Source organism: Pistacia vera, unplaced genomic scaffold (genome assembly GCF_008641045.1).
Source record: "Pistacia vera cultivar Batoury unplaced genomic scaffold, PisVer_v2 Contig674, whole genome shotgun sequence".
Lineage (NCBI taxonomy): Eukaryota > Viridiplantae > Streptophyta > Magnoliopsida > Sapindales > Anacardiaceae > Pistacia > Pistacia vera.
In genome coordinates this window covers 57,389-201,567 of record NW_022196528.1, presented here as the reverse complement: position 1 = coordinate 201,567, position 144,179 = coordinate 57,389, and the positions used below count along the sequence as shown (strand labels likewise).

Below are 144,179 nucleotides of genomic sequence, written 5' to 3'. Positions count from 1 at the left end.
TCATTTGTTCTTATGTGTTTGCTTAAAGTTTGACTTTGATGACATGATTATTATCATCAAATATATATTCATATTAAAAAAATGTAATGTGTGTGAAAAGCTAAGTGGGGTTTAATTAGCTTGCACTAGTGAAAAGAGTTATGGGGCCTACTGTCTCATGATATTCCATCAATTTTATCTATCTATCTAGCTATTTGCATGATGATGGGTTGATCAATTTGTGATTTGAAATTTAGGGAAAAGGAAGGAAACTCTTTTTGAGGTTGTAATATATAGGTCAAATATAGTGGTAGTTACTTTAGCAATATAATTTTACATGAGAAAAAAAAATTAAGATTTGGAGGATCCTTACAAATGGGGTCATTGGTTTATATTCCTTGGAGGAAAAAAGAGTCTCTTTTTGAATCATGGTTCCTCTATTATTGGTGGGGTGGGGAAGAGAAGAGAATTGAAAAGGCAAATTTGTGTTAGTGGGGAAACTTGAACTTTTTTCCCTCATCAAGGAACCAACTACAAAGCAACACTACCTTTTTGTAATGATGCAAAGGTAAATAATAATAATATAGCTCTAGTTAGAGAAAGAGAGAGAGAGAGAGAGTTTTTCAATTCAAACTAAACCCACAAAAAAAAAAGTTAGGAGTATGAGAAAACATAGAATGATGAAAATAGATCTAAGGGAGAGGTTAGTGTGATGAGGTCACCAATTTCTTTATTTAAGTGGGAGGAATTATTATAGTATCATGCTTAAGACTTCAGAATGCTAAAGACAAAAGCAAAGAGGGCTTCTTCAAGAATCCCCTTAATTGAGTATCAAAAAGTTTAGGTGGTGTGTTTCATATCCCATCATAATACTATTACTATTAATTCATTGCTATATATTTTTTTAAATAAAAAAGGGTGTCAAGAATTTTATGCAAGATGTGTATGTTTGATTTGAGGTTTTTTATTAAGACATATAAATATATTTTTTCTACCTTACCTTACATATTTAAAACAAGGTGTAATCTAAAAAAAATAAAAATTATTTACTCTTTCTAAATAATTCTAATAAGATATACTTTAAAGGGTTATATCATTTCAGTTTACCCTAAGTAGTTGAACAATTTTTGAAAAATATTAAATTAATTTTATTGGGTTTTATGATATATTTACGAGATTTTTTTATATAATTTATAAGAAGGTTTTTAGTAATTTAATATGTATTTAATCATTTGGACTTTGCAATTCTTCGGGTAAATGAAATTAATACCAAGAAATTATTGTACTTTTAAATTTTAAAATAATTTTTATGCTGAATAACAGCTATGTTTTCATGTTCAACTTCAATCCTCACCCTCCCTCTCATTCCACTTGAAAATAATACAAAAATGTCAAAACTCTTAATGCAAGAATATTCAATGTTTCACCCCTTATATGATTTAATGAGGTCCCTCCAAAATCATATTTTGTTTCTATTTGTACTTGAAAGAGTGTTGTTTTTTTTTTTCAAAAGCCTAAATTATTTAATACAATTAACATTATTGAATGCACCAAGGTAATTATACAGCTATCATATCAACCTTAGATTTCTCTATCTAATTAAGTACTTACCAGTTAATAATAATTTGTAATTTTTTAATGACCCCATTAGCTACATATTGCAAAAATAAATAAATAAATAAATTTCTTGTTGGTACCTTTTATTTCCCATATTATTCTAAATCTCGATGATGACAAGTAGAACATGCATATATTTTTTCAAAGAAGAGAGGGTAGATCAAATCATATATAATTATACTAATAAATATCAATATATAAGTTTGTACTCACAATGTTCATCACTAAGAAACAAAGACATGCATGATGATGATCAGGATATTCTTCCATATTATTTTAATAGATTTAAGTAAATTTCAAGTCACATGTTATGTATTTAGATCTTTTTTTAAGGGTTTAAACATATGACTTGAAGATAGGAAAATTCAATATATATGATTTTGAGAATATCTAGGAAATTGAAATGAAGAGAAAGCTTGTTGATTACATAAAATACGAGAATTGACAAAATCACACTGAGTTATTAAATCAAATCAAATTGTAAGATTTAACATGCCACAATTATTCAGTAAACCAATTATGCAGTTGATTATGCAGTTAAGGGGTGGTTTAAAAAATTGTTTAAGGTAAACTGTCTGTTCTTAATCTTATGGAAGATTGAAGGGTAGTTGTTGAGAGATCTAGTCCTATTTTAACCATATATAATAAGTTTCTATGCCATCACAGTAAATAACATAACTATAAGTTTTCAATTGACATAGGCTAAAAGATATCTTCAAATACATCACATAAAATAATCATCTTGCAAGCTACAATCTGCATTTGGAAAAAACCAAAACCTAATTCCGAAAGGCTAGAAAGCCCCTATTGGGATTGAATTCCGTTCACATCGTATTTGAGAGATTTGTATGGAAAAAAAAAGAGTATTTTAGAGTTTGTTTCTGAAATAGAGAGTAATTTAATTTAAACTTACTTGAACTTAATGTAATTATAACTTGTACTTTGAGTTTTTTAATTCTTGTTCTTACTAATATTGATTTTTGTTTAAGTAAAAACTTAAGTACTTGGAGAAATGTCATCTTTGTATGGATTAAGTTGAGTATTCAATTATTAATATATATATTTTTTATAATAATTTGAGCAAACTTGGGGCTTGACTAGATTCAAAATTCCAACTACCCATTTGATTGCTTTGTTTACTATTATTGAATTAGAAGTTAAGCTTAAATTTGGTAATCCGTAATCATATAAAACTCTCTAAAGTTAATTATAAAAAATTAAAAACCCAAGTAATTAGTTGTGGGAGAGAAGTCAAAACAGTTGTTGATTTTGAAGTAAGTTAAAAATAAAATAAAATAAGACAAATTGCAACTACCAATAAAAGAGTCTAAAGTGTTATTATGAGATGTTGAAAAAAGAAAGAAAAAAACCTCAAATTTACTTTTAATTAGTTTATGTCAAATTAAAAATAATTAATACTTTTGATTAATTACATTTCATAATATTACCATAATATACACAATAACATTTTGTACCTTTTATATGGATTCTTCATCAGTTATAATACACATATTCTTAAAATATAAATTTTCAATTATATTAACTAATAATAATTATGACAAACATATAAATAAGTAAATAGTTCAAAATGTTTTTTTTTTTTGACATACCTTTTTTTTTTTTTTTCGAAATCATTTATTACAATCTCCTTAATCTTTATAAATTAAAATTGATGTCTTTCAGAATTCAATTCCAAAACTTCTAATACCACAAACGAATATCTTATCGTTTTACCTTATCCTATATTAAAAATAAAATAAAAAGTTTTAAAAATAATCATTACATTGATATTGATATTAATACACTCTATAAAACTTTTTGACTCTTGACCCTAATAATACTAAGTATGAAAAATTATTATTATTTGCGTGTTAAATTGATAGGCAATTTCCAAAAAAAAATTGTTTGAACATGGAACACTTTAAAAAGGTGGATATGCAAATTCTTAAATTTCAAACAATCTTTCCTTTTTGAATAATTTTTATTTGGACACAAAGTTGAGTCGAAGTCTTTATTGACTTTTGAATACTTGAGTAATTAAGCTTTTTAAGTCTTTCTTTTGTGTTGACTTATGCTCATATTTATATTTATATTCATGATTGAGAAGAAAAATTAAACTAAAAAAAACTACTTATAATTCATAACACCATGTAATGAAATATAAACCTTTATAAATTATTCAAAACTTTATCCCAAACACATTTCCTTCACTATTTCATTTATAACATGTAACCTCTAATTTTCATTATTCATACTTTTATATTAAGTTTTGTATATACTCTATTCAATATTACAAATTATATACATTATCAAAAATACATTTAATCGAAACATTTTTAAATACCAATTATCGCATATATATATATATATAATTATTTTTCCTTTTCCTTTTCCTTTTCCTTTTGTATAGCTTTTTAATTTTTAAACCTACTTTTAAGTTAATTTCTAAAAATTATTTTTAGATGACAAACCAAATCCTCAAGAATAAGTTCTCTTTGTAACAGATTATTTATTTCCTACTATATTTTGTAGGGTAACTGTCGGATGGGAGTAATTAGTATATCAAATGAGGGGTAATATGGTAATTTCATAAAGACAAGGGAGGTTGCAGAGATACATGAAAGGATAGTAAAATGTGGAAAGTTGAAATGAGTGTATTTATTTATATAAAAATAATAATATAAATATTTATTTTATTCTCTCTCTCTACTTTGAAACATACACTCACAAACTTTATTCATGTGTGACTGGAAAAGGAAAGAAGACTAAGTTTCACGCGTCAGCTTTTCTCCCTACACGACACCGTCTCTTGATTAATTCTATAAAGTTAATCACCAACTTTTACTATCATTAATCAAGTCCCCCTAACTATATTCTTACCAACGGCCATGATCTTTCGCTTTCTCTCTACACCCTCCTGCTACCCGCCCGATCCTCCTCCTGCTTTTTCAGCTCATGTTCTCCCGGCCCCACTTAATATCAGCCTATTTTTTACTATTTTATTTAAATGAATAAGATTTTTGTCTCATCCTAATATTTATATCTTTTTTCTATGAAGACTCAAAATTAATAATTTGAATTTTCTGAATTAATTAAATATGCTAATATCTTAACCTATTTTATTTTTATTTCATGATATACCTTATGTTTTGCAGATATGAAAAAAAAAATTATATTAAATTTCTTAATATATGATTATTAAAATCCACCATTTTAGAAAAAAAAACTTGACTACAACCCTCTAAAAAAGACCCTAAAGAATATCAAACCGTAAAATTTCTTTTGAAAGTGTGAATTATTTATTAACCATCAAAATATAAATATCTATTTATTTTTTTTCAATCAATTTTTTTTTTTATCATATCTATTTGAATTTATAATATTTGTACATTTAATTTTAACGAAGATAAATTACGTTGATAGATCACGCGGGGGAGAGGCGCGTGAAGAAGGGAAGGAAGAAAAAGGTGAGCGTAAAAAGGTAGCAGTAGTTGAAGTTGAAGAAGGGAAGAACTCGAAAAACGCGTAAAAGGAAAGGGAGGGCGTGCGTTACCAAAAGGGAATATGATGATGATCATTATTTTTATTTCTTGTTTGGCAAAGAATATTAAATAATAATAATAAAAAAAAAAAAAGTGCTTTTGTACTACTACTTCTACTTCTTCTTCTAGCTTTTTAGCTTTTTGTTTTATCAAATTAAAACAAGACTTGTAAAGTTAGGAATCCCCAAAAAAGCTACTCCAACTTCAACTTTTTTTATTATTTTTTATTTATTTTCATTTATTAATTTCTTAATTAGTCATTAATCATATAGGCACCCTTTTCTTCGTCTTGTTTCTTTTTTCTTTCCTTTGAGCCCCTCTCATTTTAAATATGATAGTTATGGACTTAATTATCTTTAGTTTGATTTAGGGTGGATTTTTTTTAATGCTTCTTCTAGAAGTGCTTTTAAATAAAGCTTTTAATAGCATACACATCCCTTAAACTTTAGGAAAACAGTAATATAAAATATAAAAATTATAAGTTATTTCAAAATAAGTAATAATATATTTTATATTATTATCATCGTCAAATTAAGATCGTCTCTCTTAATTTGAGCTCTTATAATCAAATAAATCTCAACTTAAGCTTAATCTGCCAAGATCTTTCAAAAAAATTTATGATTCTGCATTAAAAACTATCTTATTGTTTTAATATATATATATATATAATTTTTTTTTTTTTTGAATGTCACTTTTGATTATTAATGCTATAATGACAGCTTGTTTTACAATTTAGAAGGTCCAAGTATTAATGAGAGTTTCAACGTAAGCTATTTAGTATTAATTATTGAGAAAGACTTTTTTATTTTTAGTGTGGCCACGGCCTCTCATTGATGATATCCACATTGAAAAGTCTTTCATAGACTTCCCCTGCCGACTTCAAAAACAAATTAAATGTTGGATTTTATTAGCCGGTTGCACATGTGAAGGGTAGGATTCTACCACTATCAACACATTTAATGTTCCATTTCACATTTTAAAACCCTAAAATACGACAAATCTAGAATAGCACGGTGATAATAATACATCAATTATATCATAAACCAATGTTTTTTTTATGATACATCTAAATCTTCTCTCTCTTATATCTATCTTTATGATTAATATTATTCGTATTAGATTATAATATTTTGTCTGAATTTTCTTTACGATTGATATAATTCAAAAAAGGGTATTAACTGTTTTTTGAAAATACCCATTAATAATTGAAATAAAAAACTTGAGTATGGAAGGCAATTTGTTGCCAACCATAAAATAATGAGATTCAAGTTTTAAATGACACAAAATTTGAAACTTTCCAAATTATCATCATTCTTCCAAAAGGTTAAATGAAGTTTGTTGGGTTCACTATCTTCAATCATCACAAATTCTTTTTATTAAAAACTTTGGATTCATAACAATTAACTTCAAATAATTTTTATTAGAAACTATATTTAGATAAAGGTAACATTACATGTGACAATTTAGACGAGGGTAACATTACCTGTGACACTCGAGAAGTTTCTAAAAACAATTAAGATATTTTCACCTTTTACCTAGGTCATTAAGTTATCGGAACTTTAATTTGACAACTAAGATGAGAGTAACATCTGATTAACCTGAATAATCTATCACGATACGGGGATAACATTATCTTTTCACATGAATCATCAGATCACCCTAAATTTTTTATCTGAAACTTGGATTCGACAGTTTAGATGAGGGCAGTGTTGAGGATTAGGTAAATGGGGGTTTAGTAGGAAAATAAATTAAGGGTGGGCATAAATATCGTGGGTTAGGGGGTAATGGGGGGAGAATGAGAGAAAAAAAAAGTGTTTTATGATTGTGATGGACTTGTGATAAAAGGAGTGATTAGTGAGGAAAGAGAGATGGGGTTAAGTATGAAAGGTGCAATGGCTTTGCAGGGATTGCGTGTGAAAAGCAGAAAATTGGTTGAAAGGCAAATTAAAAAGGGCACCAAAAAGCTTACAAACTTTCGATTATCTACCTTTAATCCCACCTAATTTCAAAGCGCGTATAATCTTTTTAAGTTTCCTCCGAACTCTCTTCTCTTTTTCTCATTTTTACGGAAAAACATATCTAAATTTTTTGTTATTGTATTTTTATAAGATGTATTAATTATGTATTATTTGTTAAATCTTTTAGGGTACAAAAATTCTCTTAAAAACATCTATATTTGTAGAGATAAATTTGTCGTCTTAATCCGTGTAATAATAGATAATTTTTTCTAAAAATAAATAATCTTGAATAAAATTTTCCGAATTTCAAGGAGTTTCTAAGAAATATTCTAAAACATTAGTAGATTTTTTTAATGAATAACAGTTAAACACACACCCTTTAATGTTTAAAACTAAACATGTTGGAATTTATTTTTGTATGATAAATAATTAGTAGATTTTTTATTATAATATATAATTTGAGAAGGAAATTTCAAGGGAGTTTCTAGAATTTTAAAATTAGTGTAATTTTATTTTGCATGAATAATATTAAATACAACACCCTTTTATTTATTGTTTTTATAAATTGCTTCTAAAATAAATACTTAGAGTTTTGATAAATTTAGAGACGCGCAAAGGAAGCGAGTGAAGAAAGTTGTATTGTTGCATGATTACTGAGAGAGAAGAAAAATACAGTGTGAATAAAAAAGGTTCCAATCTAATAACAAACAAAACAAAGACAAGAAAGCGAGGATTTAATTTTAAACCCCGAATTAAAAAACAAAAAAAAAAAAAAAAAAAAAAAAAAAAGGTAGTCAATACATGGTCATAGACTCAGTATAAAGAGATCTGGAGATTATAAAAAGATATAAGTCAAGTCATCATCCTCTCTCTCTACTACTCCCTCTTCCTCTTCTTTCTCTATCAAGTATCACCCCTAAAATGTTCCTTTCTCACTCCATATCTCTAAATATATAGAGAAAAGAGTAGTTAATACTCTATATATATATATAACTATACCCTTAGAAAAAGCCCTAAACCCAAATACACTTATTGCAATACAATCAGTCAATATAAAAAATGTATTTTTTTGTCATGATGTAGTGAAATGTAATTTTATAAACATCACTGGATGGTCAAACGTCAAATATAACTCTTAGTATATATTACTCAAAGATCTTAGTGTAAGTGTTTTAAAAACTTCATGACCGATCGTCTATCTAACAAATAATGGCAACTTTCTCTTTATATCAAACGAATCACTCACAAATCAACCAAGTAATATATAACAACTGAGCCATTAAATATTTCTCTCTCTGTGTCTATATATATATATATATATATGTTTCACCGAAACTTTAAGAAAACGATGTCTGGAGGTTAAAACAAACCTATAAAAAAATGTTTAAAACATGATAGCTGAATAGTGTATTAATTTGAAGAGATTATGAGACATTAGAAGTAGGAGACAGATTTTGCTTGCATTACATTTCTCTCTCTCTCTCTCTCTCTCTCTCTCACTGTCCACAAAGCATTTTCCAGAAATCCTTGCAACTCATAGTACAATATTATTATAATACTTCCAAGTCCTCAATTTTCCATAAATTCTTCTCTTTCTCTTTCTCTCTACAATATATATATATATATATATATATATAAATAAATAAACAAAACATACACTTCATTCCATCTGCTCCTTAACTACTTTACATGTTCTCTTCTTCTTACTACTGTAATATTTGAGAAAAAGTTGAACCAGTAACCACTTCTTTTTATATATACTATATATAGTCTTGGTTTTCTTTTAGCTTTATTTATTTTGGATATTCAATCACTGAGATAGAGAAAGAAAGATAGAATAAGAGGAAGAAATGGAGAAGCTTTGCATGAACTCTAAAGGGATCTCTATTTGTTGATTATTTTGTTTGTGTTTGGGTTATAGTTTTCTTTATTTAATTCAGATTATATATATAGAAAGGAGGAATTTTTATCGTTATATTGAGACAAATGAGAGCTGGGTTGAGTACGATTCAACAGACGTTGACGCCGGAGGCGGCAAGTGTGTTGAACCATTCTATAACGGAAGCGGGTCGACGGAACCACGGCCAAACGACGCCGCTCCATGTGGCGGCGACCCTTTTGGCGTCCCCATCTGGGTTCTTAAGACAAGCGTGTATAAAGTCTCATCCCAATTCGTCTCATCCGCTTCAGTGCCGGGCTTTGGAGCTCTGTTTCAGCGTGGCCTTGGAGCGTCTCCCCACCGCGCAGAACATGAGCCCCGGCCTGGACCCGCCAATTTCCAATGCTTTAATGGCCGCTCTTAAGCGGGCACAAGCCCATCAACGCCGTGGATGTCCCGAGCAACAGCAGCAGCCGCTTTTAGCCGTGAAAGTTGAGCTTGAACAGCTTATAATTTCCATTCTTGATGACCCGAGTGTGAGTAGAGTGATGCGTGAAGCTAGCTTTTCAAGTCCGGCGGTTAAGGCCACTATTGAACAATCCTTAAATTCGACCCCTTGTTCTGTTTCAGTTTCGAATTCGAGCCCAATTGGGTTGGGATTGAGGCCTAATCTTAATAGAAATTTATATGTCAATCCGCGGTTGCAGCAAGGAACCGGAGGGGGAGTACAATCTGGGCAACAAAGAGGAGAAGAAGTGAAGAGAGTAATGGATATATTGATGAAAAGTAAGAAAAAGAATCCGGTTTTGGTGGGGGAATCGGAGCCGGAAATGATCGTAAAAGAATTGTTGATAAAGATTGAGAGTAAAGAGTTAGATGGGGTGTTGAAGAATGTTGAGGTGATTCGTTTGGGGAAAGATTTTAGTTTTGAGAAGGGCGAGCTTGTGTTAAAGTTAAGAAAATTGAGTGGGTTAATTGAGAGCAAGATGGTTGGAAATGGAGGGGTGATTGTGGATTTGGGTGACTTGAAATGGCTGGTGGAGCAACAGCTGAGTTTTGGGGTGTCGAATTCGGGGGCGGTACAACACCAGCAAGTGGTGGCGGAGGCGGTGGCGGAGATGGGGAAGATGCTGGTAAGATTTGATGGTGGTGGTGGTGGAGGGAGGTTGTGGTTGATTGGGACAGCTACTTGTGAAACATATTTGAGGTGTCAAGTTTATCATCCTTCAATGGAAAATGATTGGGATCTGCAAGCTGTTCCTATTGCTGCCAAAGCTCTTCCAGGGATGTTCCCCAGGTATATTTTGACCAATTTCTCAATGATTTTAGATTACACCTTAGATTTATCATCATCATCATCAAGAATTTCTGTCTATAGAATCCAAGATTTTAGAGTTTTTATCTATAGATTTTTCCTTCTCTTGAGAAACTTACTCATTTTGAAGTTGAATCTTGTGTTTAGATATGGAATCCTAAAGTTTTTTTTAGGTGTTTTTATTTATTTATTTCTATATTTTTACAATGGTCTTAGTTCATGATTCAACTTTGCAGTTTCTTGGACTTTGAATGATGACCTTCATGTTTGTTTAATTTGGTCGTATATTTACTTCTTTTTTTTTTCCCCCCTTTTTTCAAAGGATTGGGAGCAATGGGAATGGAATTCTGAGTAGCTCTGTTGAGTCTTTGTCCCCATTGAAGGGCCTTCCAACAAGGCGGGTCTCTGAGAACATGGATCCTGTTCAGCGAATGAGCTGTTGCCCGCAATGTATGCAGAATTATGAACAAGAAGTTGCGAAATTAGCCAAGGAGTTTGAGAAGTCCTCATCAGAAGTTAAATCAGAGGCAGCAAGGCCATCGCTGCCACAGTGGTTGCATAATGCTAAAGCTCATGATGATGCTAAAACAGTGGATCAGACACCGGTAAGTTTAAGTCAAATTGATCACCTCGTTTCGGATAATGTTTTGTTCTTTGTGTTTAAAGACTTGATTACTTCTAGATTAACAAGTCATTTGTATTGTTGTGCTTTTTTCAGACCAAAGATCATGATTTGATCTGGAAGCAAAAAAGCCAAGAATTGCAGAAGAAATGGAATGATACATGCTTGCAGCTACATCCTAATTTCCATCAGCCCGGTTTTGGTACCGAGAGAATCATGCCATTGCCTCTCTCAATGACGAGCTCATACAATCCAAACCTGTTTGCACGCCAACCTTTCCAACCAAAGTTACAACTGAATAGAAACCTTGGAGACGCACTACAATTGAACACAAATCGGGTCCCCAGCCAGCCATCTGATCGTGCAGTTTCTCCTCCAGGTAGCCCTGTGAAGACACAGCTTGTTCTTGGTCGATCAAAGGAAAGCACGCCTGAGAAAAACCATAAAGAACATGTCAAAGACTTCTTAGGCTGCATATCTTCTGAACCACAGAGTAAGTTCCATGAATCAAACATAGTAGATGCTGACTCGTTCAAGAGGCTTGCCAAAGGTCTATTGGAGAAAGTATGGTGGCAACACGAAGCAGCGAGTGCTGTTGCTACAACTGTCACTCAATGTACATTGGGGAATGGAAAGCATAGAGGTGCTGGATTGAAGGGAGACATGTGGCTATTGTTTACTGGTCCTGACAGAGTTGGCAAGAAAAAGATGGCATCAGCTCTATCAGAGCTGGTATGTGGTGACAGTCCAATAACGATCTCTCTTGGCTCAAGACGTGATGATGGAGACTCTGATGTTAGTGTCCGTGGTAAAACAACTTTGGATAGAATAGGAGAGGCAGTGAAGAGACACCCGTTTTCTGTGATCTTGCTTGAAGATATTGACGAAGCAGAAATGCTTCTTCGAGGAAACATAAAACGGGCAATGGAGAGGGGCCGGCTTATTGATTCCCATGGCCGTGAGATCAATCTAGGGAAGGTTATCTTCATTCTCACTGCAAATTGGTTGCCAGACTCTCTCAAATTCTTGTCCCATGGCATTACCCTCGACGAAAAGAAGGTAGCTAGTTTAGCAAGTGGAGGTTGGCAATTAAGGCTCTCCCTTTGGGAGAAAACAGCAAAACGCCGCCCCAGTTGGCTTCACGATGAAGAAAGATCAACAAAACCAAGAAAGGAAACTGGTTCTGGACTATCATTTGACCTGAATCAGGCTGCTGATGTTGGAGATGACAAAGCAGACGGATCACACAATTCAAGCGACCTCACAATTGATCACGAAGAAGAACATGGCCTTAATAACAGACTGTTATTATCACCCTCAACCTCGCCAGCATCTCACCACCTCCTTAACTCAGTAGACAGCGCCATTGTCTTCAAGCCTGTGGATTTCAGCCTCATTAGACACGACATTATAAACTCGATTACAAAGAAATTCTCCACCATCATCGGCAATGGTCTTTCACTCGAAATCCTTGACGACGCCCTCGAAAAAATTGTAGGCGGTGTATGGCTCGGCAGAACAGGTTTAGAAGAATGGTTAGACAAAGTCTTGATCCCTAGCTTGCACCAGCTCAAATCAAGGTTACCCACCAATACCGGTATGACAACAGATGAATCTTTGGTCGTTCGGCTTGAAACCGACGACGACTCCGGTACCCGAAGCCTCGGCGATTTGCTTCCGAGTGATATCAAGGTGGTGGTTGAAGGGTTGTGATTGTGATGAAAGGGATGTTTTTGGTAGAGATGTAAATATGGCCAAATGTTTTTGGCGGGGAGTGATAAACAGTTGAGGGTAAAGAGTAAAAAACAGTTAGAAGAGGAGACATTGATAGATTAACGGTACCTTTAGGAGCCAGTTAGGCAATGTCTCACCCTTTATTATTATTATTATTACTATTATTATTATTATTATTTCATTTCTTTATATTAAAAAATTTATAGTATTTTGTCATAGATATTTTTTAAATTACATGAATCATGATCAATAAAAATGAGGCATTCCTCTCTCTCTTTAATGTAATATATGAAATTTCTAGTTATAATATATTCATATTTTATTTATAATTGATGTGACAATTGATTTGATAAATTATTTTAAATATTATATCGTCGCAACATTTACATTGTTACGAAACTAATTCCTTTCGATTAAATTTTGAAATTTAAATCAATTCCAGTATGTCGAAATCATCTTATAGAGTGAATTTATATAAGTCAACTTAAATAAATTTGATTTACTATTAAATAACACTAGTCGTGTGGTGATTAGATTTTAGGTGATATATCGATATCACTCTAATCATGTCATGGCATTGCTCACTTTAACATGAGTACCATGCCTCATAAATTGATTTTCTATACATGATATTATTCTATAGCTGATTTTGTAACGTTAATAAAAATAAGCTTTTCAAACTATAATTTTATATTTAATACTATATTCCAATATAAAATTAAACATAAAAATGTCATGATTAATGATTGGATTATAACAAAACTCTAACATCTTCTCAAAAAAAAAAAACTCTTAGATCTAATGGTCATAAGTTGTACTATTGTATCGAGTCAACAATAATACAATATAGAGAAATTTCAAATCTTAAATATCTCGTTTTATGTAAAACATTAAGTTATTTTTTAGGATATGTTACATCAATTAAACTAAATCGATAACAGAAAAAATTCTACATATTTTTTATTGAGCATCGAATGACCACTTTTACCATTTTATATAGAAATAACATTATTACAATTTATGGAGACGGATTCCATAACTTCGGATATGGAATCCTATGGTCAATATATATAATAAAAATATATTAAAAGTCTATGAAAATTCATTATCAAAGTGACCCCACATTACAAAAACCAAATGTGACCTTTTTAATTTGAAAATTCATGCTTATTAATATCAACCCAATTTAAAAATTCATAAATTCACCTCTTATTTTGCGATGAAATTGACTTGACATTTCTATTTTATTTTATTTATTTTAAATTTTGATAATTGAATGGTTGTGAAGGGCTACCTAATTTGTTTGCAACGTGTTGTGACACGAGAATCATGCGGTTGCTTTCAAATGATTTTGGCTCTTTTCAGTTCTTGTCTTCGGAGTTGGTGAAAATCAGACCGTTTAAATTTCACCTTTTCTGTTTCAGTCAACACGTGGCACCATTCTATCTTCCTTTTTGTGCGGCGCCATGGCACAATCACGCTTGCGTGTTCGACTCAACGAAATCTGCCAGCCGTCAGATGAGTCGACTTTTCAAGCCGGTACTACATGATTATGATGCTTTTACCAAAGAGATTTTTTCAATAATCAAATCAAACCTCCAAAGCAATATATATTTTTTATTTTTTCTCTTTAATGCGTAAATACGAGTTTCACCAATCACCCCTAAATTTGGGGATATACTAATACTGAAAATCTATAAAATACTATTCAAAATATCTCATAATTCTAATTAAAAATGAGTTTATGGAGAGTTTAAGAAAGATTCTATTTTAGAATTTTAAAAATGTATATATCTATATGTGAGATCTATATAACTACTCTTCAATGCAAACATCCTGGAAATTTAATATGCCGTTTAATAGTGAACGTCTAATTGCTCATTGCAGAAATCATACAATAAAAAAGGAGTAACTAAACACTCATATATACATATAACTTTATTATTATTCTTTGTGATTCGATTCTTGGATTCCTTCTTGATTTATGTGAAATCAAGAGTCTTAATCACTATAATTAAACCGCATTCGATTCATGTGATCTTCACCTAAACGATGCAATTTAAATATGGCATGGACACTTGGAAGATGAATTAAATTTCACAATAATGGGATTAAGATGAGTAGAATTGACAACATGGTAAATAGAGGTGGAGATATGTATGAAGTAGGAAAGAAAGAAAGATAAGACCAAAAGCATCAAAATCCAAAGTGTTCAAATTTATTAAAAAAATTAAAACATAGCCTCCCCAAAAGGGAACTTCCCTTTTGCATTAGTGGATACAAGCAAGTCAAAATTGATTATGCATAGGAACAAGCTGGATTTGAATGGAGAGGAGAGGACAGCTAAAGCTTTTAATGAGTCCCCCAACCTTGCATGTGTTCTCGTTTAATATTATTCAATCCCCCCACCACATCTCTTGTTTTATTCACAAAATGAAAAGTTATTACCAAATGGGTGATTAGTTATCAAAGAAAAATATATAAAAAGAAAAAGAAAAAGGAGAATTTTTAACATAATCTTTATACCATAAATAATAAAAATCTGGGTTAGGAAACTGTGACTTTATTTTTACTATTGTTTATAAACAGTTTATATTTACATCTCTTACGGTGTTAAAGAATACTGAATTGGTATTAAAGGTAAACAATTTTCACTTCTCTTTTAACATTATTGGATCGACAAAGTAGATAACTCATAAGCAATAACAAATAATATTTAACTCGAAAATTTAAGTTAAAACCTGGATGCCATGAAATACATAATTAATGATGTAATAAGTTAGATCCCAAGTCTCTTGAAGAGTTATTGAAGGTATTGTTGGAAGAACAAAATCTAATCAAATCTCTTTTTGATATAATAGCATGATTAGAGGCTTAAATAAATTACTAATAATAATGCAATCAAATAATGGAGTATTGAATAATTAAGATAATAATAATAATAATAATAATATACTCTTCTACCTATTAGTCTTTATTCCTTTTATAATAAGACAATATAATTTTAAACATCATCAAACTCTAATCACATGTTAATCACCATTAATCAAACCTAATTTTATATTTATTAGAAGATGGAAGAGAGATAAGATAAGATCATCCTTATTTATTTAATTTTAATAAAATTAATTGATTATGAGTCCAACTCAAAAGAATATCCTAGAATACAAAGAAAGCTCCACTTGGTTTGTCTTGATGTATAAAAAAGAAAGACAAAATAAATAAATAAAAAAGGCGAAATGGCATTGTCTTCTACAACCCAATTAGCCTTTACACCTTTTATGCTTCTGTCCATTTGCTTGTGTCACATCCACCTTTTTAGAATAAAACAAAAGCCCCAACTACTCTCTTCATTTTCTTCTATCTTTTCTCAACCCCAAAGACAACGATTAATTTAATCAACTAAGATTAAGATTAGAATAATCAAAACTTTTTTCATTATAATATTCTATTACTACTTTTTTAGGTTTTAATTCTAATGCAAGCAAGAGCCATGCCCATGTGGACCATTTCCATTATCATTATATAAATCCAACCCTATCCTTTTCCGAAATTCTTCTTCTATAGATTTTTCACTATTTCTTTATGTATTATTAATTAAATTAATATAAGATTTATCTCCCTAAAGTAGCGTGTCTTCTTTAAAAGAACAGAATTTTAAGAAATAAAGGCTGCGTTTGTTTCACATTTTAGTATTCCCAAAAAAGTTAAACAGTAAAATACCCAAAATTTCAGACTTTTGGGAATATTACTCCCAAAATTATTCAACTTTTTTTAAACCCCTTAAATTTGATAATTTAATTAAATACCCCTAAATATTTTTTTTTAAATTACAAAAACACCCCAATAATCCACATTTACCAGATTCCGGCCACCACCACCGGAAAATGGCCGGAATCTGGTAGAATGGCGCACTACCGGCTGAATCTGGCCGGCAGTGCGCCGATCTAGCCTTTTCCGGCCAGATCCACGGTGGATCGGCCGAAAAGGCCAGATCTAAGGCCAAAGATGTGGCCGTTGACGGCCAGATCTTTGGCCGTAACACTCGTTCACGACGGCCAACAAACGGTCGTCGTTGACCATCAACGACGACGTTGTTGGCCGTCGTTGAAGCAATACGGCCAGATCTGGCCGTTGACGGCCAGATCTGACCGTAGATCTGGCCTTTTCCGGCCAGATCCACCGTGGATCTAGCCGGAAAAGGCCATAGCAACGCATGACCGGCAAGATCCAACCGGTCATGCACCCATACGGCGACTCCGGCCACCCTCCGGTGGTGGTCGCCGGCTGGGGGTGTTTGAGGTGGGGTTAGAGGTATTTTTGTTACTTTAATGTTTTTATTATAGGGGGTATTTTGTAAAAAACAAACATAAAGGAGATTTTATTAATTTATAAATTTTACCTCGTAATAACCCCCCCCAATTCAACTTTTTTTTAACTTTTTTCAAAAACTTTTCCCAAAACCCCTAATTTGAACCAAAACGCGGCCAATATAACTCAATTAACCACCTAGTAAAAAATAAAGGAAGATCTAGTTTATATGTCTCCTGATTTCAAGTACTCGCAACTCTTAATAAGGGGTGACCTTTGGAGCTTGACCTACTGATATGTCTAAATCTGTGAGTGTATTAATGTGCGCAATTGATCCAACACCCCTTGTCATCAAAAAAGAAAAAAATAAAAATAAAACTCAATTTTAATCTTAGAGAGTAGATTAAAATTATAATTGAATAGGCATCTTCAGTTTTATCAAATTTTAAACCTAACCAAATATCGTGTGGATGGAAATTTGTTTCCCAAATTAGTGTTAGCCACCATACAAACATGTTTTAAATTTATTTGTCTAGTTTAAATCCTTGCATATGCTCAAAACCAAAATACAACTTCATTGCTCATTGATGAAGAAATGACATGAGGCCATAAATCATCAATTAAACTTGTGCTAACATTTGTTTATTCATATTTTCTTTAATATTACTATATACGTATAAATTGATGTTTTTAATATTTTCATTTTAGCCTTTATAACATTTGTTTTTCGATTTCATGCAAACATCATTACCAGAATAGAATCTACTTATTTGAGAAGACCCAAAGCTTATATAAATTGAGTCCAACTCTTTCTATAACTATGTGAGATGTGACTGGAATTATTTCATGATTTTGTATAGATTTATCCATACAAAATTCACTTTTTTTTTTTTTTTTATTCTCGTTCTCGTGTTAATAGAAGATTGTTGTTTAAGTCAGGAGCTTATGAAAGTGAAGGAAAAAAAAAAAAAAAATGATTCCCATTTACAAAATTTATTGTAAGCATGCATGCTATTACTTTATTGCATGATCTCAATTCAATCTCATACTTTTTGAATTGCTCTTTCGTGGAAAGCTGATAAAAAGTTTCTGCAATTAGATTCTAACTTTGTGTGAATATTCTCAATTGACAAAAGCAAAAGTGGGTAATCAAAAAGCTAAAGTTTTTAAATTACCCAATGCATATTTCTAAGCACATTTTTGTTGACTAATTCATTTTTTATTATTATTATTATTATTATGACTGGGAGTTCTAGATTAGTTTACATGTACTTAACTATCCTTGAGACTTTAGAACTATTGACCGAATAAGAGTTCCAGTAGCTCTCTTTACACCCAGGAAAGACTCGAACCATAACCTCTTTATAATACACCCAAAAGTCTTGTAAACCGTTTTACCACCTAAAGATAGTTAATTCATGTTTCATCCCATGCCATCTGACACATTGTTCAAATAATGCTTAATAAGTGCTTCTCCTCAAAAACACTTTTAATTTTTTTTTAATTTTCAAAATGATACTTTACTTTTTTTTTTTTTTTTTTTTTTTTCCTTTTGATTCTATCAAACTTACAAATCGATATATATACGTTAATACAAGAGTCAAAAACACTTTAAAATGAAAAATTGATTTTTGTACTTTTGTAAAAGCCACTTATATCAAAATGATAATTAGCTCCTTTGAGAAATATACTCAGAATGTTTTTCATATAACACTCATTCAAAAAAAAAAAAAGTGCTTTTGAAAAAGTATTTCCTATATATATATATATCCCAATTGAAGATTGACAGTAGTCTTCAAATTGACTTATATAAACTTAATAAAGAAACAATCACTTTGAATCAAATTTAAAATAAAAAAATAGAAAAAATAAAAAAATCCTTCCTCTTCCCCATCAATCATGTCATTAATTAACACATCACAAATTAAGAAACCGCGTTTACAATGTGATAGAAGTCAAAACAAAAAAAAAAAAAAAAGTGGTGGCGCGTGAGTGGTTAGCGGCTGAGCAAGTGGTGGTGAATTGGAACAGCATGGTCCACCAAGAATGGACTCTTCAACTACTTGTTTTTGTTTTATATGTTTTTTTTTTTTTTTCTTGTTTTTTATAAAATGGGGTAACCGTTAAAAAGGTTTCCTAAGGGCGGTGCATGTACGAAGAAATTTCCATGGCTTTGCATAAAATGGCTTTTTGAAAAAGCAAGAAAAAAGCCAACCATTACTTTCTTCCATTAAAAGTGATTGTGACCTTTATTCATCTCTTTGCTTTCTTAACTCTTTTGTCCTTTCTCCATCTTTTTTCTATTCCATTCCAATTCCACTTTTTCTTTTATCGCTTTGACGAGGGTTTCAGTTTCAATTTTCAAACTTGGATTTATAAAGGCTTCTAGATTAGTATAAGAAAAAAAATCTCAAACTACTTTTACCAAATTTTCATGGTCAATTTCTTTTACTTTATTTTCTAATTTGGTTAAATTATAAAAGAAAATAAAAAAAACATTTGATTTGGAAATTATATACTTTTTTTGAAGACACAAATTAATTAAATTAATAAATTATTGTCACCCACCAATTTTAATAGTGGGACTCACTTGTTTACCTAAACCCTTAAAAAGAAAAAGATTGTCTTTGAAGAATACTCAATGCATCATCTTTTTCTCCTAACTTCACAAAGTAGAAGATAAATTAATTTAATAAATTTTTTCTTATTTTATATGTCAACTTGCATCATTAATTTATTTTATTATATGCTTTATTGGTTATTAACAAAGATTGGTGTAAAAGGGAATGAAGTTAGAAAGATTGGAACAAGTAGATGACAAATCACAACATGCCTTGTATAATTTGGTCATCTTTTTTGTAGCCTTTTACACCACCATGCTTACCTGTTCCCTCTCACCCACATTTCAATTATTAAATTCAATTAACTTTTCTCTTTATCTTTTTCTTCACAATCATCTATACTAAAGTAGTGGGGGCAATGTGACATGGCCACCCTCTATCTCTACAATTAATCACATATGATACCCCCTTTCCTAATTAGGTTTCCATACTTGGAATTTTCAAGTTCTTAAAAGTAAATACACGTGTCGGAAGATGACAATTCAGATCGAGAGCAGACCTTAATTCTCGATTTGATCCTTTGATGGCTAGAAGTTTTGAGATTTGTGACCTGATTTGAACGTTACCCGAACAAAACACAAACTTGTATTATTGATTAGAGCATGTGAAAAAGGATTTGTATACTTCATTGAGGATGAAGACTTGAATAATAAAAGTGAGGAGTGGGTAAAGAAGTTGATATTTTTAATATCTTGAAAAGGTGTGAGGATAATAGTAGATTATATTTTTATAATAATATATGAAAAGCAGAGAGATCTCAAACCATATTTGAATCTGATTTGAGTTTTCTTTTTAAAAAGGGAGATGCATATACATAAAATAATCAAATGGTTGGGTAAAACTATTGGGGGGAAAAAGAGGACAAAAGACTAAGACTCGAAGAAGATGACAATCTATACTCAACCTCTCCCCCAACCCCAACCACATTTAATCTTTCTCTTTTNCGAACAAAACACAAACTTGTATTATTGATTAGAGCATGTCAAAAAGGATTTGTATACTTCATTGAGGATGAAGACTTGAATAATAAAAGTGAGGAGTGGGTAAAGAAGTTGATATTTTTAATATCTTGAAAAGGTGTGAGGATAATAGTAGATTATATTTTTATAATAATATATGAAAAGCAGAGAGATCTCAAACCATATTTGAATCTGATTTGAGTTTTCTTTTTAAAAAGGGAGATGCATATACATAAAATAATCAAATGGTTGGGTAAAACTATTGGGGGGAAAAAGAGGACAAAAGACTAAGACTCGAAGAAGATGACAATCTATACTCAACCTCTCCCCCAACCCCAACCACATTTAATCTTTCTCTTTTCAAGTGTTTGTTAAGATATAATATTCAATTATTCAGTTTCTTTTACTCGTTTGTTTATTTTAAAGATATCATAAAAGGGAACTCGAGAGTATTGAATGAGCTTTTATTTATTTTTTGTTCATCAAGTTATAAGATTCTTGTGGCCGACATAATATGTTTAGTTAGATTTAAATTTGAAGTGAACCTCTTCTTTTGTGGTTGGATGACAAATCCTTTAATCACTGGGATTAGTTATTCCCAAAAGATTTAGTGTTCGAATCGTAGGATAGACACCTCTTGGCCTTATAGGGTGTTTCGTAACCTTGAAGATTACGTAAGCTCCAATGCAAGTTTGGATATCTCAGATACCTTTAAAAAAAAAAAAATGAAGTGGGAATTTTGTTTAAAGCTAGATTATTGATTGAGATCTATTATTAATTTATTCAACGTTATTTATTGAGTTACAAGGGTCCAATTTGATAAAAATAGTGAGATTTAATATTTGATGTGGGAATTTTTTCCTTTTCTTTTAAGTTGTTAATCATATCAAGCAAGAATCAAATCTTCGTAAAGGAAATGTAGATGACCCAAATTTTCCCAATATCACATGCTGTTATCTCTATGTTAGTCCTGGCCAATTGAAATCCACCAAAATTAAATCTTTGCCACCTATTAATTTCAAATTTTATTTATTTATTTTCAATTTTTTATTTTATGCCTAGGTTCGATGATCCAATCCATTTTTTTTTTCAAATAAAATACATGTAGAAGCTCTTCTAAAAAAAAAAAAAATTAGAGAATAATAATTACTCTAAAATGTTTCTTTAAAAGTGTTATGAAAATTTATTCTTTTGATTAAAAATAATAAAATTTCTTAATTTAATCAAATATCATAAAATATAAAAGAATAATAATTTTTTATGGTCTCACAATTTTATTGTTGAAAACTTTCTTATATATGGGCCTTGATCCACATTAAACTTTTTTTTCCAGCCTATATTAAAGACCCATTTCATCTTATTTGGGTCCTGGCCCAATAAACAATGTATTTGAATTGGGTTTGGGCCTTAAATGGGCTTCTCAAGGCCCTTAATTTCTAGCACTTCTGTATGGGCCTTGATTGATAACAAACTCTTATTTCTAGCCCACAGTCCAAATATCCAAGACCCAGTTTATCATATTTGGATCTTAGCCCATTAAACATTGGGTTTGGGTTTGGGTTTGGATTTGGGCCTTAAATGGGCTTCTCTGGCCCCTTCATTTTTTCACCAAGCCTTGGCCTCTTGTTTATTTTATTAATATTTAGTGTTATAAATTTTATTTTATTTTCTTAACAGATATAAAGTCCACTTCTTAAGTAAGAAGAAGAAGAAGTTCAAAAGCCGAAGATGCGAAGTGGATAAGACTTTTTGAAGAAGAAGAAGAAGAAAGAGAGAGGTGGTGATAATGTTCAGAGAGGCTGCTGCTGCTGCTGCTTCTTGTACTTGGCCTCTTAGCTTCAACGTTTCTTCCTCCAAAAAACCATCTTCAACACTCAGAAATCCAATATGCAGAGCCTCTTTTTCCGTTCAAAGACAGCCCAACAACGCCACCGCCACCGCCACTTCCTCCTCCAACTCTCTCTCTCAGAGGTCTCTACTTTGATGTTTATCATATTTCCACTTCACTTCACTTTTCTTTTCTTTTTTCCCTTTCAAACTTCTATTCTATTCTTTTTTATGCTATGCAATGAGGGTCTTTAAGTTTTTTCCTTTTCTTTTGGCTTTCTTGTTGTGTATGATATTATTGTTTAAAGTGGGATCCTTTATTTACAATTATAAAGGAAATCATGTGTTTATGTGCTTTATTTTATGTGTATCATCAAATACTGATATGACGTTATTTTAGAGGTACACAATTATGTATTTATTTATTTATTTTTGCTTGATTGTATGTTAATGTTGTTGGGGTTGGTGTTTAAAATGGGAGCCTATGGTTACACTTATGGAGAAATTATGCATTTTTGTAGTTGATTCTATGAGTAATTTATCACATACTGATGTGACATTATTTTTTAGGTACATATAATTGATCACATAATCACATAATTCGCTGATACGGAAATTATGTATTTTTGTGCTTGATTGTATGCATCATTTTTAGATAATTATCAGACTTCTGTTATGTATTCAAGTTTAAGGGCTTGGAAAAGTGGAACTGGATACATAGAAGAGAAGGATGGAGAGAGATAAGTGGGATTGAATTGGATTTGGTTTCAGATTATGATTCAGCTGGATTTCAAGATTGCAGAATTGGTTGAGAAATGTTAAGGATGGTTATGTATACTGTATAGGTTTAGTTTGTGATAGGGGCATACTGTGTTGGGTTAAATAAATGAATGTCCTTGTATTGTACAAAGCCAATGCTACTGAAAAGACGCTTATTCTAGTAATGTAGTGACTTCATAATAGACGCCTGCAAAGCCAATTTTGTTCTTCTTGGCATTATGGAAAAAAAGAAAAAAAAAAAACACGTGCCAAGCTCATTTTTACTGGTTTTCTTCTTCTTTCATTATTCAGGCTTTTTCCTGATCTTGGATTTTACTGAATTCCATCATACTGGCTCTTTTTTCTCACTCGGTACTAAGTGTCATATATGATTTTTTCTCACTCGGTACTAAGTGTCATATATGATCCTATCTGGAGATGGACAGAAGCTATGGTGCTAAAAGTTGTTCTGGGGGTTCTCATAATCAATGAAAACATTCTCAAAAGAACTTTTGTTTGTGCATGTAGTAAGTCGTAATTGTGTAGAGAATTACAGTAATATGTCCATATTGTCAACTGCAGTATATATTAAATTCATTCTTTGTCACTTCTCAACAATTGCTAGAAATCTGGTTACTTTGCAGTTGTGGTAATATTTATCCCACTTGCTGATTGGAATTCCTTCTCAGCTGTGAGGGCTCAGTTTTTGATCCCTTGGGTATCAATCCAGATGTACGTTCTAGTTTAAATAGCACTTGGGAAAGTTTTATGAGCTTGTTATCCCCAACATTTGAGAGCACTACAAGAAAGGAAAAATCTTCTTCAGCTCGAGGATTGGCAGGTTTGTTTTCTTGGCTTTTAAATGTTTTTCTCTAAAATATTCTTGTGGTGATTGATGGTAAGAGTTCTATCTGTTTGATGAGCATTCTTTATCTTTGGCAGCTGCAATTGAGGACAGTTCCATCGATTTTGGGGACTTCTTTAAAGGCCCATTACCTGGAAAATTTCTCAAGCTTTTGGGCCTTTTGGCCTTATCCCGACTTGGAATATATATACCTCTTGGTGGGGTTAATCGAGAAGCTTTTGTAGGCAATTTGGATCAGAACAGTCTATTGGGCACATTGGATACATTTTCTGGAGGAGGCATTGGTAGACTAGGAATATGCTCTCTTGGTATAGTTCCCTATATCAATGCACAAATTGTGTTTCAACTTCTTGCCCAAATTTATCCCAAGTTGCAAGATCTTCAGAAAAGAGAAGGTGAAGCAGGAAGAAAGAAAGTGAAACAGTATACTCAATATGCTTCAGTTGGGTTTGCAGTAGTACAGGTAAGGAACTTGATATCCTCTAACTTTGACAAGATGCATATTTGATGCTGCTTCAATGTAATCAGATCATGATTTTTATATATCATAGCCAGTGCTTGAAAGAAAATTATTATTCCCTGTTTGGTCATCAATTATCACTAAATCCAAGTAGAACTGCTTTGATTCTGAAAGGACCAACTTTGATGCTGAAAAGCGTTTATACTTTTATTATTTACCATGAGATAGGAAACTACAGCTGTGTAATCAAAAAGACTAAATTCTCGCAAGCTGCATTTTACTGTTCCACCATTCATAGAGTAGGCATATTGATCTAACAACTGCTAATTTTAATGCATTGCCTTACTAAGACCAAGTAGAGCTGCTTCAATCCATAAAGGACCAACTACCAAATTTTTTAATTTTTTTTAATTTTTTTAACAATGACATAGAAAATACAGTATGTACATGAAAGACAATATCTGGCGAGCTGGCTTTTACTATTTGAGTGGTCATATGGTAGGCATATACGATAACAACCTCCTAATTTTGATGCGTCACTGAAGTCCTATAATAATGGAGAAAAAATGGGAGGATGTTTGTGGTCTGCATATCCTGTAACTTCCTGAAATTACCTCACAGAGTCACCATTTCCCATCTATTTCTGCCAACTTCTTGGTACCATCTTTTCATAGCATACGTTCAAAGCTGCTAATGGAATTTTGTTATATATCTTTGTTTGCATGACAGGCAGTTGGTCAAGTACTTTTCCTTCGTCCGTATGTCAATGACTTCAGTACACAGTGGGTTCTCACATCTGTTACTTTATTGACTCTTGGCTCTGTATTGACAACATACCTTGGGGAGAAAATCTCTGATCTAAAACTTGGAAATGGCACCTCACTTTTAATATTCACAAACATCATTTCCTACTTGCCAGCATCTTTTGGTCGGACTGTTGCACAGGCATATCAGGATGGTAACTATGTTGGGCTGGTTGCCATCCTTATTTCGTTCTTCCTGTTAGTCCTTGGTATTGTCTATGTTCAGGTAACTGCTATCTGTTATGTTTGATAGTACTTGGATTAGTGGAAACAAAGAAATGTTAAAAATTATCTGAACAAAGGGTTTCAGGAAGCAGAGAGAAAAATCCCGCTCAACTATGCCTCAAGATACAGCAGCAGAAGCGGAGGGCTCCAAAGATCTGCATACCTACCCTTTAAGGTATGTGTTCCAGGTTTTGGCTTCATGCTCCTGCTATTTTGAAGTTCAAATGCTTTGCTTAAATACTAAAAATGCTGAACAATTGTGTAAAATAAGTGGAATTGGTATTATTGTAATTTTCACCTATGAACAATATTTGTCATAAAAGCAAGAACTGAGTTTTATTTGCATTCAAAACTTGATTAAGAAGCATTTTGTTGACACCATGTAGCCCACTGTCTTTATGGATGATCCGATCAGATGAAAGAATGATTTCTCTAAGTTCTTGCTGTTATTCACATGTTGTGTTATTTTTATTGGAATGCTATCACTTATTAGCTTGTAGTAGTTATTTGTCTTCAGATGTAAAATTCTTTTAATTAATCAGGTAAATAGTTCTGGAGTGATGCCCATCATATTTTCAACATCATCATTGGCTCTTCCTGGAACTCTTGCACGATTCACTGGTATAGCTGCACTGAAGAAGGCTGCATTAGCTTTGAATCCAGGGGGTAAGACTTGTATTTTGACTGGTCCAATTTGTTGAAGAATGAGTGTCTTATCAGTTCAGCAGAAAGTAATGAAATATTTCCCTCCTCAAAGAATATTCTGTTGATTTGAAAAATATGCACTGCTGCACTCTAGAATCTTCTGCACGTTTCACCTTTTATGCATGTTCACTTGTTGCAGTGGTTACAATAATATCCAGAGAATTGACCAAAAATTAAATCAAGTGAAATATACAAGCAGACCATCATTCACTGGCATTTAGCAGATGCAGTTTCCCTAATATAAGTATAAGAACTAATATAGTCCAAAACTAAATAGTTAAAATATGTGTAGGTTCTTTTTACCTCCCCACCAACATCGTTTTGATAGCTTTCTTCAACTACTATTACACTTTCCTACAACTGGACCCTGATGATCTCAGCGAACAGTTGAAGCGCCAAGGTGCATCAATTCCGCTAGTCCGACCGGGTAAAAGTACAGCTGCATTTATTCAAACGGTGATTTTCTTTCTTTCAAAGCAATTTATATGTTGTTGAATTTTCATTCTATAGCATTGAATCACTCAGCTTCATATTGATATGAGTCTGAATATGAAGCTGTCTGTATTGTGGTGATTGGGTTCTTCATTGTTTGTAGTATGAAATGTGGGCTAATATTCTAATACAATTCATACAGCATGAAACTTTGAAATATGTGCTGTTCATCACCCCTGTGAATTGCTAAGCAAAACTAGCATGAAATATTGGCGCTTTTTTTTTTTTTTTTTTTCAAGCAAATGGTTGCGCATCAAAGCACAAAATTCAGGATTTAAAGAATTGCAAAACCCTAATGGCCTCTTATTTGAAGTGTTATTCCGTTCCATGGAAGTAGCTTTCAGTTTAGAAACTGAGATGAGTCTGATTGTCCTTTAGTAGTTAGTTTTGCATTTAAGTTCTTATATTTGTGATGTTTATAAATGATCATCTTGCTGTCTTGAAGCTGATGCCAGATTATTAACAATTCTTCTCATTTGAGGTTCTTTCTAGTTATTTTAGCTTCTTATGATGTCTTAGAAAGCTGGGGTTAGTCTTCTTATATCCTGTGCAGGAGCAACTATAGACTTTAAACTCAAAATTCCTGTTGGCTTCAAAATGATCTTGGACTCATTTATATATTGTGATGGTTTCTTTATAGGTTCTTAGTCGGATATCAGTGCTGGGTTCGGTATTTTTAGCAATCCTTGCAGCCGGTCCTTCTGTCATCGAACAAACCACCCACTTGACTGCATTCAGAGGATTTGCAGGAACTTCAGTTCTCATTCTTGTTGGTTGTGCAACGGACACTGCTCGAAAAGTTCAAGCAGAGATCATATCCCAAAAGTATAAGAACATAGAGTTTTATGACATTGACAGGTATGGTTCATAAAACCCGGATCAGACTGAGGACCAAGTGTCGGATGAAAAATCATGTAACAGTGATACTTCTCTGTGTGATAGTTTTCCAGATGGAAGGCATGGTGGGACTAAGTTTGAAATGTATTTTGTTTCGTCTTCAATTAACCATTTTTGGTTGTACATTTAGGCTGTAACTTGTACATATACTGCCTTACAATTATTCTTTTAAATTGTTGAAAAGATAATTGGACAATCCATTTGTGTCTTTATTCACAAGTTATGAATTCAATAAGAAGCAGGAGAGCTTAGTTTCCCTGCTCAATTTGAGTCTTCTATCACAAACTTAAAAAGGGTTCTAAAGGAGAGTCAACTGCTTTTCTACAGTTTAAATTTTTCTCAAATGTGAAATGATAAAAGTATGAAAACAAAGAAAAGTTTATTTTATACAAACTGGTGTATCTTCATTGGTTCTTTGTGAACAGTTGGTCTACAATTCTATCTTAGTTTTAATTTCATAAAGAGTTTATAGTTTCTTTCTTTCATTTTTTCAAAGAAAGAAAATCCATTGGGAGGGTTGGTGAGAATACCAGGTTAATGTTGAATTTCAGAGTCAAGTAAATAAGAGAGGAACTTGATATTGAATTTATGCAATTTCATCAGTTGAGCCAGACATCTGAAGTTGTGGAGACTTGTTATGACAAATTTGCCCAACAACTTCATTTAAATAGGAATATGCAGATAGGGGTTATTCTAACCTCATCCGATTAATCATTTTCAAATGTGGACGTCTTGAATTTTTCCGAAGTGCAAATGAAAAGTTATTAACTAAACAAATGGAAAAGATCAAAGTGAACGAATTAATCGTTTAACTTGTTATCCACGTTTAAAAAAAAAATAAAAATCAGAGATGTCCGTGCTTGATATATCCACATATATATAATTGTTTTAATAAAAACTTTCACATTTCCATAAAATTGAAAATTGTGATTAAGCTCATCATAGTTGTCTGCAAACTTCTTAAGATAATAACATTTGAAGTTTGTATAAGAGAGCTCAAGTCTTAAAGAGTTGCAAGAAGTGGGTTAATACATCATTTGTAGATTTCATGGCCAATAGTTTCATTGCTGTAATTAGCTTGATCAAGAATGATAAAGCTAACAAGTTAAATTAAATATAACATTACAAACAATATACAGGTACCAACAGGACACAAAAAATAGCCCCACCATTTGCTCTTCACAGCCCCAAATTCCTAATGAAAGGCTTTTGCTTGTACTTGAACACAACCACCAAGATTAGTTCCAGACTGTTGAGCAAAGAAGTGTAAAATGTGGCATTTTAGAAGCCACCTATTGTAACTCTTAGCAGAGGAAGAGGAGGCTGTTATATAGACTCTAGCCTAATGCTAGTAACTAAACTAGTCATCAGGCTCAGTTGAGAAGTCGGGTTCTTCAGGCTTTTGTAATTTTGGCATCTCAACATCTTTCAGTCTCTGTGCTCCTCTCCTTGTATTTGCAGCAAATCTTTTAGCAAGTATGGTAGCCCCAAGGTTCAGTTTTGCCTGAGAGGAATTCGAACTAGGAGGGTAACGGTCCTCCTCTTCCTCTTGTCCAGTCTCATCGGTCTCTCTCTCATCCAGAGCAAAGGATTCCGTTGTTGTGAGCATATGTCCCAGCTTCCTCTTCTTATACCGGCGCCAAGCAGCCTGTATGAAGCAAGCTGCCCATGTCCTCCAGTGGTAGGAGTAAAACCGAAATGTATGCTGCAGCTTCTTACTATGGAGGCGTCTAAATTGGTTAGCCACAAACTTGAGATCTTCGGCTCTCAAGGCAAAAGCTTCAACTTCGACTAGAGCTTTAACAGTTCGAGTTGAAGATGGCAAGTTGACGGTGGATTTCGGAAGCAAAGCCCAGGCAAGTAGCTCCTCCCCACAAAAGTCGCCTGGTCTCAGTGTAATTGAGTTGAAAAAACCAGTACGGCCTCCATTAGTTGTTGAACTATCCAGTGTACCTCTGATAATAAACAGCATCTCAGTCACAGGGTCACCCTCTCGAACAATGTAGGTACCTTGAGTGCTCAAGGAAGATACTAGACGTTCACATATTGCATCAAGCAGCTGATCATCCATCTGTGAGAACAATGGAACCTGCAAATTTGAAAAGCAAGCAGGTATTGCTAAAACAGAAGTAAGCTTAATGATTAAAGCTAATTTCAAATGCATGTCATGCCACTTTGTCAAAGTAGTCTAGACCACCTTAACGATTATTTTCGTAGAGGACAAGCAGCAAACCAATGAGTAGGATTTTTAAGCTCTAAAGACTGTAAACTTTGGAAGAAACATACACGTCGAACAAGATCCAAGCACAGATGACGCTGAATATCACGGCGAAGATCAGCAGGTAAGCCACGAAGGATGGATTCTTCATCAACTCCTCTAGTAGCAAGCCACTTGTACTGGTCATAACGGCGAACACGATACCTCAAATCTTCAGGGAGTTGGCGATGCCTCATCCACTCCTCAGTATCTCTTCGCTTAAGTCTCCATTCCTCTAATCTCACAGTTAGAGATTGCAGATATGTCTACATCATGAAAACAATTTTAAACCATTAAACTGCATAGGAGAAGATTACAAGCTGTTAATAAACTAGGAGGGTCAATCATTTTCTTTAACGAATTCAAATATAGGCAATAATTGAAGTTTAGAGTTTACTATCATTCTTTCTAAAGTTTACTACTTTTCAGTGGTTTAGAGAAGGAGAAAAATGAAAGACCAGTAAGAACGAAGAAGAACCAAAAGTTCTTGGTGTCAACTGCCACTGACAGGCAACTTGACAAGATAGTAATATAGCTATCCAAAATGAAGTTATTAACCACCGACACCAAGCAAAAGTTAGTTTGAATGTGAAAATTCAAGGATTGCGTGTTTCCTAATACCTGCATATTCCCAATCAAATGTGCGAATAGAACCAGACCCAAGATGGCAATAAGTATTGCAAATGCTGTCTCCCCAATATATGTGCTTGTTGACAAATTCTGCCCATACGAACTGAGATAATAAGGAAACAAAAACAAAATCAAACATTTGTGAATGAAAACACATAATTAAATGGTTTCCATTATTTTCAAGATCAGATATAGAGATACACATCATGCAAAAGTATCACTCAACAATCACTCCGTCAAGTGTTCTCTATTGCAATACAATTCCATCAGCATCATGCACCACAGCTGACCAAGCATTTTAGCTTTTTAAACAATTTTAAAACCATATATTCAGTTTCAGTTCCAAATGGTAAGTACATCCACTACTACTTTGCATACAGACTCAAGCAGAAGGAAAGAGAATATCTCTAGCCAGCTCACCCAAGCAGTTGCTTATTCTAGCAAAAGAATAATATTATCCAACAAATAAAGGATGCATATGCCTACTTCCAACTTTAGTTTTCATTGCTAAATATTATATTTTCAGCAATGAAACAACAACTTTCTCGAATTTATAAGATAAACTTTTATGTCAATGTAAATTCCTGAACTCATATGGATGACCCTTTTATGACAATCATATTTTCCACATCATTTCATCGTATAAGTGTTATTCCTACAATGGGATTTTCAAAGTTTACTATCAGCATCTAGCGCAGGCTATATTAGTGCTAGACTTTGTTGGTGCAGAGTCCAGTCTATTCACATGAATTAGTTTTACTATTCCAGCCCGTTAACTGCAACATACAGTCCAAGATATACAGAAAAGAGAAGAATGACTGAAACCCAAAAAAAAAAAAAAAAAAAAGGTGTCACAGCCATCAAATTAGAAATGAATGTCAATTGAAAATGAGATAAATTGATGAATTTGATGCACAGAAAGAATAATATGTACCTGAGTTGCTGCAGGCCCCACCACAAACAATAGAAATACTTCTCAATAAAGACTGAGGACACAACATTCTTTGTAACTGCATTTGCAAATATGCCATAGTTGAAATCACTTGCTGAATTCCTTGGATCACAGGTTTTAAACACATTTGTACTATTTGCCCATATCTTGCGTTCTAGATGGTTAAAAGCATCACAATCTAAATAGTTAAGAATGCATTTAGGGCTAGTTTCCTTCTTGCACATTTTTTTCCAGCATGATGTATACCTATCAACTGAGAGTAGATACCATGCTGCCCCCAGAACCTGCATTAAACAAAGTGAGACAATGAATGGCCATCAATTTGCAAACTCAGAAAATGAAATTAAAAAACAAAAAAAGCATATGGAAACTTAAACAAGTGGAACGACAAGAGTAACAGATAAAGTTTGTAAGAAAGCAGAGTAATAAATAAATATGAAAGTAATCGGGTAACGTACATGGCTAGCCAACATGTAGAGTAACAGATTATATGCAGCCCCTGCCCAGGCAGTCTTCGTGACCACTCCAGTTGCTTTGATAATTTCAGAGCTCAATGGAAAAATCAAATACAATCTGGGAATATACTGAATCAGAACGATCAATGCAAGGGCATTGTTGTTGTGATCTGTTCGGGGACTTCTTGTTGCTGGTATAATAAACCAGATGACAAGCTGCACAAAAATTCATTAAACTGAGATTCACCTTTTCTCAACTGGAGAAAGCATAAAACTAGAACGAGTAAAATAATATCATAAGTTAAATGAAGAGGTCGAAAGAATAAAAGGCGAAACCAGATTCCATCCTCACATTATCAAATCTAGCATTTTATCCACAAGCAAATACGCCATATGATCAACGAATAAGCATATAGTACAACTGCAAAAGCAGAAATCTCGGGAAGAAGGAAAATAGAGAATCACATAAATTACTTTAATGAAATGTATTCCCTTGTTTAGAGCAAAAATGATAGAAACCTTTGAAAGCTATCTGAGTACATCCATGACTAGCAGCTTGGGTCTTTGAAAGCACAACATAGAGGATGTTGAATACTAAATGCCATACAACTATTTTTCATTATTATCAAATCCCAATAGAAAGTATGTGGTTAATCAATATTTATCACATTGACTTACTGATGCAAACTAAGCATGTCGACAACAGAGATGCACGTGTATAACATCCAAACACTACTTTGAACAATGGAATGGATAACTGAAAATTCCTTCCAAAGTGTATTTTCTGCCAGTATTCTTTCAGGTTGAGAGTTTCTCATCTACGAAATCCAGGATCTCAATGGATGTTCTAACTCTTCAAGAATTTAACTTGGAATTACATTCTTACAATATTTTTTCATGTGCAATAGGGAAGATGATTGACTTGTGACAGCATTCAGCTTCAGTACAGGATTGACAAAGAATCCCAGTGCAAAATGGATTACTTGGGCAGTGAATACAACCACATGCTTCATTCTTTATTGCTATTTAGGGAAGATCGAAAGAGTTTTCTATCACCAAGATGGAAGACAAAAAACTGTTCTTTCCACATAATTTTGGAAATATAAACATCATTTTGCTGAAGGGGGAATATAAAAGCCCCGAAAAATCAGCATAGAGAATACCAAAATGAGGACAAAATTGAAGGATAAAGGGGAAAAACTATGTTCTTCAGAAAAATATAATTCAAATCAAGAAATCAGCTAGAAAAAGGCACCAATAACATGCTCTCCTACTAAGTAAGACTAACAAAAGGATCCAAAGTCATGTAAATATAAATTGTATACTATTAAGTCATTCTACCAATATAAGCACCATCTGTTCTACTTTGCTCAGTAATCTAAATGGGGCACCTCAAAATCAATGTATTATATTAAAACTAGAATATCAAAGATTGATATGTCAAAATAAGATACCTGGGGGAGAGGCAGGGTTGCGATGAGATCAATGAAGAAATCAGATCTAAGATACCTCCGGGCAATCTTCTTTGGATCCATGACCAGTTCACCCCTTCCAAACACCCGAGTGCTTGGTGCAATGTAAGCTGTCCTAAATTTTATAACCATGTGCAACAAATAAAAAAGATCTGCTACAGTCCGGAACAAGGTCACGACAATTCGCAACTCATAGTCTGTCTTCACACATGAAACATTTTCATCGCCTCCCACAGAAGGCAAGTAAAAATACAATGGGTCAACAAAAAGTGCGACCAAGCATGCGACGATGAATACCCGGTTCCATTGCAACACAATATCACTACCTGGGTCGAGTATTCTCTTGTGCCATGGTTCATTTTCGTGTACAAGAAGTGTAGACCACCCAGTTTTGCTTGTTTCTGGCAGTCGATTTCTGCCTCCATCCAACCCATTTAACACAGAAGGTAATGCAATCTTGTACGCAGATGATGACCTCTCAAGGTGCATTGGGAGGTCATTTTTTCCCCACAGAGATTCTTTATGTTGTTTCCCATCAGAATAAAACCTAGACAGAAGTTCAACCAACAAATTGACTAGATATTCCCAATTTTTCAGCGAAAACAAAGATAATCTGCATTTAGCATACCTCGGACAAAGATAACAACTTTTCAGCATTATGAAGACATAACCAAATATGTTTCCAGAACTCTTTGCTCTGGAAAACAAAACAAAAAGCAGAAACTCCCCACCGCCCAAAAACAAAATAATCAAATACATACTCAAAATCTCAGAAGATTTAGTTAAAGAATATTAAAGAATCATATTCTTTAACTTGTTTTGTTTTGGTTCAATATAATTGAAGTCCAATAAACTCTCTCATGCTCCAGTTCAGTGAAATTCCAAGCTTTCCTAGTTATCCAACAGCGACAAATCTGAAACTTTCCTACATCTCTTCAGTTATTAACGAAAACTGTAATTAAGAAAACAGAAACAGATATCTTTCTAAAAACATGATTTACGATCTATTAGTCTCCAAAGACCAAATTTTTTAACTCGAACTACTTTTTTGAAGTCAAATAAAATTTTCCCACATTTTCTCAAGCACCAAACACAGCTCAGAAGCAAAAACAACACCAAGAAAACTCAACCCACCAATTTTTCCTTAAAAACAAAGAGAATCCAGAACAAAACATGATAAAACAAAAACAACAACAACACCAGAGATAAATTAAAAAATAAAAATAAAAGAAGTAGAGGATGATTACCTGACAAGCTTTTCCTTTTTGAACTCCATGAAGGAAAAGAAAGCATAAATCTGAATCTCTTCAAAACCCCACCAAGAAAAACATGATATTCCAAGTGTAGCTCATTGATTTCTCTGTAAATCTAGAGATTTGTTAGGCTTTCGTCTTTGGGTTAGTAAAGAAATGGAATCAAAGGTGTGTTTTTTTGAGTTAAATTATAAAATATTTTAGGTGTGTTTTTATGAAAGAGAAGCCAAAATTCACTACTTGAACTACATTGTACGCTACAAAGTCAACAAGGTGTTTAGACTATGACTCAAACGACAGCTTCAACTTTGTCCTAAAAACTTGTCTTACTGGTCCGGTAGAGTTACCCACTTCCTTTTTTCCTTATTATTTCTAAACATATTTTTATTATTATTATTAATGTTTTATTTTTTGTCTTTTTGACATACGTAATTGGTTGGATAAATTGTAGGGATAATGAGTTGTTTACTTTAAAAAAAAAAGGTTTTGTCATAGTAAACTCCGTATAGTTGATCTTTTTTTGTGAGGACCCATTGGTTTCAAATTGTGACTCTAACTCTTGGGTGTTTAACCTTTTTTGGAGTGAGTACTGTTGGTTTTAGAAATATGATCATAACCTCTATTTTTTATGAACTGTTAGATCATCATGTTTAAATTTTATAGACCCAAACCCAATCCCATAATGTAATCTGGTAAACCTTTTTTGTTATTTATGTAATTTAGTTGAGGTTCGTGATTATTTCTTTAATTCTATTTTTTTTTTCTTCTTTATATATAAAAAAAATTAGAAAGAAAAAATGGCAAATTTCTTATAAACCATGTAGAATTGACCTTTATTATTCAGATTAAAGAGTAGCACACTAGGTTAGACCTCTCTGTCAATAATAAAATATTACCTTTTTATGTTGACCATTGAAATGACATTATTACCCTCAACAACAACCCAGAAAAATATTCTTCAATTGTTAGAAATTAGTTGGTTGGACTAACTTAAAGCGGCAGCCTAAAAGCTAACTTATTGCCGAAGTGCTTTTAATTAAAACTTGCAAAGATAAATATACAATGAAAAATAGGAACATATATATATATATATATATATATAAAAGGTGTTCGGATCAATTTACGTACACTTTAACTAATCTTTGAGAGAGACTAAAACAACAACCTATAGTCACAACTCCTCAATTAAATCTTGGGACCTATGGAGATTCAAACCTAGGACTGTACATCTAAACCACGAAAAAAAAAAAAGAACATTTGTTTAAGAAATTGATACATATTACATATATACAATAGCAAATTCAGAAATTTTTGTTAGGATGAACTAAAATAAAAACTAATCACACATTAATATTTTTGTTAGGGTGTGCTAAAATCCAGAAATTATATATATTAATATTTTTTAAAATAAAATTGAGGGTGGCCATGTAGGCTGGATCCGCCGCTGCATATATAATTATATATTAAGGGCTTTAAACGCTCTCTCTTCCAAAAACTATAACAATAATTAATTTATATATATAATAATACTTTACTGATGGGATAATCTACTCTATATGAGGGAGTAGTACCTCCAAAGCAATTGAGAGACAAAGAGCAGCGAGAGAGAAGAGTTGCAGAAAAACTTGCATGTCTTTCTTATTATGATGAAGCAATATAAATAACCCTAAAATAATAAAGTCTTAATAATCCAACTAATGCCCAACATAAGGAAAAATAACATCAATTAACCAAAACTAATTACAATAACAATTAATGACAATAACATAAAAATAACTTTGCTGCTCAACGCCTCATGTGATAATCCTTTGCCCATAAAGGAGTTTGCCGAGTCCTTGTAGGATATCTTCCTGCTGCTCCATCCTTCACAGGCTCTCCTCTAGCTGGTTTCCTACCAATAATCCCCTGTTCCACTTCAACCTTCTCCTCAAGGTTGGGAGACAACTTCCCGTAGATAGCCTCGAATGCTGCATCATCCTCCCAAGAGGTGTCCTCCAGCGGTAAGCCGTGCCATTGAACTAACAATTATGACACATCAACCCCCTTACGCGACACAATTCGGCGACCAAGCACAGCAAGGGGAGTGATGTGTGGCTGACCTTGGTGACCAAAGGAGATAATTGCAAGGGTGTGATTGTCGGAATAGCCGAACACAGTTTCAACAAAGACACATGAAATACGAGGTGTATTTTGGACCCTTCCAGCAAGGCCATCTTGTAAGCAATTTTGCCAACCCGCTTCAAAATTGCAAAGGGTCTATAGTATTGCCACCCAAGCTTGGAATAAACCTGCCTACTCACTGACAGTTGACGATAAGGCTGCAATTTCAGGTACACTTGCTAACCCACTTCGAATTCCACAGGCTGCTGACGTTTGTCAGCTTGGCTAATTGTAAGGGTTAGCTGGATGAGAGATAGATGGATAAGAATTTTTCAAATATATTTCAGTGTGTACAACGTATAATATTTACACACAAACTCTCCATAACTTTCTCCTATACATAAGCTTTTCAAAAATCAAAAACACTATCACAAACGTAACAAAGTTGTTGGCCAGAAATATCAGTTGTAATCTTCTCTGTTTTGACTGGGTATTCTTGTTCCGAAATATCAGTTGCAATCTTCTCTATTTTGACTAGGCACTCTTGTTCCCTTGGCTGCTGCTGTGTCGTTAGAAGCAGGTTCTGTTTTACCTCCAATACTAACCATACGTTGTTGAGCGCGACCCAAGTTTTCCTTTAACTCTTTCAAAATGCGGTCACGGGAGCTAAGTTCAAAGTCTACTGAATTCACATTTGATTCACCCAACACATAAGGTCGGATCACCGAAGGCTCCCTGCCATACACTAAAGTAAAAGGTGTGGTTCTGATTGAAGTGTGGAATGAAGTGTTATAGTAGAATTCTGCCCAAGGAAGGAAATCCGATCACTTATCTTGTTGGTCCATCATAAAGCAGCGCAAGTATTGCTCAAGGAACCGATTTGTTACCTCTGTTTGGCCATCTATTTGTAGATGATAAGCTGAACTGTGGAGGAGGGTGGTGCCACTGAGTTGAAACAATTGTCTTAGGTAAGTCGTGGAGTTTATAGACTAAATGAACAAAAAAAGTAGCAACTTTGGTTGCCGTAAACCCACGGCAGATGGGTCCAAAATGCGCATATTTGGTCAAGTGATCTACCTCCAGAATAGCGAGAGCTACCTCTTCCCAAATCTGAGTTGGTATGGGCAAGGGTTGCAGAAGGCCTCTAGAAGAGTGAGTTTGGTACTTGGCCTGATTACACATATGACACCCTTGAATGAAATCCTTGATGTCTTTGCCCATATTATGCAAATAAAAGTTTAAAGCCAGTTTACTCAGAGTTTTTCTGTAACCACCATGACTGCCCAAGCGTGTGGCATGAAACTCCACGAGAAGTTGTTGCCACAAGGATCCCACTTAGAGGTGGAAAAGTGACCCGCCCGGCCCGGCCCGGCCCGCGGAGGGTTACTTTGTTTGGCGGGCCGGGCCTAACCCGCCCGCCAGCAAAGGTAGGCCGGGTTAGGCCCGCCATTTTCTTCAAAATGGCTGGCCCAGCCCGGCCCGCCAGCCCTAACCCGTCGGGTTAGGTGGCGGGCTAGGCCGGGTTAGCCCAATTTTCCTTTTTTTTTGTTTTTTTTTTTATTTTTCAAATAAATAATTATAAATATAATTGTTTTTAATTAACTTTTCAAATATCAATAATTCAATTCAATTTTTTTGTTTGTTAACATTTCAAATATTAATTCAATTTTGATACAATAAAATTATAATATAAGAAAAATTATTCATTTATCAAAAAATAAAATAAGAAATTACAACAATTATTGCCTCGTTAAAAACCTCACCAAGAAAAACCCAATGGGAGAAAAACTTGGTAAAGAAAAAAGAGTGCAATAATTGACAATTAATTTACAAATTACATTTTACAAAACAACTAATTTGGGGGTGGTTCACTAGGACCTCCCTCATCTGTATCATCTATATTACAAAATTGAAACGATTCTACTAAAGCATTGTCGATAACCTCGTATTGATCTTGATGGCGCGATCGTTCCCAATCTCGAAGACATGTGAGGACTTCAATCATTTTTGGAGCAAGTTTAGTCCTCCTTTCATTTAAAATCCTTCCACTTGCACTAAATGTTTGTTCGGATGAGACGGTTGAGACAGGAACAGCGAAAACATCCAAGGCAAGTCTTGATAATACCGGAAAAATACATTTTCTGGCTCTCCAATACTCTAAGAGATCAAAGTGACCTGTTGAAAACATTTCGGGGGTTGCCAAATATTGTTGAAGTTCATTACTCTGCGACTCCATGGAGGACAGCATATTAGTTGTTGTTGTTGTTGGTGGTGGTGCGTCTGAAGAGGAGGCTGTGCTTCGGACTCGGGTCCTCTTCGGCCTATTCAGTGCATTCCAAGAGAATAAGTCTTCATTTGTTTCTTCTGCTACAGCTTCTCTGGATATTTCGCCTCTTTGCGACTGCGGGTTCCCATACCTGTTTTCATATTGGAAATATACTTCGAAAAGACTATTTTTTACCTCTCCTATTTGATTGACATATGATTCGTTTTGTAAATTTTCACTTAAATTGTCAAGACCATTTTCTAAACGTGCTAATTTAATTCTAGGATCAAATATAGCACCTAAACAATAAAGAAAAGGAACGGGTCTCCAATATTTCAAAAATTTTTTTTCCATTGCCTTTATTGGTGCATGTAAAATTTCATCATCTTTGTTTTTTGTAAATAACTCGGAAATTTTTATAATTGCATGTATTACCAATGGACTAGTAGGATAATACACACCAGAAAGTTGTAAAGTGGCTTGGTAAAAACATTTGAGAAAAGAATGAAATACTTTAGCTATCTTCCAATCATTTTCTACCAAATGATGAGGACCTCTATTATTTGCTACAAAATAACTAATTATATTAGCATAAGGTAAACATGAATCAAGCATTAAATAAGTACTATTCCATCTAACAGGCATATCTAATGCAAAAGTTCTAGGAGACATATTTGATTTTATACAAGCTTCTTGAAATTCAGCATTTCTTTTATTACTACTAGTAATCCAAGCTAAAGATTCCCTAATTCTATCAATATTTTTTTTAATTGTTTTCATACCACTTTTCACAATTAAATTAATAACATGACATGCACAACGTTGGTGAAAAAACTTCAAATTATTATATAAAAGATAATTATTTTGAAAAAATTCTATAGCTTTACTATTAGAACTTGCATTATCTAAAGTTAAACTTATCACTTTATCAATAATATCATAATCTTCTAAAACTTCAATAATTTTATTATAGATTTCTAAACCACTATGATCCACATCCATTAATCTAAATCCTAATAAAGATTTATTTAATTTAAATTCATTATCAAAATAATGACTAGTCACACAAATATAATCTTGTTTAGCTCTACCACTCCAAATATCAGCAGTTAAAGCCACACTAATATGACAAGTATGAAATTTATTTTTTAATTCTAATTTCATTTTTTTAAACAATTTTATTAAATCATTTCTAGTTGCAGTTTTAGAATAACTTTTAAATCCTGGAAAAAATGAATTTTGAACAAATCTTTCAAAATATTTATCTTCTGCCATATTAATAGGTTGATCAGATGCAGCAATATATAAAGCTAACTGTTCCCTATATACATCAGAATTATAACGCCAAGTAGTACCCATATTAGTTATTTGAGTTTGATTACTTTCTCTATTTCCATGTTGATTAATATGTTTATTAGCATGCCTTTTTAAAGTACTAGTACCATTACCTGAATCAGCTTTATAAACATTTGCACAATATTTGCATCTTGCTTTCTTGACTTGAACGCCATTTTCTGTCTCGTAAAACTTGTCGAAATACGCCCAAACGTCTGATGTGTGTCTGTCTTCGCTTTCGACGGCAGTTGATGATCCCGCCTCAGCTTGAGATGAAGTTGGACGAGGACGACGATTACGAGGACGACTTCTAGAACCACCGGGAGCTGTTGGAATCGACGGCATATTTTGAGGTGTATCGGATTCTGAGACTGGGATTGGGACAGCGGGACTATTTGAATCTCCTGCATTCATAGTAAAATCAGCGGGACTAGGACTAGGATAGTAGTTTTCTTCATCATTGAAATTGAAGGGAGAGAAATATCTATCCATTGTAGTTGAAAAAAAAAAATTGATGTAGAAGAAATAAAAATTAAAGAAAGAGAATTGGAATATGGAAATTGGAATATGAATTGAAAATTGCAAAAACTAATAAAAATTAAAATAAGAACAAATTGATAACAAAAAGATTAAGAGAATAAATGAATAATTGAGAGAATAGAGATTAGAGAATATGAGAGAATGAGAGAATTTGAGTTGTGAGAAAAATATGAGAGTTTAGGGCCAATTTATAGAAAAAAATGGGGAAAGGAAATGACGAAAAAGACCCCTCCAACGGCTATAAAACGGCTATATTTTAAGGGTAAAAGTGTAATTTAAAAAATTAAATTAATTTTGTATTTTTTTTTTAATTTTTTTTTTGCCCAACCCGGTGGGTTGGCACACCCAACCCGCCCGCAACCCGCCGGGTTGCGGTCCTCCTGCAGAGAGGACAAAATAGCAACCCGCGGGCCGGCGGGTTGCCATTTTGCAACCCGGCCCGCCCGGGGGTTGCTAGCGGGTTAGGCTCAACTCGGCCCGCCATTAAGGCGGGTCGGGCTCAACCCTCTTTTTACCGGACCGGGTTAGGGTTGACCCGCCTAACCCGGCCCATTTTTTCCACCTCTAATCCCATTACTGGAACCACCACATGACCATGATAAAACAATAATCCATCATGAAGGCTATAGCTAGGAGGCCCTGTGGAGCTGCTGTGAAAGTCGTCCAGTAAAGCCGCACAATGAGCATCTGCCGTAAGACTGTTGCGGATGTTTTGTAAAATTTCAAAAGTGAGAACTGACAAAGCTAAAAAAGACTGCTCAACCGGAGGTAGTTCATAAGCAAATTGGCATGGAAGGGCATTGACTGCGATGTTGTCCTTTCCCTGCTTATAACTCACTACAAAATCAAAACCCAATAATTTAACCAAATAAGTTTGTTGTTCAGGGGTTCGAACTACCTATGTAAGGAGGTTACAGAGGCTTTGCTGATCGGTACAGATGATAAACTTGTAGCCCAACAAATATTGGCGCCAACGCACAACTGCTTCAGTAACAGCACATAATTCCCTAGCATACACAGATGTACGTTGCATCCACGGAGATAACTTCTTACTAAAATAGGCAATTGGATGCTTGTGCTACATGAGTACTACCCCAATACCTTGCCTGGAGGTATCAGTTTCAATCACAAAAGTCTCAGCAAAATTCGGCAAGGCAAGTACAAGTGCCTCGGTCATGACACGCTTCAGGTTGTCAAATGCTTGTTGTGCTTCCATAGTCCAGCAAAATTTATCTTTTTATAGGAAGGACGTTAGTGGCCTGCAATGTGAGCATACCCACGCACAAACCGACGATAATACCTTGTCAAACCCAAAAATCCCCTCAATTGGCAAACATTGGCCGAAGTCGGCCACCTTGTCATGGCTTGAATCTTGGAGGGATTTGGCTCAACCCCTGCGCCTGAGACAATATGGCCCAAGTAATCAATTCGGCTAACCCTAAACAAGCACTTTCCTCAATTGGCATAAAATTGATGAGCTCATAAGCAATTAAGGACCACAATTAGATGTTCAACATGTTCACCTCCCTCTTACTGTAAACCAAAATATCGTCAAAGAAGATGATAACAAACTTCCGTGGGTATGGCCAAAAAAGATCATTCATGGCGACCTGAAAAAGTGGCCAGGGCATTCGTAAGGCCGAAAGGCATCACCACGAATTCGTAGTGGTCATCATGGGTCCGAAAAGCTGGCTTTTTTAAATATCAGACTCGGCCATCTTTATCTGGTGGTAACGCGAGTGCAAATCAATGTTGGTAAAAATTGTTGCGCCAAACAATTCATCGACAGTAGGGATTGGGAATTTGTCTGGCACCGTCAACTAATTAAGAGCCCGATAGTCCACATAGAATCGCCAAGACCTATCCCGCTTTTTCACCAACAAGACTGGGGATGAAAAAAGGCTTCAGCTTGGTCGAATAATGCCACTAGCAAGCATGTTATGAACCATACGCTCCAACTCCCCTTTCTGGAAGTGAGGGTAATGATAAGGGTGCACACTAACTAGTTTAGTGCCCTTTATCATTACTCGGCCAAAGTGGAATGTGATGATCATGAGGCCGCTGAGGAGGCAACCTAGAGGGAGTATAAAAAAATTCCATAAAACTAGTTAAGACCCCTTGTATAAGAGATGGGATTGAAGTTGAGGAGCTGTTACCTGGGAGAGGAGAGTTGTCGACTAAACTATAGAGGTGATAGGTATCAGCCACTAAATGTACCTGAAGGAGTTGTTCCAATTGGTGCAAGTGAATGGGTTCTATGCTCTGTGATTGTTTACCTTGCAAGGTCAAGGCATGGCCAAACCAAGTAAAAGACATAGTAAGGGCTTTGTAATCTATAACAACTAGCCCGAAGATGGTTAACCACTATGCCCCCAACACCACATCAGCCCCACGGATTGGAAGAACAAACAAATCAACAGAGAAGGAATGACCATCTAACTCTAAGGCAATCCCCGAGCACACTCCTGAGCAACTCAAAGTATCCCCATTACTAATGAGCACTTGAAAATGGGAGGAAGAAACAATAGGGAGACCCAAATGAATAGCAACCTGCTCTTGTAAGAAATTATGTGTTGACCCCCCATCCACCAATACCTCCATCGGTTGGCCCCCAATATTCCCATGCAGTCAGATTGTACTAGGACTGTGTTGCCCCATGAGGGCGTGAAAACTAATAGCTGCCACTTTTGGTTCCTCGACCAGATCAAAGGTCTCTTGATCCTCATACACAATCTCCTTCTCGGAGTCATTAGCCACTGTCAGCAAATAAAATTTGGCTTTGCAACGATGCCCCCAATGAAAATGTTCGTCACAATTAAAACAAGGGCCCTGTTCACGGCGCTCTTGAATTTGAGCCGCGGTTAGCTGCTTCACTGGAAGAGAAGATGGTCGTGGAGAAGGTAGTGCCTCTATCTGTTGGGGAGCAGGTGGAGTTGGCAATAACGGAGGCAAGGAGCTGTCGGTGGCTTTCGGAGGAGCCCATGAGCGAGAAGCAGACGGATGTCGTATTGGCTGCCTCAAATCCCTTAACTTATCTTCTTGCAAACAGGCCAGGTCGAAAGCTTGCGTGAGGGATTGCAGACGACAAGACCAAACTTCCCGTTGAATTTCTGGCTTTAGGCCAGACACAAAACAACTTAACATAAAGGATTTTGAGAGACTAGAGACACGAGTCAACAATTCCTCAAACGAGGACTAATAATTAGTAATGGAACCAATCTGACATAGTTTAGAGAGCTCACCTTGATAATCCACAAACTCAGAAAGGCCAAAACGAACCTGTAGAGCATGCAGGAAAAACTTGCATGCCTTTCTTATTACGATGAAGCAATATAAATAACCCTAAAATAATAAAGTCTTAATAATCCAACTAATGCCCAACATAAGGAAAAATAACATCAATTAACCAAAACTAATGACAATAACAATTAATGTCAATAACATAAAAATAACTCTGCTGCTCAACGCCTCATGCGATAATCCTTTGCCCATGCAGGAGCCTGCTGAGTCCTTGTAGGATATCTTCCTGCTACTGCATCCTCCCCAGCCTCTCCTCTAGCTGGGTCCTATCATTTACTGTTTAAATTAAATAAAAAAATATTATTAACTTTATAGACCCGTTCTCATGATATAATCTCTTCTTTTGTTTTTCATATAATTTAATAAACGTTTATAATTATTTCTCTATTATAATTTTTTTTCTTCCATACATAAAAAAGTTCAAAAATAAAAAAATGGGGAACCTTTTTTAGACCATTTATAATTTACCTTTATTCCTCTAATTAGAGGGGCAGTAGCACCCTAGCAGCTATGACCGCTCCTGCCAATAATAAAATATTTCTTTTTTCTTGTTGACTACTTAAATGAAAGCATTGCCCTCAACAACCACCCTAAAAAATGTGCCCTTAAAAGATTATGGGTTTCATAACCTTTCGATTTAGAATCTAAGGGTCCAAATTAAAAGAAAAACAAATTAACAACAAAATGTATTAACCTTGGTTTAAAATGTATTAAAAGAATCTTTTGGTTTAAAAGATAAGAATTATTGTAGTTATATATGAATTATAACAATTCTATATTTGAATTTATTATTATCTTTTTCATAATTTAATTGTGGCAAGAGATAAATTTTAATTAATATAGTTTTAAATTAATAAAGTTAACTTAAATGAAGATGGAAAGTGTGGTTGGTTCTTGGTTGGACAAACTTAAAGTAACAACCAAGACGCTAACTTGATGGTATATTGCTTTTAATTAATTACAAGATTAAAAATAACATGAAAAATAAAGGGATAATATTATTTAATCCAAAGTTTTGGATATGCTTAGTTCATGAAATCAAAACTAATTTCTTGAATAAATATCAAATTCAACAATTGGTTTTCACATATCATCCATTTAAAATCTAACTTTTGTTATTATTATTAGTATTGTTAATTGAAGATGTTCGGCTAGTTTACACATACTTCAACTAATCTTTAAGGGAAGTTATCCCATAATAATCTACCGTTGTAAACCCCTAGGTAAATTATGGGTAAAAGTACTATCTTTGTACCCAACAGGAATTATAAGTTGAAGCCATGCACAACTCCCTTGGTTCATGCATTCTGCTGAGCTACCCATGGGTGGATATAACGGTTTTGTTATTGGGCTATGCCTATATAGGCTTCCTTTTTAATTAAGAAGTATTCGCAATTTTTATGTTTTTATTTCTATAAAATTTCTTTTTTTTGTTTATTCGAATGTTTAAAAAAAAAATATAGTTGTTTTACATGTATAATATTATTAGTTCATTTTTTTTTTATTCATAGGTTTTGTGTGGACATTTTTAAAATTATTAAGCTACGCATTAATAACCACATAACTTTCAATTTTTATTTCCATCAAACTAAATGCTCGGCATTTTGCTAATTCCTCTTTTTATTTTGAATCAATATTTAGTTTTGTTGTTATTATCCAATATTATATATCTCTATTGCAAATTTTGTTTAGTTTAAATAATTTCTAATTTGAAGGAAGTTTTTCGATCCTAAGGATTAGTCGAGCTACGCATAAGCTGGTTCAAATACCCATGTCACAAAAAAAAAATAATAATAAATAAATAAAGGGAAGTTTTTCAATTTCCTTTGATTCTTTGGATAGCCTTCACTCACATGAATTGTTGGAGGAAATTAATTCAAAATCCTTCACTCTAGTGAAATATGGAAAAAAAAAAAAAAAATTAATAACCATCATCAATATTGTTGTTAACCTAGTGCATAATTTATGTGAAGTTGTTTAGGTATTATTTGAAGCGTTACATAAAAGTGAGTTTAAAAAAATAAATTGTATTGCATATAATTATGACCTCATCTTGTGGAATATCACGTATATAAATAATGCAGAATTTAATCATTTACCTCCAACTATATTGTTCAAGTATTGTAGAAAGCTAAATATAGATATTCTATGAGTGAGTGTTTGAGAGATATCTTATAGCCTATGCCTCTAGAGTTTTGATGTTATGTCATATTTCTTTGATGGAGAAGATGATATCCTTATAAATGACTAGGTTAGGGACCAAGATAACTTCCATCAATTGTCTTTAACCTCTCATCAAGGATTAAGATAGGTAGTTAAATAACTCTTTCTTAAACCACCTTCAATTGCATAATTGTGGCATGTGATCTCATCAAGTCTTACACATTTCATTCTTGTATTATAAATTTATAAGTAATGGATTAAATATTACAATTTTTTTACTATTCTTTCAAAAATTTAAAGTTTATCGTTTATTAAACCACTATTAATGTTTTATAAGGTTATACAATTTTAAATAGATTATATAATTCAATTTTAATACATTTTAGTATTTATTTTAACAATGAGATGGGATTGAACTTACTGAATTTCGGAGCAACTTGTTCTTGAGAAAAATTTATATCCATTAAACTCTAACTTCACTGCTTATTAACAAAAATAATATTATAGTATTCATTTTAATAATTTCAACGATTTTGTCTAGATAAATATTACATATGCATTTTCATACAAACTAGTGTAGTATAATAATATGGTTGTAGGAGTAAAACTAAAATGAATTAAATAAATTCAATTTTTTTTGGGAAAATCTAGAGATATCAAAAGAAAATTCATTAAAGAAAATAAAAGGGGGACACTTAGTCGATCGATGGGGACTCTTAGTCGTGCCTTGCTCATCCGGAAACTATTCATAGAGAACATTATTATAATAATTAATAATATCATTATGTAAGCATTCCTTATGTAATTGACATTAAAGATTGTTGATGCGTGATTTTGACACCAATTAACCGCACGTGTGAAATGCTGAGTTGGCATAGAAGACACACGTGAATGGGGGATTGAGAATGTAAATAATGGCAAGACGATATTTAAAGTGGTTCGGATGCTTGACCAAGCGAATCTTACGTCCATTGATATTGTATTTATATTTAAAGGATTAGGTCGCGGCTTAGCGAGCTGATGAGAATACAAATGAGAGAGAGAGAGAAGCTATTATAGAGAGAAGATGGCTAATCAAGAGTAAAATGAGCGAATCCCACAAACAGGAGAGAAGCTCTCTATTTATAGTGGGATACATTGAAGTAATCACTAATGAATCCGTAAAAAGGGGTCAGGTACCGTGCAAATCCTCCTTTGTATCCCGTTGTTCACCTACTCCCGTGATCTCCTCTTTTTATGCAGGGATTGGACACGTGGATGACCTCCAGCCTTTCGTCAGTCTGGCGTGCACTCACTGCACTGGCAGGAGCATGCTGCTCACGCCAGCACTTTTCTGGGCATAACAGAAGTCTCCTAATTTTTAAGGTTGGAGAATCGAACCTTGGAAATTACAAATGCCTTGATTTGACGTGCTTGAAGAGATGCTGTTTGAAACGACTTGATTGTGAAGGAGGTCGAAAGGACACCTCCTTGCATGCGACCTGGGGTGGTCTTTGACCTTACAGTCAGCGACCTGGATTTGGGCATCCCGTGCTATAATGATGGTTCCGACCTGGATGGAATACTCGACCTGTTTACACTTTAGCAGCCTTCAAGAAGATAAATGGTCGCTGCTTCGTAGCTGACTTTTGTCAAGGTCGAAGAATCACATCGCTTTGCAACCGAGGTGAGGCGAGATTGAAGAGTTACGTCGCCTCGTGACTTATGAAACGAAGAGTGTCTTCCATAACGACCTCTTCAGATGTTATCCGTTGCACTTTTGCAGCAGATACATTAAATGAAGCACCTTTTGCTCTGACAGACGTGTCTTAAGCATAATAAGTGCCAGCCATGCGCATTAAATTTGAGCCATGTTGAAACGACATTCCCTATCAAAGAATTAAATGCGAACGTGGGCACATTAAATGTGAAGGAGGGAAAACGTGCTGTCGTTTGAGTATTTCAATGGAAAGAGACGACGATCTGATTTCTCGAGGCGTGACAGTCACTCTTCCTCGCTGATTCATGACACATGGTCGCAATCAACGGTCAGATGTATTTTTCACCTGAACGTTGTTTGACTTCGGGAAACCAAAGCGCCACTTCCTCAGCTATATAAATCCCAAGCTTTTTCAGGCAAAGTCACAGTACTTTCATTCTCAGAGAGAGTAAGAAACTTTTGCGAATCTTGGTTCTTTGCCTTCCAAAGTGGTGTTTGACTGATTATTCGGAGTAGAAGAGCCAATCTTTCTCATCCCAAGAGGTAAAGACGAATCCATTCTCCTATTTTGGTTTAATTTTTCTTTCGACAGTCGCCATGCGACGACTGTCCGTTGGTATCTCATCGAAGATGAAATATCCTCCGTTGAGTTAAGTCCATTAATGGTGGCCCTTTAAGTATTCTGTTAGGGTTTTTCTAGGGTTTAAGGGAGGAAATATTTATTTTCTCCTCCACGTCGTCGTACGAGATAGTGTACAAGGACTGAATGGTTCCCTGCTTGTCGCTTTTGCAGACCGTAGTAGAATGGACCCCCCAACGACCAGAGCAGAGGAATGGACTAGTTCGCCCATGCAGGATGCTCCCGCGGGTCCTATTCGGGAGATCTTCTCGATACTTACTGAGGAAGAGCTTGAAAGGGTGATAGACCAATAAGCTATCAGCGTAGAGGTCTTCCGCGATAGGACACGCACAGCTCGATATCCGCCACTAGGGTTGGCCGCGATCTCCGAGGACATTTTCAAGGGTGGGGGGTTGATTCATTTCCACCCTTTCGCCAGGTCGGTTCTGGATCATTTCGAGATCGCGACAATGCAACTCACGCCGAACGCGTACATGATTGTCGTGCCATGTACATCACGTGTTGTGAGAACGAGCTAGGTGAGCTGACCGCGGTAGAGCTCGGTTACTCATATATCCTAAAAAAGGGCAAGGACAAGGATTCACACTACTTGTCCAGGCAACCAACTATAGAAGCGGAGATACATAGTTACCCGAGTAATGTAGGTCCGTATGAGACGAAGTTCTTTTTCTTTCGTCACGACGACCTTTGCCGCTTCCGGGAGCCGAGTAGGTGCTTTTTCCTTGCAAGTTTATTAACTTTATTAGTCTTTTGCTAACGAGCTGTTTGCTTTTCTGGAAGTTAACAAAACGATCAATTTAGATTTGCTTGTGGACCTGGACAGGATCACAACCTTCAGTTTCCTGCTTAAAGCAAATAGCGACGTGAGGCTGCTCGTGACAACCACGAACTTGTGGAAATACAGTTTCTTCAACCAAGACACGGCTTTAGAGACCCCGTTAAGTAAGTTTCTTGACTTCTTTTTTGACTCTTCGCGTAGCAAACTGTTTTACTAACGGTGTTCGCATGCAGCGATCATGCCTCCCAGAGTGCCCAAGTCACCACGACCAAGGCAATTTTCCTACCCCTGAAGGGGAACCACTGGACAAGCTGGAGCAGCTCCCAGCGGTCCCTCCGACAGGGGCACATCGACGGCCGATCCGACCTGACCTGAGGGTACTGCTCGCCTTAAGCAGAAAACTACGACCCAAAAGCCTAAAAAGAGGAGGCTGATCTGGACCGAAGAGTCAAAGTCCTAACCGAAGGGTTTGGGCATCCAACTCGAGAGGTCGTAGCTTTACCAGGCCTTCTGCTCGGGAAGGCCAACTGGTGGCACGATCAGCATCTCCATCACTCCCGGGGGGCAGCAGGCGAGGCAACATACGACCTCTGTCCCCAGGAGGAGGTCGAGAAAAGGGCTGATAGGGGGGACTTTACCCGCAGCGGGCACTGATACCCTTGTCTTGGAGTTGATGGGACATCTACCAGACCATCTGCAGCCGATAGTCTTCGCATTGCTCGAATGCGGGCTTGCAGAGGCTTTTGAGCAGTTTGTGGCTTCCGATACCATGGACTTGATGACCACGTCCTTCCACCACCTAAGCCAGGTAAATGAGTTGCCCTTGGCGAGGACATTTGCTTATGCGAAATAATTAACTTTATTCTCTTCGCTATCCAGGCCTTGCTTTCCATGCACTTATCCCTGTAGAAGGTCCAGCTCGCGATTGCTGAGGGATTGGTGGAGATGAGGGAAGAGAATGCGCGGTTTAAGCAGGACTTAGCGGCTGCTGACGCAGAGAGAGATTTGTCTATCTCCTTGACGAACCAATACCTGAACAAGAGAAATGCTGCTCTTCGCACGGTGGACTTTCAGAAGGCCGAGCTAGAGAGGCAAGGGGAGGAGAGGAACGAGCTTCAGAGAATGGTGGCCAGACTCACCAAGGAGGCTGGTGAGAAAGATCAGGAGCTGAAAGCGGCCACTGAGATAGCCTCGTGAGCAGAACTGGATGGGGGCGAGCTGTGGGAGAATACCGAGAAGCAGCGGTCGGAGCTGGAGGCCGAGCTCCCCTTTATTCTGGGTTGTGTCACTTCGCTAACTGCGAAGATGCAGTAGCAAGAGGCGAAGATCGAGAATAGGGCTGCATAATGGACGATTCAGTCCAGCTTTGCCCTTCTTTTGAGGAATCCTAAGATGGTTATGTCTGACCTTCTCGACGAGTACCGGGACGAGCTTGCTTCCATGGCGCAGACCAAAGCTGAGGAAGTGACTCGGGGACCCTACCTGGAAAAAGGACAGCCTGAATTCATTCCTGAGGAGCCCGCGTCTGATCAGGCGGCCGACGACCAGCCTGGGGAAGAGGATCAGTGATCCGCTTCTCTTTTTTTGTCCCTTCATGCTTATGTATTTTCCCTTTTTTAATAAATAAAGATATTGCTTTTCACAATCTTTCCTGAGTATTTATAATTTCCGCATTCTTTACATATGAGATCATATTCTAACTGTTTACAATAATATTGGTACAAGTTTATATGAACATAATTGTATATATATGGGAAAATGATTACAAATGATCAAAATTGTACACTTGTTATTACAAAGTTTGCAAAAATTAAAATCGACCTTTACAAGGGAATAATTGAGTTCGGAATTACTAGTAGTAAGGTCGGAGATGCTCGGTATTCCAAGCTCGAGGTACTTCAGAACCATTCAGCCTTTTGAGATGATAAGTCCCCGGTCTTATCACTTTAGCGATGCAGTATGGGCCTTCCCAGTTCAGTCCCAAAACTCCCGCACTTGGTTCTCTGGTACTGAGAAGAACTTCCTTCAAAACAAGGTCGCTGACCTGGAAGTCTCTTCTCCTGACCTTAGAGTCGAAGAACCTTTTCGTGCATTGCTGATAGGCTGTTATTCTTAGCTGAGCCTTACTGCGATATTCTTCAACTAGATCCAAACTTGCGCGCATAAACGCTTCATTATCGGCTTCGTTGTATAGGTCCCTCCAAAGTAAACCAGTTCCTACCTCCACAGGGATCATCGCTTCGCAGCCATATGCTAGCGAAAAAGGGGTTTCTGAGGTAGAGGTTCTCGGAGTTGTCCTGTATGCCCATAGAACTTCGAGGAGGTCGTTGGCCCAATTCCCTTTGGCTGCGCCAAGCTTGGCCTTAAGAGTGTGCTTGATGGTTTTGTTGACAGCTTCAACTTGACCATTTGCTTGCGGCCTTGCGACTGAGGCAAATTTTTATGAATATCCAACTTGTCGCAAAACTGCTTGAACTCCTCGTTGTTGAATTGTTTGCCATTATCTGAGATAAGAGTATGATGAATCCCATAGCGGCACATGATATTTTTGAAGATGAAGTCCTTGAGCTTTCTGATCGTGATCATAGTTAGCGGTTCTGCTTCGACCCATTTGGTGAAGTAATCCACCGCGACCATGGCATACTTGACTCCCCTTTTACCAAATGGCATGGGACTGATTAGATCGATTCCCCATATGGAGAATGGCTAGAGGCTGGTCATGGTTATCAACTGGTGGGACCGAGCTTGCGGTATGTTCGTAAACCGGTGGCATTTGTCACACCTTTTGACAAAGTTGTAGGTGTCTTCTTGGATCAAGGGCCAATAGTATCCTTAACGAACAACTTTGTTGGTGAGAGATCATGCGGCGGTGTGATTACTGCAGATCCCTTCATGTATCTCCCTCATGATGTAGTCTTCCTCTTCATCGGTTACACATCGGAGGAAAGGAGCACTAAACCTTTGCCTATACAGCTGGTTTCCAATGAGGGTGTAACGAGCAGATCTTGTTCGCAGAGTCCTTGCCTCGACCTTGTCGTCAGACAAGGTCCCATCTTTGAGATACTGAATGATAGGGGTCATTTAGGAAACTGATTCTATTACATTCACGGCCTATTCGGTCGAGCTGATACTGGGGGTCTCGATGAATCGAACAAGAATGCTTTTCGGTGCATCTGAATCTAAGAACGAGGCTATCCTTGCCAAGGCATCTGCCATAGAGTTGTTATCTTTAGGAATCTGTGTGATCGTGAAGTGCTTGAACGGCTCAATTGCGGCCTTAGCTTTCTTTAGATAGCTGATCATGTTATCTTCCTTGGTTTGGTACTCCCCCAAAATTTGGTTAACGACCAGCATGGAGTAGCTATGGATACTGATCGCGGTTACACCCATTTCTCTGGCCAACCGCAATCCAGCGAGCAGAGCTTCATACTCAGCCTCATTATTAGTTGCCTTAAAACCGAACCAGAGAATGTCATGAATGCGAGCCCCTTCGGGACTCAAAAGGAGAAGACCTGCCCCGACCCTCTTTCTGTTCGATGATCCATCAACGTAAAGGCTCCAGGTCGATAGATTTTGAGCAGTTTCCTGAATGACTTCGCTGGGCTGTTGCTCCGAGTCATTCGTCGGATGATATGAGAATTTTGATATGAAGTCGACAACGGCCTGCCCTTTGATGGTTGCTTTCGGTCTGTACTTCAGATCGAACTGACTTAATTCCATGGCCCATTTAAGTAACTTACCTAATGCCTCCAGTTTTCGAAGGACCTGCCTGAGTGGGTAATTGGTCATTACTGCATCTCGGCATCCAACAGATGCTTGCTTGCGTAATACACTGGCCATTGTACCATGTTCTCTTCTCGAACTAAGGCTGCACTCACCGCAAACTGAGAGATTGATAGATACAAGAGGAGGATCTCTTGCGGGAGAGGCTTCGACAGAAGAGGTGGCTTCCCGAGGTGTTCTTTAATACTCTGGAATGCCTGTTCGCACTCGAGAGTCCACTCAAACTTTTTGTTGGCCCTTAGAACATTGAAGAATGGCAAGCAGTGATCTGTTGCTCTCGATATGAAGCGACTGAGTGTCGCTATTCGACCATTGAGGCTCATGACCTGCTTTTTGTTGGTCGGGCTTTTCATATCGAGGAGAGCTTGGATTTTCTCAAGGTTGATCTCTATTCCCCTTTGGTTAACCATGTATCCTAGGAATTTTCTCGAGGATACTCCGAATGAGCACTTGAAGGGGTTTAGCTTCATTCTGTATTTCCGGAGGATGTCAAACATCTCGGCGAGATACACTATGTGATCTAAAGTGACATGCAACTTGACCAGCATGTCATCTATATAGACCTCCATCGATTTCCCGATCTGCTCGGAAAATATTCAGTTAACCAATTGCTGGTAAGTTGCGCTAGCGTTCTTGAGGCCGAAAGACATAACTTTGTAGCAGTACAGCCCCCGATTTGTAACAAAGGATGTATGCTCTTCGTCTGACGCATACATCAAAATTTGATTGTATTCCGAGTATGCGTCCATAAAACTCAACAGCTCATGCCCGGAGGTGGCGTCCACGAGCTGGTCTATCCTGGGTAAGGGAAAACTATCTTTTGGGCATGCTTTGTTGAGGTCGGTGAAGTCGACGCAGGTCCGTCATTTGCCGTTGGGCTTCTTTACTAGAACCGGGTTTGTAACCCAGCTCGGATAGAGTGCTTCTCGGATGGACCCATTCCAAAGGAGATTATCTACCTCAAGCTTCAAGGCAGCATATCGTTCCAGATCCATCGCCCTTCTCTTCTAGCGAATCGGCTTGGCTTCACTGTCAATGTTTAAGGCATGGCAAATAATATTCAGGTTGATCCCAACCATATCTGCGTGCGACCATGCGAACACATCGATATTCCCTCTAAGGAAGTTGATCAGTCCGATGGCGAGATGGGGGTTGAGATTGCTCCCAATCCTCAACACTCTGCTCGACTCACCCTAGTCGACCGACACTTCAGATATATCCTCAACTAGCCCACTGGAAGGGCATTCCTGAATATAAGGATCCATATTATCCTTGGCTGGGCCAGGCTGTGGCTCGATTCGGCTGATCGCCATTGCCTGTCGAGGAATGTCGCACGAGATGCTCTTCCCTTTGCACGCCATCTGCACTGCCTTTACATAACAGTCGTGAGATATGCGCTGAGATCCGCTAACTTCCCCTATCCCCGTCGGAGTGGGAAACTTCATCTTCAGATGGTATATCGAAGTGACTGCCTTGAAATTTCTCAGCAGAGGTCGCCCGAGGATACCATTAAAAACGGATGGGCAATTCACTACCAAGAATTCAGTTACCTTGGTCATCTCGTTGAAGTCACCCAGTGTGACTGGAAGCGAGATCATTCCTTTGGGGATCAGGTGGTCCCTTGTAAAACCATATAGGGGAATCGAGGCGGGCTTTAGGTCGGCTCGTCCAAGTTCATTCTTTGTCGGCTCGTCCAAGTTCATTCTTTCGAAAGCTGCCTGGAACAGGATGTTCACAGCACTTCCGTTGTTCACCAACATTCTGTGGATGTCGAAGCGCCCTAGCAGGGGCGTGATCACGAGAGCATCATCGTGGGGATAATGCAAGCGAACTACATCCTTTTTGGAGAAGGTAATTTCCTCCTCTTTGCAAACCTTTAGTGGTCGCCGCGTCGTGCTCATCACACTGATGGGGTCGTGATGGGCTGCGTAAGCATATCTTTCCTGGGCACCTCGCGAGTTCCCCGCGAGGTATTGTCCCCTAAAAATCATTCTGACGCTGCAGATACCTTTGCGATCACGACGCTTCTTTCCTGGTTCCCCTTGATTTTTCTCCTGTGCGGGAGTGAAGTCATCAATATATTCCTTGAAATGCCCCTGCTTGATGAGGTCTTTGATTGCATGTTTGAGAGCTCGACACTCATCGGTGTGATGCCCATTATCCTAATGAAAGCGACAGTATTTTTTACTGTTTCTGGCTGATGGGAGATTTTTCATGGGCTCAGGCTCTCTGAGCAGGCTGGCTTCTTCTGACTTGTCAAGAATAGCCGATACAGATGCATTCAAAGGCGTATACTGATTTCTGTCGCGATCGTGATGAGGAACTGTAGCATAAGACTTTTTGGGCTCATACCGCGGTTTCTTTCCTTTTCATTGATCGTCATTAGCCAATCTGCAATCAACTCTCCTGCTTTCCCCTCGACCAGGCGCACTACCTGAAGCGTGGGGGTCGCGATGGTGGAGCATTTCCTCGGAGTTTTCAATACAGAGGTACTTCTCCATAAGGTTATAGAAGCGGGTGAGGGAAACATCATCCTCAGCCTGTAGCTCTTTCCACAAGTCGGTCTATGGGCGAACTCCCGCTATGATGAGAGTCAGAATAGACTCTTCGGGAGTGTGAGCTACTTTATTAAGTTCTCTGTGGAATCGATCGATGTAAGACTGGAGGGATTCATCCCTCTCTTGCCTTATGTTGCTGAGGTAGCTTAAAGGCATTGAGAACTTTTGGTTTGCTTGGAAATGCCTCAGGAATGTCTCGCTCATCTGAGCCCACGAGCTGATAGATCCTGCTAGGACCGACTTGAATCACTGTTTGGCATGAGAGGTTAGAGTTACTGCCAAACAACAACACTTTGCCAACTCTGAAACTTGGTGAAGCTCCATCAGGTCGTTGAATTCATACAAGTGATCCTACGGATCATAATTTCCATCGAACGCCCGCATATCGGGCATTCTAAATCTTGATGGGAGAGGGATGGCTAATATTGCCGGAGAAAAGGGAGACGCTGCTGCGACCTGCCCTTACTCATTTTGCTAAGCTTTTAGCTGATCTAGAGCTCGTTGTAGCTCCTCAATCTGAGGCAGCGGAGCTCTCTGGGGATTGCTTTCTCCCATGCAAGTTCAACCCTTACGGTTACAATTGAGGAAAGTCCGGAGGTCAGATTCCCCTTCTCCTCGACCAACAGTTTCGACCGCCCTTAACACACACTAGCTAGAGTTGTGTGATGGCGATAAACGGTGTGGGGAATTTTCATGACCTTCGTGGTGGTACGAACCACCCCGAGAAGTGTGGGAACCTCCCACACGATGACGACCAGGATCATTTTCTAGCGGTGATGAGGATCGCCCCGTCCAGCACTTTTATGGGGGTGTTCATGCGACATGGCATGGGACGGCTCGGGCTGCGACCTTTCACCGAGTCTTAACGCCATGGGTATTCTACCCGGGACGTGGTCGGTGTTTGTCGGCCCTTTGGAGCCCTTAGGCTCGCTGTTCGCCACTTGCTTACCCTTCATTCGACGTGTTACAATGCACATGACTTGGGCTACTGCCCTTCTCCACGCTTTCGCTCGACCTGCAGGCGTTTTTAGCTGTTGCACCGCCCCAGCTGATTCGGGTGGCACACCTTGGTCCAAACGGTCCAACCTTTGGTTGACCGTTTGGAGAGTATTGTTGAACCTCTCCAAGTAACTCATAATGACAGGGTCAAGTTGTGAACTTGAAGGGATATCCTCCGCAACATTTTGTGGAACTAAGGGCACCTCGGGAGAAGTGTCCTCCTATACTTGGGGGATCTCCTCAATACCATGATTGGTTCGCTTAGGTTTGAATCGACGAGCCATTTGCTGTTATAGGACCAGTTAGTTAGAGATTCTCCTAGTGAAGGACGAATACTAAATCAGGCTCTCCTTCTAGCGCCAAACTGTTGATGCGTGATTTTAACACCAACTAATCGCACGTGTGAAATGCTGAGCTGGCCCAGAAGACATACGTGAATGGGGGATTGAGAACGTAAATAATGGCAAGACGATATTTAAAGTGGTTCGGATGCTTGACCAAGCGAATCCTATTTCCACTGATATTGTATTTATATTTAAAGGATCAGGTCACCGCTTAGCGAGCTGATGAGAATACAAATGAGAGAGAGAGAGAGAAAGCTATTACAGAAAGAAGATGGCTAATCAAGAGTAAAATGAGCGAATCCCACAAACAGGAGAGAAGCTCTCTATTTATAGTGGGATACATTGAAGTAATCATTACTGAATCCGTAAAAAGGGGTCAGGTACCGTGCAAATCCTCCTTTGCGTCCTGTTATTCACCTACTCGCGTGATCTCCTCGCTTTATGCAGGGGTTGGACACGTGGACGACCTCTAGCCTTTCGTCAGTCTGGCACGCACCCATTGCACTGGCAGGAGCATGCTGCTCACGCCAGCCCGCGATGTGGCCGCGTCTGAATGGCTGCAGGATCTTCCTAGACTCTGATCACTTATGCTGACTGGGCACTACGACAGCCCTATTTTTTCAGGAATAACAAAGATTAAANCTTAGTCGATCGATGGGGACTCTTAGTCGTGCCTTGCTCATCCGGAAACTATTCATAGATAACATTATTATAATAATTAATAATATCATTATGTAAGCCTCCCATACGTAATTGACGTTAAAGATTAAAAAAAACAAAAAAAAGCTTATTAATTGAAATCTAATCCCTGTATAAAAAGAAAAAAAAAATTATAATGAAGTAGAACAGTAAAAAAAATACAAAAAAAATAAAAATTATAAAAATGATATGAACTCGCAATTAGGTGTGTTTCTAAGAAGATTTTATTATATTACACTATTGTAACACAAATTCTTTATATAAATTTGTGACACAAATTCATAGTCATTAATTCAATATAATCCAACAAATTTGGATGAGAAGTTAGAGTAAATATCTTTATTTATTTTAAAATAATGTTCAAATAGACTAAAAAAAACAAAAATTATGGCAGATTTTTTGGTAATGAGAAATTTTTTTATACGAATAATGTTATATAAAATTTATTTGTTTCTTCATAGGTTTTGCTTGAACATATTTAGAACTGTTTATAACATGAGTTATACCATAACATTGTTTTATTTTGACAACTAAATTTGGTGTTGCATTCAGAATTTTATTTAAAAATTTAAATGTATTATATTTAAGTGTGTTGCATTTAGCCATTTATAGTATTTATTTGGTACTATATTTTAAAATATAGCTATTTATTCTAATTAAATATTAAAAAATAGACAGAAAAAAAGAAGAAGATTTTATTACCACACTTGATGGCATGGAGAAATTTGTTATACATGATTAGTGTTATTACATTTATTTATTTTTCTTCATAGGATTTCTCTGAATATTTTTACAACTGTTAATAACATGAGTTACTCATTTAGTCATTTAAATTATAGCTTTCTATTGTTTTCTTTCACAATTGACTTTTTCGTCAATATTTAGTTTTGTTGTTATTGTTCAAATATCATCATGTCAATTTTGTTTAGTTTAATTTCAAATTAGAATAAAGTTCTTTTGCGCAGTTTTAGTTTAACTTCTAATTTTGTTTGATTTTGTAGGTCAAATATGCATTGTTTCTTGTATAATGAAATATTGGAGGAAACTAATAAGTGGTGGTATCCATCTTTAATTTCTTTAAATTCTTACATGAAGTGGTGATAACCATCTTTTCTCTAAATTCTTAAAGTGGAACTGGGTTCACGAAAATGAAGTTGATAATTGGATTTATGACACGGAAATAATATTTAATAGTTATATTAAAAGTCTAAATAAAAATATTTATCATTAACTGGAGTAGTTAATGAATAATATATCTTTCTATTATTTTCTTTTATTATTTGCCCAATTTCCTTTTAGTATTTACCCAATTTATTTTTCGTAATTTTGATAATTTTCTCTCGTGTAGTTTGTCTTTGTCACCCAAATCCTGAATATATTTAATAACTTTATTTGGTTCATTTTCATTTGTAACTTCATGATATCATAAATTGTTTGGAAAGATCAATACATTTGATTTGAATAGAGGCTAGGTTGGCGTAAATTTTGAGACGCAATAGAGTGACTTATTAATGGAAAACATGTGTGTTAAACTTTTTATGTAACACAGCGATTTATTGATTAAAAATATGTGTATAGTTGTTGTTTATTTGTGATAGGTGTCAATTAGACTTACATACATTAACCATCACACCATAAACATTCTTTCAATTTTTTGTCGAGAAAAAGACTTGATCCACCTTAAGGTTTTGGTTTAATGTAAAAGTTCTAATTTTTTAAATACCAAGAAATATCCCCCAAACTAACATCATATATTTCATTTTGTGGTTGTATCATTTCAGACAAATTCAAATATTTTGTAGTTGTATCATTTCAGACAAATTCTTTGTTGACGCTTGATTTTGACACCAACGACTCGCACATGCAAAGCTGTTCTTAGAAGTTACATGTGAATGATTACAAATAATCTAATGCAAAGACTGAATAATAAATGAAAGACGATTTTTAAAATGGTTCGGATGCTTAATGCAAGTCCTACGTCCACTGTTCTTTTATATATGAGAGATTACAAGAGGTAGCATATAGAGAACAACGAGCAAAGGTACAATAATTGATTATTCAGATAGAATATCAAGTCAATCTCTTTCTCGTAGGTTATCTTTGCTTTAAGAATATAGATTACAATCAAAATGTGAGTTTTTTTGTCTCGAAATCCCGAAAATGAGAAGGTGAGTCCTCTATTTAAAATAGAGGAATTCAAGGTAATGATTACAAATCTGCAAGTGGGTAGGTGTTGTGCAAGTCCTTTGCTACCTCCCATTGGCTGATAACTTAGGATATATCCTCAAATTACCTCGAGCTTGGACAGGTGTGTGGCTCCCATTTACTCATAGACAAAATCTGAATCTGACAAGTTGGTAATAGCCATATTCGTTCTGTCTTGGGGCGACGTGGCAGCTCTTGGATGGCGCAACGCCTTCCTAAACTTTGATTGGAGCTGGCTAATGTAAGCGTACATCAGTCCTAGTTTTTTAGGCATAACAGAAGCTCCCCAGTTCTTAAGCCGCGAAATGACTTGTCTCGAGGAATACTTGCTCGAACTAACAGTTGAGAACAGCCAAAACGACATGAGGTTGATGGCTTAACTCGATCAACGAATTGAGTAGAGGTCGTGACCTGGATATTCGAGTGTTCCATAAGCGATCTGAGGTGATCGTTCCAAAAGGTTCAGCGACTTATGTCGGATCCTACTCAGTGCTATACCAATGTGTTTCGAACTTTATCTGTCATTTGTGGCCTGAAAATACTTAGGATATTTTGCTGTCGAAAACTGAGAATCACTTTGCTTCAAGCTTGACACATGAAGAAGAGTGTTTGATTCGAACGACCTCTTCAAATGTTATCCGTTGCGCTTGATAGTTGTCTTAGTCAATAAAATAAGCTTTATTTGACACACGTGTCCCTACGCAATAAGTGTCAGCCATGAGCATTCAATGCAAGCCATGTTGAAACAACATTCTCTTTTAAGGCATTAAATACGGATGAGGACGCATTTAATGCAGAAGAGATAACCATGCTAATGTTTGGCGATTTCAATGAAGGGAAACGTTAGTTGATCTCCACGAAGCGCGAAGGTTACTCTTTGCATAGATTGACGACACGTGGTCGTAATCAATGGCTAAAAACAGGTTCTGCCCAAACGTCGCGTATAAAAGAAACCAAACGTCGCCTTCTTCCTTATAAAACCCTAAGCTCATTCTAAGTTTTTCACAGAACTTACATTTCCAGAAAGAAAACGACATTTTTACACTCAAGAAATCAGTTCATCCTCTTCCTGGTTGATACGCACTCATCGTTACAACAGAACGTCAATTCCCAACAATCCAGAGGTAAAGAAAATTTCTTCTATTTTTCATTTTTGTTAAAAAAACTCAGTTTTTACAGTAATGGTGGGTATAGACATCTGATGGGCTTGAACGATGAACATTCTTGGGTAGTGTTTGAAAAGAAACACCTTTAAGAGTAGAAACTTAGGGCACATATCCTTAAAAAAAACCATCCTTAAGAATTTTTAGGGTTTAAGGAAGAGAAATAAGGGTTTCTTTTACTCTTTTAAGTCATCATATGAGGCAATGTGTACTGAGACTGAGTCACCTCCACATGTCGTACATTTTCAGACTTTAAGAGCTATGGACACTCTTGAGGTAAAAACAGTAGGAGAGGGAAGCTCGCAACCATCGGGCACCTCGGTAGGTCTCGTGTAGGTAGTATGAACAACAGTTACGGGGGAGGAGATACAAAAAGCGATAGATTAATTTGTGATCAATGTAAACATCTACCAACACAGGTCACACATTGCTCAGGATCCTCCCAAGGGAATGGCTGCGATCTCGGAGGTGATTTTCAAATGTGGAGTGAGGATACCCTTCCACCCCTATATCAGGTCGATTCTCGACCACTTCCAGGTCGCACCGTTCCAGTTGACACCCAATACATATATGATAGCAGTCGCTATATATATTACATTTGGCGAAAACAACCTTGGCGTGCCAACAAAAATGGAACTCGGTTGCGCCTATTGTCTAAAGAGGAGTAAAGACAAGCATTCATAGCACCTCTCTAAGCGATCAATGATCGAAGGAGGGATATTTGGTTACCCCAGCAACATCGAGGCTTATGAAACCAAGTATTTCTTCTTCGAGTATGACAGAGTCTGTAAATTCAGGGAACCGAGTTGGTTTTCCTTTTAATTCTCAGACTATTTATCCTCTATTTTTAACTCTTATTTGATAAATAAGGCTAATGAATTTTTTGCTTTCTTGCAGAAAACAAAATGACCAGGTTGTCCAAGCTAGCTGATTTTAGCCGCATCGAGGAATTTGGTCAATTGCCCAACTAGAAGCGCGATGTAAGACTGCTTGTGACGACCACCAACCTTTGGAAGTACGGGTTTTTCAGCCTCGAAGCATCCTTTGAAGCTCCATCTTGTAAATAACTTCTTACGTAAAAGAATTTTAAGTCTTTTACTAACAAGAGAATACTTTTCTTCCTAATACATTTTCATGTTATGCAGCGACCATGCCACCAAAGGTCTCAAAGACGTCGAAGAAACCTGGGGGGTTCATATTCCCTAGGATTAACCCGATCGAACTAGCCAAAGAGACCTCCAGCGGTATCCCTACAAGGGGGATACAAATTGGTGCTAAAAGGCAACAACCCGCAGAATGACATGAAGAAGCTCCCTAGCCCGCCGCTACTCACGCTTCGAAGAAGAAGACTATGGGCCAGAAGTCCAAGAAATAACCACCGAAGAAGACACTGAATCTGAACCAGAGGGCTTCAAGGTATTGCCAAGTAGGCTTCTGCCTTATTAGGTCTTCTTTACGAGGGCGCCCTCAAGAGAGGCTCATGGGACTTTGGCTACTCTTGGGGGTCGCAAAGGGGAGAGGAAGCGACCACAGCTGCCTAGGGAGAAGCAGGCAAGCAACGGGTCTAAGGGGCACCTACCCCCACAAGGCTAGACCCGTTCGTGTTGGATTCATTAGGGTAACTACTAGAACATTTATAGCTAGTGGCTTACACTCTCTTAGAATGCCAACCTGCTATAGCCTTTGACAGGTTCGTGGCTTTTTGACCCATCGATCTAATGGCCACCACACTCCAAATGCAAAGTCAGGTAAAGCGACTCGTTTTCTTCGAGAACTCTTCCATACCAATCAAAGCCTTAGTTTTTTAAGAACTTAAACAAAAAAAAAAAAAAAAAAAAAAAAACTAACTTCCCATTCCTTTTCCATTCAGTCTTTGCTCGCCTTGAATGTGACTCAACGGAAGATGGATATGGACTCTGCCAGCAAACTTCATGAACTGAAAGATGAAAATGCCAAACTAAAGCAAGATCTCGCGGCTTTAGATGCAGAGGCAAAAGTTGCTCAAATTCAGACAAATCTATATCTGACTAAAAGGAACTCTGTTTTGCAAGCATCAGACTTCAACAAAGTCGAGCTCAGTAATAAGAATGATGAAAATAAAGAGTTCCAACGAACAACAGTGAGGCTCACTAAAGAGTTAAACCATAGAGAAAATGAGTTGTAAGCGAGCTTAGAGCATGAAAAGGCAATAGAAAATACTCAAGCTGAGTTGCATGAAAACTCAGAAAAGCAGAAGAAGGCACTACAAACGGATCTCGACCTAGCTGAAGGGTGAGTCACTTTGCTGAATGACCAGATGAGGCGTCAGAACCTTGAGCTCAAGAGGAAGCTGCTCATTGGACTATACAAGCTATATGCAGCTTGCAGTCGAGAAATCCAGAAATGGATATCTCTAACCTCCCTGATGATTACCAAGCTATTCTTGTTTCTATGCTCAAGGCCGAACAACGAGAGGAACAAGAACCTCCCCCGGAGGACGATTAGCTGAAAACGGATATTCCTGAATATCGCGCAATCGATCTGAAGGTTAGCGATCAACTAAACGACCAAGAGGTCGCACCTAGGGATCTCAGAAATGAAAACCAGTGATCGCTCTCTTCTCTGCTGGAATGAAGTCTTTTTTGCTTATCTTTCGCTAATGTAGCTCCTAGTTGCCCTTTGTATACATTTATTGAATATATAAAAAGGAATTTGTTGATCATTTGTGATAGCACTTTTATAACTTAAACACTTCACAAAACAAATATAGCATATCCGATCATTGAACCTGTAAAATGTTATAAAGAACAAGACTATTAAAAACTTGAGATTACGACACAAGTATTTCTTTAAGGAGAATTGGAGCAATCTTATTAACGATATTTACAACAATCAAACTTTATAAGTAGAAATGATCAAGCTATAAGCGAGTTCGAAATTACTGATAATAAAGGCAAAAATGCTCAGCATTCTAAGCTCGCGACACTTCAAAACCATTAAGCCTTTTTAGGTGATACGTTCTAGGTCGTATTACCTTAGTGACGTGATATAGACCTTCCTAGTTAGGCCCCAATATCCCCGCACTTGATTCTCTTGTGCCGAGAAAAACTTCTTTCAAAACCAGGTAGCCAACCTAGAAGTCTCTTCTCCTGACTTTAGAGTCGAAGAATCTTTTTGCCTACTGCTGGTAGGAAGCTATCCTTAACCAAGCCTTGTCGTGGTGTTCTTCAACTAAGTCTAGACTTGCACGTAAGAGTGCTTCATTGTCTGTTTCACTGAAAAATTCTCTCCGAAGTGAACCAGTCCCTACTTCCACTGGAACCATTGCCTCGCAGTCATCTGCTAGCGAGAAGGGTGTTTCCGAAGTAGAGGTCATCCCAATTGAAAGATGGAATGCATGGAGAATGATGCATGTGATACTATAACATGTATGTTCTTATTTTGCAAAAATTTTCAATCAAATTGAAAACAAGTAAGGAATAACTTGTTACCTTAAGTCCTTAGCACCTTAGAGACTTTTAATTTCAAGAAAAATTAAACAAAAGAGTATCCACACTGAGGTAAAAGAATAATTAGGCCAAAAGAGACATTTAGGGTTCTTAGAAATTTTTTGGTCTCTGTCTTAAAATTGGTATATCATTTTCTTTATATATGTAGCCTTGTAAACAATTCAATAATTGTTTTGGACTTCCTTAAACAATTCCATAATTGTTTTGGAGTTGTAAATAATTCCATAATTATTATAAAGTTATTAAACTTCTTTAAATAATAACATTGGATTAACATTTAGTCACAATTAACAATTTAACTCTTAAATTATTTACATAACAATTTAAACCTTAAATTGTTCATATGTTTACAATTACAACCCATTACTAAATTCAATTTAATATAAAAAAAAATGATTAATTATGAATTGGAATTCCATTTAATTCCAATTAGCAATTTAACTCTTAAATTATTCATAATAACTAATATAACCCTCCATTGAACATAATTCAATGATAATAATATAAATAACATTATTACCCTTGGTAGGTGCTAGCTAACCTTGGATAATCAACTCTTTTTGGTTATTTCTCCATTCTCCTTAGTTTTTATGTGTAACCTCTTAGGTTCACTGTGGCCTAGCTGGGGGCCCAATATCATAGTCTATTCCGATATGTTTTGTCATAACTCTTTATGAACAAAACTCCTACCGATTATGGTAGGCATCTAGCAATGCTCCATAACCCCTAAGTCACAATGAAGAATATACTCCAATGAACTTTTTTATAATCATACGCACTGTATAATCATATCATTCCGTTGTCTAATCCCAATTAAGAATGGATTCATTATGTCAAAATCCTTATCTTAATTTTATATCAAATTGACAATCAATACATATGGAACGTGTCACCATAAAACAATGTTTCCAGTCACATTTTATATACCCCGGTCGAAGATTTCCCTTTTCCAATTTATCTTGACATTTGTCTAGGAACTTGATATTAATCTATACCAAGTCAACAGATCTCATCTTGACTATCACTTGTCCTCACACATAAACAACACATGATTAAATCGGCTTATTAACATATGACATGATTAGCCTCATGTTTATACACCATATGAACCATATGCGTTTATGCAGAATCCAACCGTGTATCTCAGGTCTAAGGATTAATAATACACTAGTATGATCTTATGATGAATCATTGACTATATTTTAAATGTCCATGTGATTCATCATAAATAGTCATATTCGAAAAACAGTTCACTAACCGCTTATCCATGCTAATGCCCTTGTGATATAACTTTTATAATCACCCACACTACTACCATCATATGATATTCTACAGAGGCATTTAGCATGCCTACTATATAATATTATTGCCCAATTAATATTACCTATGTAGGGAATACTTTGATGATTTTGATATTCTAAAGATTTGTATCATTCGGACATTTAACATGTAATACTTATATATAAATGAAGCAATAAACCACATGTGAAATAATAACACTTTCTTCTATTAATAAGATAAAAATGTATATATAAAATATATACATTAACATATATATAAAACATAATACCTTGGAACCGACAACACGATTGGTTCCTAAGACATACATTAACAAAACTCCCACTTGCACTACAGCCAATCGTTGTGGTATCTAATACCCATCTTCTCAAGATGATGATCTAATTGCTTATGTGTCATTACTTTAGTAAGTGGGTCAGCTACATTATCCGCTGAAGGTGTTTTCTGCACCAAAATTTCTCCAGCTTCAACAAGTTTCTCAAAATATGATATTTACGCTGAATATGTTTTGATTTTTGGTGTGCTCTTGGTTCCTTTGCTTGTGCAATAGCACCATTATTGTCGCAAAACAAGGTTATCAGATGACTCATGACCGGTATTCGCTGGCCCCTTAGAGCCCTTTGGCCCATTATCAACCACCTGCTTCCTATTATCTTTACGCACTATAGTGCGCGCGGCATCGGCTTTCGCACGTTTTCGTGCCTTAGCATGACCTATAAGCGTCTTCAACGACAGCACCGCTTTATCAGAATTGGGCGATACGACCTGATCCAAATGATCTAGCCTTCGGCTGTCCGTTTGGATAGTATTGTTGAACCTTTCTAGGAAATTCATCACAGTTGGGTCGAGCTGTGAGCTCAAGGGAAAATCTGCCACTGTACCTTGTGGAATCGGAGGTACTTCAAGAGAAGTATCATCCTATACCCAGGGGATCTCCTTTTTGTTGGTGCTAGCTTGTTCGGCTTCAAGACCACGAGCCATTTGTTCGTGAATAGAACTGGTTGATCAGAGATTCCTGATGAAGAGCGGATACTAAATCAGGCCCTCCTTCTAGCACCAAACTATTAATGCTTGATTTTGACACCAACGACTCACACGTGCAAAGTGCTAAGCTGTTCTTAGAAATTACACGTGAATGATTGCAGATAATCTAATGCAAAGAATGAATAATAAATGAAAGACGATTTTTAAAGTGGTTCGGATGCTTAAACAAGTCCTACGTCTACTGTTCTTTTATATATGAGAGATTACAAGAGGTCCCATATAGCGAACAATGAGCAGAGATACAATAACTGATTATTCATATAGAATATCAAGTCAATCTCTTTCTTGTAGGTTATCTTTGCTCTGAGAATATAGATTACAATCAAAATGTGAGTTTTTTTGTCTCAAAATCCCAAAATGAGAGGGGGAGTCCTCTATTTGTAATAGAAGAATTCAAGGTAATGATTACAAATCTACAAATGGGTAGGTGCCGTGCAAGTCCTTCCTTACCTTCCATTGGCTGATAACTTAGGATATATCCTCAAATTACCTAGGGCTTGGACAGGTGTGTGGCTCCCATTCAGTCATAGACAAAACCTGAATCTGACAAGTTGGTAACAACTGTATTCTTTCTGTCATGGGATAATGTGACAGCTCTTGGACAACGCAACACCTTCCTGAACTCTGATTGAAGCTAGCTGATGTAAGCTTACATCAGCCTTGATTTTTTAGGCATATATTCTTTAACCCATTTTTTCATGTATTTTGAATGAATTATTTTCAACTGCCATTAACATAAGCTACATCCATAGTGTTTCCCCAATTCCCATGCGTTTATTTATTTATTTTTGTTTGCTACTAATTACATCTATTGCAAACTTTAATTTTTTATTTTATTTTATCTAATAATCATAAAAACAAAAAAAAACAAAAAACAAAAAAAAAATTGTATATTGATCTAGCCAGTTTTAATTACGAGTATCCCATTTTCAAAACAATAAAATATTGGAGGAAACTATATAATTACTAACAAATAGATAAAACTTAACTTTATTGTTTTATTGAATTGAAATATTTAAAAGTTTAGCTAATAATATTATTTATATTAAATAGAATTTATTATTTTTATGATTAAAAAACAATTAGTTAATGAGAGTATTAGACTTGTACTATTATTCTCTATTTTGGTCATTTGGCTGATATTCTTTTGTGTCTGATTATCTTATGTTTTTTCGGTACTTTTCACGGGTTTCATAAAAAAGTAAAGGTTAGTTTATATTTTCTACCCCTAGTTTCGCCTTCACTCACCCAAAATGATGAGGCACTTGATACCCTAAACCAATTTCATAAAGTTTGATATTGAAATGATGCAATAATCAATAAAAGAAGGAAAAGAGAGGTCACAGAAAACAGAAAGAAGCATAAGAGGAGCTTTAAGATCCATGATGCTTAATGTCATACGCTTGAGTCAATTTCATTGAGTTTGTTGTAGGAAATGTTTTTAACCAATGTTTTGTCACTTTGTGTGTATTTATATAATTCAACTCTTTTTGGTTGCCCTCATATTAAAAAAAAAAAAAAAAAAAACAAATTCATAATTATAGATAAATAGTCGTGATGATGGGAGAGATTTAGTTAAGAGTGATGTTATTTGTCCCCCACATTTTATCTGATTTGACCCCACTAATTGAAGAAACCCCATTAAAACTATCCTTAATGCGTTTTGGCATGTCTTGACTTAGCTTTACGTGAAACTGACGATATCAAATTCAAGACTCCGTGATTTTCTCACAATTTTCCAACGAAGTTTGTTATCAAGGGATTGTGCTTATCTCATGAAGTCACCTTCCAATATTAGATATTTTGTCAATCAATGTCATCTACATATAAGTGATCAAAATTCATTGAAGTTACCCTTTCTAATATTAGATATTTTGTCATTTTTACTTAGAGGATTGAAGAAAAAGAATATAGAATGCTTTGTAATTATAGATTGTAATACTTTGACAACATTGAAAGTGGTGTGCTACCTTTGTCTCAAAATGGAATAGAGATTTATAATTGTGGGAAACTGAAATCAGGGTTGCCGAAATCTCATATCTATTTCACACCTAGGCAGCCTCGAAGATTTAGGCTCCGTTTGGTACATATATCGGAAAAATTATTCTAGTTTTCCCAATAAAATTAACACAAAATTTGTGTTTGGTTCACCTATTTTCAAAATATAATTCTAAATTATTCAGTTCATTTTAAACCCCTTAAATTTATTAATTTAACTAAACAACCCCAATTTTTTTTTTAAATTAACAAAAACACCCCAACAACCCAAATTTACCAGATTCTGGCCACCATCATCGGAAACTGGTCAAAATCTGGTGTAAGGGTGCACTATCGGCTGAATCAGGCCGGTAGTGTGCCGATCTAGCATTTTCCAGCCAGATCCATGATGAATCTGACTGGAAAAGGCTAGATCTACAGCCAAAGATCTGTATTTCAACTCCAATTTTTCTTATTTAAAAAATTACTGAAAATGTCCACCCACCCAGTGCTTAATAAAAGTTCTAATTGAGCATAACTCTGTTTTGGAATAAATACAACGCATATTGGAGCAGAGTGATAACATAACATAGAAGAACAAAAATGCATAATGAATACTTCACCTTCACTCATACTATCTAGGATATAGCTCGGTAATTGAAACCTCATTTTGTGATAATGGGACTCCTTCAATTCGGTGTCGATTCAAGTTACTTGACCCAGAACGCTCTAAAGATGATGATGTGGTCACTGGTTTTGATGAACTATGCATATAGAATCCAGGTTTTGAAGGCGCTGGGAGATTGACAAAGTCGGTGTTAAGCATGAAAACAACTGAACCCATGGTTGGTCTGTCAGATGCACTTTCCTGAACACATAATAACGCAATGTGGATGCATTTTATCATTTCTGTTGTTGGACTATCCCTCATAGTAGGATCTATTAGATTTACAGTCGATTCTTCATTCCAACTTTTCCATGCCTGTAAATTTATAACAAAATTCACCATCAAATTTGGAAGGGAAATTTTATATTATATAAGAGAAATGGAGCTATATTATTTTACACTTACATAAGTTAGAAGGTCGTCTGATTCGTCTTTGCTTCCAAAACCACTTCTCTTCTGACCACTTACAATTTCTAAAAGTAGAACACCAAAGCTATAGACATCAGACTTAACTGAGAATCGCCCATACTTTATATACTCTGGAGCCATATACCCACTGCATATAATCATCAAGAAAACCAGTTTTGTTTCTCGTTATTAAAATGATAGTGCTTTTCATTTTCCTCTTAGAATATGGAGACATAATTTTTTTTTTTTTTTAATTGTTCTTATTAACCTATATATAGCATTTTGTCATCACACTTTTGAACATGAATTTCTTCCATATGTAAATAATTAAGCTTTATTTATACTTACAAGGTTCCTACGACTTGATTTGTATCACTTTGACTTTCATCTACTTCAAACAATTTTGCCATCCCAAAATCGGAAATTTTCGGATTCATGTCTAAATCTAACAAAATGTTACTTGCTTTGAGATCACGGTGAATAATTCGAAGTCTAGAGTCTTCATGGAGATAGAGTAGCCCTCGAGAAATGCCCCCTATGATCTTGTAACGCCTTTCCCAGTCCATATATTCACATTTGATTGGATCTACAATTTGCAACATTATAGGATTTGAAATTGAAAACTAGAGTACTTAGCAAAAGCAGGTACACAAAGCTTGAATAACTAGTTCAAGCTTTCGTCATAATCATATGTGCATAGGTATATTCATCGAACATCAGTAAATTACCAAGGATCCGTTTGTTTCAATATTTTCCCCTATCATTTCCAAAATATACATTTGTTTTCTTATTCTAAAAATAATATTATATTTTATCCAATTTATTTTTAAATCCCGTAAATTTGTTAATTTAACTAAACACCCCCCCAAAAAAAGTTTAGAAACTGACAAAAACACCCCACCACCCACATTTGCCTGATTTTGGCCACCACCGCTAGAAGGTGGCCAGAATCTAGTATAATATCACACTATCAGCTGGATCTAGCCTGTAGTACGCTGATATAGCCTTTTCCGGCTAGATCTACTGCCAAAGATCTAGCCGTTGACGACCAAATCTTTGGCAGTAGCTAGTCGTCAACGACAGCCATATCTTTGGCTGTTGCCGTCGTTGACGACCAATTGCAGCCAGATCTAGCCGTAAATCTAGCCTTTTTTGGCCAGATCCATGGTAGATCTGGTTGGAAAAGGTCATCTCGGTGCATGACCAGCCATATCCAGTCGGTCAGTGTGCCGCTACGGCGACTCCAGCCACCCTTCGGCGGTGGTGGTCAACTATCGATATTTAATGTGTGGGTGGATGTGTTTTTGTAATTTTTAATGTTTTTATTATAGCGGTGTTGAGTAAATTAACAAACGTAAGGGGTGTTTTTGGGTAATCTTTGTTAGGCATTCTTCCTAAATGAGATCACAAAGTAGAATCATACCGAATATGAACTGATCGAGACTTGAATTAGGCACAAATTCGTAGACGAGAATCCTTTCTTTTCCTTCCAAGCAAAATCCCAAGAGCCTAACCAAATTTCTGTGCTGAAGTTTGGCAACTAGTAGGACGTCGTTCTTAAATTCTGCTTCTCCTTGTTTAGAATTCTTAGACAGTCTCTTGACAGCTACTTGTTGTCCATTGGAAAGCGTGCCCTGGCATATCAAGAAAATGTGAAAGCTTGTCTTCGAAGGTTTGAATTTAACACCTTGTTAAATTGAAATTTCTTACCTTGTATACCACACCAAATCCACCTTGTCCAAGCTTATTATCATCAGAGAAGTTATCTGTGGCAATCTGGATGGTGCCAAAGTCGAACTGCAAGGACTCTGTATCTTTTATTTCTTCCACATCTCCATGAGATCAAGTAGTAAGCAACAACAAAACAACAATAGTTTAGTCTTATTCATGAGCTACTTCTCTGGTGCTTTTATAATATCGGTAAATTTTTACTTACTAAAACATCTCATTTGAAATCAGAATTCAGGAGTTATCCCCACCAGTTTTTCAAAAGTGGAAATCTATATTACTCAAGTTCAAGAAAAAAAACTTCCATTAAATCAGAACAGAGCCTAAGTCTTCTGAATAAGTAGAACAGAAACACCTAAGTCTTCTGAATAAGTAGAACAGAAACAAAACTAACTTACTTTCATTTTTCTCCTTCCGTTTCCTCCATCTTAAAAGGATGATGATGCCTATGATTAGTATCACAGATGTAACGACCGAAACAACCACTATAATGATGATAATATAATTATTCTTTCCTGCAGCATCCAAGAACTTTGTTCAGATTAAAACTTGTTGCAAAGTTAGATATCTCTATCTACTGAAGACAGTGAAAGAACTTTATTGTAAAGGTAATTCGTATCTATAGTGATTACCTTTCTGAGTTGTGGTATTGGTTGATGGTGTAGGAGGGGAGACTGGAGGTCCTGCAATTGAAGACTCGTAGAATTCGTTTGTCTCGTATCTAAAACTACAGCTTGGGGTAATTACTCTTCCACCTTGCCTTGTATCACAACAATTTGGCAAAAGTTTATTAGCATCAATGAGGCACTCATTGCATTTACTTTCGGTTAAGTCAGGAGTACACTGGACAAGTCCATATAATGTTACAATAGTTGAAACAGCTTCTTCTCCAGCAGCATACTTGTTAGAACCCCCAGCTGTAGCCTGACTTATTAGCCTCTGCAACAAGCTCTGCCGTGTCTGATTGAACTCTTCCACATTTTCTGTAATGTTACTTAGTGAATACACAAAAAAATAAGGAGCGTTTTCCATTACGCCTATCATGTCATAGTATGCATAACGTAACATACAGTTGGTATAGTTGTAATCATCATATCCGCCGATCGCCATCCTAAAGTTGGGACAGAGAGATGCCAGGTTCCGAGTCGCGACAGTTACGCAATCGCGACAAGTGTCCGGATCCATGTCTGGTCTGCAGATTGCACTTCCATAAACTTTGTCAGGATTTTTCCCATAAGAGGAATGGTAAAATCCATTGTATATGGGGGTAGTGTTGGTGAGGGAATTTAGAAGGTGATTGAGGTTTGCCTTGTAAGTACTATTGGTGGTATAATTACCATTGTTGACATAACAGTCATGGTACAGAGATTGTAGCTCATCGGCAACGGTGAGATCAAAATAGTAAATGAAATATAGAGAAAGAAAGAAACGCAGTCTAGAGGAAGCCATAATTTTAATGTCTGACCTGTGCTCAACTGGTTTGGTGCATTGTATGAATTCATTACAGACCGATTGAACACGAATGCTGACATGACACGATTGACGTCTTGTGAAGTTCCTATCTAAAAGCACGTTATCATGAAAAATCAAAGAGAAATATAATTTTATAAGATAAAGAAAATTATACTTTATTTAATATTTGTTTGAGCTATTTGTCATGACTAGTGTCACTGTCACCTAGTATTAAGATATAGACAGAACACATCCAACCTCCAATTTTGACCCAACATTATAGAGAAAAAAGAGATAATACCGAAATGCAATTCCACAAACTTGTTGAAGACCGAAGGAAGTGAAGGCGTACATAGTTTATATATATATATATATATTTATACATATTTGTTTTTGGATTAAACTATTGTAACACAAATTTTTTATCCAGATTTGTAATAAAAATTTGTGATCATTGATTTAAGATAATTCAATGGCTTAAAAATTGCTTAATTGGAATTAAGAAATAATTAACCTCAACTTCTTATCTAAATCCGTTGGATTATATTAAATCAAAGACTATAAATTTATGTTTCACCCCTCAACTAATCCCTCGTACCTTTGAAGTTGACGATCGGATAAGTCTCTTAGTGATCACCTCTATTAGTGTTAATAGGGACTTGAACTCAAGAACTCATATAACTTTTTTTGCTTTTTTACTATCAAACTACCTGATGGTGGTTTATATTTAAGTTCTCAAACATTTAGGGCTCATATTGAAGCAATAAGTCGTAATTAAGTTATATAATAATTAATGTAAATATAATTAGAGGCCATTAATAATCATAATTAACATTACTTAATTATTGATTATTGCTGCTTATAATTCGTACACTAATCCTACTGTACAAATCAAGCAAACAATCTGAGGTTCAAGTCAATTAAACGCCATTTTCCACATTATAATCAAGTCAGCACTTAAGTATCAATTGCATATAAATTAAAGAAAAAAATTGAAATATATTTTATCCAGAAGAACTAGTTTCTGGGAGCCGATTTTGACTAATTCAGTTGTTTCATTATCAATCAAATTTCCACTGATTAGAAGATAAAAGTTTGGTGAATATTAGTCGCGATGATAAAACGACAAGGGTATGTTTGACTAGTACATGAAAATTAAATAAATGAAAAAAATATATCAACTATGTTTGGTTTATATGATATGTTTATTAACCATAGAATGTTGTTGTCACGATTTTACGTAACAATTAGCGAAACCCAATTGACTTTGGTGGAATCGGATTGGATGTGCGCTTGATTAATTAAAATCAACAAAGAATAACAAATAAAGGACACGAACAATTTTAAAGTGGTTTAACAAGTTCAAAATTAAGCCTACATCCATTGTTATCTTATTAATGCTTTGAGTACAAAAATAAATCTAATCTCTCTAGAATTGTTAACCCTTTACAATGAGTTTTTTAGAGGTATTTATACAATAATTTGATAATGGTTCTTTGAGGGATTTCAGAGATTGTGGCTTATCATAGGAACTTAATCCCATGATTAGCCAATCACATTAATTCAGAAATTACATGATCTGATATCAAATTTATCTCATTGATTCTTGGGAATAAAGCTTATTCGTAACCTGTGAGACAACTATCCATTTAGCTCATCCCGTTGAGCTTTGCGTTCTCCGAGCTATCATTAAGTCCAAGCTTGCTAAAAACGCTTGCACAACAAATGTTAAATGTATATTCCTGTTTTTAAAAATATTTATTTATTTTAAGAACAACACACGATTAGTTATATGATAATAATTATTATTTTTCGTAATTTCAAGTGAAAATATATGTGATAATATTTTAATAAATGAATATATACATTTAATTTGTGGTGCATATATTGCATTAACATGAATATGCTGTGTTTTCGGTGTGAAAGAAAGACTCAGTTGTTCAATATCTCAATCAAATTTCCGCATTGACTAGATTTTTAGTCAAATATTTTATTTCTTTAAAGGTTTAAATGTTTTTTAGTTTATAAGAAATACCTTATAAGATTCGGGGTTTATGTAATCATTTATTTCCTTTTAAATTTATAGTTTAAATTAAGAAAATAAAAATATTAATTTAAGGAATTTCGGTCCAGTAAACCAGGCTAGACAGCGATGAAAATTGTCTTTATTCTTAGGGAATCTCCTACCGATCCCTGTGTAATAAAATCAGAGAATAAGGTTGCCTAATTAAAATAGATAAATAATTCAATAATTATGTCTATTATATTGTTAATTAATTAATTGAAGAACTATATAATTAGATTGTCTTAATTCCCTCACCTACTAAAGTATTCAAAATGTTCATATAAACATTCAATCAAATGTTTGAAATGAATTGTATCTTTAAATCAGCCATCCGCTATTAGTACCTACGTGTATTGGATATTTTATCAAGTGAAATTTTTGATTAGTTGCAACGCTCACTTTCCTTTAATTAGTTGTAGCATGCTGAAAAGTACTTCAAAGTTGTGGCAAATTAAATCATTTATGTGACATCACATATCCTATTGTAAAAGGCCTTTTTCTTTGTAGTGCCTTATAAAATCGTTTAATTTGAAGGGATTTATTGTAAATTAAAGAACCTAGACGTTCTTTAAAAATATAAAAATTCTGAGAAATCAGAATTTTAAAAGACGTAAAAAATATTGTAATTGATGAATAGTATATTTTCATTGAGTTGGAGCTTTCTGAAATTCAGTGATAAAGACTTGGCCGAACGACTTCCATCTATCCAAAGTTTGGTATAAAGACAGATTGACACCCAAAAGGTTTAGAAATGACAAACAAATATTTTTTGTCATATTCTGTTAAAGATTTTTTGTCTGCTAAAAGACAGTATAGTAATTTCATTCTCACCCCAAGCCCGTTTGCACAACTCTCTTGCGTCATTGATCGATTTTTTGACAGGATTTAGCATTTTTCTGCAAAGTTCAGTGATAAACAGTAGAACTACCCCTTACTAGCGTGCGTTGGGAATAGAGATCGGTAGGTATTTCAATCTTTTCACTATTTTTGTTTTTTAACAGATATAAAATCTTAACAGAACATGACAAAAAATTGGTATTTATCATTTCCAAACCTTTTGGATACCATTTTATCTTTACATCAAACTTTGGTTACGTTCCCCTAAAGACTTATGCTTTTGCTGCCTCGAATAGTGAAATGATTTTGGGAGTTTTAGAGTAATTCTTTAAAATATTTTTCTTGGGTTTTTTGTAAAAAGAGTTTTCACGCTCATTAAAATTGAAATGTCTAATTAGAGTCCACCCAAGTGGGCCTAATTGAAATAGACATTTCAATTCTAATGATTCCTATTGGACTTTCTTACCTGCCAGTGCTGCCACACCATAATCCGCCAAATAAATGTCCTAGTGCAGTGGCTTGGGTCCACTCGGCCTTTGGACAGTGAAAGAAATACTTATTATTGTTTTGCCTTAACGAGTCGTTGTAGGTCGTCGTTTGTGAAATATGTCGAATCCTTAAGGCAAGATTGTCTTTGTGAGAAATGAGTGAGCCTTGTGAGAGAGTATGTCCTCAAATCTTTGATTAGAGTGTGGTGTGGTCGGCTTATGTTAGAGAATATCATGAGCTTATCTTTGAGAGGGTCGAAGTTATGGATTTACTCTGAAAGTGTCGTAGGTTTACATTAGAAAACATGATGAACTTTATTAAGGTCCCAAGAAACAGTCATTTGGGCCTAAAATGGAGCCTTGGACCTTGATTTGCGCAGCAACATGGGTGCCATTAGTTCCATCCAGCTGCAACCCTTTAATGGGTTTCATTGAGCGGTCATCAACATCAACACTATGATATGGCGGGACTGTCCCATGTAAGTTTACATACACCAAGCATTGTGATTTAATATAAGATCTAATATTTATTATAGTCCAAAGTTAATTTTCATAATTATACCAGATGTCTTTTTTGTGCAGCCCACCATTCATCTCCTTCATATCATCTTTTTCGGTGATTTTTTTTTTTTTTTTTTTTCAACTTGTTGAAAGATTAATAGTAAGTTATCAGATTGATAAATTTAAAAGAGTTAATAGCATTAATGCTCCTAATGTATGATATCATACATTAGGAGTTAAATACAATTAAAACAAATATATCCTTGTTGTTAATGAACTGTTAATAAACCGTTGAAATTTACACTATTATGAATTAGTGGATATTATCAAATTGCCTTTATTTTAACAATCAAAATTTAATGACAAGGGGACTTAAACTACAGAGGGGTCTATTAGATTCAAAGGGGTCTATCCTTATAGTTGAAACTACAGGATCTGGAACTAGATCAAAACCCCAAGGAGGTATATACAATTATCTCATTTTTTGTCTGAAAGGAATATTTTACATACATATTCTTAAATTTACAAAACCATTTTCAGTAAGTAGTCTTTTCCTATATATTTCTTGTAAATCAAAATTTTCTATGGTAATATTTTTGGTAGCATTAAAAAGCATTAAAACTTAAAACCAAACAAAAAAAAAAAAAAATTTGATTAGTTTATTAAATCGATCTTATCGTGAATTAAACTTTTCTTCTAAGAACCATCTACAAGTGTTTTTAATAAAAGCCTTTGCTACAGAAAATATATTTACTTGTAAGTTTTTAAATACAATTCTAGTGTTTACATATAGATTGATAACTATTAATTGGGAACTTCTAACATCATATATTTCATTTCGTAGTTAGTTGTATCATTTCAGACAAATTCTTTAATCGATTTTTTCATGTATTTTGAATGAACATTTTCAACTGCCACTAACATGAGTTAAAAATGAATTGTAAGATTTTCTATTATCTCCCTTGAGAAGCTACTTCCATAGTGTTTCCCCAATTCCCATGTAAGTTTTATTTATTTATTTATTATTTTTTTTTTCTTTTGGCTAAAAATTACATCTATTGCAAGCTTTAATTATTTTTTTAATCTACTAATCGAAAAAAAAAAAAAAAAATTGTATATTGTTCTAGCTAGTATTCATTACGAGTATCGCATTTTCAAAACAATAAAATATTGGAGGAAACTATCTAATTACTAACAAATAGATCAAACTTAACTTTATTGTTTTATTGAATTTAAATATTTAAAAGTTTAGCTAATAATATTATTTATATTAAATATAATTTATTAGATCAACCGTACTTTGGTTTAACATTCTTACACATTATTGGTCTGTATCATTAACTCATAATGTTAATGATATTAGATAAACTTCACCCCTAATTAAGGCAACAAGAAATATAAAACTTTGTAATACTTTGTTAGAGTCTCACACCGACTAAACACGTTCAAACTTACTGGGTTATAAGAGGGGATAATCATCCTATTCAATAAGGCCTTATTGGGTAAGAAGTCAGACTCATCTCAAATTCTATCATAGTATCATAGTATCAGAGTTCAGGTTCAGTTGAGTTGAGTGTGTGTCCAACTGGTGAGGAGTTAAGGTCAGTAATTATCTCCATCAATAGACATGTTAGAGTTTCGCACCGATTAGACACGCTCAAGCCTATTGGGTTATAAGATGAGGTGATCCTCCAATTCAAAAAAGTCTTATTAAATGAGGAGTCAGACCCATCTCAAATTCTATCAATCTTTATAATATCTAAGTTTTAATTTAAAACATCGAAGTTTTTGTTGATTACTAACGCATTAATCATCAAATATAGCCAACATTTACAAGCCATAGATCATATTAATCTACTGAGATTTTCTTATAAAAATCGTAAAAGCTAACGTTATCCTTTATAGTATAGTATTATAATCCAGAATTCGCATCTTGAGATATCTAAAATAAACGAAACACAATGTCTAAGACGAGTTGTGTGCATCCATGGATGTATTGTCGCTGTGCACTAGAGAATTATGGACTTCATCAACACGATCATCATCAGTTGCAGCTGCATTGCCTTGAGGACTGATTGTTACAGGATTTGCCATCGACTCTACTTCATCAAAACGTTTTATCAAGTAACTGATTTTCGACCAAAATGATGTCTCTGGGTTGTTGTCCTCGACAGGCCAGTGTGAATGAACAAAGTAGAAAATATAAGTCAGAAGAGAACACATGGAAGCTACTCCTGTGATGATGAAGAGGCCCCCGAAGCTGTACAAGCTAAGACTGTCTGAAGATGCTATGGTTGTGGCATCTTGAGCTTCACAATTAGTTTTTGATACACCCAAAGTTTTTTCAATTTCTTTCAGTTTATATTTATCTTGAGTAACGTTCAGGATTGCCCTTGAGATGTCAGAAACCAATGGTGATCCTTGTGGAAAGGCCTGAAACAATTAATGAAGCAACAATATATATATGCACAGAACATAGAAACTAAAATGATTTAAAGCCAATGCCAATTTAATAAGATCATTTTTTAACTCTATTATCTTCTCAGAAGATACGAGATCATACAAAAGCAACGATTTAGCGAACAAACACGGAGATTCCTAATGATTAGTCCATTTTTTCCATACACATTCACATTTTGTTAATCTCGTTAGATGATACCAAAAAACTGTTAAGATGGTGTTAATTAATAGACAAAGGCTTAGTTAAATTTTTTTTTCATGGAATGCTGTTAAATTTTGGTTTTAACGACACTAATATATAAAAGGTGCTTATTTTAAAGAAACACAGACATCGCTCGAACACTCATATATAAACTCTTGATGATAATCTTCAATTTATTTAAATGGTTAATTATATATATATTATGTTATGAAGCAGGTTAATAACCTAGAACTAGAGATAAATTATAAATCATATAACTTATAATGATAACGGAGAGAGACTCACAAAGCCTAATCCGCCGGTTCTGTAGGTTGGTCCAACCATCATGTATTTGGAGCAGTAGTTTGCCTTTTCCAAGAAGAGCTTTATGAAGGGAATTTCATCGAAAATTGCAGCTACCGACTGGTTAGACAATGCTTCATCATAATCCTTTGGATATTCATAACCCTTCAAATTGGATTCATTTAAGTTGAGTTGATTTATCAAGAAATCTTTCACAAAAGAATCCTTCGGGTACCCAACCAAGTAACCGCGTGCTCGAATCTCCTTAACATCATCAAACGAAGGCCGCAGCCGCTGTACTGTTAGCATTGAAGTCAAGCTCGCCGTGTAACTTTGTGTCAAAATAAGCACCACAAAAATCCATATTATCAGGACGAATTTGGACAAGTTGTTCTTCAATCTCTCCCCTGGAATCACAAAGTTTCTGTCTCTATAATTGAGCATTAAAAAAACTTGCATTGATTATATTAATAGTTAAGTAGTAATTGTGTTTACTGTGAGCAAAGACGAGTGTTGAGAAGGAGAACCAAAGTGTTTTGCCGAGTTGATGCTTTATGGGGCCTCTGAATTCTGTGTTTGTTCGGTGTTCAAGAACCCAGACAACAAATCCTGTGACGGCGAAGCCTATTGCAGATGTTAGCCAAAGATTCCAATTCAGTGGCTTTAAGAATATCCAGAAGTTTTTATTCTCATCTTTCACCAAAACCACCATTGACACGCCTGATTCTGAATAAGGCAATGTGAAATCAACATACGTTGAGCGAGCAGCAACGATTGTTATGTCGCCCACCACAGCATCATACTTCTGCAAAACATATCTTATATGATTACTGTCAGCAGTTATATGGAGATTTAAACATTAGATCTTTGTCTCTCATGTTATGTTAAGTTGTTATTTCACTTAAAAATTTAAACCAGTAGATAATGAATCAACATTATATTAGTCTAATAATTACAAATAAATCGATTAAGTTAAACTAAATGATGAGTTGAAGTTATTGTATGTATAGAACTCACCTTGTTTGTGAGATTGTGAAGAAGTTCATTGTAAGTCCCAGCACTCTGGTGATTCTTCTCGAAAGGAACAAACTCATACGGGAGGGGAAACTCTAAAACTTTGATTACTTCTTTGAACACTTCTATGGAAAACCCTGAAATTTGACTTGTATTGTTAGGTGGTTTCCATTCCACTTTAACATATTCATTAAAACCATTTCTAACTGGAACCCCGATCTTCAATTTCTTCGGCGGATCCTTGGTGTTTCCCGGCCACGTTGGCTGCTTGCGTTTGTTCTTGAAAGTTGAGTTCATTCCAGCTTTATCATTGCAATTCAAATCTTGAATTGGTGCAATATCTTCTCTCCAGCAGCCTATAATGTTCTCCTTCTTTCCAAATACATTGAATATTTCAAAGACTGAAGGCGTCCGTTGTCCCTCAACCAAAGTAAAGTTCCCACTTACGCCTTCAAATTTTGTGTTCAACAATGTGTTAAAAAGTTTTCTACCCCTGTCAAATCTTCCAATTTCTTCAAAATCAACACCAACAATCTTGCTTGTATTTGGCTTTAAGTAGCCAGAATGTGCTGTGCCGGCCTCCTCCACCGCCATTGCTACTGCCCAAACTGTGTCATATGCCCACTTTCCGAAAATATTGACACTTCTCCACTTTAATTTGGGTAATTGTGTCCTTAAACCCAATACACCTTCCATTGAGTTCATGGCTGCGGGACCAACAGGATCTAACAAAGTTGATAGCCCTTCTGTGACAATCCACACAAATCCTTCCTTCATCATTCCTATTTTGTTTGCTTGTAAAAAGAGCTTGAACCCCAAGGAAGCAGTCATATGCACCAGAAAAATCGTTGTTTGTTTGGACTTGAGATTCATGAGCTCGTTGAAAATCTCAGTGTCATTAGATTTTGGTGAAATGACACTTGCATAGGGCACTCGAGTGTTGACCTCTTGAAAGGCATCCATGAGATATGGAATCAAACCGTTGCCGTATTCTGAATCTTCATGAATAGGGATGACATTATTCCAGCCGTAAGCTTTAACGATGGCTGCGACGGCTTTCACTTGAAAGGAGTCGTCATGGGTTGTACGAATGAAGAAATTAGTGTTGGTTGGAGAAAGAGAGGGACTTGTGGCTGAAAATGAGATGATTGGAACATTTGCTTTTGCTCCCAATTCTATCACAAACTTAGCTTGGGAAGAAGTTTGAGGTCCTATGATGGCATGCACTTGTTCATTCTTCATCAAATCTAAAGCTGCAATTTTTTATAAGCGTAATTAACGAATTGGCGAAGGATAACAAAAAACTAAGTCACAGTAGAGAAGTTTCAATATGATGTTTTGATCTTGGAAGGAGACACATTTTTATATAAATGGTGTTAGTTAAAATTAAGTATCCTTTGAAGACATTTCCTGTACACGAAATGGTGTGAATTTGAATTTTGATGATATGGTAGAAAATGAAGTCTAAATGAATGGGGTGTAAAAAAATTAACCTACAAAATGAAAGTGCCTTTTACACACTTCCAAGAACTTGTGAAGACAAATAATTCTTGAAGAAAATACTTGAAAATATGTACAGGGAAATTGGGATTTTATTAAATAGAAAATATGTGAATATATACATGTTAAAACAAACCATATAGAAAAGAAATTCTATGTTTCAAGACACATCTATTAATATAGGCTTTGATGGGATTACAGTACACATGAAAATATGAAGATAAAAACTAAAATAAAATCTGCTAACAATATTAATTTTAAGATATATTCCTAGATAATAAAGAAACAACAAAAGTATTATAACTTTTACGAGGAATTTCGTAAATGTTACCTTCAGATGCAGCAACAACAGTATCATTTTCAGAGTCCCTGAAGACGAGAGAGAGTTTTGTTTGATAAATAGTGTACTTGGCATAGAAGTCGCGGCATGCCTGTTTTATAAATCTCTTAGCTATTTTTCCTACCGGGGATTTCAAATTTAGAACTACGCCCACTCGTACTTCATCTTTTGATGCTGACGTGTACTCACCACAAACAGTGAAGAAGAAGAGGAGGAGGAGGAGGAGGAAGGGTTTCAGTTTCGCCATTGTTGAATCTCGAGGCACACACCTTACGTACACTTGAGTTCTGTCTATAAATTGAAGTTTTCAAACCACGTGAAATGTTTGTGTACATTTCCGTTGATTTGATACTTCAAGGAAGCTGATTGGAGTTTAAATAAGCCAACATTGTCAGATTTGGAATATTATATATATATATATATATATATATATCATAATTATTGAAATGAATGTGAAAAATTTATGCACCGAATGACGTAACATAATCAATTAATTATGAATTAATATTGATCAACGGTCATAATTATGTTATGTTATTCAGTGTATAAATTTGGTATGCTCCTTTCGATAACTATATTAGTTTTTTATATACTATATTATTTACGACATAAAATGTTCGAACTAGTTTATACATAGTTCAACTAATCTTTGAAGACCTTAAAATTATCGATGGATAATCCAGGTCCAGGTCTTTTGAATGCTAGAAATACCTCCTTCAAACTATTAACCGTTAATTAAATTCTAACTCTAAAACTATATTTTTTTTTAATGCAGAAATGAGTGAATCAAGGGTGAACTACTTATTCTACCCTTATACGTACGACTAAATTACCCTTTTTATCCTTACATGAGTTAACACCTACTAGAATAAGGTGGTGTATCTAATAATTTAAGCGGTAAGATTTGGCCCACTAGACACAAGCCCGGGGGGGTAATATAATCATCTCCCCGCGGTTACACAGATTTACTACTTAGAATTTTAAGTGTAAAGACTAATGGAATTGCGTTTCTTTTTTTTATTTTTTTTTTATTTACTGATTTAATTTCAATCACACAGACAGAATCTTCCTTCATGAAATTGACTAGAGATAATAGCTTAATTTTATTATTTATCATATTTATTATTTTCACGCGGTAATGACTGGACCATCTTCCTGAATTAACAAGAGAACAAATAATTTCATTATGTAGACCCCACGGATTCAAAATCAACACCAACAATCTTGCTTGTATTTGGCTTTAAGTAGCCAGAATGTGCTGTGCCGGCCTCCTCCACCGCCATTGCTACTGCCCAAACTGTGTCATATGCCCACTTGCCGAAAATATTGACACTTCTCCACTTTGATTTGGGTAATTGTGTCCTTAAACCCAATACGCCTTCCATTGAGTTCATGGCTGCGGAACCAACAGGATCTAACAAATTTGATAGCCCTTCTGTGACAATCCACACAAATCCTTCCTTCATCATTCCTATTTTGTTTGCTTGTAAAAAGAGCTTGAACCCCAAGGAAGCAGTCATATGCACCAGGAAAATCGTTGTTTGTTTGGACTTGAGATTCATGAGCTCGTTGGAAATCTCAGTGTCATTAGATTTTAGTGAAATGACACTCGCATAAGGCACTCGAGTGTTGACCTCTTGAAAGGCATCCATAAGATATGGAATCAAACCGTTGCCGTATTCTGAATCTTCATGAATAGTGATGACATTCTTCCAGCCGTAAGCTTTAACGATGGCTGCGAGGGCTTTAACTTGAAAGGAGTCGTCATGGGTTGTACGAATGAAGAAATTAGCGTTGGTTGGAGAAAGACAGGGACTTGTGGCTGAAAATGAGATGATTGGAACATTTGCTTTTGCTCCCAATTCTATCACAAACTTAGCTTGGGATGAAGTTTGAGGTCCTATGATGGCATGCACTTGTTCATTCTTCATCAAATCTAAAGCTGCAATTTTTTATAAGCGTAATTAACGAATTGGCGAAGGATAACAAAAAACTAAGTCACAGTAGAGAAGTTTCAATATGATGTTTTGATCTTGGAAGGAGACACATTTTTATATAAATGGTGTTAGTTAAAATTAAGTATCCTTTGAAGACATTTCCTGTACACGAAATGGTGTGAATTTGAATTTTGATGATATGGTAGAAAATGAAGTCTAAATGAATGGGGTGTAAAAAAATTAACCTACAAAATGAAAGTGCCTTTTACACACTTCCAAGAACTTGTGAAGACAAATAATTCTTGAAGAAAATACTTGAAAATATGTACAGGGAAATTGGGATTTTATTAAATAGAAAATATGTGAATATATACATGTTAAAACAAACCATATAGAAAATAAATTCTATGTTTCAAGACACATCTATTAATATAGGCTTTGATGGGATTACAGTACACATGAAAATATGAAGATAAAAACTAAAATAAAATCTGCTAACAATATTAATTTTAAGATATATTCCTAGATAATAAAGAAACAACAAAAGTATTATAACTTTTACGAGGAATTTCGTAAATGTTACCTTCAGATGCAGCAACAACAGTATCATTTTCAGAGTCCCTGAAGACGAGAGAGAGTTTTGTTTGATAATTAGTGTACTTGGCATAGAAGTCGCGGCATGCCTGTTTTATAAATCTCTTAGCTATTTTTCCTACCGGGGATTTCAAATTTAGAACTACGCCCACTCGTACTTCATCTTTTGATGCTGACGTGTACTCACCACAAACAGTGAAGAAGAAGAGGAGGAGGAGGAGGAGGAAGGGTTTCAGTTTCGCCATTGTTGAATCTCGAGGCACACACCTTACGTACACTTGAGTTCTGTCTATAAATTGAAGTTTTCAAACCACGTGAAATGTATGTGTACATTTCCGTTGATTTGACACTTCAAGGAAGCTGATTGGAGTCTAAATAAGTCAACATTATCAGATTTGGAATATATATATAATATCATAATTATTTATGCATTGATAACATAACCGATTAATTATGAATTAATATTAATCGATGGTTATGATTGTACTACGTTATTCAGTATATGAATAACGTACGCTCCTTTCGATAACTGTATTAGTTTTTTATATACTATATTATTTACGACATAAAGTGTTCGAACTAGTTTATACATAGTTCAACTAATCTTTGAAGACCTTAAAATTATCGATGGGTAATCAAGGTCCAGGTCTTTTGAATGCTAGAAATACCTCCTTCAAACTATTAACCGTTAATTAAATTCTAACTCTAAAACTATATTTTTTTTTAATGTAGAAAGGAGTGAATCAAGGGTGAACTACTTATTCTACCCTTATATGTACGAGTAAATTACCCTTTTAATCCTTACATGAGTTAACACCTACTAGAATAAGGTGGTGTATCTAATAATTTAAGCGGTAAGATTTGGCCTACTAGACACAAGCCCGGGGGGGTAATATAATCATCTCCCCGCGGTTACACAGATTTACTACTTAGAATTTTAAGTGTAAAGACTAATGGAATTGCGTTTCTTTTTTTTATTTTTTTTTTATTTACTGATTTAATTTCAATCACACAGACAGAATCTTCCTTCATGAAATTGACTAGAGATAATAGCTTAATTTTATTATTTATCATATTTATGATTTTCACGCGGTAATGACTGGACCATCTTCCTGAATTAATAAGAGAACAAATAATTTCATTATGTAGACCCCACGGAATAATTACTTGCAGGAGTCAATTAATAGTATAAAATACATGTACCAAAGAGAGTATAATATACATATGAATTAGTACACCACTATGTACTTATGTAGTTGGATAAAGATTTTTAGGTTTATTAACTAAGAGGTTTTTAGTTCGAGTTCATCCTAGATTACTAATAGGGTAGTCATTAAAGTTTTTATCTAACAGAAAGTTCAATCGTCCTCAAAAATTAGTTGAGATACGTGTAAATTGATCCTCGATTAAAAAAAAAAAAATTGAGAACTTTATGTTGGAATTGGACTAGTGTTTTTATTCTTTGTTTTTCTTAATTTTTAGTATCAAGATTCATATATTTATTAAAGTTGTAAAAATAAATTAAAAGATTTAACTACAAATAAATATATGATAATTGAGCACAAGAAAATGGTGATGATAGCCGTTTAAAATATTCAATATTTGGAAAGTAGTAAAATGTTTAAAGATAATCAATTTCTTTGCTATAATAATTGCGGGAAAAAGACTTAAATAAATCGTCATTGCATGACCTGATTTTAAAAGAACAAAAGAGAATCTACCACCCTCTCCCTTTGACAGTAAAAGGGAAAAAAACGAATCACACTTGCTCTCCTTAATAGTAAAAGTAAAAGAAGAAGAGCAACGGGAAGCTCTTACTCTTACCCCTGTCTGTAGTTCCCGGGTTTTCAGGTCCTGCGTGTAAGCAAGCTACCCGGAAACCATAGTCATTAAAAAAGAGAGAGAGAGAGAGAGAAGATAACTTAAGACGTCCTCTGTAAGAATGGATAAATTATCAAGTTCAATATCTGCGATACTCTTTCAAAAAATAAATACATGATTGAAAAATGAATCCATAACCAAACAGGACGAAATAATGGTATAAAGATAAGTTTTTATTTTCAGAACACAGACAATGAAAATGTCTAAAGCCTTGCTGGAATTTATTTTCTCTTTGATTAAAGGTCTTTGTCAGAAGCCAAGAATTACATAAAAGTCAGAAACCCCGTTGTTAATCTGATGAACAACGTAATAGAAAAGTCTCTTCCACTTCTTCCTTCCCATATAGGTGACTTTGACGCCAGTCGAGTGGACCAACAAATTTCCGAACTTTTTTTCTTATTGCATTTAATGCTGAGTTTTGGAGATCAATCTGCAGTGGCAGCTTCCTGGAATGAACACTGACACGCTCACATGAGTCCTGAATATACGAAACTGTAAACAACAACGCTGAAACAAGAGGCATTTACGTCAATGGCAAGCCTTATGAAGATGAAGGACTACTTGTTCTTGTTGTCGTTTATTTTGGTGATGAGATGCGTTTCATGTGAGCAATACTCAGCTTCAAATCATACGGTGAAAGTGGGTGTGATTCTGGATTTGAATTCCAGTGTGGGAAGAACAGCCTATTGCTTTATACGAGCGGCAAGCTCCGACTTCTACGCCAAGCACGCTGATTATCGAACCAGACTCTACTTTCTTTTCAGGGATTCTCGGAATGATGTTGTGGCTGCAGCTTCTGCCGGTAACTTTTCAAACACTCACTTTATCAAATTATGCCTATGAAGGCCCCTGGCCAACCACTTTCCCCTAATCTTTCTTTTCCCGGAAAATATGTGTTACAAAAAGATAAATATAGCTCTTGATAGTCTTGTGACTCTTCTTCTTTCATAGTGAAAATCTGTATCGACAAAAATAAATATAGCTCTCATATTGAGAGCGACCAACTCTAAATCTGAGTGGTTCACTCTCAATTTGTATGTATATTGTTTGCTTGATTATTGGAGTTCTTTTTCAGCTTTATTTGTTATTACTCTCTTAGGGATTAAGGCTTTTAAATCTCAAAATCTGTAAGTTCTGTTATTTACTTATGATGAATTACCATGTCTGTTAATTGGGAGAATTCTTTAGTCTCTTTGCTTGGTTTCTTCAAATACATACTAAGATTCAAGAAATTGATGCATGCAGCTTTAGATTTGATGAAGAATGAACAAGTGCACGCCATCATAGGACCTCAAAGCTCATCCCAAGCTCAGTTTGTGATAGAACTGGGAACAAAAGCAAATGTTCCAATCATCTCATTTTCAGCCACAAGTCCCTTTCTTTCTCTATCTGATCAGACTGATTTCTTCATTCGCACAACCCATGATGACTCCTTTCAAGTGAAAGCCATCGCAGACATTGTTATTGCTTATGGTTGGAGGGCTGTTATCCCAATCTATGAAGATACAGATTTTGGCAATGGCTTGATTCCATATCTCATTAATGCCTTTCAAGAGGCTAACATTTTAATGCCCAATAGAAGTTCCATTTCGCCACACTCTAATGGCAGCCAAATTTTGAAGGAGCTCCAAATGCTTAAAACCATGCAAACCAAGATTTTCCTGGTGCACATGACTGCTTCGCTAGGGTCCAAGCTCTTTGTACAAGCGAAGAAAGCTGGAATGATGAAGGAAGGATATGCGTGGATCGTCACCGAAGGACTATCGACTTTGTTTGATCCTGTAGTTTCCAAAAGCATGCATTCAATGGAAGGTGTTTTGGGTCTAAGGACACAATTACCCAACTCAATGAAGAAATTTAAACATTCCAAATCGAAATGGATGAAGTTATATAAGCCAAATGGTTCGATAAGTATCGAAAACGTATTCGGAATGTGGGGATATGACACAGTTTGGGCGATAGCAATGGCAGTGGAGAAGGCTGGCACAGCACATTCAATCTACTTAAAGCCAAATACAAGCGAGATTAGAGTTGATATTGCAGGCTTAGGAAGATTTGAAATGGGTCAAAAGCTTCTTAACACATTGCAAAATACAAGATTTGAAGGCCTAAGTGGAACCTTTGGTTTGGTTGAAGGACAACTGAAGCCTTCAGTCTTTGAAATATTCAATGTGGTAGGAGAACATGAGAGAATTATTGGATACTGGAGCCAGAAGAAAGGACTTCACAGAGATTTGGAAAGCAAAGAAGTGAAATCAACTTCCATGGATGTACTCAAGCCGCCAATCTGGCCAGGAGACACCACAAATGTTCCAAAGAACTTGAGAATCGGTGTTCCAGTGAAAGAAGGTTTTACTGAGTTCGTTAAAGTGGAGTGGCAATCGAATAACAATATGACTACACTTTCGGGTTTCTCCATAGAAGTGTTCAAAGAAGTTCTGGCCGTTTTAGAATTTGCCCTCTCCTACGAGTTTGTTCCTTTCCATAAAAATCACAAGAGCGCTGGCTCTTATGATGAACTTATTTACAAGATCAAAGAGAAGGTGAGTTTTAGTTAATAGTTCTGATCGATTTTAAATCAAAACGTTTGTAACAGAGAATGAGTAATTACATTTTATCAACGTATTTGTTTCAGGAATTCGATGCTGTGGTGGGAGACACGACAATTGTGGCTAATCGATCAAAAGATGTTGATTTTACAATGCCTTATTCAGAATCTGGTGTGAGGATGGTAGTTTTGGTGAAAGATAATGAGAAAAAAAACTTTTGGATATTCTTAAAGCCATTAAGTTGGAAACTTTGGTTAACGACTGGCTTAGGCCTTATCTTTACAGGCTTCGTTGTATGGGTTCTTGAACACCGTATAAACACAGAATTTAGAGGCTCCAAACAAGACCAACTTGGCACCATTTTTTGGTTCTCCTTCTCCACACTNAATCTCAAAATCTGTAAGTTCTGTTATTTACTTATGATGAATTACCATGTCTGTTAATTGGGAGAATTCTTCAGTCTCTTTGCTTGGTTTCTTCAAATACATACTAAGATTCAAGAAATTGATGCATGCAGCTTTAGATTTGATGAAGAATGAACAAGTGCACGCCATCATAGGACCTCAAAGCTCATCCCAAGCTAAGTTTGTGATAGAACTGGGAACAAAAGCAAATGTTCCAATCATCTCATTTTCAGCCACAAGTCCCTTTCTTTCTCTATCTGATCAGACTGATTTCTTCATTCGCACAACCCATGATGACTCCTTTCAAGTGAAAGCCATCGCAGACATTGTTATTGCTTATGGTTGGAGGGCTGTTATCCCAATCTATGAAGATACAGATTTTGGCAATGGCTTGATTCCATATCTCATTAATGCCTTTCAAGAGGCTAACATTTTAATGCCCAATAGAAGTTCCATTTCGCCACACTCTAATGGCAGCCAAATTTTGAAGGAGCTCCAAATGCTTAAAACCATGCAAACCAAGATTTTCCTGGTGCACATGACTGCTTCGCTAGGGTCCAAGCTCTTTGTACAAGCGAAGAAAGCTGGAATGATGAAGGAAGGATATGCGTGGATCGTCACCGAAGGACTATCGACTTTGTTTGATCCTGTAGTTTCCAAAAGCATGCATTCAATGGAAGGTGTTTTGGGTCTAAGGACACAATTACCCAACTCAATGAAGAAATTTAAACATTCCAAATCGAAATGGATGAAGTTATATAAGCCAAATGGTTCGATAAGTATCGAAAACGTATTCGGAATGTGGGGATATGACACAGTTTGGGCGATAGCAATGGCAGTGGAGAAGGCTGGCACAGCACATTCAATCTACTTAAAGCCAAATACAAGCGAGATTAGAGTTGATATTGCAGGCTTAGGAAGATTTGAAATGGGTCAAAAGCTTCTTAACACATTGCAAAATACAAGATTTGAAGGCCTAAGTGGAACCTTTGGTTTGGTTGAAGGACAACTGAAGCCTTCAGTCTTTGAAATATTCAATGTGGTAGGAGAACATGAGAGAATTATTGGATACTGGAGCCAGAAGAAAGGACTTCACAGAGATTTGGAAAGCAAAGAAGTGAAATCAACTTCCATGGATGTACTCAAGCCGCCAATCTGGCCAGGAGACACCACAAATGTTCCAAAGAACTTGAGAATCGGTGTTCCAGTGAAAGAAGGTTTTACTGAGTTCGTTAAAGTGGAGTGGCAATCGAATAACAATATGACTACACTTTCGGGTTTCTCCATAGAAGTGTTCAAAGAAGTTCTGGCCGTTTTAGAATTTGCCCTCTCCTACGAGTTTGTTCCTTTCCATAAAAATCACAAGAGCGCTGGCTCTTATGATGAACTTATTTACAAGATCAAAGAGAAGGTGAGTTTTAGTTAATAGTTCTGATCGATTTTAAATCAAAACGTTTGTAACAGAGAATGAGTAATTACATTTTATCAACGTATTTGTTTCAGGAATTCGATGCTGTGGTGGGAGACACGACAATTGTGGCTAATCGATCAAAAGATGTTGATTTTACAATGCCTTATTCAGAATCTGGTGTGAGGATGGTAGTTTTGGTGAAAGATAATGAGAAAAAAAACTTTTGGATATTCTTAAAGCCATTAAGTTGGAAACTTTGGTTAACGACTGGCTTAGGCCTTATCTTTACAGGCTTCGTTGTATGGGTTCTTGAACACCGTATAAACACAGAATTTAGAGGCTCCAAACAAGACCAACTTGGCACCATTTTTTGGTTCTCCTTCTCCACACTTGTCTTTGCTCACAGTAATGCATCTCATACCTTATATAGAAATAATTTTTATAGTTTGTAAAAGCTTGTTTAATTACAATAACATTTTTTTTTTCTTTTTTTTTTTTTTTTTGGGTGTGTAATTACAGGGGAGAGGGTGCTGAACAACTGGTCTAGATTTGTGTTGATAATATGGGTTTTTGTGGTGCTTATTTTGACACAAAGTTACACTGCAAACTTAACTTCAATGTTAACAGTGCAGCGTTTGCAGCCTTCATTTGCTAATGTTGAAGAGATCCGGAAACTTGGTTACTCGGTGGGATACCAGAATGATTCTTTTGTGAAGGATCTCTTAGCTAAACAATTGAAATTTAACGAATCCAATTTGTGGAGTTATCGCACCCCAGAAGAGTTTGATAAAGCATTGTCTAGTGGAACTGTTGCTGCAATTTTTGATGAAATTCCCTACATAAATGTCTTTCTTGCTCAGTACTGTTCCAGATACATGATGATCGGACCAACATACGAAACTGACGGATTTGGCTTTGTAAGTTGTCTCTGTTAAAATTAATGTGGAAAGAATCCGTTGTTTAGTCCTATTATTTTGGTTGCTGAGTATTATTTTTTCGCATTGATGATGAATCTCTTAAAATTCTTTTAGCTGAGAGATTATGTTCGGATTGAAGTATCTGATGAACATGAAACCTATTGTTTCTTACTTCAGGCGTTTCCACTAGGATCTCCACTGGTCTCTAACATCTCAAGGGCAATACTGAACGTTACTCAAGATAAAGATAAAATGGAGGCCATTGAAAAGAAGACTTTAGGAACAATAGCCAACTGTGAAGGTCACGGTGACACTGCCAAAATACCTTCTAGTACTACTGATCTCAGCGTGCACAGCTTCGGAGGTCCATTCATCATCACAGGAGCAGCTTCCATATTTTCGGTCTTCATATATATATTTTACGTTGTTTCTTCACACTGGCCTGAAGACTCAAACAGATCCTTTTGGTCAAAAGTTAATTATTTGAAAAAGCTTTTCGACACAAAAGATGATAATCCCACCTTCCAAAATTTGCAGCGAAGCGAATCCAGGGTTCATCCTGTAGCAATTCCGGAGGGAAATGATGCTTCACCTGATCATGATACTGATGATATGCAGAACCATCCAAGAATGGGTTCTGATTCCGGAGAAGAAGATGTTGAAGCTGGTAATGAGCATGATGATGAAGTTCATTCTTCAGTGGATAGTGATACACCTATGTTTGTTCCACAGTTCCCATCTTAGACACAAAATTAACACTTGATTTTTAATGTGTTATCATTTCCCTGAACATGATGTGAATTGACATGAATTTCAAAGGATCTTGGTATTGGACTGGTGTATCATAAAATTAGGATCATGTAATGTTATACCAGAAGGTGGAGTTCATTTTGAGTACCGTGCCGTTATTTTTTTATGTACTCCTGACCATGATTTCGATAAATTGCAAATTAACTAACAGAATCCCGGCGGTTTGTTACCGGATTCTGGCCGCTGGTTAGGCCAGCCCTGTTTTCATTTTTTTTTAAATATTGAATCAAATACTTTTATTTAATAAAAAGTTTTAAATTGTTTTGTAATATTTATTAAATACATATTAAAATATATTTATGATTGTAGAAATTTTTTTTGAGTAAAATATATCATTTTTGTCATTAACACGTAAAAAACAATTTGCAATTTAAATTTAGTTACTACTATATAATTTTAGAAATCAAAAGCAACTTTAAGATATGATTTGTCAAATACATTTCAAATTATTTTTAAAGTTCGAAAAAGCTTTTAAATAAAGCTACAACAATTCCAACTAACCTTAATTGCTTTTTAGATTTAGGATTTATTTATCCTTGCCAACAACAATATTTGGGAAACAATAAATAATGGCTGCAGGTGCCATCTTGTGAGAGCAAACCACATATCTACCACAATAAACTCTCCTAAGTAATTTAGGATTAACTTTTAATATAATTTTTATTTTAGGTTTGTTATATTATGATACTTTATTATAAAATGGTCATGCATCTTCATGGTAGTTATGACATATTGGAGGAAATTATTTAAAAACATTGTTAAATGGGATGAACACAATTAAGTATAATAAAATCTTTAGTTGGGCTTCATCACATTTGGAACATTTTGTAATTCCTTAGGCTTCAAATCACTTGCGCTTTTATTATAATTTTTTTTTTTCAAACACATTTAAAACATTAAAAGAATCATTTAAATAAATTGTTTTATCTACTTCTTCTAAAATTCAATTAAATCCACTCAACTTAAAAAAAAAAAAAAAAAAAAAAGTCCTTATATATTATGAAATTTACAATTTTGATCTCACAAAATTTCGAATTGATTACACCTTTTTATTTTTTTTTTTTTTTCATTTCCATCTTTTTCTCTCTCATATTTTTTCTTCATTTGATTGGATTATTAAAAAATATACTATTCCTTTGGAGGTTAAAGATAAGATAATTCTCATTTTATTTTTTTTTTTTAAAATTCTTTTCTTTTAGTTTTCTTAATTGTAAAAGATCATGAGTTATAAGTTTTTTTATAGTTTAATAAGGATTTGAAATTAGAAGATTTTGATGTAGGTTTTGATTAATCTTTTTTATTTGAGGTATGAGTTAATCAACTGTTGTTTTAAGTTGGGTTTGTAAATTTTGGTTCATTATTAAGTTAATTTTGAATAGGTTTAAAAAATTGATGAACTCTAAGTTATAGAGATTTTGATATCTTATTTATTTTAATATATTGGTTATTGTTTGATATTTAGAATTGGATTTGATAAGTTTTCATGGATTTATAAGTTGGATTTTTTTTTTTCATTAACTTCAACCAATTCAATTCGATTTATAATATGACATTATCCAACCTAGAGATATCGATTTGGATACGAGTCAGAATATAAGAAAGACACCATCATAACTTGCCAATGTATGTATTCTTAAGAGTACAATTTTTTAATTAAATGGTTAAATGCAAAAAATCTTCGTCAGAACTCATTATTTTTAGGTTATTCACCTGTCTTTTTATTATCTTCTATATAAAACATACTTTGTTATTAGAAAAGTTTTTAAAGGAATTAAAAAAAAAAAAAAGTTGCCACAAGATGGTAAGCCCCGTTCAGTTGGTTGATAGAACACCATGTGATAACTGTGCTATCGGCCAAGTGACCTTGAAAGAAATTCAACGGCTCCACACGTGTCTCAGCCGCTCACACAAGTGAGAGAACTTCTTTCATGGATTTCTCGTTTTCGAGACTGCATCTCTGCAGGAGAAGGCCCGGGACTTTCGCCGGATCAATGAATTGATCCAGGCCCACTCACATCTCTTGTGCACCATTACCTGTTGTTCCCCTTATTTAATTCCCCAATTGCCCATATTAACTGACCGATGTGGGATTAGGGACATAATACTTATAAGACGCAAAGAAGTTGATCGTTATTTATCTATATTTATTTAATTGTTTTAAAGTTTGTAATGATTGAATTTCATATTTCATTATCTTTTTAGGATTAAGACTTTCAGAATTTTAAGTGGTTTAAGATTTGATTTCATAAGTTATTGAGTTGTGAATGTTGACAAAGCATTCTTTCAATGATTTGTATGAAATTTTAATTTTAGGCTTGATAAACACATCTTTAAGTTACCCTTTGCCATGGCCAAATCTGGTTTTTCTTCCAGATTTTGCCGGAAAACTAGTCACAGTCACAACCATTTTTTACCATCCCATATCTCATAATTTACAGTAAATTAAAAAATACTGAAACTGAATAAGGCAATTAAGACTAAACAATCACAGAAGTTTCAGTTTCTGCTATTGATAAGGAAGTATATTGCATTCTTGATCTAACTTTGATGGTTGATCGAAACGCTTACTGTTATTGAGAAATATAAAACTCAATCTAGAAGTAGATTTGTGTTAGATTTTGAGATGTATCATACTACAAAGAATGTTAGTTACGATAGCTGGCAGAGTTAATACAATTAACTTACATTAGACAAGATACCAATCTGCAGAAATCTGGAAAATGGGCTCCACAAATTTCATACCTACCTTCTTTTTAAGATAACCAGTACCAACACAAAGTGCAGATAGGACAATCGTTGTGCCTGCTTTTGCATTTCTAAATTCAGCATATGATGAAATGATGCTTCAACCAACATGGGAATTGTCTAATCTGATAATGGCATCCCTGAAATTTGCCAATATTCAAGATTATATTCCATTACTTCACAGATTTTCTTTTCTTTATCACAATTTTGCACTATTTTAATTCTTCACTTTGGCTTCAAATTCTGCCGATTTACAGTGAAAATAAAACGAAATATGTTAAGTAATGACATAACGATTCTATAATGGTGCCGACGATTTACGAGTCTTAAAAGAATATTATCATCATTACAGTTTATGCACAAAGCAGAAACTAATGAATTTCCGGTCATAAAAGTAAAACATTGAGAGAAGAATATGAATGAACTAATTGTAAATTTTCCACTGGGATTTTTTGTTTTTTTCCGAAATGAAACTGTAAAAGTAAGTAGTATTTCCCTGTACAATGCTACCTGTATTCAATTGCCCTAACCCAATTGTGTTGTGTTTCCCTATAGTCATTTTTAAAGTAAGTCATTCCTGTGATTCCTGATGAGAAGTTTCAGACTTGTTATGTACAACCTCTGAAGCAAGGCCTTTAAGCAAGTTTATGACTTCTGAAGTATCATCAAGATAATATTTTGCCATGCTCGGTTTCTGACCAACAGTGCAGGCAAAAACTTCTCCAATGGCTGGCAAGGATGGATTCGCGACAGCACGTCCAATGCTCTCAAACATATCCTCATCCGAACGATCGTCGCCAATGCACAGCACAAAATCCGGAGATTTCCCCTTGCTTTGCATTGTTGAAATCAGATTTTCTACCACTATACCTTTGCTTACTCCCTGCAATTCACCATTTTCAGTCCTCAATTCAAATGCAAATTTAGTACTTCAAATATTTCAATGTTTGCATACCTGTGGCTTGACTTCAACAATGTGCTGGCCTCTTTTGACAACCACAGGCTCATTTGCAAGGACACTCTCCAAATGATCAAGAAGCTCCTTCGCCTGGCTTGTGCCAAAATGAGGGTCAGCATCCTGGTGGTGCCACACCAGTGCAGTTTCTTTATGTTCAATGAAGGAGCCATCAGTTGTCTCAGTATATAGCTTCATCACAGGTTCTGCAATCTTCTTCCAGTCGAAATCCATCAATAACGAGCACGTCTCCCATGGAGCATCGCTAGTCCACCTACCGAAATCGAAATAAAGCATAATCAAAACAAGAAATGACAACAATGATGCACATAACCAGTGAATTAACAAGTGAAAGAATTACCTAAGGAAGTAACCATGTTCAGCTGAAATTCCCAATTTCTCACAAGGGGAAAACCATTTGCCGAGAGAATCCTTTCCTCTGCCACTGACTATGAAAACAATATTTCTGGGATCACTGCATAAATTATTCAAGATTGAGATCACCTCACTGTTTGGTGTTTTGTCAACTGAAGCCTGTGGCATCACTGTCCCATCATAGTCCAAAAGGATCAACCGGCTATTAGTCCTCTTGTATGCATCACTAATACGATGCACTCCCAGTTTTCTGAACTCCGGACCCAACGCAATAATCCTGAATCCCAATCCCAACCCGACACCCCAACACATCTTGAATGAATGATCTCTGCAAGCCCTTTCAAGGTCTTGATCGAAACTCCTAGCCCAGTAAGCAACATCATGAGAACTAATGTACTTATAATGCTTCTCGTGGCGCAATCTCTTCTCTGTCTCCGGCATTCTCAATGCTGAATCCATGGCATCAGCAACTGCATCAATATTCCACGGATTGACACGAATCGCGCCACTGAGAGATGGCGAGCAGCCAACGAATTCAGACACAATTATAACACTCTTCTTAGGAGTTGGATTCTTCTCATCAAAACCTAAAGCCTTGTCCAAAACAGGGCTACCCTGCCTACTCACAGTGTACTTATAAGGCACCAAATTCATCCCATCTCTCACACAATTCACCACACAACACTCTGCAATCGCATAATATGTAACCTTTTCTAGTGTACTAACAGGCCCTTTAATCATAACAATCGGCTCATAACCCGGTTTACCAAACTTTCTGTTAATCTCATCAGCAATAGAATTAGTTTCATCAACAACATCTTGCACATCTTTCCCACTGCTCCTCGCCGGGTTTGTAATCTGAATGAAAACAACTTTTCCTCTCAATTCAGGTTGCAGCTCCAAAAGTTGCCCCATTGCTGAAAACTTCAAACTAATCCCCTTAAACAAATCCATATCATCCACACCTAACATCACAATTTTCCCATCATATTTTTCCCTCAATTCTTTCGCCTTCTTTGCCGTCTCTTCAAGAGCCAAAACAGATTCAAGCTGCCCCATGTGAATCCCAACGGGCAAAATCTTTATACTCACAGTTCTACCATAATAATCTAAACCAATGTAACCCCTTTTCGACTCATAATTAAGTCCCAACATTCTGCTACAGGATGACAAAAAATGCCTTGCATAATCAAACGTTTGGAATCCAATCAAGTCACAATTCAACAAACACTTCAAAATCTCATCCCTCACAGGCAGAGTCCTGTAGATTTCAGATGAAGGAAATGGGCTATGCAAAAAGAATCCTAGTTTCACTTTATGAAATCTTTTTCTCAAGATAGAAGGCAACACCATGAGATGATAATCATGTATCCAAACATAATCCTCATCTGGATTTATCACCTCCATCACTTTATCCGCAAACACCTTGTTTGCAGACACATACGCCTGCCACTCCGCGCGATCAAAACGGGCGCCATGGCTCGGCGTTAAAGGCAACAAATAGTGAAACAAAGGCCAGAGATAATGCTTACAGAACCCATGATAGAACTTGTTGTGAACATCCGGAGGCAAGAACGTCGGCACACACTTAAACTTGTCCAACAAAACTTGCGAGACCTCGTCATGATCAGCGGCATCAATCTCGGCTTTCAATCCTCCGATGTACAAAACTTCTACGTCGGGGGAGAACCCATCTTTGAGCTGAAGAACAAGACTGTCTTGATCAAACTCAAACGCCCATCTCCCGTTTTCATCACGAAACGCACGTAAAGGGAGCTGGTTAGAGACAATGATCCTCCGCTCTTGAACCGCCTCCATGTCGTCGTTTAACCCCACAGGACTAGTCGTTTCATCGGTTTTTTCCACCTCGGATATGACTCCGGGGACCGTCATCACTCTCGGGATCCGATTCAAAGCGTCGAAGTTATCAAACGAGATCAAGTTCAACAAGTCTAAAGAAGATCTCGATATCATATTAATGAAACAACGAGAGCTTGCTGGTTTTTTCTTCTTGTTCGTTTAAGTGTTTCTTCAATGGCAGGGAGGGTATTTTATAAAAAAATAAAACTTGTTACAGTGAGGCAAATCGGAGATATGGATACACTTTCCATAAGAAATTAAGACTTCCTCTCTATCTCTCTCCTTTTAAGGAAACTGGAAACAGAAAGGATAAGAACGAAGACGAGCGACCAAGGCAGACCGGCTGGAGAGACCAATTTATTTGTATGAGTTACGTAAAGAGGTGAAATGAATGGTCAAGATTCGTGGGTTTCATTTATTCCAGATCGTTTGCATGCAAGTTAACATGAGAACGAGCGTAGTGGATTATTCTTTAATTGAAATTATAACCGAACTCTCTTGTATTGTGTCTGAATCTTCTTCACTATTTACCTGCTAGCGGAATAGCCGGTCACTCTTATTTCTTTGGAGTTTATTTTGAAATTTATAAAAATTAAAAAAATTAATTTTTTTTTTTTGAAAAACCAGGAAAATGTCCCACTATTTCAATAATATATGCCACTTATTTTAAAATAAAATTTTGAGCAATAATATAAGCTAATTTTTTTCCAAAATTGGAATTTTTCATTCAAATCTTGTGTAAAATTTTGAAATTTTAATTGATTAAACTAGAAAATAAGATTTGAAAATTGGATTTTATATATAATTAGAACATCCTTATCTATGAATTGAATGCATCATAGAAAATTTCATTCCAAAAATAAATATTAATGCATTTTATTTTTAAGGCATAATTTTGTAATTGGAAATTAAAATACCGGTTGATTTTATGGAAATTTCCTTTATTCATGGAAAAATATACATTAGAGAAAAAGAAACCTTTGAAAATTATGATGACACGTGCAGCATGTATACACTGCTGTCACCATAATTACTCGGTCATTAGGTGGAAAATACTTGGATACAGCTTCACGCAGCCTCCACGTGTTCTAGATTCAGATAACAACACTAAGTTTATATATATCCGCGAGACTCTTTCTTTCCTTTTTTTTTTTTTTTTTTAATTTACTTTGCAAACCAAATTAAAAGACGGAATTATGAAACCTCCCCTAAGTTTTGGATAATAACTTTAACAATATTGACACATATCCCCCTAATTGTTGTTAATTGCTAAAATAACATGCATTAGCCATGAATCAACAATAATAGATTGATAGTGAACCACATTAACCATACCATAAGTTAATACATGTACGCCACATAGAATAAGGATATTAGTTTTGACTGATATAGTTCCTCAATAGTATTTAAGTTTTTTTCTTTTAAAAATTTTAAAAATAAAATTTGTATTATATTTTATCAAGTTTTTTATTTAACTATAAATACAAAATTCACAACTTGATAATAATTTATATGAGACAGTCTCATTAATCATTATATTGATGTAATAAGATCATATAAGTGAATTTTTTATATTCACAACAATCATATAGTGTTTTAATTGTAACGTGATAAGACTCTTCTGATATGTGAATAGTAGTAATGAAGAGGACGTAACAACAAAAAGTAGGGATGTTTAAGTTATGTTTTTTTTAATTCTGATTTGATGTTAATAATTAAAATTTTAGGGGTGTAAGTGAATTTATCATTAAGTTTGGAAGATTTTTTTTGGAGGTTTAAGATAACTCTTTCTGGTGTCTATCATGACACTTTTTGTGATTGTTATGTTACAGTTGCAGCTACTTGATCCGCGGACAATCTTAAAGGGTTCTAGAACGTGCCACGTGGAGTTCTTACAAAGGGAACGTGGCGTGTCTGGGTCATCCGCCAAAGTCACGGGCGTGTTTGACTCTTGACTTGGCCGTTACGTCGACAAACGGCTCTTGTTGTCTCCACTCCCCACATGACACGTCACCCTTCTAAGATAGCCCATTGCACTACCTTCCTTTTTTTTTTTTTTTTTCATTTATAAAATATCTAATAAAGTTATCGAAAATTTTAATAATTTTTTATAAAAAAAAAAAGAGTTGTTTGAAAAAAAATACTATATAAAATTTCATATGTTCTATGTAATTTAAACCAAATCATATACAATCTAAAAAATAATTTGTAGAGAATATCATGAAAATTAGACCTCTCTAATTCCATAATCTTCTTATTTTTATATAAAATTGTATATATTCTATGTAATTTATACTAACTAATATACAATCTAAAATGTATAGAAAATATCATAAAAAATAGACGTCTCTAATTCCATTATTATTTTTTATTTTTTATAGGAAATACTTAGTTATTTATATTTTATTTTACTTTATATTTTATTTTTGTGACGATAAATGTGGAAAAAAGTAAATGTACTTTCTTTATTTAATTTATTATTTTCTAAATTTAAAATCTCCAATTCTATAGGATTATTCTCGTAGCGTAAAATTGATCCACGAAATCAGCGCCGGTCTGATCCGTTCACGATGACGTGGAAGATATTTGGTTGTCCACGTGTCGTTATGGGGGCGGAACGGGCCGTACATTAGTTGTCAGAGCCGAGACCTTCCTGGAGAACAAGAGTTTCCGGACTTTTCGATTTCAGCCGTCCACGTGTTCGATAAATCATGTTTTTGATCGAATTATCCACACCAAAACGACTTGAAGTTTCTCGTGGGGCCCACTTTTCGGATGAGATGGCTCCCACTTTATCCACCAATATCCGCATTTTTTTGTACTAATTAATTGCGAAAACGTGGGCGGCACCTCGTGTTTAATCAATGTCTGAGAAGTTCGGTACATATTCCACGTAGGCACCCGTACTGGGGCCCATGGGGCACGTCATCATTTTGTGTTAGAAAAAATGTGGAAAATGTATGTATGTTGAATTTGTGAGGAATTTTCTTTTTATGAGGTCAAAAATTTTATCATTTTTAATTTCGGAAAAGAAATTTATTAATATTATTTTTAGTTAATAGTTTAAAAAAGAGTAAAAAATTATATAAATATCTAAATTTCATCGAAAACACATACATGTAATGTGTATTTTAAAATTAGTAAAATTTATTAAAACCTTATATTATTATATTGCACATGAGAAATATAAATAACAAGAATATTTAAATAAATGATAAAAATGAATTAATGACAATTAGATAAGAATATAAGTCAAAACTAAAGAGTCAATTTTAATATTTATTCTTATTAAACACGTTATCCTGGTCACCACAAATTTATGCACATGTGAGTATTTGACTTTTAATAATCTTTAATGGAAGAATTATGAAGGGATTTTCCATATGTGAATTACTAAATTACCATTAATATTAAAACAGATTTTTCATATGTAAAATGCCATTAATAATATGATCCCAAAGAAAAACTATTTTAATTTATAATCCAAAGACTTTTTACCAATTAGAATCCAATTAATTAATTTCTTATAATTTGCAATTAATTTAGAATATATGTAAATAATGTTTGAAAAAATTATTTTCAATATGTACCATCTTGAAAACTATTGATATAAAAAATTATTTTGATAAAAAATGTATTTAAACTTTTTACATTATAATTGGTTACTATATTAATTACCATTGTCATTAATGTTTTTCAATTTTCATATGTACACTCATGAATCAGATAATAAAACCCTCAATAAGAATAGAAAAATACTAATTTCAAAATACCATATATATATTTACCCTCTACCTTTTATCTTAGTTGATGTCAATTACTATAATCAAGATGAAATGAGTTTAATCAATAACATATGCACATTAAATTCTTTGGGTTTATTTTATCACATTTGATTGTTTTTAACTTTTAATTGATTTCCACATTTACATATGATGCCAATGTCCTTATATATATATATGAAAAGATATATTGTTTTAATATGAAAGAGTTAGCTTTATTTGTAAATAATAATAATAAACTTATCTACATGTCAACTACGTATGGGCTTAGTTTATCTAAATCAGAATTTCATCAGCGAACGTCATAGTGCCACGTATATTTAATTAATTTTCAATGAGATATTTTTTTAAATATAGAGAAAAAAAAAAAAAAAATAGAAACCCACCAAACGCACTAGGTTCAAGGATGCTTAAAACTTTGACAAATTTTCTAATACAATTAATGAACACTCTTGGAATTGGCCAGCCAACAAGGTCACTTTCCAGAGAAAGTTCTTGATAAGTTCAAATCAATTTCAGTCTTTTATTAGATAATCCAAAAGACTTTCTACCCATTTGAGTATAACCACTTAATTAATTTATTAATTAAGCATATTTAAAGATTACGACTAACCCAAATTCTATTTTTTTTTTCTCTTGATTATCTCTTAAGTTTATTCCAAAGAATATTATTATCCATCGCCTGTCTATTTTGCTTTTTGTGTTCCCTTTAGCGCTTGTCTTCTCAAATTAATTTGATTAATTAATTCATTTGTTAGATAAGACTTATAAAGACTTGTTTGGGTTTAATTTAATTAATTTGCTATTTCATGAGGTTGATTTTTTACATTAATCAAGATTACATCCTTATCAAAAAGAAAAGAAAACCATTAATAAATATCAAGTTGGAAATGAAATTTATATAATATAAATATAAATATTTTTATATTTTCTCTATTTCAAGAAGGGTTTTTGTCAGTTTTAAATTAATGAACTTTATATATGATGCTGAATCTAATTGGAATAGAATTTAATCAAATACAATTTTGGGTGGGTTTATTTTTTAAAATAATAACTATTTAAATATGTCTACAAAATTGGATTTGGTCCACCTTAAATCTGAGTCAATATGACCAAGTATCCTCTCCACCTAAGTTATTTGAAAGAAGTTGAGACCGGTTGTAGCCTAGTTGAACCTATCTCAAATTCATTCCACCTACATAAACAATATTCATATAATTAAAGAATAAGTTCGTAACCATTATTGGGTGGTCTGATGATGGAAGAGCAAAATGAGGTTCTATAAGCTTTTGAGTTGTTCGAAGCCCTAATAGGGGTCACCAACGGGGTTTTTACCCGATTGACAATTTTAGGGTCTCGAAAGATTAGTTGAGGTACGCACAAGCTGGTCTGGATACCCCTGATGATAAAAACATTGTCTTGTTACACGAGTAATATGATACCAAATAAGATACACTTGATCAAACTCATAAGAGATAAATAACACTTACTTATAATTCTAACATGCTTGAAAGAGGAGTTTTATGTTCGCACAAACTAGCTCGAACGCCTTCGGTTAACAAAACAAAAAAAAGTTTTAGATCATACAAGATCAAAAACAAAATTGTTTTCCTATCATAAAAGCTTTTTGTATAGTGATACGCACCCTCGGACAAGGTTATTTTTGTCAATTGATATTGTTTATAGTCGACAACGACAATATTAATTACAATTTGACATACATGCATATATTCAAATTTTAGACGCACCAAAATTACTTAAAATTGTATGCCTAGAAGATGAGATCAATCCATTTCTTAAACAAGGTGGTTGATGGTGGCAAGCCGTAATCATAACATATTATCTATGACCAAATTATTATAATTCGAAAGCTTGTCTTATCGTGTCGGTCAGCCAAATTCATATATTTAATTAATTTTATAAGAAAGCATGACTTAGACAATTGCATGTGCGGAACATAATTTCAATTTATTGGCTTCGTCAATTGACTTTGTCACTATACTAATGGATTAGGAAGACCCATTTTTTCTCAAAAGGTTGCTCATAGATGGAAGTTCAAAAATGGTGGTGAAACCACTTTTCTATTAGAAGACTTTTCCATAAATTGCATGAACGTTTAATAGATAATTATAAATAAGATTAATGACAAGTATTTCAGAGTTATATGAATTAGTTTACTGATAAAAATCGAAAACCTCTCCTACCCCATATATTAGTAATTCTTTGCTCAAGACGTTTTAATATAAATTTTGACATAATTATGGGTATTATCTTTATAAGTTTTCCAACTTGAATGGAAATCTAAATCTAAATAGTTGGTCGTAGAAAGAAGCTCTAAAAGAGGGTGGTGGAGCCCCTAATCCAGCTAAGTCCAAGCTGCCTTTTTGAATATACATTTCTTCATAAATCAAAATTTCAACAAGCTCTTGAAATTGAATGGTTTAGCCCTCCCAATTTGAACTCTTCAAATCAATCTTCTTTGAATACACAAAATCAAAATTTTCACACGCAAAGGCCACAAACTTCCAATTTCCCCAATAGGGTTTGTTGAGCCTTCACGTATCAAATTAACAGAACTTTAATTTAATTTGTTTTTTTTTTTGTTCTTGGTTTCTATAGCCAATTGGGAGATGGCAACAATTGACAAATTTCATCTTGATTTGTGGGAATTTTATTGGTGGGTTTTGGTCATAATTTGGTAATCAAGACTCGTGGATCTCTCTATATATCTACCTATAAAAGATTAAAATTTTTATGAGCCCACCATGATTTTGTATAAGATACGAAAGAGAGAGATTGGTGAAAAGAGATATATGTTTTAATTAATTATTTATTTATTTATTTATTTTATGTGCTTATCCACGTTTACAAGAAGTGCTTTTGAAGAGTTTGAGTTGTTTGGGAGTTATTACTTATTAGATATGTTAAAAGTACTTCATATCTTATAGGTATTTTTAATTGAATACTTTAATATAAGCACAAAGAACATTCATAAAATCAGCTCAAATATATTTTATTTAATTTTATATGAATGTAATTTTCCATCAACCACCCAATTTCTTATTAAATGAGGAGTTGGGTAGTAGAAGTAGTTAGTATTTCACATTATTTAACATAAAATTAATATCTATTACCATTTAACACAATGAATAAGAAGATCTTCAAATAATTTTCAAGTGTAGATATCCGTATTTTTTTTTTTTTTTTTTTTTAATTCTAACACTCACATTGATTAACATTTTCTTTTTTCTTAATTTGATTAACAAACAGAAATATTATCTTAAATTTGAGGCGATGAAAAGTAGGGATGTTACAAGATAAACACGATTAAGGAAACAAAGTTTGACTTTAATAAGTTAATAAATCCAAAGCGTTTTGTCTTACATTAAAAAAAAAAAATGTTTATCCCTTAAGAGTTGTTTCATTGGAGAATACAATTTCCCTTAGCTGTTTAACCATCTCACTTATTATTTTACTTTGGAAAAGAAAGTGATGTATCACATAATGGATAAGATGATTTTTCACCTAATCACATTTAATAGTTGATTAAGTTTTCTAATCCTTGAAGGTTAGCATCATTAATTATTAATTATATTCCTTCTATTGGTTAGTTGGGAACTGTAATGTCCATCGACTTGGCCCTATTAATGCCACACCTTTTTGTGTAAATTATATGTCTTTAATTCTGACAAATAAGGGATCACTTCAAATGAAACGATAACATTATTAGGTCGATAATTATTGGATGACGGATTAAGCTAATTGAAATTAATTATATTGTTGATATGAAAGATTGTTGGGGAATACTATTCATTGATACAAACATTCAACGTTCATCCAATGATTTCTTTTTTTTTTTTTTTTCCGGGACTAGGGTTTTCTTTTGATTTGGTATCAGTGTGACAAATTGATCCTTAAAACCTATTCAATCAACAATATACATTAATTCAAGTGTAATTTTTTTTTTCTGTTATCGGGGGTGTCTGGGCTAGTTTACGTGCACCTTGACTAGTCTCCTGACCCCGAACAAGGTAAGTCTTACTGTCTGTAGCCAACAATATTAGCAATCGTTCTTGTGATTCGAATCTGAGACCATAAGGAGAGCAAACCCATTGGCCCCGAGCCCTTACCACTCAGCCAACCCACTGTTGGTTCTGAGTGTAAAATTTTCATTTGACTATTTTTTATTAGACGTGTATTTTCACATAATTTTAACTATATATATGTAGAGTAAAACCTCTCTATAATGATACTCTATATAGGAATAAACTCTACATAGTCATAAAAAGTTATATTCCCAATTTGGGATAGTTATAAATAAGAATAAACTCCATATTGTAATAAGTTATAATTTTTCTAATTCCCATCTTAAGAAAAGTTGCCTCCATATAGTAATAATTATCTGTATATTGCAAAAAAAAAATATATATATATATTGTATGTTACATTTAAGGTTTAAGATGAAATAAAATATTTATCTGAAGTTGTTTGGAACAATAATTTATGCTTCAGAATTGTTACCACGTCTTTTAACTTGTGGGTAAATTACTCGCTAGCATGAATATTTTCTTGTTAAAGCTAAAACGTTTCTAGCTTCTCAAGCATGTTTATAGTTTCTTGACATGAAACTTTTTGTATTTCTCTACTATCATCCTCATAATTATTTCATTTCTCTTCTTGTTTAATTGTATAAATGATTTTTTTTTTTAAAGCATACATGACTTGTTACTCATTTGGATAGTGAAGTTGTTGAATCTGATCATTCAATTCTATAATGACTTTTTGATTTCCTCATACACTTCATTTGTAACTTGCAATTCATCGACATTGGGGATACTAATTTTGTAATGCTTAAAACAACTGGCAATTGTCTGTGGCTTCACATCAGTTGTCATGCAGCAACTGCATTTACAATTCTGTCAAGGACAGTTATCTTTTTTTGTTTCAAAACATGATCTTCTATCCGTTTTAAAAGTAGGCAATTGAAGTGCTGAATTGAAACCCTTATATTATTAAAACATAAATTAAAATCTTAATATTGTACTACTAAAACATGAATTATGAAATAAGGAATTTTTTAACTACACCCAGGGGCGGATCCAGCCCACTTTTGGCCCACCCTCAAATTTTTTTTTTTAAATATTAATATATATTTTTTTTAGATTTTGGCCCACCCTAACAAAAATATTAATATGTAATTAGTTTTTATTTTGGCCCATCCTAAACAAATTTTCTGAATCCGCCACTGACTACACCTCTATTAAGTTATAACCTCCTCATAGTAATAAAATTAGTTAGTCTCACCATTATAACTATAGAGATGTTTTATTGTATATATATATATAACAAATGAAAAACCTCGACCTCATGTAAGTAGATATATGACACAATTTTTAAAATCAGCTGAGCTCAATTATCTTCGATTACTATATACATTGAATTTTGAACGATACATGGTGTTCTCATTGGTGTCAAATCAATAAGAAATTTTACTTACACAATTTAGTAATAAACCTGTAATTTTAAATGTCTCAACAATGTATGATTGATTAGGGTTTTCTTTGCGCATGAATTTGAATAAAAGAGATTGGTAATCTCGCAAAAGGCATGCACGAAGACATTCAAATTCAATTCATCGACTTGGCCCTATTAATGCCACACATTTTTGTGTAAATTATATGTCTTTAATTCTGACAAATAAGGGACCACTTCAAATGAAATGATAATATTATTAGGTCCATAATTATTGGATGACGAATTAAACTAATTGTATTGTTGATATGAAAGATTGTTGGGGAACACTATTCATTGATACAAACATTCAACGTTCATCCAATGATTTCTTTTTTTTTTTTTTTTTTTTTTTCTGGGACTAGGGTTTTCTTTTGATTCGGTATTAGCGTGACAAATCAATACTTAAAACCTATTCAATGAACAATATACATTAATTCAAGTGTAATTTTTTTTTTTTTTTGGTTACCAGGGGTATCTGGGCTAGTTTACGCGTACCTTGACTAGTCTCCCGACCCCGAACAAGGTAAGTCTTGTGGTCCGTAGCCAACAATATTAACAGTCGTTCTTGTGATTCGAATCTGAGACCACAAGGAGAGCAAACTCATTGGCCCTAAGCCCTTACCACTCGACCAACCCATTGTTGGTTCTAAGTGTAAAATTTTCATTTGACTATTTTTTATTAGATGTGTATTTTCACATAATTTTAACTTCTATATATATATATGACAAATGAAAAACCTTGACCTCATGTAAGTAGATATATGACACAATTTTTTAAAATCAGCCAAGCTCAATTTTCACCGATTACTATATACATTGAATTTTGAACGATACAAGGTGTTCTCATTGGTGTCAAATCAATAAGAAATGTTACTTACACAATTTAGCAATAAACCTGTAATTTTAAATGTCTCAACAATGTACGATCAATTAGGGTTTTCTTTGTGCATGAATTTGAATAAAAGAGATTGGTAATCTTGCAAAAGGCATGCATGAAGACATCCAAATTCAATTCATCTACTTGGCCCTATTAATGCCACACCTTTTTGTGTAAATTATATGTCTTTAATTCTGAAAAATAAGGGATCACTTCAAATGGAACGATAACATTATTAGGTCGATAATTATTGGATGACAGATTAAACTAATTGTATTGTTGATATGAAAGATTGTTGGGTGAACACTATTCATTGATACAAACATTCATCGTTCATCCAATGATTTCTTTTTCTTCTTCTTCTTTTTTTCCGGGACTAAGGTTTTCTTTTGATTCGGTATCAGTGTGACAAATCGATCCTTAAAACCTATTCAATAAATAATATACATTAATTCAAGTGTAATTTTTTTTTTGGTTATTGGGGGTGTCTAGGCCAACTTACGCGCACTTTGACTAGTCCCTCTACCTCGAACAAGGCAAGTTTACGGTTCGTAGCTAACAATATTAACAATCGTTCTTGTGATTTGAATATGAGACCATAAGGAGAGCAAACCCTTTGGCCCTAAGCTCTTACCGCTCATATGTAAGCAGATATATAACACAATTTTTTAAAATCAGTCGAGCTCAATTTTCTCTGATTACTATATACATTGAATCTTGAACGATACATGGTGTTCTCATTATGTCAAACCAGTAAGAAATGTTACTTACCCAATTTAGCAATAAACCTGTAATTTTAAATGTCTCAACAATGTACGATCGATTAGGGTTTTCTTTGCGCATGAATTTGAATAATAGAGATTGGTAATCTTGCAAAAGGCATGCATGAAGACATCCAAATTCTATTCATTTTATTCATGAATGAAAAGATATTGTTTTTTTNTCCACTGCATCAAATATTATACCAAAAAAAATATTATTTCTTTTTCTTTTATTATAATAATTAACAATTAATTTATTTAACTTATTATTTTTTATATATTAATTAACTATTGAGAATGATATTTTTATTAAATAATAATAACTTAAAAAATTATACTAATTTAATAAAATTAAACATTTATTTAATCAAATAAACATTACATTTAATATAGAAAAACATTACATCTAATATAAAATAATACCCAAAAAAAAAAGACAATAACAACACAAAAGTAAAATTCTATATTGATAGTAATTTAATTTTCTGAATTAGTATATTCTTCCCATAGATGATCAATTAATGCATTTCGAAGAGCATTGTGAGCTTCTGTATCCTTAATTTATCTATGTCGAGCAAGAAAATTTTGAAATCGGATATTTTCATCTACGATAATTTTAACAAATTAACTTATACAAATAACAAAAAAAATATATAATTTTTACACTTTAAACAGTGCCACACCAAATTGGTGTGCATAAATAGTACTACACAAAATTTGGCGCGGCACTGTAATGGGGCACAAAATTGGTGCAGAAAATGACGTTAGGTTGAAGTTGAAATTCATATTATTTTAGTCATCTCTAACCCAAAATAACGCTAGGTTGGAGATGCTCTTAGATAGTGAAAAAGACCGTCAACTGATACACACTGTGAGTAAAACTAATGACAACTTCCAAGTATGACTATTATAAATTAATAAATAATTATTAAATAATATTTTTATTATTTATTTTAATACTTAAAATTTAACAAAGAGATTTATATTTTTTATTTGAACGGCATAAATTATTATCATAAATTCTTTCATAAATCATGCATATATATATATATTGTCTTCTCAAACGGATTAAAGGATCTTGGGCTTTCGTTTAGCCCAAATGTTAGATACAATTGAGACTTAAATTGGCCCATGACCAAGTAGTGGAATACAAATGGCCTTGGAAAACAGCTGCAACATTTCCAGGGAGCCGATGCTTTGGTTTTGGGAAACATTGGAAGATTCGAAAACCAAAACAAAACCAGGTTCAGTACCGACACCATACCATTACCAGACAAAAAACAATGGCTCTTATGAATAATCAATGGGCATGACATTCCCTGTTTTTTTTCCATTTATTATAAATGGCACATAACGTGTTCAGAAACTAATCAATTCATACATCGATCAATAGCTCTCAGATAACTTAAATCTTTGCTTTTGTTTTTGATGGCAACTCTTGTTCTTCTGGTAACTCAACTTCTTCATCTCAAACACCAAAACTCTGATTCTGTGGAAACAATACTCAGTCAGTTCCCCTCCTCAACATATTTCGCTGACCAGAACCAATTGAAGCTGGAGACTAACAGCTATTTACAAGCAACTGTGGAAGATGAAGATCTGGCGGAGTCAAGGTTCTGCCTGGACACGCTCTGGCCTTAGAGACTCAATTTCTTGATCGCAAGTTTCAATCTTGTAATCGATTATCTCTAAGTCTTTCTTTTCGTTTTTGTTTTCCATTTTATTCCTGTACATACACAAGATGTGCATACGTTTTATAGAAAAAAAAAATCATCAACGAAATTTAATGGAGAAATTTAATACTGGCTCTCTGCACTACTCTGCCAAACCCCAACCACCCAACAACAAAGATGAGCTAGCTCCTGAGCGGGAGCATCTTGGCCTTTCAGTATATTACCATGGCATGTAGCATATTCCATTCTCTCTGTGGCCACAAATCTCTGTCACCACGGGATGTGATTTTCTTGAATGGTATAACAAACTGTGGTAACAATCACTTCAAGATCTTCAACAAGACCTAGGAATTGAACGCTGGATAAAAAACTAACAGCTAGAACTATTTTAAATCCCCCAAATTCATGATTTTGAAAGCACCTGGAAACAATCACATTAGTAGGCCGTTAAGAAGTTATTTATAGCAAACCCCCCAACTTCCTACCCTCACAAGTTTTGCGAGGCCTTCTGAATGCTTCCATCCCATAAATTTTTTCTTCGATGCTGATGCTCAGCCCCCAAAGTCCAAACAACATCCAAGTAGTTATAAAACACAAAGCAAAAAAGAATACCAAACGTTGGATTTGAGATTGGTTTGTGTGGCACAGCGAGAAACAAATAGCCAAAAGTATGGCAGTGTAACACAACAGTAAACAGTGTTATGTATGAAGAACAAGTACGAACGTGCATCTAGCAATCGCATATGTTCGAGTATGATCGTCTTTGAAAGATGAAAAAATCGATCGACGAGGAACACGTATTGTATGAGAAAAAGAAAACAAAAAAAAATGCAAGACTGTGGCTGGGTAAGTAGAGAATAAAAGAGGTTGCGATAGTCAAAAGAGGAGATTAGTATTATCCAGTGATGACTCTCAGTTGCTGTTCTTGATGTGAATGGCAGAAGGGAAAATATGAACTGGCGGTCGAGTACACCATGGTGATTTTTGATTGAAATCAACCGTTGGTCCATGAACTTTGGGAAAATGAGAACATAAAGTAAAGGGAGGAAGAACACGATGGTGATTGGAGTGTATACGCCAGGAGTTTTCCATTTTGAAGAGCATTTAATGGCTTCTGTTAGAATTCCTGCAGAACTCATGGAGCTACTATTGAGGTTACTGGCCCTTTGGAAAATGTTTTTCTCCTCAGAAGAGAAGATAAACTGGATATTGAGTATTATTCATTAGGCTCAAATTAGTCCATCTACTCCCTTTGCATTTGTGTTAACAACTCCTGAAATTGACCCGTTTGGGTACAGTAGATAGTGCCATCTGTGCAACTCGTCAACTGCCATTAAACAAAGTGGACGTTACTACATCTTTAGGTTATTTACTATTAGGAGTTAGATAGGAATGTTTCAAGTCCAACCTTTGATTCAGGTAAAATTATAGAGATTAACAGTTTAGTACTCACAAACATTTTATATATAAATGCATAATTTCATATTTGTAACATTTTGATAAGACTGACAGGTTTCCGGCAAGGCCTCGTTTCGATTACTAAAAATTACTCTGCTTTAGGTGATGTGTTGATATCCATATTCCCATAACGTAAGATTCAAATTATTTCTATTCGCTGTTCGGTTCTTTGTTTGACGGTTGCTATGGAAAAAATTAGATGTAGTAGGTATTGTGCATATTCCTTCTCCCTTGTAAATCTAATACTATATAATTTGCTCTTCAATGGCTATAACTACAGCCTCTATGTCAAAAACAACCAAATAGAGGTAAAAAGCCAAATGCAAGAAACAATTGGAATTGATGATTGGTTGCGCTGTGGCCAAAGGATAGAAACAAAACCTAAAAACATGACAGTGTAACACACCCATCAAAGCATGTATCATCAAGTATGAATCCAATGGACTCAGTAGTATCGCATCAGTTTCGAGATAACTTTTCGAAAGATAAAATTTAATCGCTCCGAGAGATTAAGTAGTTATGGAGGATGCAAGAATTGTAGTGGTAGAGAAATAGCATAATGTTGAGATAGGCGCTAACAGGAGATATAGTAATCTACGATGAATCTCAGTTGCTGTTTGATATTGAAGTGGCTGATGGGTACAATCGCAGCTTTGTGAAAGTACTTGGCGTTTTGATGATATCACATAGTGGCCTTCCATGATTGTAGGGAGATCATGATGAACATGACGTACAGGGAATATTGAGGGTGGATTCTATGTTGTTGCGAGCCAAGAGACTTTCCCATTTAAAGGAAGGCATTTTGTGCTTCTTTAAGAATTTCTGCCAAAACAATGTTGTATAATTTTGAGGTCAGCCCCTTCGAAGATGTTACAAATATTTTGGGTAACATATTCTGAAATCTATGAGTTTGAGAGTACCATCTCATTTGATCCGAAATTTGTCCCTCATTGTACCTTAGTGTGAAGAAACATGTAATAACAATCTGACAAATGTGTTGTGGCCACAATATGTATAAATTCGGGTGGTTATACAAGATAAAACACAAATTTATTCTCGAAATTAAACAACAAACGAAGGAAAACAGAGAAAGATCTCTCATCAGGGAATACTTTTCAGTGACAATGAAAATTGGGTAAAAATTTTTTACAATATCCAAGTCACCTTGCAATTCAACCTTCATTCAATGAGCTTTTCTTCACGATAGTACAAAACTGTATATGCCAATCAACCCCAACACATCTTAACAGCAGAGAGAATTCCAATAATCAATCCAATTATCACTCAACTGCTGCAAAATCTTTGAATTTCAGAAAGTTAAACCCCTGTCAGACCAAAAAGGAGAGCATGTCATAAAAGATTGAACAAGAACATCCATCATGTTCGTTTGCCCTAAAACACCGTTAGCCGCCTTTCGTAGACGGATCGATTCCATAGCTCCTCTTCAAGCACCGAAAACAGAGCTAAAGTACCACGCAAACAGCCAAGTAACCAAGAAAGTGCAGCGAAACCGTACAGCAAAATAAATAAAACTTTTCAAAGCAATGACTTTGAAAAACTCTTATGGAGGAAGCAGAAGAAGGTAAATGCAATAACATGGAGCAGACAAAAAGACACTACGTAAGCGAAAGTAAGAAAGTGGTCTTTTCCATGGACTTGCCCGCGGTCGAAAACAAGTCCTTTAAGAGGAAATTTTGCTCGGTTGTTGGCTGATTGCATAAGATTGTGCGATTGAGAGAAGAAGAGATCAGAAGCTGATGAGAAGGAAAATGCATTAAGTGCCAACAAAGATCTTATGTCTTTATGTACTGCCAACAAGAAGGTTTGCATAGTTCTGGGGTGTGGTGCTTGTTGTTTGGACTTTTTGACACCAAGACTTTGCACGTGTAAAGTGTTAGAAGATCTTAGAAATTACACGTGAACATGATGTATTAAAAGTTGGAATAGGGTACTGTTTTCCACAATAACATAAAAAGACGTAAAGATTAAAGGAAGACCCTAGATTTTTATAGTGGGTTCAGATGTTTAAAATCGAATCCTACACCCATGTTTCTTCATATTAGTGTGTTCCCTGCTGCGATTCTGGGTTGTAGTGCTTGGTGTCTAAGGATTTCTTAGAAATGTCAAGCTACTCTCTTTCTAGTAGTGTGTCTTGCTATTTTCTTTGTTGAATTGAGAGTGTACTGGTACTTGATTTTGTGAGGGAGAGCTATATTTTATACATGTTGTGCTTAAGGTAGATTAATTATTGCAATGGGTTTGGTGTGTGTCAAATCTCTCATAACTTCCCATTGGTTGAGAATTAGCTGAATACCTTAAATAATGAGGCTTAGTAAGTGTGGCGAACCAAATTCATTTACAGACCAACCTGCTTCAGTTGGGATGGTTTGAAGTCTATATTCTTTCTATCTTAGAGCGACGGGGGCAACTCTGGACGGTTGCTGCAACTCTTCCTGAACTTGATTCAATGGCCATGGGCTGACATCAGCTTTGTCAACTTGATTTTTAGGCATACAGGGCTGGACGAGAAGGAGCGATGCTGCTTTGGTAAGTTATCCCATTTTGGAGAGCAATGGTTCGTGGAGAAATTCGAACAAGAAAAGAGATAGAGTGAAAGAGAGGGTAAGTAAGGTGAAAGAGGCCATGAGCTTCCCCATTTTAGTAGAAGATTTTGAGTGCTTCTATTGCGAATACTGCAGAACCAAGAAGAAGGTAATCCATTTCTGAGACATTAATTCTTCTGGCAACTTTGCACACAAATATTAATGACAAATTAAATAACTGTTTATGTTTGAATTAGTCTACTCCTACACCAATGTTCGTGAGGAAGAAAAGTCTTGGTGAACTGTGTCCAGTGTATGGGGCTACCCAAGACTCATGTACTTGAGGACATAAAAGTCGGTGAAATTGTTGTCCAAGTGAGGGGGCTACCAGACCATGTACTTGAGGAAAACAGTCTGGTGAAACTGGTTGTCCAGTTATGGGGCACCAGTGGCTTGAAAAACTAAGCAGCAGTTTAAAATGGGGGGGGAATACGGTAAACACATACCCAGGGTTTAAAGTAACGACAATTGGTACCCAAAAGGTTCAAAAAGACAAATCAATCACTTCGTCCTATTCTGTTTATAGAGTTCGTTGTAATAATGACATATACACAATGCCCTCCTTTGAGTTTGAACAGCTAGTTTTTTCTTAATATTCATTATCAACTAATTCAATTACATAAATACCACATCATTATATGAATTACATTATGCATCAGTTGCAAGTGACAATTTATCCCTGTTTTACTCGTTATGGTGAATTATTATGGCCTCATGTTGCAGTGATCAAGTTATCCCTGTTTTGCGAGAAGCAGTATCATATATTCAAATGTGGCTGAAAATTGAAATTTTTCATATTTAAAAGAACAGCATTCAGATTAACATCCATTCATTCAGTATCAAGTATTCGTCATGGTTAAACAAACAGGAATTAGTACATAAAATGTGATATAAAACTGAAAGCTTCAAACTTCAAAATCAAGTGAGAAAACCTGAGCAGTTTCCAATGCCACCATAGCTTGCACAAAATAGGCACAAATTTTGCCCTCTTCTCCATCCTGCAAATCCACAAATGAACACCCATAAGCTCTGCAAAACAGGCACAATTGCAATGTAATAAACGGTAGATATTTACTCTTCTCTAGTACAAACATCATCCTTGCAAATCCACAATAATGGGAATGCATATGCAATCAAACCATTTATATAATATTTCCACAATTCATCTTGTTAATTTAGCTCTCCTTCTTTGCCTTAATTCTATCTGTTTAAATAAACAGAAGAGTAGAGCAATCAGCCAAGAACCTAAACAATTTCCAACAATTATGTTTCTGAAAGAAACAGAAACTAAAAAAAATAAATTCAATGTGATAGCCTTCTAATGCCCAACCCCAAACAATAAATTGCAGAACCCTTTTAGACAGCACCATACAGAATGGCAATCAGCAACCAATAACCAGAGCAATCAGCCAAAAACCCAGGAAAAATATAGCAACCAACAACCAATAAATCACCAACCAGCCAAGCCAATACAAGGATAATAAACAACAAAATGCAACCAACGACACATATAAAGCAGCAAAGCAAATCTAAGACAAAAAGAGATAAAAACAATGCAAGAGTTCGAATATCCTCCCCTATTTTCCACTCTTCACTTTTCAGAATATCCTGCCTAATTCTCCCCAACTCGTTTTTATCCCATTTCAATCTGTCCATGAAAGAATTACCCACCTATCCCACATAATTCTCTCAACATACACGCTTAGGAACACTTTTGGCCAACTGCAAATAATCCTCTATACCCATTCCAACACATCAGATTCCCATAAATAACTGCTAAAATCTTGCACATAATCAAATTACAGCCAGTAATAATACACCTTCATTCTTCTGAGTTGTTGTGTTAGAGATCAGGTGGCCAAAAACGCAACATGTCGAAACACTGAACAAGTATAGAAACAGTGATTTAGAATAGGATAATCCAAGTAAAAAAAAACAAAAAAAAAAAAAAGTGAGAGAACAAAAACAACCCTCGTGCTACAGCAAACAAAGAACTTCCTCCATTTTGCATTATTGATGGTTGACCTATTAAGAGAGTAGAATAACTTCAGCAAAGGTAAAAAGAATAGACATAATATTATATGTTTTAAAATAGTTGTCAGTAACATTGAACTTGAAGCTTGGGACAAGGTTTGTTGCAAACGAGCTCTTGAAGAGGTTCAGTCATTATGGACCAAAGGTTCGCTGCAATAAAAAATAGAAATCAGTTTTATCAGAGAAAATGAAGTGAAGTGACATTTTTTTATATTACCTTCTGCTTCTTCCTTTTATCTGCATTGTGGATATTTTTTGGCAGGCCTTTTGTTATGCCCCAAGACACTGCACGACACTACACCTAAGTGTGGAGACCTTTTTAGATTTTGGCTCTCATTTAGATCTCTCCTTCTTGATTTCGAATGTCTGCCAACCTTGGGCTCATGCCTGTATGTGGCAATATATTATCACTAACCTCTGGCCAACTAGTCCTGTCAGGAACAGGGTGGACCAATGTATGCATAAGTTTGTAGGTACAGAGGAATTCTAGCTTCGGATCAACCATATTGTATAGTGGAAATGTTTTTGTGTAATAAACAGCAATAGCAGAACAAAGGAATTCCGATAGTTGCCACATCCCACAATCACACATTTGCTTACCAAAACCAGAACATGAGTTTTACTTGGATTTACATTCTCATCATCTACTTCACAACTCATCAGAAACAGGGTACAGTACTTTGACATTTCTCTAGCTGCCTCAATTTCATGTGTTATCTTGCTGTGAACTACTGGTGGAAGAGGTGTAATCCACTTTGTACCAGCTTTCAATCTACATGTAACCACTTTCAATCTACTTGTACCCGCTTCATTACCCTACGACGGTAAAGTTCAGTAGACTGAGTAAGGAAGTTCCCTGTCTTCACCAGCCATGAGTTGAAGACTCACACTCATATTGTTTGTTATGTATCTGACTTTGTTGTTGTGTCAACGCATGTCTGGACCATTGGTTTGTTCTATTTCAGCAACCATTTGTATGCACCCTCATCTACATCCTTGACATTTGCCATGGCTTTAACAAAATAGGTCTGTTTGTAGCCTTACTCACTGCCCAAAACAGTTTCATCAAGTGAACCCCAGAATTTTTTTTCTGAAGTTTGCGTACAATGCCGAGCACAAAGACTCCTTGATTTGGCCACTTTGCTTCTAGTGCATTTAGAATAGCCTTCTGCCGGTCACTCATGAATGTAACATGCTCTAAATCACCCAAAAAGTCTGCATAGTCCAGGAAGAAGTTCCATGAGTCATTATGCTCGCCTCACAAACACATATTGCCAAAGGGATATCCCCACTATTTGCATCCATAGAGACTGCGATAAAATACCCCACCATAGTGACCTTTCAAATGACACCCATCAATTCCTATGAATGCCTACACCCCTCCAAAAATCCTTTTTTTTGAGCACAAAACTTACAAAAAATCTCTTGATCTAGACTTTTTGGGACACTTTCTCTAATTGTAAGATTGTCTGGGTTTTTCTCTAACCAACCTAAGTTTCTATCATGGATCCAGGGTTGGTGACTTGAAGAATTGGTTGTACTTGAACAACCAGGCAAAAGACTCAGCATGTTGTTTTTGCGTCATTCCAAGTGGCCACCTCCTAGCCCTATACAACTTCCTTTTATGTATCTCCAAAAATGCACCCTTCCTAATTTCAGCATCTAAGGGCTTAACAACTCCCTTGTGTGACCGAATGAATCCCTCCATCTTCTTAGCAATCCAGGGCAGAGGACATCGGGTTGTTATATACTCTAAGGCATGTGTGGTTTGGTTTCATATTTCCTAATCTGCCATGATTGTTGTCAACCATTAAGGCTGCCATATAGAAAGAATGGGCAGCCCTCTCTTTACACACTGCTTTGATCATCCGCTTGTCATTGTGCACCATTCTCACTGCGAACCCCTCTTATTATATAGTCCGTGAAATTTCACTAAAATGGATTTATTTCTAAACACCTGCCCCACCTCAAATTTAATTTTCCCATCTGGCCCATACTGAAACTCACTTGCCTTCATATGCCTACTCACCTACTCACTGCATCCTCATCCTCCCTAACCCCCCATGAAATCATCACTGTTTTTCTCATAATCAGAAAGATGCCCCCCAGTTTCAGCCCCTATCTCTCCCTTATATCACTAGTTTCACTTTTCCTCTCTCCCATCCATCCATCATTATCACCAGCTTCACCATCATCATTCCCAGCAGCACCAGCAAATCCATTACTGCTTTCATCTCATTAGAGGCATCACTCCAATGGAATCCATACGTCACAATACTCTTCAGGGGTGGGGGGGTTTCTGTTTGAGTGTCATTAGGTTAGTTGGTGGTTCTGGCAAAGGCTGCAATGGTTCCACATGCTGTATAGGTAAGCTTCAACATACAACCTAATATCCTTAACCCCTTGGACCCGTATTGCTGGAAAAGGAATGTCACATCCTCATCATATCTATTAAAATTTCTCCCCGACAATGGTACATAGATTCCACCCTAAACTTCTCAATTAAATTAGTTGAACTGCCTCATTCTCTTCTGCAACACATCTTTTCATATCCTTTATCATACTATGTAACTAAATTCATCGGGGTCTACATTCCGGCATCTCACAATCATACAAACCAACTGAAATTTCAAATTAAATAGTTGTGGCTCCATCCTGCAAATAAACTAGGCAGGATCAATAAACTAAAACTTTAATTAAACATGCAAATAACAATTACGTTAATTAAACTAAACACCTTTTTATTATTGAATAATTAACTAAAATTTAACCTACTTTCAGATTTGAAGGTGTTTCAAATTAATTAAGGAACAGGTTGATGAGAATATAAAACACCATTTAATGATCACTTTCAGATTCACAATTCTATTCTATTCAATATTCACTAAAAGACCTTATAATTCCTCTAATGATCACTTTCAGATTTAACTACACAAGATTAAAGCAGAATAATTCAATGCAAAGTGAATGATTAAACCTGTCTTGACATGAAAATATTATCTTTTCCAAAGAGTTAAACAAATTCAACAAAATCAGCCAAAATTCGTATATTAAACCAACATCAGGCAGCAAATCATTTCCAAGTTTAACAAATTCAATAAAATAGCCAAATTCAGTATATTAAACCAGCATCAAGCAGCAAATCCTTAAAATTAAATGTTTAGTTTTCGCAAAATCAACATAAACAATTCAAGCATGGGTAATGATCAAGTCTAACCATTCACAATGCAAATTATGAGGATAATATAGAAATTATCTGACATGTGAGAACTTGCCATGAGGTTATCAAACATTGTATCCGCCTAAATTTCATTCGATCAACAAGGAAAACATAATTTTTTTTATATCCATTATTATTAAAAAGCCTGTATTCAGTTCTATTTGCACATACACAAGTGAGAAGCTCATTCTAAGGCTCGAAAAAAGCCACCACAACGAACACTACCATTCAACTAAATTTATTAATGAGATGTTAATACTATTATTATCCATGTTATGACACTGCAACCTGGAACAAAAGGCATTCAAATAGATATATTCCCGGATATTTTGTTGGACAGCTCCACATGAACAACAGAAATCCTCCCTCAAGGCTAAATCTATTCCAGTTTCATCCTTCAGCCTAAGGTTGAATCTGTTATAAAATGAAATTAACATAGATAATATTAGGTATTAAACTAAGGGCAGATGAATTGCTACTTATGCATGCATACATAGGATGACAGGCAGTGCTCACACACTCAAAAGTATGTGGGGTAGGACTTATGAAAGTTTATTTGGGGAAGAAATGATTAAAAATTTCTCACTCATGAGTTATGCTTATGTGGAGCAATATTCAGAGAAAAAGGTGGTTGGGAAATGGAAGGCAAATGCTGTTTATTGCAATATTTTGTTTTACTTGTTGCTAATGGAATGTTGAGAGGTGTGCTAAACCACACTATGACCCTTTTTTATAGAAATCATGCAATTTTTAAGTCTTTTTCCTGGCATAACTGGAATGGTTAGAAGGATTAATTTAGTGGTAATTTTTCTCACTTTCTACAAAATTTCACCATATCAAGACCATAGTATTTGACTCAGTTAAAACATATATAGATTTTTATACACATATCAAGACCATAGTATTTGACTCAGTTAACAAAATTTCACCATATCAAGACGATAGTCTCCATTAACACATATAACAGATTTTTATACAACATCGCAAAATTACAACACCACACATAACCAACTTTAACAACCCCAAAAATCTTTTTGTAAGTTCATCCTGCAATCAAAAATATATAAGACAAGCTATCCACACTCCCAATAATAAGTCAAGCAAACCAGCCCTACCGTTTGGCTGGATTATTCATTACACAATCTAGCATATAACCAACTCTTTTAAGAACAAACCCAAACCAACAAACAAACAAAAAACTTTAAAAACAACCAAACATGCAAAACCAAAAATGAAAAACAAACAAAAAAACTTTAGTTTAGTCACCTTTATAGTTGCAGTTACCCCACGACCCTAAACCAAACCATCTAACAAAAACTTTAAAAAAACCAAACATGCAAGTAAGAAAAACCAAAAACTTAGAACTGCACTAAAATAACAAAAAACCGAAAACAAACAGGAAAACCAAGAAGAAACTTTACCCTTCAGTTTTCGTTGTTCAGTCGTCGTCGATGATTTATACTGTTAATAACGCTGGCCTAGTTTAGTCGTCCTCCACATGTTACCCCACGATTCTCTCGTTCAATAGTGTTCGTTGTTCAGTCTTCGTCGTCATCGTTGTTCAGTTTTCGTTTTTTGTTGTCGTTGTTGTCGTCGGCGGCCTCAGTTCAGTTTTCGTTGTTCAGTCATAGTTGTCGATGATGGTCTCCAAACATTGGCGTAGCTTCGTCGTTGTTCAGCCATCGTCATTGTTCAGTTTTTGTTTTGTTGTTGTCGTCGTCGGCCTCTGTTCAGTTTTCGTTGTTCAGTCGTCGTCGTCGATGATGGTCCCCAAACAATGGTGCAACTCTTTCACAACCTTCCTTTAGAGAGTTAGAGAAATGAGAGAGAGTTACAAGAGAAATGAGAAGAAAACGAAGAGGCAAACCAAGTTTGTTTTTTTTTTTTCCTTCAAAGTCAACTAATGGGAACACGTGTCGATTTTTAAAGTGAAGCTTCTAAAGGAGTTTTGCTCCAGATTTCGAAGAGATTTTTGAAAGTTAAAAATTTGGTGGCTGGGCAAAATGACAGATTACCCTTTATGAAACGGAAATCACTAACGGTATAGAACGGAAAGTACTTATTGTCGATTCCAAACCTTTGGGTACCCATTTGTCATTACGAAAAACCTTAGGTACTTGTAAGTCGGTTCGGCCTTTAAAAATCAATATCAATTAAGTGACATAAATTAAAAGATGGATTAGAAGTCTAGGCAATTGGCTTATTGACTGGGTTGCTTTCGTTTTGTCAAAGTGTGCAGAGAAGATTAGAGCTAGACTATTAATTGCTTCTCTATGGTCAATGCACCACGTTTTATATCTTGCATTTGAGAAAATCTGCATGCATAAGATGTATATGCATTAGTCAATAAGGTATATGTGCAAGTAACATGAGTTGATATGCACTATCTTATTGGTTGAATGCACATTCATCCGATGTCCTTCTACTTTTCATCCAGAACAGGAACAAAAACTAGAAAACAAGTATATGTTTATACCTACAAACAGGGCAACAAGCTGCAATCAAATTTGGTTATTAGCATATTAGACTAAAAGAATGGACTTGCAATGAGAAACTATACTCTAAATTACACTAAGAACTTAGTATAATTTTGTGGTATCAATTAAAATCATATATCTTTCATGGTAAAAAAAAAAAAAAAATGAACTATTTCAAGTAAATTATTTCCTACAAGTAGCTAAGAGAAATACAATAAAAAATTCCCCTGATGTTTTGAAATAACAAAAATTTCACTGCCATTATTGAATGTTAATGAGCTGTTAAGTTTATACTCGTATGAGTTCATAAATATTATCAAATTACCCTTATACCATTTATTTAACACCTAAACCTAACGACAGGAAATCTCTGTTATTTTAAAACTTCAAGGGACTTTTGATTTTTTATCACACCTTAGGAGATTAATGTTATTAACCCTAAGGAAAATTACAATTTACATAAGAACAATACAAGAGATGATATGGATCCTTGTTGGAAGCGTTATATTTCCCACTTAAGTAGAATTTTACATCATTGAGTTACAGGCTCATAGCTATTATAGATCCCAAATTAAACATCATTTGAGGAAAAAAAAAATAAAGCCACTGCTTTTACCCTGAATTTTAAGGGTATTCTATAGACTTCCCTTTTTTCCATGGACTAGCTTGTGTGCACCTTAACTAATCCTCTGGCACCTTAGAACTACCGACTGGGTCAAAGCTCTAGTGGCCACCCTATTAAGAGTCGTGGGGACTCGAATTCGGGAAACTATGTTAGATCCTCCTCTTGTTCTTTATTATAGACCTCAAATTAAACATCATTTGAGTTTAAAAAAAAAAAAGGCAATTGCTTTACCCTGAATTTTAAAGGTATCTAATAAACTTTTTTTTTTTTTTTCCTTGGACCAGCTTGCACACACCTCAACTATTCTTCCGAGATCTTGGAACTATTGGTCGGGTAAGAGCTCCACTCCTACTAAGGGTCGTGAGGACTCAAACTTGAGAGACCATACTAGACCCTCCTCTTGCTCTTTTAACTTAGGAGACCATGTTAAATCATTCTTTGCTCTTTTACCATCAAACCACCCAGTGGTGGTTACATACTTCCCATTTGTAACTTCATAACATGAGAAAATTCAAAAAGACTCATTGTTAAAATACATAAATTCAGGACCAAATTCCACAAACAAGAACTTATTTTAATCATACTAAACTCTCATTAATAAAAGGAACTGTTGGCACTTTACTATAGCCTAAACCCTACTACAATTCCACTTCTTCTCCATGGTTTTCTTGCACTGGAAGTACAAAATTGTGTACGCCATGAATAAACACCTTAACCAGGCAGATATAATTTACCAGAACAAATCCAACTAAGGCTGTCAACCGAGCCGAGCAACTTGCGAGCCGGCTCGATTAAAACTCGTTTGAAGCTTGACTGGGCTCATTGAAATAATCAATTCAAGTTCGATTAGTATTCACCTTGGCTCGATAGGCTCGCAAGCCAAAGTTGACTCGCATAACTAAGGTGCTTTTAGATGCTTTTAGAAACTATAGGGGATCTAAATTTTTTTTTTCTAACTATAGACATTTATAAAACTAACAAATCAGACCCCAATATTAAAATTGGTAAAACACGATTCTTGAATCAGAAATTCAAAATCGATTTAACCCAAACACTTGACAACCCCATCAATCTTGTAATCTCCATTTAGCTAAATCAGAAATTCCTAAATCAGTCATTGTTCTCGCCGTCAGAAGACACCAACACCACATGTACCTTTAATTCCGTAAGCTGCAGCCGTCGTTCATCTCTTTATTGTTGTTCTCGTCGTTAGACGACGCCGACGCCACATGTACCTTTAATTCCATAAGCTGCCTGCCATTCATCTTTTTACTGTTGTTCTTGCTATCAAATGCATCTTCTTTTTGAACTCTTCCTGTTGATCAGAGATTTCAAGGTAGTTGTTATGAATTAGTGTTTGCCTTGTGGGTTTTTAGGTGTGATAAAATCTTGGGTTATATATTCTCCTTATTATTTTGTTCGGATAACCCAACTTTTGTTCAACATCTTTCCTAAATGAAGGTGCATATTACTATTATCATACAACATTATCCTGATCATAAGCATTGTTTGTTTGTTTGTTTGGGTTGCCAAGAAAAGAAAAAACCATTTTGCTTAAGCTTTGATAAAGACCCATCTAACAACTCAAACAATTGGGCTGGGTAGTAGGCCTTTTATGGGCTTGGATAGAACCCTCCTTAGAAAACCGACTTGCCAAGGGAGGGTGTCTAAGCCCTTTATAACCCATATGCTCACCATTTTCCCTTTCAATGTGGGATCCTAACATTCTCCCACGCTTCGAGACCCAACGTCCACATTGACCCACTCTAGACGGCTTCACTCTGGGTGGCCTACTCTCTAAGGTTGCCCCTTCATAGGTAACCCTTTCCTAGGTCGCCCCTTCCGAAACATCATTGGCCCACTCTGGATGCCTTCACTTTGGGCAGCCTACTCTTTAAGGTTGCCCCTTCCTAGGCCGCCCCTTCTAAAACATCGTTGGCCCATTTTGGACGACTTCACTCTAAGTGACCTACTCTTAGAGGTCGCCCTTTCCCAGGTAGCCCTTTCCTAGGTTGCCCCTTCTAGAACATGGGCTTGGGCAGAGTTTGGCTTTGATACCATTTGATAAAGACCCATCTAACAACTCAAACAATTGGGTTGAGCAGTGGGCCTTTTGTGAGCTTGAGTAGAGCTCTCATTGGAAAAATGGCTTGCCAAGGGAGGGTGTCCAAACCCTTTATAACCCATATGCCCACCCTTTTCCTTTCCAATATGGGATCCTAACAAGCTTTAAATCAAATCAAAGAAGAGGGGAGATTTTTTGGCAGGGCCATTGATATGCTTATATTTGGTGTGAAGTAGTTCATCTATTTGTATAGTAGCATCAGCACTTGTTTGCCCCTAATCACTAATCGAGTTCGAGTCGAGCTAGAAAATTTCTGGCTCAGCTGGCTCGGCTTGAACTCAAATCGCCCTATATGTAATCAAGCCGAGCTCGTTTAGCCGAAAACTTGGCTCGGCTTGGCTCGATTACAACTTATCCAACAATTATCGGAATTGCAGATAATTTTTTACTGCCCATCATCAAATTAATGCCACGAGGCATTATGAGCAATATTGTACACACGAGATTCAGAAAAAAAAAAACCATTTCCCTTAACATCTCAATAGAGTATAAACTGGTAAACAAATTGACGTTTAAGTATATTGATAATTAAACCTCGTGGAGAAGAAAAAATTCACATTATGATGACGTGAATCTAAGCATGAAAGAAACATATATTAAAAATTATCAAATAAAGCACTATTGAGTTTTGACAGCACATCTTATTTGATTCTGAAATTTGCCCTCATTGTAGCTTATTGGAAGTAAACACGTAATAACAAATCTGATAGAATGTGTTTGGCACAACAAATAACAATTCTGGGGGTTATACAGATAAAAAAACATATTTAATTATCGAAATTACACACAAACAGAAGGAAAACAGAAAAAAGATCTTCTCAGCAGGGAATATTTTCAGTGATAAATTGAAAGTTGGGTATTTTACAATATTCCAAGTCCCCTTGCAATTCAACTTCATCTCCATGAGTTTTCTTGCACCGATAGTACAAAACTGTATATGCCCTCTACCCAAACATCTTAACTAGCCAGTGAGAATTCCATATAAGCAATCCAATTATCACTTCAACTGCTGCAAAATCTTTGAATTTCAGAAAGTTAAACCCCTGTAGCACAATAAAGGAGAGCATTGTCATCACAAGATTAACAAGAAATCCATGCATTTCTTTGCCCTTAACAATCTTAGCCGCCTTCGTAGACGGATCGATTCCATAGCTCTCTTCAAGCACCGAAACAACAAGAGCTAAAGTCCACGCAACAGCCAAGTAACCAAGAAAGCTGCAGCCGAAACCGACAGCAAAATAAATAAAACTTTCAAAGCAAATGAACTTTGAAAACTCATTATGGGAGGAAGCAGAAGAAGTAATGCAAGGAACATGGAGCAGACACAAAAGACAATTACGTAAAGCGAAGTAAGAAATGGTCTTTTCCATGGACTTGCCGCGGTCGAAAACAAGTCCTTTAAGGAGAAATTTTTGCCTCTGTGTTGTTGCTGATGCTAAGATTGTGGCGATTGAGAAGAAGAAGGAGATAAAGAAGCTGATGAGAAGGAAAATGCATTAAGTGCCAACAAAGATTCTTATGTCTTTATGTACTGCAACAAGAAGGTTTGCATATTCTGGGGTGTTGGTGCTTGTTGATGTTTGATTTTGACACCAACGACTTTGCACGTGTAAAGTGTTTAGAAGATCTTAGAAATTACACGTGAAATGATTATTAAAGTTGAATAGGGTACTGTTTTCACAATAACATAAAAAGACGTAAAGATAAAGGAGACACTAAAGATTTTTATAGTGGTTCAGATGTTTAAAGCGAATCCTACCTCCACTGTTTTCTTTCATATTAGTGTGTTCATGCTGCGATCTGGGGTTGTAGGTGCTTGGTGTTCTAAGGATTCTTAGAAAATGTCAAGCTACTCTCTTTCTAGTAGTGTGTCTTTGCTATTTTCTTTGTTGAATTGAGAGTGTCTGGTCTTGATTTTGTGAGGGAGAGCTATCTATTTATACATGTTGTGCTTAAGGTAATGATTACATTATTGCAATGGGTTGGTGTTGTGCAAATCTCTCATATCTTCCCATTGGTTGAGAACTTAAGGAATATCCTTAAATTAAATGAGGCTTAGGTAAGTGTGCGAACCAAATTCATTTACAGACAAAACCTGCGTCAGTTGGGATGTTGACAGCTATATTATTTCTATCTTAGGCGACGTGGCATACTCTGGACGGTGCAAAGTCTTCCTGAACTCTGATTCATGCATGCTGACATCAGCTTATGTCAACTTTGATTTTTAGGCATAACAGGGCTGGCGAGAAGGAGGATGCTTTGGTCAGTTATCCATTTTGAGAGCAATGGTTTCGTGGAGAAAATGTCGAACAAGAAAAGGAGAGAGTGAACAGAGAGGGTAAGTAAGGTGAAAGAGGCCATGAGCTTCCCATTTTAGTAGAAGATTTTGAGTGCTTCTCTGCGAATATCTGCAGAACCAAGAAGAAAATGTAATGCCATTTCTGAGAAATTAAATTTCTTCTGGAAACCTGAAATTTGGCACACAAAAATTAATGACAAATTATACTGTTATTGTTGAATGAGTCTACTCCTACACACATGTTCGTGAGGAAGAAAAGTCTTGGTGAAACTGTGGTCCAAGTATGGGGCTACCAAGACCATGTACTTGAGGAAAAAAGTCTGGTGAAATTGTTGTCCAAGTGATGGGGCTACCAAGACCATGTACTTGAGGAAGAACAGTCTGGTGAAACGGTTGTCCAAGTTATGGGGCACCAGTGCTTGAAACTAAGCAGCATTTAAAATGGGGGAACGACTAACCATACCCAGGTTTAAACGTAAACACAAGTGGTTACCCAAAAGGTTCAAAAAGACAAATCAATCCTTCCGTCCTATTTGTTTATAGAGTTCCGTTTAATAATGAATAACTAAAATGCCCTTTGAGTTTGACAGCTTAGTTTTTTATTAATTCATTATCAACTAATTCAATTACATAATACCCACATCATTATAGTGAATTACATTATGCCCTCATGTTGCAAGTGACAATTTTATCCCTGTTTTACATCTTATGGTGAATTATTATGGCCTCATGTTGCAAGTGATCAATTTATCCCTGATTTTGGCAGAAGCAGTATCATATATTCAAATGTGGCTGAAAATTGAAATTTTTCATATTTAAAAGAACAGCATTCATATTAACATCCAATTCATTCAGTATCAATAATTCGTCATGGTTAAACAGAACAGGAATTCAGTACATAAAATGTGATATAAAACTGAACTTCAAACTTCAAATCAAGTTGAAAAACTGAGCAGTTTCCAATGCACACCATAGCTGCAAAAATAGGCACAAATTTTCCTCTTCTCCATCCTGCAAATCCACAAATGACACCCATAAGCTGCAAAACAGGCACAATTGCAATGTAATAAACTGTAGATATTTACTCTTCTCTAGTACAAACATCATCCTTGCAAATCCACAATAATGGGAATGCATATGCAATCAAACCATTTATATATATTTCCACAATTCATCTTGTTAATTTAGCTCTCCTTCTTTGCCTTAATTCTTCTGTTTAAATAAACAGAAGAGTAGAGCAATCAGCCAAGAACCTAAACATTTCCAACAATTATGTTTCTTGAAAGAAACAGAAACTAAAAAAAATAAATTCAATGTGATACCCTTCTAATGCCCAACCCCAACAATAAATTGCAGAACCCTTTTAGACAGCAACCATGACAAATAGCAATCAGCAACCAATAACCAGAGCAATCAGCCAAGAAACCCAGAAAAATATAGCAACCAACAACCAATAAATCACCAACCAGCAAGCCAATACAAGGATAAAAACAACAAAATGCAACCAACGACACATATAATAGCAGCAAAGCAAATCTAAGACAAAAAGAGATAAAAACAATGCAAGAGTTCGAATATCCTCCCCTATTTTCCACTCTTCACTTTTCAGAATATCCTCCCTATTCTCCCCAACTCTTTTTATCCCATTTCAGAATCTGTCCATGAAAGAATTCCCACCTATCCCACATAATTCTTCTCAACTACACGCTTAGGAACACTTTTGGCCAACTGCAAATAATCCTCTACTACCCATTCCAACACATCAGATTCCCATAATCAACTGCTAAAATCTTGCACATATCAAATTACAGCCAGTAATAATACACCATTCTTCTGAGTTGTTGTGTTAGAGATCCAGGTGGCAAAAACGCAACATGTCGAAACACTGAACAAGTATAGAAACAGTGATTTAGAATAGGATAATCAAAGTAAAAAAAAAAAAAAAAAAAAAAAGTGAAGAAAAAAAACAACCTAGTGCTACAGCAAACAAAGAACTTCCCCATTGCATTATTGATGGTTGACCTATTAAGAGAAGTAGAATAACTTCAGCAAAGGTAAAAAGAATAGACATAATATTTATGTTTTAAAATAGTTGTCAGTAACTTGAACTTGAAGCTTGGGACAAGTTTGTTGCAAAGCGAGCTCTTGAAGAGGTTCAGTCATTATGGACACAAAGGTTCGCTGCAAATAAAAAATAGAAATCAGTTTTATAGAGAAAATGAAGTGAAGTTGACATTTTTTTATATTACCTTCTGCTTCTTCCTTTTATCTGCATTGTGGATATTTTTTGGCAGGACCTTTTGTTATGCCCCAAGACACTGCAGACACTACACCTAAGTGTGGAGACCTTTTTAGATTTTGGCTCTTCATTTAGATCTCTCCTTCTTGATTTCGAAGGTCTGCCAACCTTGGGCTGCCTGTATGTGGCAAATATTACACTAACCTCTGGCCAACTAGTCTTGTCAGGAACAGGGTGGACCAATGTATGCATAAGTTTGTAGGTACAGAGGAATTCTAAGCTGGATCAACATAGGTATAGTGGAAATGTTTTGTGTAATAAACAGCAATAGCAGAACAAGAATTCCGATAGTTGCCACATCCCACAATCACACAGTTGCTTACCAAAACCAGAACATGAGTTTTACTTGGATTTACATTCTCATCATCTACTTCAAACTCATCAGAACCAGGGTATCAGACTTTGACATTTCTCAGCTGCCTCAATTCATTGTTTATCTTTCTGTGAACTACTGGTGGAAGAGGTGTAATCCACTTTGTACCAGCTTTCATCTACATGTAACCACTTTCAATCTACATTGAATCCGCTTCATTACCCTACGTCGGTAAAGTTCCAGTAGACTGAGTATAGAAGTTCCCTGTCTTCACCAAGCCATGAGTTGAAGCACTCACACTCATATTGTTTGTTATGTATCTGACTTTGTTGTTGTGTCAAACGCATGTCTGGACCATTGGTTTGGTTCTTTTCAAGCAACCATTTGTATGCACCCTCATCTACATCCTTGACATTTGCCATGGCTTTAACAAAATAGGTCTGTTTGTAGCCTTACTCACTGCCCAAAACAGTTTCATCAAGTGAACCCCAGGAATTTTTTTTCTGAAGTTTGCGTACAATGCCGAGCACAAACGACTCCTTGATTTGGCCACTTTGCTTCTAGTGCATTTAGAATAGCCTTCTGCCGGTCACTCATGAATGTAACATGCTCTAAATCACCCAAAAGTGCAATAGTCCAAGGAAGAAGTTCCATGAGTCATTATTCTCCGCCTCACAAACACATATTGCCAAAGGGTAATATCCCACTATTTGCATCCATAGAGACTGCCGATAAAAGTACCCCACCATAGTGACCTTTCAAATGACACCCATCAATTCCTATGAATGCCTACACCCCTCAAAATCCTTTTTTTTGAGCACAAAACTTACAAAAATCTCTTGAATCTAGACTTTTTGGGACACTTTCTCTAATTGTAAGATTGTCTGGGTTTTTTTCTCTAACCAACCTAAGTTTCTATCATGGATCCAGGGTTGGTGACTTGAAGAATGTGGTTGTACTTGAACAACCAGGCAAAAGACTCACATGTTGTTTTTTGCGTCATTCCATGGCCAACCTCCTAGCCCTATACAACTTCCTTTTATGTATCTCCAAAAATGCACCCTTCCTAATTCAGCATCTAAGGGCTTAACCAACTCCCCTTGTTGACCGAATGAATCCTCCATCTTCTTAGAATCCAAGGGCAGAGCATCGGGTTGTTATATACTCTAAGGCATGTGTGGTTTGGTTTCATATTTCCTAATCTGCCATGATTGTTGTCAACCATTAAGGCTGCATTAGAAAGAATGGGCAGCCCTCTTCTTTACACACTGCTTTGATCATCCGCTTGTCATTGTGCACCCTTCTCACTGCGAACCCTCTTATTATATAGTCCTTGAAATTCACTAAAATGGATTTATTTCTAAACACCTGCCCCCCTAAAATTTAATTTTCCCATCTGGCCCATACTGAAACTCACTTGCCTTCATATGCCTACTCATCCTACTCACTGCATCCTCATCCTCACTAGACCCCCCATGAAATCATCACTGTTTTTCTCATAATCAGAAAGATGCCCCCCAGTTTCAGCCCCTATCTCTCCCTTATTATCACTAGTTTCAGCCTTTTCCTCTCTCCCATCACACTCCATCATTATCACCAGCTTCACCATCATCATTCCCAGCAGCACCAGCAAATCCATTACTGCTTTCATCATCATTAGAGGCATCACTCCAAGGAAGTCATCGTCACAATACTCTTCAGGGGGGGGGGGTTTCTGTTTTGAGTGTCATTAGGTTAGTATGGTGGTTCTGGCAAAGGCTGCAATGGTTCCACATGCTGTATAGGTAAGCTTCAACATACAACCTAATATCCTTTAACCCCTTGGACCCGTATTGCTGGAAAAGGAATGTCACATCCTCATCACTATCTATTAAAATTTCTGCCCCGACAATGGTACATAGATTCCACCCTAAACTTCTCATTAAGATTAAGTTGAACTGCCTCATTCTCTTCTGCAACACATCTTTTCATATCCTTTATCAATACTATGTAACTAAATTCATGGGGTCTACATTCCGCCATCTCACAATCAATACCAAACAACTGAAATTTCAAATAAATAGTTGTGGCTCCATCCTGCAAATAAACTAGCAGGATCAATAAACTAAAACTTTAATTAAACATGCAAATAACAATTACGTTAATTAAACTAAACCCTTTTTATTATTGAATAATTAACTAAATTTAACCTACTTTCAGATTTGAAGGTGTTTCAAATTAATTAAGGAACAGGGTTGATGAGAATATAAAACACCATTTAATGATCACTTTCAGATTCACAATTCTATTCTATTCAATATTCACTAAAAGACCTTATAATTCCTCTAATGATCACTTTCAGATTTAACTACACAAGATTAAAGCAGAATAATTCAATGCAAAGTGATGATTAAACCTGTCTTTGACATGAAAATATTATCTTTTCCAAAGATTAAACAAATTCAACAAAATCAGCCAAAATTCGTATATTAAACCAACATCAGGCAGCAAATCATTTCCAAGTTTAACAAATTCAATAAAATCAGCCAAAATTCAGTATATTAAACCGCATCAAGCAGCAAATCATCTTTAAAATTAAATGTATTATGTTTTCGCAAAATCAACATAAACAATTCAAGCATGGGTAATGATCAAGTCTAACCCATTCACAATGCAAATTATGAGGATAATATAGAAATTATCTGACATGTGAGAACTTGCCATGAGGTTATCAAACATTGTATCCGCCTAAATTTCATTCGATCAAAAGGAAAACATAATTTTTTTATATCCATTATTTTAAAAAGCCTGTATTCAGTTCTATATTGCACATACACAATGATGAGAAGCTCATTCTAAGGCTCGAAAAAAGCCACCAGCAACAGAACACTACCATTCAACTAAATTTATTAATGAGATGTTAATACTATTATTATCCAATGTTATGACACTGCAACCTGGAACAAAGGCATCAAATAGATATCATTCCGATATTTTGTTGGCAGGCTCCACATGAACAACAGAAATCCTCCCTCAAGGCTAAATCTATTCCAGTTTCATCCTTCAGCCTAAGGTTGAATCTGTTATAAAATGGAAATTAACATAGATAATATTAGGTATTAAACTAAGGGCAGATGAATTGCTACTTATGCATGCATACATAGGATGACAGGCAGTGCTCACACACTCAAAAGTATGTGGGGTAGGACTTATGAAAGTTTATTTGGGAAGAAATGATTAAAAATTTCTCACTCATGAGTTATGCTTATGTGGAGCAATATTCAGAGAAAAAGGTGGTTGGGAAATGGAATGGCAAATGCTGTTTATTGGCAATATTTTGTTTTACTTGTTGCTAATGGAATGTTGAAGAGGTGTGCTAAACACACTATGACCCTTTTTTATAGAAATCATGCAATTTTTAAGTCTTTTTCCTGGCATAACTGGAATGGTTAGAAGGATTAATTTAGTGGTAATTTTTCTCACTTTCTACAAAATTTCACCATATCAAGACCATAGTATTTGACTCAGTTAAAACATATAATAGATTTTTATACACATATCAAGACCATAGTATTTGACTCAGTTAACAAAATTTCACCATATCAAGACGATATCTTCCATTAACATATAACAGATTTTATACAACATCGCAAAATTACAACACCAACATAACCAACTTTACAACCCAAAAATCTTTTTGTAAGTTCATCCTGCAATCAAAAATATATAAGACAAGCTATCCACACTCCCAATAATAAGTCAAGCAAACCAGCCCTACCGTTTGGCTGGATTATTCATTACACAATCTAGCATAACCAACTCTTAAGAACAAACCCAAACCAACAAACAAACAAAAAACTTTAAAAACAACCAAACATGCAAAACCAAAAATGAAAAACAAACAAAAAAACTTTAGTTTAGTCACCTTTATAGTTGCAGTTACCCCACGACCCTAAACCAAACCATCTAACAAAAACTTTAAAAAAACCAAACATGCAAGTAAGAAAAACCAAAAACTTAGAACTGCACTAAAATACAAAAAACCGAAAACAAACAGGAAAACCAAGAAGAAACTTTACCCTTCAGTTTTCGTTGTTCAGTCGTCGTCGATGATTTATACTGTTAATAACGCTGGCCTTAGTTTAGTCGTCCTCCAAGTGTTACCCCACGATTCTCTCGTTCAATAGTCGTTGTTGTTCAGTCTTCGTCGTCATCGTTGTTCAGTTTTCGTTTTTTGTTGTCGTTGTTGTCGTCGGGGCCTCAGTTCAGTTTTCGTTGTTCAGTCATAGTTGTCGATGATGGTCTCCAAACATTGGCGTAGCTTCGTCGTTGTTCAGCCATCGTCATTGTTCAGTTTTTGTTTTGTTGTTGTCGTCGTCGGCCTCTGTCAGTTTTCGTTGTTCAGTCGTCGTCGTCGATGATGGTCCCCAAACAATGGTGCAACTTTTCACAACCTTCTTTAGAGAGTTAGAGAAATGAGAGAGAGTTAAAGAGAAATGAGAAGAAAACGAAGAGGCAAACCAAGTTTTTTTTTTTTTTTCCTTCAAAGTCAACTAATGGGACACGTGTCGATTTTTAAAGTGAAGCTTCTAAGGAAGTTTTGCTCCAGATTTCGAAGAGATTTTTGAAAGTTAAAAATTTGGTGGCTGGGCAAAATGACAGATTACCCTTTATGAAACGGAAATCACTAACGGTATAGAACGGAAAGTACTTATTTGTCGATTCCAAACCTTTGGGTACCCATTTGTCATTACGAAAAACCTTAGGTACTTGTAAGTCGGTTCGGCCTTTAAAAATCAATATCAATTAAGTGACATAAATTAAAAGATGGATTAGAAGTCTAGGCAATTGGCTTATTGACTGGGTTGCTTTCGTTTTGTCAAAGTGTGCAGAGAAGATTAGAGTTGCTAGACTATTAATTGCTTCTCTATGGTCAATGCACCACGTTTATATCTTGCATTGAGAAAATCTGCATGCATAAGATGTATATGCATTAGTCCAATAAGGTATATGTGCAAGTAACATGAGTTGATATGCACTATCTTATTGGTTGAATGCACATTCATCCGATGTCCTTCTACTTTTCATCCAGAACAGGAAAAAAACTAGAAAACAAGTATATGTTTATACCTAACAAACAGGGCAACAGCTGCAATCAAATTGGTTATTAGCATATTAGACTAAAAGAATGGACTTGCAATGAGAACTATACTCTAAATTACACTAAGAACTTAGTTAATTTTGTGGTATCAATTAAAATCATATATCTTTCATGGTAAAAAAAAAAAAAAAATGAACTATTTCAAGTAAATTTATTTCCTACAAGTAGCTAAGAGAAATACAATAAAAAATTCCCCTGATGTTTTTGAAATAACAAAAATTTCACTGCCATTATTGAATGTTAATGAGCTGTTAAAGTTTATACTCGTATGAGTTCATAAATTTATCAAATTACCCTTATACCATTTATTTAACACCTAAACCTAACGACAGGAAATCTCTGTTATTTTAAAACTTCAAGGGGACTTTTGATTTTTTATCACACCTTAGGGAGATTAATGTTATTAACCCTAAGGAAAATTACAATTTACATAAGAACAATCAAGAGATGATATGGATCCTTGTTGGAAGCGTTATATTTCCCCTTAAGTAGAATTTTACATCATTGAGTTACAGGCTATAGCTATTATAGATCCCAAATTAAACATCATTTGAGGAAAAAAAAAAAATAAAGCCACTGCTTTTACCTGAATTTTAAGGGTATTCTATAGACTTCCTTTTTTCCATGGACTAGCTTGTGTGCACCTTAACTAATCCTCTGGCACCTTAGAACTACCGACTGGGTCAAAGCTCTAGTGGCCACCCTATTAAGAGTCGTGGGGACTCGAATTCGGGAAACTATGTTAGATCCTCCTCTTGTTCTTTATTATTAGACCTCAAATTAAACATCATTTGAGTTTAAAAAAAAAAAAAGGCAATTGCTTTACCCTGAATTTTAAAGGTATCTAATAAACTTTTTTTTTTTTTTCCTGGACCAGCTGCAACACACCTCAACTATTCTTCCGAAATCTTGAACTATTGGTCGGGTAAGAGCTCCACTCCTACTAAGGGTCGTGAGGACTCAAACTGAGAGACCATACTAGACCCTCCTCTTGCTCTTTTAACTTAGGAGACCATGTTAAATCATTCTTTGCTCTTTTACCATAAACACCCAGTGGTGGTTACATACTTCCCTTTGTAACTTCATAACATGAGAAAATTCAAAAGAATCATTGTAAAATAAAATAATTCAGGACCAAATTCACAAACAAGAATTATAATCATACTAAAACTCTCATTAATAAAAGGAACTGTTGGCACTTTACTATAGCCTAAACCCTACTACAATTCCACTTCTTCTCCATGGTTTCTTGCACTGGAAGTACAAAATTGGTACGCCATGAATAAACACCTTAACCAGGCAGATATAATTTACCAGAACAAATCCAACTAAGGCTGTCAACGAGCCGAGCAACTTGCGAGCGGCTCGATTAAAACTCGTTTGAAGCTGACTGGGCTCATTGAAATAATCAATTCAAGTTCGATTAGTATCACCTTGGCTCGATAGGGCAAGCCAAAGTTGACTCGCATAACTAAGGTGCTTTTAGATGCTTTTGAAACTATAGGGGATCTAAATTTTTTTTTTCTAACTATAGACATTTATAAAATAACAAATCAGACCCCAATATTAAAATTGGTAAAACACGATTCTTGAATCAGAAATTCAAAATGATTTAACCCAAACACTTCACAACACCATCAATCTTGTAATCTCCATTAGCTAAATGAAAATTCCTAATCAGTCATTGTTCTCGCCGTCAGAAGACACCAACACCACATGTACTAATTCCGTAAGCTGAGCCGTCGTTCATCTCTTTATTGTTGTTTCGTCGTTAGACGACGCCGACGCCACATGTACCTTAATTCCATAAGCTGCCTGCCATTCATCTTTTTACTGTTGTTCTTGCTATCAAATGTCTTCTTTTTGAACTCTTCCTGTTGATCAGAGATTTCAAGGTAGTTGTTATGAATTAGTGTTTGCCTTGTGGGTTTTTAGGTGTGTGAAAATCTTGGGTATATATTCTCTTATATTTTGTTCGGATAACCCAACTTATGTTCAACATCTTTCCTAAATGAAGGTGCATATTACTATTATCATACAACATTATCCTGATCATAAGCATTGTTTGTTTGTTTGTTTGGTTGCCAAGAAAAGAAAAAACCATTTTGCTTAAGCTTTGATAAAGACCCATCTAACAACTCAAACAATTGGGCTGGGTAGTAGGCCTTTTATGGGCTTGGATAGAACCCTCCTTAGAAAACCGACTTGCCAAGGGAGGGTGTCTAAGCCCTTTATAACCCATATGCTCACCATTTTCCCTTTCAATGTGGGATCCTAACATCTCCCACGCTTCGAGACCCAACGTCCACATTGACCCACTCTAGACGGCTTCACTCTGGGTGGCCTACTCTCTAAGGTTGCCCCTCATGGTAACCCTTTCCTAGGTCGCCCCTTCCGAAACATCATTGGCCACTCTGGATGCCTTCACTTTGGGCAGCCTACTCTTAAGGGTGCCCCTTCCTAGGCCGCCCCTTCTAAAACATCGTTGGCCCATTTTGACGACTTCACTCTAAGTGACTACTCTTAGAGGGCGCCCTTTCCCAGGTAGCCCTTTCCTAGGTTGCCCCTTCTGAACATGGGCTTGGGCAGAGTTTGGCTTTGAACCATTTGATAAAGACCCATTAACAACTCAAACAATTGGGTGAGCAGTGGGCCTTTTGTGAGCTTGAGTAGAGCTCTCATTGGAAAAATGGCTTGCCAAGGGAGGGTGTCCAAACCCTTTATAACCCATATGCCCACCCTTTTCCTTTCCAATATGGGATCCTAACAAGCTTTAAATCAAATCAAAGAAGAGGGGAGATTTTTTGGCAGGGCCATTGATATGCTTATATTTGGTGTGAAGTAGTTCATCTATTTGTATGTAGCATCAGACTTGTTTGCCCCTAATCACTAATCGAGTTCGAGTCGAGCTAGAAATTTCTGGCAGTGGCTCGGCTTGAAACTCAAATCGCCTATATGTAATCAAGCCGAGCTCGTTTAGCCGAAAACTGGCTCGGCTTGGCTCGATTACAACTTATCCAACAATTATCGGAATTGCAGTAATTTTTTAATGCCCATCATCAAATTAATGCCACGAGGCATTATGAGCAATATTGTACCCACGAGATTCAGAAAAAAAAAAACCATTTCCTAACATCTCAATAGAGTATAAACTGGTAAACAAATGACGTTTAAGTATATGATAATTAAACTCGTGGAGAAGAAAAAATTCACATTATGATGACGTGATCTAAGCATGAAAGAAACATATATTAAAAATTATCAAATAAAGCACTATTGAGTTTTGACAGCACATTATTGATTCTGAAATTTGCCCTCACTGTAGCTTACTGGAAGTAAACATATAATAACAAATCTGATAGAATGTGTTTGGCACAACAAATATAATTCTTGGGGTTATACAGATAAAACAACATATTTAATTATCGAAATTACACTCAAACAGAAGGAAAACAGAAAAAAGATCTTCTCATCAGGGAATACTTTCAGTGATAAATTGAAAATTGGGTATTTTACTATATTTCAAGTCCCTTGCAATTCAACTTCTCCATGACTTTTGCACTGATAGTACAAAACTGTATATGCCATCAACCAAACATCTTAACTAGCAGAGAGAATTCAATATAAGCAATCCAATTATCACTTCAACTGCTGCAAAATCTTTGAATTTGAGAAACTTAAACCCCAGTAGAATAATAAAAGAGAGAATTGTCATCACAAGATTAACAAGAATCCTGCAGTCCATGCCCTTAACAATCTTAGCCGCCTTTCCAAGCGCCTCGATTCCATAGCTTTCTTCAAGCACCGGAACAGCAAGAGCTAAAGTCCACACAACAGCCAAGTAATCATACAAAGCCTCAGCCAAAACCGATAGCAAAATAAAATAAACTTTCAAAGCAAAAGGACTTTGAAAACTCATCGTGAGAGGAAGAGGAAGCAGAACTAATGCAAGGAAAATGTAGCCAACACCAAAGAGTGTCAGGTAAAGCAAAGTAAGAAATGGTCTTTTGAATGAACTTGCCGCGGTCGAAAACAAGTCCTTTAAGGAGAAATTTTTGCCACTGTATGTTGTTGCTGATGCTAAGATTGTGGCGGATGAGAAGAAGAAGGAGATGAAGGAGCTGATGACAAGGAAAATCCATTCAGTGCCAACAAGGATTCTTTTATCTTTTTGTGCTGCAACAAGAAGGTTTGCATATTTTGGGATGTTGGGGCTGGTGAAAAGGAGGCGGCTGTCGTCAGTTATCCATTTTGAGAGCAACGGTTTCATGGAGAAAATATTGAACAAGAAAAGGAGAGAGTGAACTGAGAGGGTGAGCAAGGTGAAAGAGGCCATGAGCTTCCCATTTTTGTGGAAGATTTTGAGGGCTTCTCTGAGAATATCTACAAAACCAAGAAGAAAATGTGATGCCATTTCTGAGTATTGAAATTCTCTGAAACTTTTTGCACAACAAATGAGCTAATTATACTGTTATGTGTTGAATGAATCTACTCCTACACTGTGTGCATGAGGAAGAAAAGTCTTGGTATGTACCTGAGGAAGAACAGTCTTGGTGAAATTGTTGTCCAAGTGATGGGGCTACCAACACCATGTACCTGAGGACGAAATTAAGTGACATAAATTAAAAGATGGATTAGAAGTCAAGGCAATTAGAGTATTTGACTGGGTTGCTTTGTTTTGTTAAAGTATACCAGAGAAGATTAGAACTAGTCTATTAATTGCTTCACTATGGTCAATGCACACATTTTATATCCTTGCATTTGAGAAAAAATTATGTTATTTTTGAAACTTGAAGGGGATTTTTGTTATTTTATAATATCATAGGGAATTATTGTTATTAACCCTAAAGAAAAATACAATTGACATAAAGAAACAATACAAAGAGATGAATATTGTCACATCCAGCCTAAGCCTAAGTCTATACAAGACCCAATATCTAGTTTAGGAGACTTTGACTCAAGAGCATTAAAGAATATGTCAAAAAATATTTCTAGAAGCTGCCAAAATGTTCCTTCACGACAGCAAAGTAGGACTAGGATTTTATTACTTAAATAATTAATCCTAGACATCAATCTTAAAGGATATGTACATATTTGGATTTTTTGATGTACTTGTAAACTCTTATGTAAAGCTATTTAGTTTTAGATTATTTTCATATTTCAAGTATTGTATTCAACTAAAGGCAATATAAGAGAGTTTTTTGTTCTTTTATATTCTTTGTGTTTTTTATTTTTTCTTTGAGAGTTTGCGGTTATTCAGGCTTACTTAATGTCTGATCTCTTGTTTATCTTTGAGAGTTTGCGGGTTATTCAGGCTTATTTAGTGTCTGGTCTCTTGTTTGTGCACTAAAATTGTACGATTCTTTTAAGGGTTATGACAATATAAAGGGATTAAATGGATCAAATCAACTAAGAAATTAAATAATTAAATTGACTGTGGAACATGGAATTACTATTAGAACAATTAAATATACACAATTGTATTGGTTTTTTAATAAAATCCTTCATAATTGTATTAAATAATTGAATTCCTGTAATATATTTTAATATTTAAAATTTAGATTGTAGACAATGCAATCTTAAAAATTGTTGTAAATGAATACTTGAATATTTATTGGTCTTCATCTCTATTTCATTTTTTAATTAATCCATTGATCTAAATATTAAAAAGAGATTATTCAATTATTTGTATTTGAATTAAGATACAATATAAGATTGCAGCCCTTTCTTTAGTTTAGTATGAAATTAAAGGTGTGAAATTTATTAATACCCTCCAAATAACCAAAGAAAACAATTACTTTGGGTTAAATAAATTGAATATTAAAATTATATAATACCCAAATAGGGAGAAATTTATAACATGAATGTTAAAATTAAAAGGCATGATAAAATAAAAAATATATTTTGTGCTCTTCATTTATTTTAATGATACAAATTGAATCTCACTTGTGTAATTTTGACCCTTTTATTTTAATTTCTCATATTAAAAACATGTTTTTTTATTTTTTTAAATTAATTAATTTTTTTTTTTTTATAATAAAATCATCTATTCAATCCAATTAAATTTGTTAAAAGTATATTAAACTAAGCTTGATTCTAACCCACTTAGGAAACTAAATTGGACTACAATCTGATTCAAAAATTAAATGAGGAGTATTTTTCAAACCATACATAAACAGTAGTTCAGTAAAAAACAATATTAATTTTCATCTAAAAAATATCATTTTTCCTTAATTATTTCCCATTAAATAAAGTTGAGATTGATTAAAAAAAAATAATAATAATAATAATTCATTATTATTATTTATTTATCTTAATTCACTTATTTAGAGAGTTGTCGGGTTAATGAAGTCATGCTCAACAATACTTTCATTATATTTGCATTCTTGTATAAGCAAAAAATCGTCTTGGATCTTATTAGGCTCAACCACGGAACATTTACTACGTGACCCAGTGTCATGACCCAATTCGGGTTGGGCCTACTCTAAGATTTATTCCATGGGCCAGCCCATTGCACCAACCAAGCTACTCACAAATTGGACATCCAATCACTAAGGCCTTGTCTGGAATTGGGTCTCGCCATTAGTCCATTTGGGCTTATGGTCGCTCCAAATAACCCAAAGTTCTATTCATATAATAATTCATCTATTTCCTATTTTGTCTAAGATTCTGAATCTTATATGAATTATGAATTTTTCTTTTACAAAGCAAGTAAATCAGGACTTTTTGATATAAAGTTTATTACTATCAGTTTAATTTTTGATATAGGAATAGGAAAATCGATAAATTATAAGGTTGATTTTTTATTTTTTATTTTTGATTTTTGATTTTTAACTATATACAATTACATTGTTGTTTTAATTAATGACCTTTCTGGCGATGTCCAAGATATATTTTAAATCAGTAATACTATTAGTCCCAAATGATATCCCAAAATTTTCATTCCCAAATGACGTGTTATGTCATGTGACCCCTTTCAATATGAGTCTCCATATAAGGGGATCTAGATCAACTTGCAGATAAATTAGGGGTATACATGGAATTTGACCCCTTTCAATAAATTTTCATGCCTTCTAAAGTTAAGAAGCTCTAATACTCTATCCCACACTTTTTTTGTTTTTTTTTTTAAATAAGATTGAATTTGATATTATAGATTTTTTTAAAGGCCATTTCATAAGATTTAATTTGTTAATGAATTATAAGATATTTGAGAAAACCAATTGATATATTTCATTAACAATTTCTTGCATTTATATTATTGGAGTAAGATTATGTTTTTAATAATACTATGACTAATCAACAATTATTTATATTAACAAAACCGACCCACATTTACCTTTACTTCCATAAGCTGCCTGCCATTCATCTTTTTACTGTTGTTCTTGCTATCAAATGCATCTCTTTTGAACTCTTCCGTTGATCAGAGATTTCAAGGTAGTTGTTATGAATTAGTGTTTGCCTTGTGGGTTTTTAGTGTGATAAAATCTTGGGTTATATTTCTCCTTATTATTTTGTTCGGATAACCCAACTTATGTTCAACATCTTTCCTAAATGAAGGTGCATATTACTATTATCATACAACTTATCCTGATCATAAGCATTGTTTGTTTTTTTGTTTGGGTTGCCAG

At 35.1% G+C, this 144,179-nt stretch overlaps 8 protein-coding genes and 1 long non-coding RNA gene across 11 annotated transcripts; 3 read left to right on the top strand and 6 right to left on the bottom strand.

The window, feature by feature from the left end:
• The first annotated feature begins 8,844 nt into the window (after nt 1-8,844).
• LOC116113200 (protein SUPPRESSOR OF MAX2 1) lies at nt 8,845-12,803 on the top strand. Its single transcript, XM_031399351.1, has 3 exons — nt 8,845-10,272; nt 10,613-10,895; nt 11,009-12,803. The coding sequence occupies exons 1-3, from the start codon at nt 9,083-9,085 to the stop codon at nt 12,623-12,625; spliced, it is 3,090 nt and encodes a 1,029-aa protein (XP_031255211.1). The 5' UTR covers nt 8,845-9,082; the 3' UTR covers nt 12,626-12,803.
• A 9,430-nt stretch (nt 12,804-22,233) lies between these two features.
• On the top strand, nt 22,234-27,789 carry LOC116113203 (preprotein translocase subunit SECY, chloroplastic). 2 transcript variants are annotated; one of them, XM_031399356.1, is made up of 8 exons: nt 22,234-22,508; nt 23,813-23,964; nt 24,066-24,451; nt 25,178-25,477; nt 25,562-25,651; nt 26,019-26,142; nt 26,474-26,637; nt 27,314-27,789. In XM_031399356.1, the coding sequence occupies exons 1-8, from the start codon at nt 22,324-22,326 to the stop codon at nt 27,542-27,544; spliced, it is 1,632 nt and encodes a 543-aa protein (XP_031255216.1). In that variant the 5' UTR covers nt 22,234-22,323; the 3' UTR covers nt 27,545-27,789. The 2 variants fall into 2 exon arrangements, with proteins under 2 accessions (XP_031255216.1, XP_031255217.1); XM_031399357.1 differs by having other exon boundaries at nt 22,369-22,508; nt 23,768-23,964.
• An 817-nt stretch (nt 27,790-28,606) lies between these two features.
• On the bottom strand, nt 28,607-34,660 carry LOC116113199 (cyclic nucleotide-gated ion channel 17-like). Its single transcript, XM_031399350.1, has 7 exons — nt 34,584-34,660; nt 33,319-33,883; nt 31,868-32,080; nt 31,392-31,693; nt 30,449-30,560; nt 29,857-30,093; nt 28,607-29,659 (listed from the first exon to the last, which is right to left on the bottom strand). Exons 1-7 carry the CDS (start codon nt 34,610-34,612, stop codon nt 28,931-28,933), a joined length of 2,187 nt encoding a protein of 728 aa, XP_031255210.1. The 5' UTR covers nt 34,613-34,660; the 3' UTR covers nt 28,607-28,930.
• Nucleotides 34,661-69,499: 34,839 nt separating this feature from the next.
• Nucleotides 69,500-73,222, bottom strand: LOC116113202 (cysteine-rich receptor-like protein kinase 25). The gene is made up of 7 exons (XM_031399354.1): nt 72,405-73,222; nt 72,171-72,287; nt 71,755-71,876; nt 71,620-71,678; nt 70,393-70,632; nt 70,042-70,192; nt 69,500-69,951 (listed from the first exon to the last, which is right to left on the bottom strand). Exons 1-7 carry the CDS (start codon nt 73,219-73,221, stop codon nt 69,604-69,606), a joined length of 1,854 nt encoding a protein of 617 aa, XP_031255214.1. The 5' UTR covers nt 73,222; the 3' UTR covers nt 69,500-69,603.
• A 5,720-nt stretch (nt 73,223-78,942) lies between these two features.
• On the bottom strand, nt 78,943-85,696 carry LOC116113194 (glutamate receptor 2.8-like). The gene is made up of 6 exons (XM_031399347.1): nt 85,434-85,696; nt 84,130-84,855; nt 81,077-81,600; nt 80,555-80,864; nt 80,063-80,466; nt 78,943-79,548 (listed from the first exon to the last, which is right to left on the bottom strand). The coding sequence occupies exons 1-6, from the start codon at nt 85,687-85,689 to the stop codon at nt 79,081-79,083; spliced, it is 2,688 nt and encodes an 895-aa protein (XP_031255207.1). The 5' UTR covers nt 85,690-85,696; the 3' UTR covers nt 78,943-79,080.
• A 1,858-nt stretch (nt 85,697-87,554) lies between these two features.
• LOC116113193 (glutamate receptor 2.7-like) lies at nt 87,555-93,568 on the top strand. The gene is made up of 7 exons (XM_031399346.1): nt 87,555-88,127; nt 88,571-89,868; nt 89,961-90,273; nt 90,392-91,689; nt 91,782-92,094; nt 92,209-92,606; nt 92,784-93,568. The coding sequence occupies exons 1-7, from the start codon at nt 87,857-87,859 to the stop codon at nt 93,348-93,350; spliced, it is 4,458 nt and encodes a 1,485-aa protein (XP_031255206.1). The 5' UTR covers nt 87,555-87,856; the 3' UTR covers nt 93,351-93,568.
• A 2,889-nt stretch (nt 93,569-96,457) lies between these two features.
• LOC116113190 (probable alpha,alpha-trehalose-phosphate synthase [UDP-forming] 11) lies at nt 96,458-99,696 on the bottom strand. The gene is made up of 3 exons (XM_031399342.1): nt 97,478-99,696; nt 97,117-97,390; nt 96,458-97,044 (listed from the first exon to the last, which is right to left on the bottom strand). The coding sequence occupies exons 1-3, from the start codon at nt 99,463-99,465 to the stop codon at nt 96,733-96,735; spliced, it is 2,574 nt and encodes an 857-aa protein (XP_031255202.1). The 5' UTR covers nt 99,466-99,696; the 3' UTR covers nt 96,458-96,732.
• An 11,879-nt stretch (nt 99,697-111,575) lies between these two features.
• LOC116113206 lies at nt 111,576-112,137 on the bottom strand. The gene is made up of 2 exons (XR_004125382.1): nt 112,089-112,137; nt 111,576-112,011 (listed from the first exon to the last, which is right to left on the bottom strand). It is a non-coding gene; the product is annotated as an uncharacterized LOC116113206 (long non-coding RNA).
• A 28,012-nt stretch (nt 112,138-140,149) lies between these two features.
• On the bottom strand, nt 140,150-141,242 carry LOC116113189. Of its 2 annotated transcripts, none has more exons than XM_031399341.1 (2): nt 141,086-141,242; nt 140,150-140,406 (listed from the first exon to the last, which is right to left on the bottom strand). In XM_031399341.1, the coding sequence occupies exons 1-2, from the start codon at nt 141,168-141,170 to the stop codon at nt 140,156-140,158; spliced, it is 336 nt and encodes a 111-aa protein (XP_031255201.1). In that variant the 5' UTR covers nt 141,171-141,242; the 3' UTR covers nt 140,150-140,155. The 2 variants fall into 2 exon arrangements, 1 of the variants encoding a protein (XP_031255201.1); XR_004125381.1 differs by lacking the exon at nt 140,150-140,406 and adding an exon at nt 140,782-140,934.
• Nucleotides 141,243-144,179: the final 2,937 nt, after the last annotated feature.

Excerpts from the sequence above, each read along its gene's own strand:
- LOC116113203 (XM_031399356.1), top strand. The coding sequence starts at position 22,324 with ATGTTCAGAGAGGCTGCTGCTGCTGCTGCTTCTTGTACTTGGCCTCTT. Across the intron at positions 24,452-25,177 it reads TTGGGTTTGCAGTAGTACAG|GCAGTTGGTCAAGTACTTTT; the intron begins GTAAGGAACTTG and ends TTTGCATGACAG. Across the intron at positions 25,652-26,018 it reads CTGCATACCTACCCTTTAAG|GTAAATAGTTCTGGAGTGAT; the intron begins GTATGTGTTCCA and ends TTAATTAATCAG.
- LOC116113194 (XM_031399347.1), bottom strand. The coding sequence starts at position 85,689 with ATGGCGAAACTGAAACCCTTCCTCCTCCTCCTCCTCCTCTTCTTCTTC. Across the intron at positions 81,601-84,129 it reads AAATACAAGCAAGATTGTTG|GTGTTGATTTTGAAGAAATT; the intron begins GTGTTGATTTTG and ends GCAAGATTGTTG. Across the intron at positions 80,467-80,554 it reads AACACTCGTCTTTGCTCACA|GGGAGAGATTGAAGAACAAC; the intron begins GTAAACACAATT and ends TTGTGATTCCAG.
- LOC116113190 (XM_031399342.1), bottom strand. The coding sequence starts at position 99,465 with ATGATATCGAGATCTTCTTTAGACTTGTTGAACTTGATCTCGTTTGAT. Across the intron at positions 97,391-97,477 it reads GAACATGGTTACTTCCTTAG|GTGGACTAGCGATGCTCCAT; the intron begins GTAATTCTTTCA and ends CGATTTCGGTAG. Across the intron at positions 97,045-97,116 it reads TTGTTGAAGTCAAGCCACAG|GGAGTAAGCAAAGGTATAGT; the intron begins GTATGCAAACAT and ends GGTGAATTGCAG.
- LOC116113199 (XM_031399350.1), bottom strand. The coding sequence starts at position 34,612 with ATGGAGTTCAAAAAGGAAAAGCTTGTCAG. Across the intron at positions 32,081-33,318 it reads CAACCCTGCCTCTCCCCCAG|CTTGTCATCTGGTTTATTAT; the intron begins GTATCTTATTTT and ends ATTTTTGTGCAG. Across the intron at positions 30,561-31,391 it reads TGGGGCCTGCAGCAACTCAG|TTCGTATGGGCAGAATTTGT; the intron begins GTACATATTATT and ends TTATTATCTCAG.
- LOC116113202 (XM_031399354.1), bottom strand. The coding sequence starts at position 73,221 with ATGGCTTCCTCTAGACTGCGTTTCTTTCTTTCTCTATATTTCATTTAC. Across the intron at positions 72,288-72,404 it reads CAATACCACAACTCAGAAAG|GAAAGAATAATTATATTATC; the intron begins GTAATCACTATA and ends TGGATGCTGCAG. Across the intron at positions 71,877-72,170 it reads ACGGAAGGAGAAAAATGAAA|ATGTGGAAGAAATAAAAGAT; the intron begins GTAAGTTAGTTT and ends GATCTCATGGAG.
- LOC116113200 (XM_031399351.1), top strand. The coding sequence starts at position 9,083 with ATGAGAGCTGGGTTGAGTACGATTCAACAGACGTTGACGCCGGAGGCG. Across the intron at positions 10,273-10,612 it reads CTTCCAGGGATGTTCCCCAG|GATTGGGAGCAATGGGAATG; the intron begins GTATATTTTGAC and ends CTTTTTTCAAAG. Across the intron at positions 10,896-11,008 it reads AAACAGTGGATCAGACACCG|ACCAAAGATCATGATTTGAT; the intron begins GTAAGTTTAAGT and ends TGCTTTTTTCAG.
- LOC116113189 (XM_031399341.1), bottom strand. The coding sequence starts at position 141,170 with ATGTCACTTAATTTCGTCCTCAGGTACATGGTGTTGGTAGCCCCATCA. Across the intron at positions 140,407-141,085 it reads CCAAGACTGTTCTTCCTCAG|CTTTGTATGATTACTTGGCT; the intron begins GTACATACCAAG and ends TTTTGGCTGAGG.